At 39.4% G+C, this 144179-nt stretch overlaps 4 protein-coding genes and 1 long non-coding RNA gene across 8 annotated transcripts; 2 read left to right on the forward strand and 3 right to left on the reverse strand.

The window, feature by feature from the left end:
• Positions 1 to 25933: 25933 nt before the first annotated feature.
• On the reverse strand, positions 25934 to 26476 carry LOC122050300 (WAS/WASL-interacting protein family member 1-like). Its single transcript, XM_042611218.1, has one exon. The coding sequence runs from the start codon at positions 26474 to 26476 to the stop codon at positions 25934 to 25936; it is 543 nt and encodes a 180-aa protein (XP_042467152.1).
• A 2859-nt stretch (positions 26477 to 29335) lies between these two features.
• On the forward strand, positions 29336 to 50821 carry LOC122053632. The gene is made up of 4 exons (XR_006132273.1): positions 29336 to 29512; positions 29715 to 29835; positions 49844 to 49894; positions 49964 to 50821. It is a non-coding gene; the product is annotated as an uncharacterized LOC122053632 (long non-coding RNA).
• Positions 50822 to 52663: 1842 nt separating this feature from the next.
• On the reverse strand, positions 52664 to 56024 carry LOC122051613 (protein SMAX1-like). The gene is made up of 2 exons (XM_042612823.1): positions 54476 to 56024; positions 52664 to 54372 (listed from the first exon to the last, which is right to left on the reverse strand). The coding sequence occupies exons 1-2, from the start codon at positions 55723 to 55725 to the stop codon at positions 52782 to 52784; spliced, it is 2841 nt and encodes a 946-aa protein (XP_042468757.1). The 5' UTR covers positions 55726 to 56024; the 3' UTR covers positions 52664 to 52781.
• Positions 56025 to 75933: 19909 nt separating this feature from the next.
• Positions 75934 to 89264, forward strand: LOC122051614 (14-3-3-like protein GF14 omicron). 4 transcript variants are annotated; one of them, XR_006131469.1, is made up of 3 exons: positions 75934 to 76243; positions 79820 to 79918; positions 80357 to 80455. XR_006131469.1 is itself a non-coding variant. In XM_042612825.1 (2 exons), the coding sequence occupies exons 1-2, from the start codon at positions 76218 to 76220 to the stop codon at positions 88982 to 88984; spliced, it is 429 nt and encodes a 142-aa protein (XP_042468759.1). In that variant the 5' UTR covers positions 75934 to 76217; the 3' UTR covers positions 88985 to 89264. The 4 variants fall into 4 exon arrangements, 1 of the variants encoding a protein (XP_042468759.1); XR_006131468.1 differs by lacking the exon at positions 79820 to 79918 and having other exon boundaries at positions 80357 to 80479; XR_006131467.1 differs by lacking the exons at positions 79820 to 79918; positions 80357 to 80455 and adding an exon at positions 77392 to 78024.
• Positions 89265 to 89829: 565 nt separating this feature from the next.
• On the reverse strand, positions 89830 to 91434 carry LOC122050301 (G-type lectin S-receptor-like serine/threonine-protein kinase At2g19130). The gene has a single exon (XM_042611220.1). It carries the CDS (start codon positions 91432 to 91434, stop codon positions 89830 to 89832), a length of 1605 nt encoding a protein of 534 aa, XP_042467154.1.
• Between the last annotated feature and the right edge of the window lie 52745 nt (positions 91435 to 144179).

The raw sequence follows: 144179 nt of genomic DNA on the forward strand, positions 1-144179 counted from the left end.
TTTGATGTCTTGTGTCTAAGTGTGATGAGCTTAGAAACACAAAAAGTCGAGCGGAAAACTCAATGGATAAGAAGGGTGGCACGAGAAGGGAGTCGATCGATTCAGTACATCCAAGGGATGAGAAGCAACAGAAGAGTACACCGATGGATGAGAAGAACATGCGCAACGTATATGAGGAATAAGAAATTGAGAAGGAAGTCTGCTCGAGGTAAATGTCAGAATTGAATTTGGGTGAGCTCAATTTTTGACAACTGAAGCATCACCCATGTGAAGAGCAAAGGAGAGGGCTGAAAGGATCTTTTGTAGGTGCCTCCATAAGGGTTGGAGGCTCCTTGACGGCTCCCTTGGAGGTGCCTCAAAGAGCCTTTGAGATGCCTCGAGCATGCTAGAGGCGCCCTTGCGCCTCCATATTCAACAAACGACCGTTGTACTGTTGAGACCTTTGACACCGACTAGCGGATTGTACTATTGAGACCTTTGACACCGGCTAGAGGGGGTGAATAGATGGCCACCCACTTCATTCGCTTCCTATACTTATTAGCGCAATGAAAATACAAAACAACAAGTAAAATTAAAGCTTAACCCTAAAGACTATAACGACAAGAAGAACAAACCACAATATATGTTGTGTTTAATGTGGTTCGGAGATGATGTTTCTACTCCATGGCGTGTTCGTAAGGTGGACGATCCTTCAATCCATAGGTGCATTAATCCCTGGCAAACTCTGACTAGTAAATGACTCATTCTCGGTGGAGAAACTTCATCACAAACTTGATCACGTGCACTTGGATAATGAGAGCTTGGAAACTCTAATTAAGGGTTAACCATCTCTAATTTTGTCACCTAAGCTAGTCATCCCAAGATCCATTTTATAGAGCTTGAGGGAAAATATCCAAACTATTTTTCCGCTACCAGTCAACTGGTAAAGTCACTAGTCGACTGACCTCTGTGGAAAATCGACCATTATACTCCAACAGCTTGATACCAGTCAACTAATCTACTTTGATTGAGAGAATAGAAACATTCTGTTCTCTCCTAGTTGACTGATCAGTCGACTGATAAAGACATTAGTCGACTGATCACCTTGGCTGAGCAAACATAAGTTGTTTCTCAGCCACCAATTAACTGGTAAACCCTAAACCTAGGATTTTTTACCCCGATTCTAGACACTCAGCACTCATCCTCGACCTCACAACTTGGCCTTGCCTTTTAGCCTCCTCTGTCAGCCTTGCGTCCCTTAGATGCTTCCCCATCCTTCACGCTTTGCCTTCAAGAGCTTCCTTCGGTCTTGTCCTTGTTGTTAGATCTTTTATTTCCAAAAGGTTTCTCACCTCCACGACTTTAACCTTGCTAAGAGGTCCTTGCGCCGGGACTTCATCCTTGCCAAGCGCTCCTCGCTCTGTGACTTTACTTTCGGCAAGTCACACTTAGACTTACGTTACCAAGATCACACTTGAACTTACACTGTCAAAACTCCACACTTGGACTTTCACCTTTGCCAAGATCACATTTAGATTTTTCTTTACCAATATCACACTTGGACTTTTCTTACACCTATCACTTGCACACTCAACAACGCATATCAAATATAACAATGACCTAACTAAAACCTTTGTCCAAAAATTAAAACTTAGAGTCACACTAATTGCTCCAACATGTACGACCGTTGGAGTTTGGATAAAATTTTATCCTCATTAGAGGCACCCTGGACCCTCTTGGAGGCACCTTCAACTAATAGTAACATTTTACAGGGACTATAAAAAAATCCTTGGAGCTAGGAAATAATCAGTAACTTTTATATTCATTTCCTAGTATTTTTTTGAGCTATCAAAGAGTGTAAGAAGCTTCTCCACCTTAAAATTAGGAGATTTTTTTAATGCTTTTATCTGACTTGGATTAACAATCACATAGGTTGTAACTAAGTAATTTTTGGTGTCTCTTACCTATTTCTTTAAAGTTGTTATTTCTTTTAATGCTAATTGTTTATGCTTAACTAACTTGTATCCATGCTAAGTTCGAGCAGGAGAAAATTCTAACTTTAGTTTTAGGGATATTTACCCCCCCCCCCCCTCTAGCCAACCTAACAAGGACCAACAATTGATATCAGAGCGAGGATGCTTCAGAACGACTAACGAACATCTAAATCATAAGAAATGGTTAGAGCTAGCATTAATCCACCGAAATTTGAGGGAGATTTCGTGATATGGAAGAAAAAGGTGGAGATATTTTTTTAAATAGATTTTGAAATATTATTAACTATTAAATATGATTTTGTAGAACCTAGAGATCAACATGGAGAGGTGAAGGAAGAATAACTCTGGAACAAGAAAGAACAGAGCGACTTCGTGGCAAATGGAAATGCAGAATTCTATCTGTTTAGTGTTCTGCCATCTCAAGAGGTCAACCGCAGTAGAAGCTACACCTCAGCCAAAGAACTCTGGGATAAATTCCTAGAACTCCATGAAGGTAACTTGGAAGCAAAGCTAGCGAGAAGGGGCATCCTTAGAAATCAATTAACAAACCTTCGAATGAACAAGGGAGAGGAGGTGGCCCAACTCCATGCGAACATCAAGGAACTAATCACCCAACTCAACAACCTTGGAGAAGCGGTAATGAATCAGGATGCAATTTGGTATGCGCTCAATACCTTCCTAAGAATAATAGAGTGGTCAACTTTAGTAGATGCAGACTACATCTCTAAGGACTTAGAGGTAAGTATCATAAAAGAACTTTTCTCAACTTTCGAATTACATGAATCTAGATGTGCAGGAGTGATAAAAAAATAGAGATAAACCATAACTTGTCATAGAGAGCCAACAAGAAGAACGAACCCGAGTCAGACTCATCCATTGACGAAGATCAAGAAGCATATATGGTAAGAAAGTTTAAAAAGTTTTTTAAATATAACAAGTTTCAGGAGATATAGGCCAAGAAGAATTTAAGGAGCAAACGAAAGGTTCGATGTTACAATTGCCAAAAAGAATGACACATCAAGGATGACTGGCCAAAGCTCAAGAAGGAGAAAGATAAAGGGCTAAGGCAATCTACGCACTAGAAAATCAAAGCTACTTGGGATGAAAGCTTCTCATCAGAATCCGGGATAGAAGCTTACACTGGACTGACACTTATGGCGAGTCACGAAGAATTAAGTAACTCAGAAGCAAGCATCGATTAAGGGGGAGCAACATTAGAAGATACCAGTGAGGAAGGGGGAGAATCGAGCTTCAATCTGATATCGTAAGTAAGGTATGTCTTCTATATCCTGATCAATTGTATTTAGATATAAAATCTATGTCTAAGTCTCTATGTAAGTTTAAAACAAAAAATGAATAATTGAAAAAAGAAAATCTAGAATTAAGAGTAATTTTAGCTAAAGCATGTCTACTATAAGAATTCGATAAATTGAAAATTTAAAATACTAAGTTAAAATAAAAATTAGAACAATTGCAAAAGGGTGATGTATATTCACAAATTCAAAATTTTAGAAATTTTTAAGGACTAAATTGGTATTTTAGATATCACAAGGGTCTAATTAGAAACAAGACTCAAAAAATTATTCCAAAAATTTATCTTGTTAATCAAGTAGGTAGAAACTTATATTGGGTGCCCAAATCATGTTTAGTTTGATTTAATTAAGTTTTATGTATGCTAAATTAGTTTAATCTAGTACTATTTAAGAAAATTAATTATTTTCATGATTTCTATTCAAATATTTTTTCTTTTATAATAAAATTCATATTTGGTTAGATTAATTTTTTTCGAGATTATTTGGTAATTATCTAATTTTTTTTATAAATTATTAAACAAAAAATGCAATTTAAACTTTAAAATTCTTTCGAAGATTAATTTTGAAAATTTTGATTTTTCTAGAGATTACTATTATATTTTGAATGTTTAAAAAAATTAGTATTTTTTAAATTTAAAATATATTTTTAAAGCATTTAAATTCAAAAACTATTAGTTCTTGTTAATATTTTTCTAGTCAAAATAAAAATATATTTTTGTAGAATTTTTTTCTTTGATCTAGTTTTTTCTTTTCGACCAAAAGAAACATTTTTATAGTATTTTTGAAATTGAAAATTAATTTTTAAATTATTTTTAACCAAACTGGTATTTTAATCCCCAAAATTCAAATATTTAAAAAATAAATCTTTGAGAAATTTTCTAACCTGTTTATTGATTCATTCAACATTAGAATATTTTTTCAAATTTTTTCACTAATTACCCTTGATTTTTTTTATGTGATCAAAGTGGGAGAGAAAATAAGTTAAGGGGGTGGTAATTGCATAATTTTTGTAAAATTATGATTGCACTTATTTCAAATTTGTTACTTGTAATAAATTACAAATTTTAAATGTTTTTTATTTTATTTGTTTACCTAACTTAATTTGGGTTGATACACATAAAAAATGAGAGATTGTAAGTACTCCGAGTTGGTCTTGTTGTGGTCAACCAAATCAAGTTAGGTCTTGTTTGTATTTGATGTCTTGTGTCTAAGTGTGCAGAAGCTTAGGAACACAAGAAGTCGAATGGAAGATTTAGCGGACTAGAAAGATGGCACGGGAAGGGAGTCGATGGACTCGGTGCATCCAAGGGACGAGAAGTTATGAAAAAATACACAAGTGGACGAGGAGGACCCGCAAGGTGTATCCGAGGATAAAAAGCCGAGAAGGAAGTCAGCTTGAGGAGAATGCTAGAATTAGGTTTGAGTGAACTCAATTTCAGACAGCTGGAGCATTACCCATGTGGAGAGCAAAAAAGAGGGCTGAAAGATCCTCTTGGAGGCGCCTCCATAAGTGTTGGAGGCACCCTAGCGCCTCCATTAGGAGGCGCCTCAAGTATGCTGGAGGTGCCCTCTAGCCTCAAGCATGATGGAGGCGCCTTCGCGCCTCCAAATTTGACAAATGACTATTGTACGACCGTTGGAGCTTGGATAAAGTTCTATCCTCATTGGAGTACTCACTAGACCCTCTTGGAGGCGCCTCCAACTAATGGTAGCATTTTACTATAGGCTATAAAAAGTCCACTAGAGATAGAAAATAATCAACAACTTCTGTATTCATTTCCTAGTATCTTTCTGAGCTATCAAAGAGTATAAGAGGCTTCTTCGCCTTCAACAAAGGAGATTTTTTTAGTACTTTTATCTGCCTTGAATTAACAACTACTTAGATTGTAGCCAAGTAATTTCTGGTGTCTCTTATCTATTTCTTTAAAGTTGTTATTTCTCTTAATGCTAATTATTTATGCTTAACTAACTTGTATCCTTACTAAGTTCAACCAAGAGAAAATTTTAACTTTGATTTCGGGGTTATTGAACTTCTCTAGCCTGCCTAACGCGAACCAACCTTGTCTCCCTCCCCCCTTTTTCTCCACTAGTGGAAAGTAAATCTCTCTCTCCCTTCCTCCTATCTATCGATTTATACAACTCAAAATTATTATTTATAATTTAACTACTAAAATCAAAACCAATATTTTGTTGGGACCGAAATGTAGCTAGAGGACGGGGGTGAATAGCTCGTCGCGATCTCATGCTTGTCGTTGCTTGCTTCTTGTGATGATGTGCAGCGGAAAATACAAGAAACAACACACTACAATGCTAACACGTAAATTTACTTGGTATCCACCTCAAGAAGAGGTGATTAGTCCAAGGATCCACACACTCACACACCCTCCACTATGAAAACCCTCCTTTACAGTAACTACCAATGGCGGAGAAGCCTTACAAGCTCACAATACAACAATAAGCAAGAAGGAAGCCAAATACAAATAACTCTTACAAGATTTTATACAATGAAACCCTAGCTTCTTCTTCTTCTTGTCGTAACTCGCCTCTTGATTTGAACATGCCTCCAAGAATCTTCAAGATTGGCGGGGAGAGCTGTGGAGAAGCTATGGAAATCGCCCTTGCAAGCTCGTGTAGAAAGAAATCAAGTTCTACCGAAGAAATCGCATGCCAATGCCTTTATCTGCGTCAACGGTCGAATCCCAATCGATTGGATTGCTCCCAATTGATTGGGGAGGCTTTGGATCAATCGACCGATCGATCCAGAGCGCCTCTGTGCTCTCTAGAAATCCCCTGAATCGATTGCCCAATCGATTCATTGTGTTTCGTGTGATTTCCAGAGATATCGCATGAAAATCCACCCTCCCAATCGATCAGTCGATCGATTGGAGGCTCCCAATCGATCGGCCGATCGATTGAGAGGCTTTCTGTGTGATCGGCAAAGGCTCCCAATCGATCCATGGATTGATTGGGAGAACCCTTTGTCGCGGGTGCTCTCCCAATCGATCAACCGATCAATTGGGAATGAACCAATCGATCGGTTGATCGATCCAGCTCATGTGGACTTGCCTAATCAAGTCCAATTCCCCCTAAAACCAACATCCGGTCAATCCATGACCTATTGGTATATCATGCCTAGCATCTGACCATACCCTACCAACCTCGAACTAGCCTTCTAGTCTCCTCCATCAGCCTTGCGTCCCTCAGATATCTCCAATCTTTCACGCCTTGCCTTCAGGAGCTTCCTTCAGCCTCATCCTAGTTGTCGGATTATACCACCACACTCGACCAACATCGAACTAGCCTTCTAACCTCCTCCATCAACCTTGTGTCCTTCGGATATCTCCCCATCCTTCACGTCTTACCTTCAAGAGCTTCTTTTGGCCTCATCCTAGTTATCGAGTTCTCCTTGCCAAGTCACACTAGGACTTACCTTGCCAAGACCACATGATTGGACTTATAACCTTTGCCAAGATCACACTTGGACTTCTCGTTGCCTGGCTCCTCACCAGAACTTCCCAATTGCCTGGCTCCTCACCAGGACTTCCCAATTGCCTGGCTCCTCACCAGGACTTTCCACTTGCCTGGTTCCTCACCAGGACTTTCTCCTGCCTAGCTCCTCACTAGGACTTCCCGTTGCCTGGCTCCTCACCAGGACTTTCTCCTGCCTAGCTCCTCACTAGGACTTTCCTAATGCCTAACATTCAGTTAGGACTTTCTCAGTCAAGTCTTCTGTCAACCTTGACCTACTTGACTTGTACTCTCATCAACTTGGTCAACCCTTTGAATATCTCTATAACCGGACGATTGCTCCAACAATCTCCTTATATTGTCAAACATCAAAACTCAAATCCTGACTCAAACTTGACTCAACTCAAGTTTAGTCAAATTGGTCAAACTTGACCTAGGGAAATTGCCCCAACATATTTGACATTAAATCTGCCTTCTCCAGGCTCTACTCATTCATATGGTTGCAAATTCACAGAAATCCAAATAGTGTAGGTCCATCACTGGATTTCGATCAAACTCACTAATCGATCTAGAGAACTTTGATTGCACATATTCCAAGTTCTATGAGTTTCTAAAGTGCTAAGGAGTCTAAATGTGTCCTCCTTTACTATTTCCTTATTTCTCTGATAGTGCCAAAGAGAAAAAAGTCTTCAAATAAAATGATTGAACTTGATCTCATGGATACCAAGACTATGTTGGACTTGAACTGAGAACAAACCAACACCAAGTTGAGCCTACACTACAACAAAAATGTTAAACGACAACACCACAAAGACAACGGTTTTAGATGAAATTGTTGTAAATTTGGTAAAAGACAACGGTTTTTTCTAAAACCGTTGTCTTTGAGCTCCCATAAAATACAAAAGACAATAGTTTTGTGAAAACCATTGTCGTTGAGTAATTTTTTTTTAATCAACAACACATTTTACAACAGTTATCTAAAATCGTTGTTTTTAAGCACTTTTTTTGGGGCTACGACAACAGTTTTGATAAAACCGTTATCTTTGGCTTTATTTGTTCTGTCATTTTCCCTCTCACAATTTTACTTTCCCTCTCTCTGCAAATTTTTTCGGTGCCTTATTTTCCCCTTCGCATTCTCGATCTCTTCACGCCATCCACTACTATGTGCTCTCCTCTCTCCCTAGTGAGCTGGTTTCTGAGCTCGACGGGCCCTTTGACCTTCCATTGTCGCTTCTTCGCCAAAGGTGGCACTCCTCCGTCGATTCATAACCTGTTCGTTTTGTTGAACGAAGAAGACAGCTGCTCATGGAGGACAATGATTTATTCCTCCAACAGTTCGATCCAAAAGACTTGGAGATCGCAGCCGAGTTCCTCACCAATTGGCTTCCCTTCCTCACCCCGATCCCTCTGTGACGGCTGCTCCGCCACTGTCTGAAGCCGCATCAACTCCCTTAGCCCAAGTATCGCCTTTCCTTTCTCGATTCTTGATTTGTTGATCCCTTTCCCTTTAGAAGAATGCTAGATTACTTAGTTCACTGGGGTGGTGCTCTTCTTTAGGGTTTGCTGCCGAAGCCGACACGGATGCCTCCGGGTCCACTTCCACGGAGGATCAAGCGTCTTATGCCTTTGCTAGCTTTGCTGCCCCCTTTCCCAATGGCCAACCAACTGGGTAGGACTCGGATCTGACGTCTTCGCCGGAGTCCCCTAAAATCCAGATGTCTTAGGACGACATGGCTCAAGAAGACAAGCTCAAGGAGGCTGCGGCGCAGGAGGAAAAGACGGAGGAGTCAGGGAGAACTTCGATTGAGGGAGCAGCAAGAGTTAAAAGGGAGATTGCGAAGAAGGAGACGGGATTGTCAAGGGAGCAGAGGGAAGAAATACACTTTAGGAATGTTGTCAGGAAGAAGGATTTCATATGCCTGGAGAGGGTCAATACAAGATCGTTAATATCCTCAATGTCCTCGAGCTGCATACTGGAGTATTCAGCACTGCCGAGCAAAAAAGAATTGTGGATCTGGTCTATGAGCTGCAAGAGAAAGGGAAGAATCATGATTTGGGAGGTGAGTACAGCATAAAAAGATTAGCTTTAAGCAGTGTTTATTTATTTATTGTCAATCCTAAGCTAATGATTCAAGAACCCTAATGGAAATTGGGCATCTTTTTAGAAATAATGTAAAAAAGATCAATAGATAAGAGAACTGAGAAGCAATCATCATCATCAAATCATAATGTTCTTTTGTTAGTTTTTGTCCAAATACCTACCGAACACAAATATTGTGCTGACTTAACAAATATATGGTTGATATATGGTTTGTAGTTTCACTTCATAAATGTTGAAGACTCTCTTGGATGACTAACAGCTTCTCTGTGCTCAAGTATATCCATCTGTGCTTTCTGTTTGTTCGCTTGAACTAATAGTATGAACACTGATCCAGAAAAAATTATAATCATGTTTGTCTTTCCATTTATTAGGAGGCCTTGACTGGCAGCATATATCCTGAGCAGAAATTGAGCTAGCACCTACCTACCGTCTAGCAGCTAAGTTGTCTTTGTATGCATTGCTTGTTCCTTTTAAGTTCTGGATCAGAAGGTGCATCAAAGATTGTCTTCCATCTTGCATTTGATTAATGATGCCTTTAATTTTGTTTTCTTCTTTTTACTAGTTTAACATTGAAAGATTATATTGGATATGCTGTTTTTTGCAGGATGAATACTTTCAAGTAAACAAAATGTCAACAAAACATAATGGATATTTTGTAAACAATGAAAAATTAGAGCAAATGTAAGCTTCTGCCACATAATTCGTTTTCCTTGGTATTCGTTTGCTTTATTTGCCATATTTGAAACAACTGTTTTGTTTTATGTTCTCTAAATATATCTTTTATTTAAAGTCATCTCAGGTGACTGCTGTTGTCTAAAATTTCAATCAAGTATTATAGTTTTTGGCCATTGTGTTATCTGCAACAATGAAATCCGAAATTACAACTTTAAGCAACATTCTTTTGTGGTTATATATATAAACTTATTTATTCTTAACTGATGCAATAACAAAACAAACCCTCAAATTACATTGAAAATTGAGACAAAATTGATGAAGCACTGGAAAGTATCTCACACTGAGTACAAAAAATGTCACAATAATCCTAAACTGAAATATTAACATGGATATGCATAGAATGTTGGATACAATCCTAAACTGAAATATCAATGCAGGACTGAACTTGTTACACCATAATTCTATTAATACTAATACTTCTTAATAGTTATACTTAAGCATTTGAATATAATTTAGAATCTACAACTAGTTAGCTTTTCATGAATTTCCTCGGTATGGTTGACTGCATAATATTGGCAACTGCTTTGAACTATTCTAGTATGTCTTTAAAATGGAAATGTTTTCAAATCTGTGAACGTTGTTGCTGCAAACTCTTTTCTAATTTGTAATCCTCTTGTCATTTTTTTTATGCTTGTCTTGAGACAATTTTTAATATTATTGCATTATCTTTTTTAAGGGAGGTTGCTAATAGTGACGTTAATCCAACATGTGGTGGTTTTTTTAGCTAAGATATTATGGTCTTTTTGATTTATCTGCTCTTTCCTTAGGTGTTACCTGTGTAAGCCATTTATCCCAAGAAACACAGAAAATGGTAGAATATATTCCTAAAATGGTCTCTTCTATCTAGAATTTTCTTGAAACTTGATTTATGAAGTGACAATATTATTCATTGGCTTTGTTGTCTATAGTGAAATTCAATGAATGTTAAGTTGTGCTCAATTTATCTCAATGAATGTCTTGGCAAATAAGCTGAGTTAAGCATCAAGAAATCAACTAGTTTTGGTGTCACATAATGTTGGGTAAGTAAGACTTATAATATCAGTTTTAATTTATTGTTTCGAGAAATATGCATGCAATAATTATGTGATTTGTGTATAGTTATCATTGGATTCTCACAGTCATTAATCCATATAAGGAGACCGTTTATTTGTTGGATTGACTTAGTCATCGCATTCGTGACAAGGACTGGAAATACGTAGTGGAAATGTGAGTACATATTTTAATTTTATTAAGTATTTTTTTAATCAATAAAACTCTTATATGTCCATTCTTACTGATGTATAAAGGAGCATAAGATTGTTTAATTCAAGCAAGGAAAAAAAGGGAAAAAACATGTTACATGGGAAGTAATAAAGGTATGCATGCCTACTTATGATTAAATTATAAACAATTAAACATGTATATAAGACATTTACAATTTGTTTTTAACATAGAATCCTCGCCAACCAGATTCGAAACAGTGTGGTTTTTATGTGATGAGATATATGAGAGATATTATTGAAGAAGTGGAAACTATCGAGAGAGATTCACTTCGATCAATAGTAAGGTTTGACATTCAATTCTCAATCTTCTCAAATATTTGTGTTTATCATTTTGCACTTATCATCTTTTAATTGTTTTTTACTAATCTAATCTATGTCTTTGATCACAGTTCATCAAAATGTAGTACTCTAAAGAAGAAATTGATGAAGTGTTCCGAGTGGGCAGAATGCATACAAGACTATATTTATGACTAGGTATGTAAAGTTATAACAGAATTCTGATTTTTTTTTATATCTTATTATTTTTTTTTAATGAACATGTTAAATATCATTTCTCTTGGATTTATTTAAAGTCAGAATAACTTGCGATTGGATAATCAGACCTTAAGTAGAGGAGAAACAAAATTAGCTAAATATAATAAAACAATATATTTTTAACCATTATATTTTAAATTTTCTGATATTTTACTGCTTTGCACGCCTATTATAAAAAAAATTGATATGTTTTTTTTGGTATGTGTGACTGCCTAGCACATGGAACCGCCTTTGAATACCTTAAACAAAATTTGTCTTATGGTTGATATATTGGGAGAGTAGTTCTTCACCTTTTCTCTATAGCAGCTATATTCCAAGTAATTGACACCAAATAGTTAAAACATATGGTTTTTTTTTTTTGTTGTTGTAGTTATTCATCTTTTGCTTCATGATTTCTTAATTACTAAGTTGATTTGTGTCATTTTACTAGTAAATCAGTTGGGTCACTTGCTGCTGATTTGGTCTATTCTAGCATTAAAGCAAATTAAAACATTAAGCTAGTGTCTGACTATCTACAAGTAAAGATAATTTAGAGCCTCTTAGGTATATCTTTAAATTGATCTATGAACATGTACGCTGAAAGAATACCTGTAATCTACAAATTTTTACATTATCTTAGCATATAATCTTTATGCCTAACAGTTTGTTCAATTTATGTCCAGCTTCTGTTCTCTGAATAGTGTGTCTAAGCTTAGCTTGATCCAACCCGAACTGTTTGATTCTCCTTATTGGTGTTCATTGTTAATATTATCAAAGATATAGATTTGCATCGAGTTTGATGGAGGAATAAGATACATTCTGTCTGGAATGAACATGATGATGAGATCTAACTCAAGATATGGCACTTATTGCATTGGTGAAGCTATGTACCATTACCAATCTTCAAATCTGATTTCATCTCTTCCCTTCTCCAACTGCAGATATAGTCAAGTTGATTTCTTAAGGATGAAATTCTACTTGTATAATTGCACCCTTATTTCAAGTCTTGTCTCAGTGAAGAGTTTCAGTTTAGGTGGTAGTGATTATCAGTTTAGAAAATCATATTCTGGATTGCATAAAGTGATTAACAGTTTAGATGGTTTAATGGATTAGTTTGTTCTAGCTTTTTTATAGAAATAATATTGAAAGTAGTTTCGTATACTGCTTTGAGATTTTTTGTGGTTTTTATGCAAACTGCACATCCTCAAGCTTTGAGATCTTACTAGAGTGTTGCTGCTGTAATGTTGAGACATAAGGTACATGACTTTGATCCTCTATGATTCCATCTTTCTGTTGCTGCTGTTAGCTATTCTAGCTACTTTCACATAATACATGGTTCAAGATATAATGTCAAGTTTATATAATATTCATCAACTTTTTTCATGCTCACTTGCTTGATTACTCATGAAAATGTGAAGCAACAATGTTTCTCGTGCTTATTTGACCATTCTTTTACTTCAACATTTCAGAAGGTCCAGATTTATGTACTTCACAATTTGGTTTATACTGTGCAAAAGATGCAAAACTGCAAGTTTATAATTGTTTATACATGTTGATAAGTTTTCTACTTTTGGGGCTTGTTTGTTTCAATTATCACTTTAATTTGTAGTGGTTTATTAGATTATCTGTTTCACTTATCAGTTTGCAATGTTTATCATTTTATACATGCATGTTTCTACTTTTTCCTATGGCTTGAACTATATTTTATTTACAGAAAAGGGATAAAGCTGGGTTTGCAAGCTAAGTCTATGAAATTCTGTATGCAGAAAAAGGACCAGTACGTGAAGATTGTTGCACATCCTAATCACTTGATCTATTCAGAAAAGGACAAGTTAATTTGCATGGTTGTGGTCTGATAAACTTAATTTTGTGGTCTCATCTTTTATGGTGGTCATGAACTTGTGGTCATGTTTGGATAGCTTGTAGTAATTGTAGAAGTTTATAAACTTAAGTGAATGTACATATATGTTGTACCAGTTTTTGGTTGAGACAAGATGTATAAAAGACAACTTAATGTATATATGTTGACAACGATTTTTGCTAATGTATATATATATGTTGTACAGGAATTTGTGTGTAAAAAAATTATGTTGACAACGATTTTTGTGAATGTATATATAGTTTTGTGAATGTATATAGACAACAATTTTTTAACCGTTGTGAAAAGTATGCAAAGGATCAATGGTTTTTAAACTAATTAAATTTGGAAGAAAGACAACAGTACTGTATTTGTTGTCAAAAGCATATCTGCATGCGATCCAAATTATTGCAAAACTGGCAATTACAACGGTTTTATATGTTGCAGAACTGTTGTCTTTGGTATTAAAAGACAACGCTTTAAATCCGTTGCATAACTGTTGTCTAATGTGATCAAAGACAACGGTTTTAAACCGTTGTCTTTTACTGCACATTTAACAACACTGCCAATTACAACGGTTTAAAAAACCTACGATAACGGTTTTTACCCGTTGTCTTTTAATATATTTGTTGTAGTGCTAGTGTTGAGAGACTAGTCCAAACTTGGTCTTAGTCTCCAGGAGACCAAGCTCAAGTGTTCTAACTGAAAGTTAGCATAATACTAAAGTACATTTGGGGACCACAAAATAAGTAATGGAGGGAACATTTAGATTTCTTGCAAGCTCAGGGTCAACGTGGTCCTGGTCTCTAGGAGCAGACCAAGACCAAGTTGGGTTTGGCCTCTCCACACTTTCCTTGATCAGAACTAAAGTTTGATATCATATCTACCATCCTCTCACTCAACCTTACCAGATGTGTACAAGTTTGCAGAAATCTAAATAGCTTTGGTCCATTAGTGGATTTCAATCAAAATTCACTAATCGACCTAGAGAGTTTAAATTACACTCATTTAAGATCCTGTGAGTTTCTAAAGTTGTAAAATAGTCCAAAAAGTGTCCTTCATTACTTATTTTGAGTTCCTCAAAAGTGTTCCAATATTGTGTTAACTTTTAGTCAGAACACTTGGATCTAGTCTCCTGGAGATCAAGATCACGTTGGGCATGATCTGAGAGCAAACCAAGACAAAGTTAGACCTAGTCTCCCCAAACCATGCCCAACATAGTTTTGGTTTACTCTCAGATTATGCCCAATTATGTGGTCTTGGTCTCTAAGAGACCAGACCCAAACATTCAAGCTGAAGATTTTTTTTGTTGGCACTTAGGGAAGTCCCAAAATAGTAACGAAGTACATATTTGGACTCATTGGCACTTCACAAATTCACAGTACTTGAATAAGTTCAATCGAAAGTCTCTAGGTCGATTAGTTAATTTTAATCGAAATTCATTGATGAACTAGACTATTTGGATTTCTATGAATTTGCAATCACACGAAAGAGAAGAATTTAGAGAAGCTAGAGAAAATTCTTAAACTGCATGCACCCTTGGGTAAATACTCAAAATAATTATATTTCATCCTAAATTTAGATCAATCCAAGTCAACTCAAATCAACCCAAATCAAACCCAAAAAAATTTGGGGTCAAATTTCGAGTCTAACCTGATTTGATAATCCTAACTATATATTTTTCATATTGACTCGGATCGGATTCATTTTTGGCTCCATAAGGTATATGGAGAATCCCAAAGTATTCGTACCACTAATCATAGTCGAGAGGCGGAGTATATTTAATTTTGTGAGTTTTTTTAATAAATTATTAGATAAATTATTATCCAATCATTTAAGTATATTTAAGTGAGTTTTTTTAAAAAATAAATTGATGGACAAATTATTATCTAATCATTTATTGATTTGAAACTGTAGAACCATGGATACCTACTGAGTTGGTCATTTGCATCAAAATGTATGTGATAATGAGCAATAATCAGGATTACATCACATCAGCTGGCGTCTATAGTTATGCAGGGTAATATGTGTTGGATCGTGACGCACGTGAGAAGGGGGGAAGGTGAATCACGTGATTTTCAAAAATACTTCTTTTTCGGTTTTTAAAACTCGAGTATGCAGCAGAAAGTAAGAAAGTACTAGAAAAATACGAGCGGTTTTTACTTGATTCGGAGCCTTCGGCGACTTCTACTCTAAGTCCTAGGTCATGCGGACCTATTGATGGGCAATCCACTAAAAACCTCTTCTGATACCCTCAGAAGAGATAATCGAGTACAAAAGATTAGGTCAAGTGCAACACACTGCACTTGCCCTTTTATAATAATTAAGTACAAAGAGTTACCAACACTCTTATAGATCGAAATGAGAGCTCTTCTTGTGTTGATGTCTATCTTTCGGGCACGACCGAGATTCCTCGGATTAGTTGTCAGGCTCAGTAGCTTTGTAGTAGAGTCATAGCAGCAATTGGGAGCAGTTGGAAACTTGAATGGACGCGCAGTAGCTCGTATCTAGTTGTTGTAGTAAAGTCTCCTCGAAATTGCCTTATAAAGGGCTTGGAGGGCGCTTTCCAAAGGCTTTAAAGGCGCCTCCAATGGGATAAAATCTATCTTGACTTTACTGTGCCTTATCTGTGAACCGCTCAAATTTTATCCATGGAAGGCTCCTTCTATGAACAGTACTGAGGCGCCTTCCATAGCCATGGAAGGCGCCTTCGGATACTATTCACCCGAAGGCAGATTTGATTTCTTGCTTGCTTTCTTGCCCTGCAAATATGTGTTAGTCCAAATACCCTGCAAGACAAATGTTAGCACAAATATAGACAAATGATAAAAAGAGTAATTAGTTCATGTCCTCCCAGAACTAGAAACTAATCAAAGTATCAGCTTAGGGATCTAAAATTGACCTAAATTGGACCGACACCTATTGTCCCTCAACTAGGATGCACCCTCACAGTCACCCTCCTCTAGTAACTTATCTTTACTTATCTTTTGCCAGACATTTGGTCAGCCCATCGACCAGTCTGGACTTCGTGTCAGCTATCCGATCGGCCCGTTGATCTAGCTGAACTTCCCTGCAACACTAAGTTAGCACAATAAATAAAATGGTAAGGTAAAGCAATGTTTAACAGAATTCAAGATTCACTGGTCCTGTCGACCACACGTGGTCGACCAGAAACCAGTCGGTCACATATAACCTAGGGTTATCTCCCCCTAAGGTTGCCTAGGTTCACTCAATAGGACTTTCATTGCCTGGCTTCACTCACTAAGACTTCCTCCACCTAACTTCACTCACTAGGGCCCAACTTCACTCACCAGGACTTCCACCACCTAACTTCACTCACTAGGACCCGGCTTCACTCACTAGAATTTTTACCACCTAGTTTCACTCACTAGGGTTTAACTTCACTCACCAGGACTTCCACTACCTACCTTCACTCACTAGGGTCTGACTTCACTCACCAGGACTTCCACTACCTAGCTTCACTTACTAGGGTCTGACTTCACTCACCAGGACTTCTATCCACTACCTAGCTTCACTCACTAGGGTCTGGCTTCACTCACCAGGACTTCTACTTTGCCTAACCTCCAGTTAGGTTCTCTTTGCTAGTCATCTAGTCCTGACTAGACTACTCTCTTCCAAACATCAAGTCCTATTTAGTTTAACCCTTGGTCAAACCGACCAGACTTGGGTGCATTGTCAAACATCAAAACCCTAGAGGTCAATTGCACCAACAAAATGTATAAGTTTTTATGCTTCTTAGAAGTTAAGTTATAAGTTATAAATAGCAACAACACATAGTAGCTATAAAGTAGAATAGTAAATAGTAATATTAAATAATACCAGTAGTAGCAGTAGAACAAAGTAGCAATAGCAGTAAATAGTAGTAGTAGAACAAAGTAGGTAATAATAGAGGTAATAATGCAATAACTTTTATACTCTTTTTTTTTATGAGTGAGAGAAAAATTTGGTCCGGGTAACAGAATATTCTGTCTTATCTTTTTCTTTTCTTATTTATTTTTCAGGGAGCCTCACCTGTTCAGGATCTCACCTTTTAACCGTTGCCCCGACTTATGAGTAAAACTGTGGGTAAGATACCCTTCTTACTTAGCCCATGCAAGTCTTATAATTTTTTTTTCTGGTTATTCTTGATATAGTTATTATTCACCTATCTATTACTAAGATAAGAACTAAGAAAAAGAACTAAGAAAAGATAGATGGAATAGAGTATAGTCTTCCTAACTATGTCAGAGAGTGTTCAGTTCATCATAAAAATAAGCATGAATATTACTTAATGGAGAATTTTTATAGGGAAATATAGACAGAAACTTGGAAGTTTTCATATTTGTACATGTAGTAGATAACTCACAAAAAACACTTGAGCATTACATGTAGTACATAAAGATAACTCACAAATAAAATTTACAAAAACACTTAAGCACACTAAAGAACACACTGGAGAATTTGGACAGTTGTGTTAGCAGCAAGAGAAGTTGATGCCTGAAGAGGAGGGGTTTGAGGGCTTTTTATAGGCAAAGGTGGAGAGTGTTTGCTTGGAGAAGAAGGAAAGCAACGAGAGAAGAGAAAAGAGGGGCTTGGAAAGAGGAGACTTAGTGAGGGACCTGTGGAAAGTAGCAAGAGAAGATAAAAGAGGGGCTTGGAAAGAGGAGACTTAGTAAGGGACAAGCGGCTATCCTTTTATCTGAGTGAAAATACATTTGTGTAAGTGGAGAAAGACGTCATGGATGACGTTTAGGTAAAGTTACTATGGGAGAGGTTGCTTTCATTAGGGAGATGTTTCCATTAAGTCTCCATTAGGTTATCTAAGTTATTGTCACTTGTGAGGTCTAGAGAGAGAGTTTGTGAATTTCCTGCTAGGTTTGGATGCATGCTTCGGTGGAGTGCTGTCCTACGTGCTCTAGCAGAGAGAACAAAATTGGCTAGTCACTTTTAACAGAATCGTTCAACTTTTCTTTGATAATATTGGAGTAAAGTTGTGTGTTGTGTTTTTGAAGGAGAATGGAAAAAAATCTGGTGCCCATATCCTTTAGCTAATAGATTTTTTTAGTATATATAGGTTTCTCCTACAATGAGATAATTGTCTGGGGTTGTCAAATGTCCCAAGTCCAATTAGTTCCTTGTACTGATGCTCTCCAATATTTTAGTTGATCCCCAAAAGTAAGAGGAGCTTCCCAATCAAGATTTGGGTCAGAAGGATAGTTTTCAAGTTTTGTTTGAATACCTCTGACTTTATTGATGTCTAGTTTAACCAGATGTTTGGCTGGTTCAATATTAAGGTCAATCCATTCATGAGGAGAGCTGTTAAAAGTACATACTACAAAAGTTTCTTCTAAGGCCAGAGAAATAATAGTGCAAAGCTTTTTAGAAAAACCTTTGATAGAGTTTAGATCATGTATCCCGATTTTATAAACTAGTCCATAGTCCATCAGAATGAAAGAAGCAATGAGTCTTCTTTTTAAGAGGTTGTTATATACTTTTCATAGTCCAAGTTGACTTTCCAGAAGGAATATAAAAGTTAGCATGGACACCCATATTTAGCAGAGTCTTCACAAGTTGGACCAATCTTCTGACATTTGAGTTTTGGGCCAAATTTTACTTCATAGACAATAATTATCCCAGGAGAGGGATGTTTATAGAAGGCTTTTAAGGCTTCACATAATCCAATAAAAGCTTGTAATGAAGACTGTTTTGCTAGATTTTGAACATAAGAGTTTATGTTCTCAGGTATAGTATTAGGTAGGCTCAATAAATGGGTTGCTGAAGTTCTTTAGGCAGAGGTTATAATAGCTTGTTCCTTTAATTGAGCAAGTGTTAAATACTTAGACTGGTGAGTCTTTTTGTTTGTTAAAACTGTAGGAGAGGAAGGAGGCCCATGAGCCCCTTCAATAATTTGTGCATATATAGGAATCTCATGAGTTTGTGGACTAGCTGAATTTGTTACCAGAGTTGTTGTTTTAATAAAATGCTAATAAAAAAATTAGTACCAAGTTGGGCTCTGGTAGCATTGAAAGTCTATTCAAGTGAATAGTATCCCTTAAAGAAAGAATGTTCTAAACCTTGTATGACCAAATTTGATTCTTCCCAAGTAGCGTATACCCCAGCTTGTGTACCATAGAAAACGACATAACAAGAGAATTTCTTGCCTGCTAGTTTTTGTATGATTGTTAGAAAATAGTTTGTGAAAGCATTAATAACTGCTATCTTATGTCCAGAACTACCAAGAATGACTGGAATGTGCCAAATGTTATCAATAAGCTAAGACAGTGTTGTATGCGATTTAACTTGTCTCTAAATATAGAGTGGAACTGATTTTCATGTTGTGTGAACTGTTGTAATTCTTGATTTCTAAACCTTAATGTTTTAGAAGCAAATGGCGTTCGTACCTTCCTTAGTCTATCCATTGTCAGAAAGAAAAGAGGATTAGTGTAATAGGCGAGATAAAGTATCTGCTAAAGAATTGTTAATTCCTTTTATATGTTCCCGGTGAATGTGTAAACTGTTGGTGCAGTTAGCACTAACGGTCTAACTCAAGTTTTGATGAATGACAAAGTAGGTTAAGTTAGGTTCATTGTGATCTAACACTTTGACCAAGTGTGAAGGAGAAGCCTAGCTAGATCGACGGGCAGACCGGATATCTGGCACGAATTCCAGCTAGGTCGACGGACAGATCGAATAGTTGGCACGAAGTCCAGACGGGTCGAAGGGCTGACCGGACATCTGACACGAAGTCCAGATGGGTCGAAGGGCTGATCGGACGTCTGACATGAAGTCTAGACGGGTCGACGGGTCGACGGGTTGACCGAACGTCTGGCAGATAAGTGAAAGTAAGTTACTGGAGGGGAGTGACTGTGAGGACGCGTTCCCGGGAAGGGAACATTAGGCGTCAATCCAACTTTGATCCATTTCGGAAATCTAAGTTGAGATCGTGATTAGATTTCGGTCTCGAGGAGATGGAATCTAATTAATAGTCTGTTTGTTTATTACAACTGTGCTAATACTTCGTTTTGCAGGGTAATATAATTTGTACTTCGCCTCAGATTAACTCTTTCTTGCAGGAGAAGGACTTTTTGGAGAAAAAGTGGTCCGGACGCCCGAAAGGGATCCGGGCGCCCGGAGTTCAAAAAATTATCCCCAAGCGACGTCGCAATGTGGAGCGCTCTGGTTGGACGGGCTACATCACACTCCAGGTGCCCGGAAGGGATCCGGGTGCCCGGAACCTCCTATATAAGGAGGATGCACCCTGGAGCAAAGATAAATTCACAACAAAGCCTTCTAAAGCTTGATCTACCGTGTTGTGCTCCTGCGACGTAGAAGACTCTCTCACACCGTGCTATTTTCTTTCGTTCTTAATTATTGTCGGTATTTAATCTTCTTAAGCATTCCTGTACTTTCAATTTGTAAAACATTATTCAAATTGCTAATGGATTGCCCAACGAAAGCACCGACGAGTGCGAGTCTTGGAGTAGGAGTCGACCAAGGTTCCGAACCAAGTAAAAAATTACTTGTGTTAGCGTTGATCTTATTTTTTCCGTTGCGTACTCGAGTTTTTACGATGTTTTTTAAATTGATATTCACCCCCCTCCCCCTCCCCCCCCCCCTCCCTCTATCGACTTTCACGATCCAACATAAACCCTTATTAATAATGATATCTGTAAATTTTAACCATCGCTTAGTACTTAATCCTTTTTGTAATTCTTTCGTCTGTTGGCTATATTTGACTATAGCTTCATAATTTGTTCTAATAGTAATTTCTTGTTTATTGTAAATGAATAATCGGAATGCATCTAGATAATAAATAACAGCTAGTATTTCAAAATCATTGAAGTTAAATGCCCTTTTTCTTGAAATTTCCCAAAGGCATATCTGTATTAGGTTTTAGTAGTTTAGGGTCATATTTGGAAGTTTTTATAAATAAAATGTCTCCCCATCTTGTTTCACATCTATCGGTTTTAATGATTAAGTAGCCAAAATCAAGTGGAAGTGTTAATATGAGAATTATTTTTACTAACTGTTTAATTTGTTGTACAAGTGTTATGTCTTGTTGATTAAAATACTTTTGTCCTGTTAAGGAGGTCTTATTATATAAGGGGCCGCTAATTTTATCGATATATTTTAGATAAGGTCTTGCATAATTAAGGAATCCTAAGAAAGCTTTTAGAGTTTTAGTATCTTTCATTTTATCGAGAAAAGTAAGGATTTTAGCAGAGATATGAGTTTGAAGGGCTATTTGTCCCTAGCCTATCTCAGTTCCTAGGAAGAAATCAATATAAGTAGTTGCTATTGTCATTTGCTTTCAAGAAATGATAAGACCATATTTTTCGAATAGGTTAAAAATAATATGAAGATAAGTATAACATTCTTGTTTAGTTTTAGAGGAGTGTGAGTCCGAAAGTTCGGAGGCTTGTCTGGACGCCTCGATCGGTAAAAGTGAATCGGGGCGCGCGCGCGCACACACACATACACACACACACACACACACACACACACACACACACACACACATATATATATATATACACACACCACATGACTGTGTACGACAAAGTGATCCAAGCACCTGGATTGAATCTAAGCACCTGAAGTTATTTTTTTTAAAAAAAAAATCATTTTCTTAAAGATATCTCTTGAGCATCTAATTTTTTTTTATCTTAAGACTATAACCCAAGAGGAAAAATCTTATTGGTTCAAATACATTATAACCCAACTCCTGAATCTTAAAATCTTGAACCCTAAATACATATAATATACCCAAAAATAAGACAAAAAAATTTTAAAAAAATACTTATTGTAATGAATCCAAGCATCTGGATTCATTCCAGGTGCTTGGATTACTGTCTGCACGGGTGCATAGATCAATTCCAGGAGCCCCAACTTAAGTATGGATGAATCCTCTGCATAATATAGCATTTCAGTATGTATATATATAAATGTTATGTTGCACACATGCTGATGCATGCTCCGTTAACATCTAATATAATTTTTTTTAGCTTAACTTCTAAACCTTAAATTCTAAACATTAAGCTCTATTTTTAAAAAAAAATAAAAATTACACTACTGGGCGGTCACAGGTGCATAGGGTGTGTATTATAAGATGTGTAGCACCCACATTACACAGCCCCATGTACGATTCTCACGGGGTAAATGATCCGGGTGTTCAATAATGATAAGGATCGCCCCCGGTGAATGTGGAACATGGAATGTGGGTGTACAGGTATACAATTCTCGTAAATATATAATAATAAGGGCACCCATAATGGGATGTTAAACGGGCATTATACCCACTCACGAGATAGAGGAGGACGTTGAGAGGGATGAATGTTGTTCATCCCTCTCCCATCTTTTTTTTTTAAATTTTTTCTTTTGTTTAGAAGATAATAATATTATTTTAAAATTATTTTTAAAAAGTAAGATTATTATTTAAAATAATAATAATAATAATTTATATATTTTAAAATATATTTATTTAATATGTTATAATTTTAGGATGATTGATTGGACTGTGAGACTCATAAATAATGAGAGCTAATGTTAAAAAGAATGTGAATGAAAGCAGGGACGAAGCTAGTAAAATTTTACGAGGGGGCGAAATTTTTTTAGATAATCAATTATAAAAAAAATATACTCATTGATATGAATATACAAAATAATAACAATTTCTATTTTGATTTTAGACACATATATTCAAATTTTTTTTAAAAAAATAATGATAATTTAACTTACTATAATGAAAAATATTAAAATAAAATAATAATGTAAAACAACTTACACAAAATAGAGCAACACATACTATTTCAAAATAAAATTGTAATTTAAAATAACTTACACAAAAGAGGAGCAACATGTGCAATTTCAAAATTTTCAATTTTTCATCCATAGCACCTTCAATAGCAATAAAACCTACAAAAATGACAAAAAAAACTACTTTAATCATTAAAATATAATTAGCAAGATAAAAAATAGATATAAAAATAATTATTTACCAATAATTTATTATGTTGATCCAGTTTAAGTCACACTCTACGTTTTTTCATTATCTCAAATTCATCAATAATTGATTCAATACTAAAAGTCTGAGCAATCTCTTTTTCAATGTAAATCAGCAATGAAATAGCTAAAAAATCATCTTTCATTTTATTTCGTAATCGTGTCTTAACAATCTTCATAGATGAAAATGCACATTCCGTAGTTGCAGTAGAAGTTGGAAGAGTCAAAATAAGTCTATCAATCGGTACACAATATAGTAATTCTCTTTCTTTTCTATCTTTCACAATAATTCACACAATTCTGAAAGTGTTGACGCATTTTAAAGACACTGATTACGCTGAATGTCGATCTCAAAAGGCTCCAATTGGTACTTTATATGTAACTTTTCTTGACTTGTAAAATCATCCGGATAAAATTTTTCAACAAGTTTGCAAATGTAATTGATATTGAATGATTTGCATCCATCTCTTGGATCCAAACCTGAGCTGAACCGGAGCAATTTTATTGTATTTTAATCAAATCGATAATTCATCTCTTGTAATATTGAATCTATGGTGTTAGTGAATATATCACTTCAATAATGATGCTCTAAGGTAACATTTCCTTACTCAGTCGCCCTCTACTTGATCGACGAGGAGCTTGCATGTCGATACATCTATCTTATATTTATCACAGAAACTCTTCATCTTATCAAATAATTGATCCCTTCCATTCTCTCTAAATTTTTGAATAAGTTCTTTTGTATTACCAACTGCATCCATAGCATTTATAATATCTTAAGATTTATATTGTAGAATTTGACAAAGATCGTCGGTCATTTCTAACTGTTGGGGTTGCAAGGTTGCAAACATAGTCCCATATTGAAAAACACATGGAAAAGATCATGCGTTTATAAGAGAAAGATATCTCCATTGGCATGAGGCCTTTTGGGGAGAGCCCAAGAGCAAAGCCATGAGGGTCTAGGCCCAAAGTGGACAATATCATGCTATTGTGGAGATATCTAAATTCTTTTCGATCCTACAATTGGTATCAGAGCCCGGACTGCCAGAAGGTTTAACCGCCGACTGTGCACAAGAGATATGGTCTGATTGAACCATGTGAGTACAATATTGACCTCGAACAAAGAAAATGGGGGCTCCTATGTTCGGATCAAGAGGACCAGACACCAGGCAGGAAGTCCTAGTTGCGGCTAGGCAAGGAAGTCCTAGTAGGTCGGGTGGACCGAGGGGCAGGAAGTCCTAGTTGCGGCTAGGCAAGGAAGTCCTAGTAGGTCGGGTAGACCGAACGGCAGGAAGACCTGGTGGGTCAAGGATCGGACGTGGGAAGCTCATGGTCCTTTGTTTGAGGGGGGGATTGTTGGGGTTGCAAGGTTGCAAACATAGTCCCATATTGAAAAACACATGGAAAAGATCATGGGTTTATAAGAGAAAGATATCTCCATTGGCATGAGGCCTTTTGGGGAGAGCCCAAGAGCAAAGCCATGAGGGTCTAGGCCCAAAGTGGACAATATCATGCTATTGTGGAGATATCTAAATTCTTTTCGATCCTACACTAACAACTCACGAACACAATGTAATATAAACACAAATTTAAATAATAGCATTATATCATAAGCTCCATCAGCTATTGCCCTACCAGATAAACTATTTTTGTCATTGATGATATCACTTAAAACAAGTAGAACGAGATAAAACAAAACCAGCAAACTATTAATTGCCCTTAAGTGAGAACCGCATCGTGTATCTCCTGAACATTGTAATGCCCCAATTTGATTTTTTTTTTTTCCTCTTCCAGATTCAAGCTCAATAGTAGATATCAATTCTACAATTTGAGTAACATGAGCAATTCTCAATTGATCACAGTGTTTGGAAGAAGAATCCACTAAATTCACTATAATCGTTGATCCTGTCTGGAATCTGAGTCAGGCAGACCGCCAGGCGAGGTGGGCGGAATGTTGACCGAGTTGTGACTTCCAGGAGGGGGGTGTGCTGAGATGGCTTCCGTGTTGACCAAGTCTTCAAAAGTCCCCTGGTCAACGCTACCTGCAGCCAGTGACCGGATCCCTCCGGTCCCTGGTACCTCGAGGCTCGAGGCGGATCCAACAAATATATAAGTAACCGACTAATAATAAAATAATGAAACGAATATGGGATAATGAATACGAGCACATACCCTGGTCCAGGGGGCGCCCTCGGATGAGACACGGTGCGAGTTGTCCGGACTCGGAAGAGTAGACGACGTCCGATCAGGATGGAGAGATGGATCTGACGACGAGAAGTTGAACGAGGTACAGACCCGGAAGACGAGCTGCAGGTCGGGATATAATATCGGCACACAGATCGAGATAAGGCACCGGCACGTAGACCGGGATACGACATCGGCATGCAGGCCGGGAGGTACTAACGGCACGCAGGCCAAGATACGAAATCGGCATGCGGGTCAGGACACGAGATAGGCGCGCATGCCGGGATAACAACAAAAGCAGAATATGATCAAATCAGCGACGCCGAACAATAACAACGGCACGAAGGTCGGGAATGCCATAGTGGCCCACAGGTCGACAGCATACGACGACGAGAAATCCAATCCTGAACAACGTCGGACTCTCAAAGATGGCAACAACTAGCCATCATGTGGAGGGGGGCAGCGGCTACGGCACGAAGGCGTCGACAGTGTCGGCGCGACGAAGGACATCTGTTCGAGTGTGCCTAGCGCCAGTAGCGGCACGAATCCAGCGGCGTTGGCCGGGGAGAGGAGAGAAGGTTGCTGGTGCGCCGAGAGGGAGGAAGGGGGACTGGTCGGGGGCGGCTCCGGCGAGAGGAGAGGAGAGAGAGAGAGGGGATAATGGCGCTGAGCAACTCTGGCGAAAGGAGAAGAGAGAGAGAGGGTGGTGTTGAGGTGGCTCCGGCGAGGGGCGCTTGTAGGCGGCGAGGTCGGTACAGTGGTGGCGGCGTGTTACCGCGAATGATGGTGGCGTGGAGAGGAGAAGGGGAGGAGCGGTGTCGGCGTGTTGGCTCGGTGGCGGCGTCGCGAGGAGGACATATGACCGGCGGCAGTGTTAGTCGCGGGAGAGAGGAGGAGGAGGAGGAGAGGAGGCATCGAGGCCGGTGGCTGGTGGCTATGGTGAGAGGAGAAGAGTGGAAAAGAGGCAAAGGGCGACCTCCGCTCCGACGAGCAGGAGAGGGAGGAAGAAGATACTGTGGCAGTGGCGAGAAAAACCCCCTACGCACGAACCCAACCTCCCATTGCATGCTACGGTGCTCCTTTTTCTCCTCAATGCCCTAAACCGTCATTTGACCAAATTGCCCTCTCCTTTTCCTCTAATTCCTCCTATGCCCTCAACGTATATCCACATCAATCGTCAAGTGTGAAAAGAAATGTTTAATAGGAATAACACTTTGGGATATGGCTTCTAATCTCAATTGTAGACGATGTGCAAAGCAATGAACATAATATGTATATGGGCATTCATTCAAAAAGAGAGCATGCAAACCATTCCATTCTTCTAGCATAGTACTAGCACCACCGTAACCTTGTCATCAAATATTTTTTACGAGAAGATTATTGCGAGATAGAATACCATAATTTTCTCTTTTCAAAGTAGATGATTTTGTATCTTCCACATGGACAATGTTAAAGAATCTTTTTCTAATAAAACCCTCTTTATCAACAAATCTTAAAACAATAGTCATTTACTCTCTTTTTAACTTATCTCGAGATTCATCAACAATAAGACAATACTTGGCATTATTAATTTCTTCTGTGATGAACCTTTGAATTCTACGTGCATAGAGTGATAAAATCTCTTTCTAAATTTGTGGAGAAGTATAAGAAGCATTTTGAGATGCACTTTCAAGAACAACAGATCTCACATCATCATTATAAGAAGCTGTGTATTTTATGATTTCTATAAAATTGCCACGATTATGTGAGTCTCGGGATTCATCACGAGCTCTAAAAGCTAATCCTTGAAATGCACATAATTTTGCAGCATCAATTGAAACTTTAAGTCATAAACGATTTTTTACGACTAACTCCAAAGATTGTTTGTCCATAATTGTATTAATATGTTGCAATGAGTTCATCAAATCATAAGAACTTTTCACAACCTTTTTGTGTGAAGAATTAGGATCAATCCCTTCATGAGTCAAAAATGAACAATCTTCATCATTCACTTTTTTTCTAAGATTAAAATCCATCAATAATAAGTGCATTTGAACCAAAATGTGTGTTTGGCTTAACAAAAAGAAAGCATGGAAGACATTAAGCTACATTTTTTTGCCGGAAAGTATTTCAACCAATCAGGAAATAACTTATACCAAGTAGGTAAAAAATTTCTTTGATTTTTATCGATAGGAGACTTGGATTACTTGATAAGGACCGACAATCAAATAAACACACCTAATCTCATCTCTTTTCTTAGACAATTTATGTATATCAGGATCTCGTCAATAGCAATATCATCATCTTTATCAATCTTTCGAAACTTAGTTGGAGAAAATTCTATAGTTGGAGCTTTATCTTCGATAAGATTGAGAACCTCGGACTGAATATTGTCACAAACAATATTAGAAGAACTATCTTCTTAACACCTTTTTTTGAAATAGAAATCAATTTTTTTCTTACTCATAATGATACTATGTGGAAAATATTGATAAGGGACCAATTGATATAGAAAATATCACACATATAATAAACAATTATATCGATAAAACATAAATCTTACTGTCGAGCTTATGAAGAATCCAAGATGAAGATGATATTGAATTGCAATACCAAGTATTTGATAAATAGAGACGAAAACTTTGATTTAAGGCTTCTAGCGTCCTTGTCTCCGTGTTTTCCTCAATCTCCGCTACTATCCATCGAACTTTGAAATTGTAACTATAGGAATTTAAGAAATAGAGATGAAATTTGAGAGGAGAAATTTGATCTAAGGTTTCCTTTTTTTTTTCCTTCTCATTGTTTTGGACGAAGCTTCAATCGTGACTTGGGGCTTCAGCTGTGCCACTGGCCACTGTCATTTCAGACGAAGCTTCAATCGTCGATTGGGGGTTTGACGTTTCGGACGAAGCTTTAATTATCGCTGGTGCTTGGGGCTTCGATGTTTCGGAAGAAGTTTCAATCGCGTTGACACTCAGGGCTTTGACGTTTCCAACTTTAAAATTCAGCCTCATCCTTTTTATTATTTTTAAAAAATTTAATTGGTAAGAAAAAATTATTACATTAAAAATTTGAGGGGAGTAAATAAAAAAATATTACATTTATCCTTTTATTATCACTCCAAGGGGGCGATGGCCCCCATCGTCATCACCTCCCCCATCTCTTGGTGAAAGATATATATTATTATAATAAATATGTGGTAGTGACTATATTTTTTGATGAGGTGATGGATATTATAATAAAAGTCGGACTAAATGCTCTAATAATAAAAAAACACCTCCCTTCCCATCTATGTTTGTTATCTTAGAGTACCCAAATCACACTCTCCTAGGAAAACTATCGGGTGGCTTGCAACTCTCCACGATGGGATGAGCGAATGTTCATTAACGGAAGGGGAAGGAAGGGGAAGGGAAAGTAAAATGTTTATATTCTCCTTATTTAGGAGGGAGAAAATGTTCATTAACGTAACATGTGTTATCGTATTTGAGAGGAAAGTGAGGGTAATAAAAGTTAAATATATAAAGTTACAAAATTACCCACACTTTTGTTAAAAACTTACGCGTTCAAGAATCTAGTGCATTTTGCATACATTTATTGGTTAAGACTTATGTATTCAAACATTTGTAGCTCATTTGTTAAAGTCGGTGTCGACGTCAGAGTCGGTGTTGGTGTCAAAGTCAACGTCGACGTCGACATCAACGTCGACATCGAAGTCGACGTCAAAGTTAGCATCAGTATCGACAGAGTGCGAGCATCAGGCGATACGAGTCGAGCGGTGTGAATAATTTTAATCGCGATACAAAGAATATCTAAAATAATAATATTTGAAGTTAATATAATAAAATAGGAATAAAATTTGAACAAAAGCTCACTTCCTCTCAAATTGATTTCAAATTTTACTTCCCTTTCTTTACCCTTCGCTCCCCTTCTCTGCTTCCCTCAAACAGGGTAATACTCACGGGCCAAAAGTAGGGTCGGTACGCAAAGAGATTAATGAGAGTAGAAGAGAAAAGGCGACGACTGCGCCTCACTTGCCGCCGAGATGACCTCCTCCTCCCACCCTGCTGGCGGGCGACGCACCATCTTCCTCGGCGTCGACGTCGGAACCGGCGGCGCCCGCGCCGGTAGTATAATTTAATTGCTTCTCTTTCATTTTTTACAATTTTTTTCTTGGATCGATTGAGCGTTTGTGGTCGATTTGATCTTTAGTTTGGCTTATGTGCTTTCATTGCGCTGTTTATCAATCTTTTTAGATGGATTTTACCATTTTGAGACTTGATCTGCATTCCGTTCAGTTAACGATGGCTCATTTCATCTCGATGTCAGGCCATTTTTAGGAGAAAGGCAGACTGATTGGTTCGGCCAGTAGCCCCATACAGATACGGAAGCAAAAAGATTGCATTGAGGTTTTGAAGTAACGACGGATTGCACTTTCACTTCTCCTTTGGTAATTCTTTTCTTTGGATAACATTATCTGCTACTAAAGTCTAAAACTTGTAGATGCGAACTTAAATAAGATAACAGCAGTAGAGAAAGGAAGGAACGTATGTTTGTTTGTGTGGCTTCCTTCATTGTGGCAATGAGGTATTTAGAAATACTCATTGATACTATAAGATTTTATCATCTTTTGTTGGTAAGACTGTCATCTTTTGTTGGGAAGTCTGGTTAGCTGTAGATGCGGGTTCGATTTTCACTTCCTACTAATGGTTACATTTGATTTAGTCTTGTAGCTTCTAAGTTCTAGCTTGGTTAATCTTAACCTAATTGAAAGAGGGATTTAGGTTCTTTTTTCTGGCTTGATGACCAAAAATTGGTCAGTTGAAAAACTGTTACTGATGAGATCAGATTCATAGATAGGATCATATTCAGCAAAAAGGGAAAAATATAACAATAGGCTTTTACCTCTTCCTAATGTAATTATTGTATCAAATCGTAGAGTGAGTTTACAAATGCTATTGAAAAAACTGGAGGTAGTATTATATATAGTGAGTTCAATCTTGAAATATTCCATATGCTATTGAATTTTCAAGTTCAGCTTCTTGTTCTCGCAATTTTGGAAATTAACTTTTCAGCATAAAAAATAGTGCCCAATCCCTGAAATCATTGTGATTGAAATCAAACTAAAGGATGCATGACATGATCTAATTATCAATCATCTATGAAGCAAAATGAAACTGAATTGAGACAATGGCAAATCGAAATGACTGACCTGAATCGAGAGCCAATGTCATTGTATCTCTTACTAATCGCCGGAGAGAATTCTTGCAAGCTTAGCGGAATCTTCTGCAAGAGTGCGCGGCAATCGGAACTTGGTCTCAATGGGGAAGAATCCAAGTAAGAAGAAGAGTCAACAAATCATAGCAAGATGAAACCCAATGATTTAATCCCACTGATTTTGACTTTCACCCTTTTACACCCAACCCATCATGCGGCTGTTGGAGTGTATACTGAAAGCCTAAGCTTTTGTAAACATTTATTTTGAATAAAGAATCACATTTGGTCAAATTATCTACATTTGTTTGTAATGTTCAATTAATTTATATTGTAGATAACATAGTATGTGGTGTCACATGCAGAAGATGATGTTATCAGTACCTTATAAATTACAAACAATAGCTCACGACCAAAATGAAAAGGAACAAACTATTGGAAGGTCGTAGTGTAATTAGAAATTAGTTTATCTTGACTATATATAATTATACTAGTACACTTAGAGTGTATTGAGTAGAACCATTAGAGGTCGTTTCTTTTATACTGACTTTATAAAGAAACAAAGACCTCAGTTATTATGGAAGTGTGTGCTCTTAATCCTAATATAATAACAAGCACATATATTTGATATTTATTTCTTTAATTTATCAATGGGTGAGATTTAGTTCGATGAATCAATAAGCCCGATAAGTTAGGAAATGATATCACTTATAGTGTGTGTTGTTGATTATAGAAGGAAACTGTGTCCTAGTAATCTAGGTTGATAATGTCCCCAAGATGAGCTCATAAATATTGTCATGTTAAACCCTGCAGGTGGACTTAGTCCGACATGACGATAAGGTTGAGTGGTACTATTCTTGGATGAAGATATTAATTAAATGAGTTGTCTGTAACTCACTTAATTAGTGGACACTTGACATCTTAAACACAGGGAGACTAACACACTCATAATAAGAAGGAGCCCAAAAATATAATTTGGGATTGGTGTGGTAATTCAATAATAGTTCTCTAGTGGAATGAATTATTATTGATAAATTAAGTTGTGTGTTCGGGGCGAACACGGGATGCTTAATTTTATCGGGAGACCAAAATCAATTCCTCCTCTCTGTCCCTATTGTAGCCTCTTATTTATAGAGTACTATACCCACCTTCATACCCATGATAAGGGGGCCGGCCAAGCTAGCTTGTGGTTCAAGCTAGGGCCGGCCAAGCCTTGATTCATGGCAAGCTTAGGTGGTCGGCCCCCATTAAATTTAAAAGAATTTTAATTTAAAATTTTTCTTATGTGTAAAATATAATTTATTAAAGAGAACTAAAATTAAAATATCTCTTCTACAAAAGATTAAGAAAAGAGATTAGATCTCTTTCCTTATTTGTATATTGGAAAGATATTTTATTTTTCTCTTTGAAAATTATTCACATGTTGAAAAATTAAAATTATAGAAATTTTTTTTTATCAAACATGAAGGGATTTTAAAGGGAAATTTTATTTTTTTTAAATTTCCAAAGACAAATAAGGAAGTTTTAATTGTTAATTAAAAATTATCTTATTTGTTCTACATGAGGTGGCCAGCCACATACAATTAATTAGGAAATTTTATTTAATTTTTCTTAATTAATTGTTGTTAAGGAAAGTTAAGGAAATTTTATTGTAATTAAATTTCCTTATTTGCCAAAGCCAAGGAATATAAAAGAAGGGGTTGAGGTGCCTTCATGGGTGACAACTTCTATTATTTTCTCCCTCTTTTCCTTGGTGTTGTGGCCGGCCATCCTCTCTCCCTCTCTTCCTCTTTGTGGGGGCCGAAACCTCTCTCTTGCTTGGAGCTCTTGTGGCGGCCAGATACTACTTGGAGAAGAAGAAGAAGAAGGAGAGAAAACTTGCATCCCTTGGAGCTTGGTTGGTGTTTTTTCTTCTTCCTTGGTGAAGCTTTTGTTTTGGCCGAACCTAGCAAGGAGGAGAAGAAGGTGCATTGGTGGTTTCTCATCTCGGAAGATCGTTGCCCACACAACGTCCAAGGTTAGAAGAGGAATACGGTAGAAGATCAAGAGGTATTTCTAAAAAGTATAACTAGTATTTTTTCTTTTCGCATCATACAAGTTATTTTTGGAAATAATACCAAATACGAGAGGCTTATGATTCTAGTATTTCGAATTTATTTTCGATGTAGTGTTCTTATGTTTTCTTCTTTTCCTTGTGATTTGATTGTTCCGTTTGGTTAACCTAAAGTTATTTTAGGAAATTAAATATTAGCTTTCCTTAAAAGGTTTTGTCTAGTCGGTGGTGGTTGTTCCCATATCCAAGAAGGTCATGTGCCTCGCCACGTCAGTACTGGGAACCAATTATGGAAATTAATATTTAATGGAATTAATAACTTAGGTGATTTGGATCAAACGTGTTAAGTTCCGCGGGAGATCCAAGTCTAAACCTAAAAGAACAAATAAATTAAATTTTGGATCAAACGTGTTAAGTTCCGCAGGCGATCCAAAATTTAATTTAAAAGAACACATGGTAGCTAGGAAAAGGTTCAGACCTTTGTACAAAATTTTTGTACAGTGGAACCTCTAGGTTTTCCGAGTAGCAACCAATAATTGGTATCAGAGCTAGGGTTTTGCCTCTGTGTATTTGGTATTAGTTTAATTATGCACATGTCATACATAATTTAGGCAGGTTAATAGTAAGATGTGCTAACTTTGTAGATGCAGGATCCAACTATTATGGCTTATAGTTTTATGTATGTGATTGGACCCTTGGACATGTCAAGGGCATTTATATGTGTGTGCATGATTGTATTATATATAAAAATACAGCAGGAGCTGTATTTAGTTTTATTATGAGTTTATTTTTGATCTAGATACATGTACATTCCTTTTATGGAATATAGGATAAAAAATGTAAAATTCTATTTATGTCGCGAATCGAATCTTGCAAAGCGTGGAACCTTCTAAGGACCAGAGGCGCAGCGGAACTAGGAGCAAGATGGATGCGACAGCTAGACCCGGTGGCGGTGGCCAAATATGGCAGCAGCTTGGGATGACAACGCACGGGGGACAACTATAGATAAAAGCCATAATAGTTGAAAATTAAAATTTCTATTTATTGCTTTTATATTGTGCTGTGTGTGCATGTTAGAATACATGTTTAGTAGGCTAGCATAGTTAAAATTCCTCATTTATAAATAACTAAGTGGGAGAGGAATTTTTAAGTAAATCCCATGGTCTCCATTACTGGTTTGTAAGTGATGCAAACAAGCTTGCGCGTTGGCTCTGAGTGCCTTCCTCCATATCGGATGAACTTATTTGTGGATCACTAGAACAAACTTCCATTTTGGATGACTATAGGAAGTTAATTAAGAGCGTGTGATCTTCCCCATCGGAAGGGGCACAATCTTATTAATGGACTTAGTGTCAAGTAATGGTATACACTTAGACACATCTAATAGTATCCTTCCTATCGGAGTCACTGCTATTATTTGTGTGACCAAAAGATACCAACTATTAATTTTATTTGTCAAAAAGTTAGGTTGACAAGATAATAAAATTAATGGGATAAAACCCTCTTTTTACAAATGATGAATTTGTATACGTCCGCACTATCGTGGCATACAAAATTCACGATGTTTTGAGGTGTTGGTTAATTTAAAATAGTATTGTTTGAGGAATCAATATTATTCTAAATTTAGAGTTCTGACCAAAAGTTATTTGTGATTCTTAGGATGACTTTCAACCCACTGTCCATCATACTTCAACAAAATAGACTTACTGGTCCTAATTACATAGATTGGAAAAGGAACCTGGACATTGTTCTTACTGCTGAAAGCTATAAGTTTATACTGACTAAGCCTTGTCCTGATGCACCCACTAGTGAATCTACCCAAGAGGAGATTGAATATCATAGGAAATGGGTATAAGAAGATGAGATGACGCGTTGTTACATTTTGGCTTCAATGTCAAATGTATTGCAACATCAGCATCAAGATTTACCAACAGCTTATGATATTATGAACAATCTCAAGGAACTCTTTGGTCATCAGGATCGGGCTTCTAGACAAGAAGTCATGAGAAAGATAATGACAGCCACCATGCAAGAGGGTACTCCTGTGAGGGATCATATCCTAAAGATGATGACTTATCTGAACGAAATACAGATCCTTGGAGGAGAAATTGATGGGGAAACCCAGATCGATATGATCCTCCAAACACTACCTAGAAGTTTTGAGAAATTTCGCCTGAATTACAATATGAACAAAAGGGTATATTCATTGGCGGAACTACTGACAAAACTTCAGGCAGCAGAAGGATTGTTTCGTCACAATTCTCATATTCACTATGCTGAAAATGGTTCTACTTCTAAACCGAAAGGAAAGAAGAAGAAGAAACAAGTTGGTTCAGTAAAGAAAGTTGATCCTGTCCGAACGCTGAATCAACGGACGCTGGGCACGTGGCGCTCTCCGGGTCGCCGATGTAGATCTCCGGCTAGTCTCACGAAGCTCCGGCGAACCTGCACAGAAGTCGGGCCGGGAAGGGGTTCCCGGCGGCGACCCTCTGACGCTCAAGTCAGGTAAGCAAGTGGTGGAAAAAGTAGCTCCAAAGCTTGTAGAACGCGTACCTCCGGCGAAGTCTGCGGCTCTTTATATAGAGCGGTGAAAGAGCCTCTACACGCCCACCGAGGCGCGTACGTGTCCGCAGCCCATACCTCGGTATGTGTTTGTCAGAAAGCTTACCTGACGCCATACTGCAACAGTCCCATCGCGCCTTCGATGGGACAACAGGACACCCCGTTGTCAGACTAGGAGTATGGCTTAGCCATATGACTTGACGGCTGTCAGCAGATGTTCCTGTCCCTATTTACCCACCGCCGGCCAGGACGTCTATCCGGCTGGCTAGACGAAGAGCGCCGTCCAGACGGCCCTAATTCCCTGTGCCGGCCGGGCGGCGCGCCCATTACATCCTGCCTTCTCTTAGGCCTTCCGCTCGGTCATTATTTACTGTTTTATTGAGCGTCGGAACCCCGATCCCTGTCAGGGCGCCTTTTACTATCAGATGTTTACTGGCAGACCGATCGGCTTGCCCTTTTCTCATGAGTCCGGTCGGCTCACCCTTCTTCGACGGACCACCTGGCCTTTTGACCTCCACGTGGCGTTGACCCCTCGTTAGGGGGTCCCGGGCTCTTACCACCGGATCACTTACCTTCCCCTCGAGTCTAGTCGAAGGAGGCGAAGTCCGACTGACTGGACTGCCGATCTGACTGAGCAGCCGCTCGGCATGAGAACGCCCTTTGTTGGTATGGTAATTATCTTTAGTTCTCATTGACCAATTTTTGCTTTGTGCCTTACCCCCAAAGGGGGTTTCGCTAGATTTTCGCAATGCGAGCCGCTCGGACGTTTATAGACGCCGGCTCGTCTCTCGATGTTTAACGTCGGAACTCTCCGGTCTTCCGCTCGAACGTTTATAGACGCCGGCTCGTCTCTCGATGTTTAACGTCGGAGTTCGACGGTCTTCCGCTCGGATGCTTATAGACGCCGGCTCGTCTCTCGATATTTAACGTCGGAGCTCGACGGTCTTCCGCTCGGACGTTTATAGACGCCGTCTCGTCTCTCGATATTTAACGTCGGAGCTCGACGGTCTTCCGCTCGGACGTTTATAGACGCCGGCTCGTCTCTCGATATTTAACGTCGGAGCTCGACGGTCTTCCGCTCGGACGTTTATAGACGCCGGCTCGTCTCTCGATATTTAACGTCGGAGCTCGACGGTCTTCCGCTCGGACGTTTATAGACGCCGGCTCGTCTCTCGATATTTAACGTCGGAGCTCGACGGTCTTCCGCTCGGACGTTTATAGACGTCGGCTCGTCTCTCGATATTTAACGTCGGAGCTCGACGGTCTTCCGCCGGGCGTTTATAGCGCCGCTCGTCTCGATATTTAAGCATCGAAGCACGGCGGTCTTCCGCCGGGCGTTTATAGGCGTCGGCTCGTCTCGATATTTAACGCCGGAGCTCGGCGGTCTTCCGCTCGGGCGTTTATAGACGTCTCTCGATATTTAACGCCGGAGCTCGGCGGTCTTCCGCTTCGGATGTTTATAGACGTCGGCTCGTATCTCGATATTTAACGCCGGAGCTCGGCGGTCTTCCTCGGACGTTTATAGACGCGGCTCGTCTCGATATTTAACGTCGGGCTCGGCGGTCTTCCGCTCGGACGTTTATAGACGCGGCTCGCCTCTCGATATTTAACGTCGGAGCTCGACGGTCTTCCGCTTGGACGTTTATAGACGCCGGCTCGTCTCTCGATATTTAACGTCGGAGCTCGACGGTCTTCCGCTCGGACGTTTATAGACGCCGGCTCGTCTCTCGATATTTAACGTCGGAGCTCGACGGTCTTCCGCTCGGACGTTTATAGACGTCGGCTCGTCTCTCGATATTTAACGTCGGAGCTCGACGGTCTTCCGCTCGGACGTTTATAGACGCCGGCTCATCTCTCGATATTTAACGTCGGAGCTCGACGGTCTTCCGCTCGGACGTTTATAGACGCCGGCTCGTCTCTCGATATTTAACGTCGGAGCTCGACGGTCTTCCGCTCGGACGTTTATAGACGCCGGCTCGTCTCTCGATATTTAACGTCGGAGCTCGACGGCCTTTACGGCTAACTTCGACACTGCCGATCGGCGGAACCCTTGGCCATCCTTTGAATTAATTTCGCTTCCTGCATTACAAGGACACGGGCGACTAGCATATACACAAAAATGAGTTACATTCGTGCACCTTTCATCCAGCTCGATAAGGCTGGAGATGATTTGCACTCCACGGTCGATCCAGCTGCCGCCCGTCTTCATCCTCCAAGTAGTAAGCGCCCGAGCGGAGCTTTTCAATAACCTTGAAGGGACTCGCCCAAGGAGCTTCCAGCTTGGGCTTGACTTTCTTCCAGACGAGATCGCCGACCTGGAATGGTCTGGGGATTACGCGGCGGTTGTAGTTTTGTTTCATCCGCTGCCGGTACGCCATCAGCCGAACGGACGCCTTGGCTCGCTCCTCGTCGACCAAATCCAGCTCCATGTTCCTCCGTTCGGCGTTGCCATCATCATAGCTCTGGATCCGGACGGACTCAACGCCGACTTCGACCGGAATGACCGCCTCGCCGCCATACACCAAATGGAACGGCGTGACGCCCGTCCCTTCCTTCGGCGTCATTCGGATGGCCCATAAGACGCTCGGCACTTCATCCGGCCAACTTCCTCCCAAATGGTCGAGCCGAGCGCGCAGAATACGAAGAATTTCCTGATTGGCTACTTTGGCTTGACCGTTGCTCTGGGGATAAGCCACGGACGTGAAGTGTTGCTCGATGCCGTAGCTTTTGCACCACTCCTCTAGCATCTTCCCTGTGAATTGCCGCCCATTGTCGGAAACCAATCGGCGGGGGATGCCGAACCGACAGATGATGTGTTGCCAGATAAATTTTTTGACCATCTGTTCGGTGATCTTGGCTAGCGGATCGGCCTCCACCCACTTGGAAAAATAATCAACCGCCACTAGCAAAAATTTTCGCTGCCCGGTCGCCATCGGAAATGGACCGACAATATCCATTCCCCATTGATCGAACAGACATGAAACTGTTGATGCCTTCATTTCTTCTGCCGGTCGGTGGTTGAAGTTATGGTACTTCTGGCATGAGAGGCACGTCGACACGGTCCGAGCGGCGTCTGCTTATAAAGTCGGCCAAAAGTATCCAGCTAGCAGGATCTTCTTAGCTAGTGCTCGTCCGCCCGGATGTCCTCCGCACGATCCTTGATGTACTTCTTGGAGGATGTAAGCCGAGTCCTCCGAGCTCACGCATTTCAACAACGGACGTGAGAAAGCCTTTTTGTAAAGCTGATCGCCGATGAGTGTGAACCTACCGGCTCTCCTCCTTAGCAGCTGGGCTTCATACTCATTGGATGGTGTGGCGCCCGAGCGGAGGAACTCCATGATGGGTGTCCGCCAGTCGCTTGGAAATGTGAGGCCTTCCATCCAGTCGACGTGCGCCACCAACAATACTTTTTCAATTGGCTGCTGAATGGCGACCGGCGTTACTGAGCTCGCGAGTTTGACTAACTCATCAGCTGCTTGATTTTCTGCTCTGGGTATCTTCTGGACAATAACTTCTCTAAAATCGACTTTGAGTTTCTCAAAGGCTTCAGCGTAGAGCTTGAGTCGAGCACTATTGATTTCGAAGGTACCAGAAAGCTGCTGAGCGGCCAACTGCGAGCTCCCACATGCCGAGCTGCCTGCAAGCCGGCTATGAGGGTCTCATACTCTGCTTCATTGTTGGTAGCTTTATAATCCAGCCGGACGGATAACTGCATCTTCTCTTCTTAAGGGGAGAGTAACAATATTCCAATCCCGCTTCCAAGCCGAGTGGACGACCCATCCACATATACTCTCCACATAGCTTCCGGCTCCGGCCTTTGCACCTCAGTCACAAAATCGGCCAAGGATTGTGCTTTGACCGCCGAGCGGGGCTGGTATTGGATATCAAATTCACTTAACTCTGTCGTCCATTTGATGAGCCGTCCGGATGCCTCTGGATTTAGTAGAACACGTCCGAGCGGGCTATTGGTTTTGACAATGATCGTATGCGCCAGGAAGTATGGGCCTTGATGCCGAGCGAGACCAGCAGCCGCTTCTCGAGCCCAGTAGCGAGATTCAAGATCTTTAAAATGTGACTAAGGAAATACACAGGCTCTTCTCCGCTCGCCCTCACTAAAGCCGAGCCGATTGCATGCTCGGTTGAAGACAAGTAGATATAAAGTGGCTCACCCGCAGTCGGCTTGGCCAATACCGGGAGAGAATTCAGATATGCCTTCAAGTCTTCGAACGCCCGATCGCATTCTTCATCCCAAACTTTAATGAGATTGAAGAAAAGGAGGCTCGGTGGGGGATTGAAGATGAAGGGAAGACATCAAACTCTCAAGAAGCTGCCACTACTTCCTCTTGCGAGCTTTCACCTTCTGGGACCTTCGCCGGTCACTATGTTATTAAGAATGCTCGATGAGGAACACCACTTCCTTTCCTTTGCTTGACTCCGTATTTGCGTAGCGTTCGGAAGGTTTCTTCCATGTCCTTGAAGAGATCGGCCGCTCGGACGGACTTAATGAGAATGTCGTCACATAAACTTCTAGATTCCATCCGTCTGCTCTCTGAATACTTTATTCATCAATCGATATGTGGCCCGCATTCTTCAATCCGAACGGCATCATATTATAGCAATAAGTGTCAGTAGTCACGGTGACTTTTCTTGATCTTCAGGCGAGGCACTTGGTGATAGCCCAGTAGGCGTCGAGCATCTGATTAATTGGTAGAGTCCACCGGTGATCTATGGGCGGAGGATAAAAATCTTTCGGGCAAGCTTTGTTGAGATCCCGAAAATCTATGCACACTCTCCACTTGTTGCCTGGCTTGGAGACTAATACTACGTTAGCCAACTAGCTCGGGAACTGCACCTCGCGTATATGGCCGGCCTCCAGAAGTTTTTCCACCTATGCTCGGATGATGAAATTTTGCTCGGCGCTGAAGTCCCTTTTTCTTTGCTTTACCGGCCGAGCGTCCGATCGGACATGCAACTCGTGCTGCGCTATGCTCGGCGAAATTCCGGGCAGCTCATGTGTCGACTAGACGAAGACATCATGATTTCTTCGGAGGCATTGGATCAGCTCCTCTTTCTGCTTCTCCTCCAGATCGGACGCAATAAAAGTCGTGGCCTTCGATCGGGTTGGGTGAATCTGCACTTCCTCTTTTTCTTCATAAATTAAAGAGGGTGGCTTTTCGGTGATGGCGTTTACCTCGATCCGGGGTGCCTTCCGAGCCGAATTGGCTTCTGCTCGGACCATCTCGATGTAGCATCGCCGAGCTGCTAACTGATCTCCCCGTACTTCTCCCACTTTGTCCTCCACGAGGAACTTGATCTTCTGATGGAAGGTTGAGACGACCGCTCGGAATTCGCTGAGCGCCGGTCATCCCAAAATGACGTTGTAGGACGAGGGAGAGTCGACCACCATGAAGTTTGTTGTCCTTGTCCTCCTGAGCGGCTCTTCTCCAGTGAGGTAGCCAGGATCTGTCCGACCGTGAACTTCGTTGCAAGTAAACCCGTAGGCGGAGTTGTCATGGGCAATCGGCTCGATCAATTTTGATTGACGCCTTCTTGAATATGATGTTGGTGAGCTCCTTAACTCCTTCCAGTCCCGGGCCCAAACTAATTTGGTCCTTTCGCTCGCATGAATCTGGCCGGACGCTCGCCTTTCTAGCTCGGTTGGAGTCTCCTCCGGTCGCCCGCAATAACGTTGATCTCGCCTCGGGAAGTATTGCTTCTATTTTCCTTCCCGAGCGGACGGTCGAGACCGTTCTCTGCTTCGGCGATTCTCAGCCTTGGAGAGCGATGCCGATCGGGAGTCTGTTGTCTATCAGCTCGTCCGATCGGCTTCATGAGTTCTCTGTTGCCTGTCGAGGAGGGAGACCGTCGTCCGGCATTCCGGAGCCAAGGGAAGACTTCGACAATCCCTTGTGTTGTGCGTATCCGTCCGGTGGAAGGAGCGGAACATCGGGGTTCATCTCTTCTTTGGCTTGGGCCGAGCTGCAGCCACCTGGCGTGGGGGGATCGGATTGCTTCTGCCCTTGGTCCTCTAGGCGGTTGATGGGCCGGAGGAGCCCACTCGGCTGGAGTTTCCTTTTTCCTGGCCGCTTGTGCTTCTTCCACGTTGATGTATTCGTTAGCCCGGTGTAGCATGTGATCGTAATCTCGGGGCGACTTTCAGATGAGTGATCGGAAAAAATCCCCATCCACTAGGCCTTGTGTGAAGGCATTCATCATGGTTTCCGAAGTGGCCGTTGGAATGCCCATCGCCATTTTGTTGAACCGCTGGATGTAAGCTCGGAGCGATTCACGGGCTTCTTGCTTGATGGCGAACAAGCTCACGCTCGTTTTCTAGTAGCGCCGACTGCTCGCAAAATGGTGGAGGAAGGCCGTTCGGAAGTCCTTGAAGCTTGTGATGGATCCGTCCGGCAGCCTCCGAAACCACCGCTGAGCCGATCCCGAGAGAGTAGTAAGAAAAACTCGGCACTTTACTCCATCTGTGTATTGATGGAGAGTAGCTGTGTTATCGAACTTACCCAGATGATCATCTGGGTCAGTTGTCCCATTATACTCGCCGATCATCGGAGGCACATAGTGCTTCGGCAGAGGATCTCTCAGGATAGCCTCTGAAAATTGGCGATTAATCCTCTCGGGTGATGCGTCCGCTCGGGGGGTTTTCCCCTTTCTGTCATCTCGTCTAGGCATCTCATCCGAAGAAGATCCCCTATCTCTATGAGCTGGTACGACTTTAGGGGTGCAGAATAGGACTCGATGAAATGCAACGGTGGCCGGTGGTGCTTCCGCTCGACCACCAGACGCTGATGTTGCTCTTTGCTCGGTACCGTGGCTTCTGTTTTGCTCCTGACTTGGCGGCCCGTATCTCGATCAGAGCGTCGAGTTCCTCGTTCGAAAGCGTCACCATGTGTTGTCGTCCAGCCTCGTCCATTGCTTCCGATCGGATGCAGGAGCGTTCCCACAAACGGCGCCAAATTGATCCTGTCCGAATGCTGAATCAATGGACGTTGGGCACGTGGCGCTCTCCGGGTCGCCGATGTAGATCTCCGGCTAGTCTCACGAAGCTCCGTGAACTGCGAAGTCGGGCGGGAAGGGTTCCGGCGGCGACCCTCGGCGCTTCAAGTCAAGTAAGCAAGTGGTGGAAAAAGTAGCTCCAAAGCTTGTAGAACGCGTGCGAAGTCTGCGGCTCTTTATATAGGCGGTGAAAGAGCCTCTACATGCCCACCGAGGCGACGTGTCGCAACCCATACCTCGGTATGTGTTTGTCGAAAGCTTACGGCGCCATGATCCCATCGCGCCTTGATGGGACAACAGGACACCCGTTATCGGACTAGGAGTATGGCAGCTATATGACTTGGTCGCCAGAATGTTCTGCCTATTTACCCACCGGGGCGTCCATCCGTGGCTAGACGAAGAGCGCCGTCCGGACGGCCCTAATTCCCTGCGCCGGCCGGGCGGCGCGCCCATTACGTCCTGCCTTCTCTTAGGCCTTCCGCTCGGTCATTATTTACTGTTTCATTGAGCGTCGGAACCCCGATCCCTGTCAGGGCGCCTTTTACTATCAGATGTTTACTAGCAGACCGATCGGCTTGCCCTTTTCTCATGAGTCCGGTCGGCTCACCCTTCTTCGACGGACCACCTGGCCTTTTGACCTCCACGTGGCGTTGACCCCTCGTTAGGGGGTCCCGGGCTCTTACCACCGGATCAAAAGTGAATAAATCTCAGAGTACAGGACCTAAAGCTGGAATGATGAAGCCGAAGGGCAAGTGCTTCATCTGCAAGCAGTTAGGGCATTGGAAGGCGGACTGTCCTCGTAGGAATCAGAACAACAAAGGTATATCTCATGCTCTAGTTGTTGAAACATGTTTAGCGGTGTTATCTACCAGCACCTGGTGTGTAGATACAGGAGCCACTGATCATGTCTGCAATTCCTTGCAAGGGTTCCAGGAAATCCGACGACTAACTGAAGGAGAGATTACCGTCTACATGGGCAATGCTACTAAGGTGGCGGCTGTTGCAGTGGGAGATGTCTACTTATCTTTTAATAGAAATAGAAATTTGGTTTTAAGAAATTGTCTTTATGTACCCAGTTTTAGAAAGAATTTAATTTCAGTTTCTAAACTGTTTTTGGATGGATATTCAGTTTCTTTTAGTAATGATGTAATTATTAAGAGAAATAAAGTGATTATCTGTTCTGGTGCATTAGTAGGCAATTTGTATACTTTAAATCCAATTTCTCCCACAAAGCAAAACATAGAAATTTATAACTCATCTTCTAACTCTAATAAAAGAAAAGAACCTTCGGAAATGAACCAAGCATATCTTTGGCATCTAAGGTTTGGTCATATTAACTTAAATAAGATTCAGAGGCTTATAGCCGATGGACTTTTGGGTTCATTAGAGTTGGAAAATTTTCCAACTTATGAATCTTGCTTGGAAGGTAAAATTACCAAGAGGCCTTTCAAGGCCAAGGGGTATAGAGCCAAAGAAGTGTTAGAATTAGTTCATTCTGATTTGTGTGGTCCTATGTCTGTCCAGGCAAGAGGAGGTTTTGAATATTTTGTCTCTTTTATAGATGATTATTCAAGATACGGATACATTTACCTAATGCGCCACAAGTCCGAGTGCTTTGATAAGTTCAAAGAATACAAGGCTGATGTGGAGAAACGACTAGGTAAAAGTATCAAGACACTACGATCTGATCGTGGTGGCGAATACCTCTTAGGAGAGTTTAGGAATTACTTATCAGAGGTCGGGATTCAATCTCAATTGTCTGCACCTGGTACACTATGTTCCAATTACAAGAACTACTTTTTTATTAGGTACACTTTCTATTTGTGGTATTCCACCTCTTGCTTGTTTTTGGTCCAAAGATGAAATTCTTAATGAGAGTTGGTTGTATTCACCAATTTTTGCAATAATAGCTTGTTTCACAGCAGGATTAACTGCATTTTATATGTTTCGCGTGTATTTACTTACTTTTGATGGGCATTTGCGTATAAATTGTAAAAATTACACCAACAAAATGGTGTAGCAGAACGAAGGAATAGGAATATTATGGAGATGGTTAGATCGATGATGAGTTATTCAGAATTACCAAATTGGTTTTGGGGATATGCTCTGGAAATAGCAGTATACGTTCTGAACTTAATACCTTCTAAATCAGTTTCTTCTACTCCTACAGAATTGTGGAATGAGCGAAAACTCAGTCTAAGACATATTCGGATTTGGGGTAGTCCAGCACATGTGCTGAAACCAGCTGCTGATAAGTTAGAATCTCGTACAGAAGTTCGCGTGTTTGTGGGATATCCCAGAGGAACGAAAGGTGGTTTATTTTATAGTCCTAAAGACCAGAAGGTCATTGTTAGCACCAATGCCCAGTTTTTAGAAGAAGACTATATAATGGATCACAAGCCCAGTAGCAAAGTTATTTTAGAAGAACTTAGAGAGGACACGTCTACCTTAGTACCAACAGTACAAGATGAAGTACCACAAGAGACTGCAACACGTGTCACACATGATATACAACCATAGACAGTGCCTCGTCGTAGTGGGAGGGTTGTAAGGCAGCCTGATAGGTTCATGTTTTTGGGAGAGTCTTCCGACTTGGTCCCTGGTAAACATGAACCTGATCCCCGAACATATGACGAAGCACTCCAAGATATAGATGCAGCATCTTGGCAAAAGGCGATGAATTCTAAAATAGAGTCTATGTACTCTAATAAGGTCTGGGAGCTTGTAGAACCACCTGATGGTGTAAAAGTCGTTGGATGCAAGTGGATCTACAAAAGGAAAAGAGGGACAGACGGGAAGGTAGAAACCTTCAAAGCTAGGCTTGTTGCAAAAGGGTATACTCAGAAAGAGAGAATCGATTATGAGGAAACCTTTTCACAAGTAGTCATGCTTAAGTCTATCCGGATACTCTTATCCATTGCTGCTCATATGGATTATGAGATTTGGCAAATGGATGTCAAGACAGCTTTCCTAAATGGAAGTCTTGAAGAGAACATCCATATGAAGCAACTAAAAGGGTTCATTGAAAAAGGCAAAGAGCATCTAGTGTGCAAGCTCAACCGGTCCATTTATGGACTGAAGCAAGCTTCTAGGTCTTGGAACATCCGGTTTAATGAAGTAATCCAGTCATATGGATTTATTCAGTGTCCGGATGAGTCTTGTGTATACAAGAAGTGTAACAGAAACGTGGTGGTATTTCTTGTACTATATGTAGATGATATTTTGTTAATTGGCAACAATGTCAAGATATTATCAGACGTAAGGGTATGGTTGTCCAAACAATTTGATATGAAGGACTTAGGAGATTGTGCACACATTCTTGGGATCAAAGTTATAAGGGATCGCAAGAAAAGAATGTTGTGTCTGTCCCAAGCTTCATATATAGATACAGTCCTTGCTCGTTTTAGCATGCAGGATTCCAAGAAAGGATTCTTACCTTTTAGGCATGGAATAGATCTATCTAAAGAGATGTCTCCAAAGACATCAAAGGAGATAGAAGACATGAAAGCAGTTCCTTATGCTTCGGCTGTAGGAAGCCTTATGTATGCAATGCTATGTACGAGACATGATATCTGCTTTGTCGTGGGCATGGTCAGTAGATATCAAAGTAACCCTGGACAAGGACATTGGACTGCGGTAAAGCATATATTAAAGTACTTGAGAAGGACTAGAGATTATATGCTAGTTTACCAAGCAGACAATTTGCTCCCTGTGGGTTACACGGATTCAGATTTCCAATCAGATAGGGACAACAGTAAATCTACATCAGGCTATGTGTTTACTTTAGGAGGTGGAGCCATTTCATGGAGGTGTGTTAAGCAGAAATGTGTTTCGGACTCAACCATGGAAGCTGAGTATGTAGCAGCCTCTGAGGCAGCTAAAGAAGCAGTATGGCTCAGGAACTTTCTAATGGACTTAGATGTGATTCCTGGTTTGCCCAAAATCATCACAATTTATTGTGATAATAGCGGTGCAGTTGCAAACTCGAAGGAACCACGAGCTCACAAGGCAAGTAAACATATAGAGCGCAAGTACCACCTGATACGAGATATCGTGAAGCGAGAAGAAGTTGTCATCGCCAAGATTGCATCAGCGGATAACCTGGCAGATCCTTTCACTAAGGCCCTTCCGGCGAAAGCTTTCGATCGGCATGTGGAGGGAATGGAAATCAAATGTATGGTAGAAGATATGCAGCTTAGTCATTAGTATAAGTGGGAGATTGTTGGAGTGTATACTGAAAGCCTAAGCTTTTGTAAACATTTATTTTGAATAAAGAATCACATTTGGTCAAATTATCTATATTTGTTTGTAGTTGTTCAATTAATTTATATTGTAGATAACATAGTATGTGGTGTCACATGCAGAAGATGATGTTATCAGTACCTTATAAATTATAAACAGTAGCTCACGACCAAAATGGAAAGGAAAAAATCATTGGAAGGTCGTAGTGTAATTAGGAATTAGTTTATCTTGACTATATATAATTACACTAGTACACTTAGAGTGTATTGAGTAGAATCATTAGAAGTCATTTCTTTTATACTGACGTTATAAAGAAACAAAGACCTCAATTATTATGGAAGTGTGTGCTCTTAATCCTAATATAATAACAAGCACATATATTTGATATTTATTTCTTTAATTTATCAATGGGTGAGATTTAGTTCGATGAATCAATAAGCCCGATAAGTTGGGAAATGATATCACTTATAGTGTGTGTTGTTGATTATAGAAGGAAACTGTGTCCTAGTAATCTAGGTTGATAATGTCCCCAAGATGAGCTCATAAAGATTGTCAAATTAAACCCTGCAGATGGACTTAGTCCGACATGACGATAAGGTTGAGTGATACTATTCTTGGATGAAGATATTAATTAAATGAGTTGTCAGTAACTCACTTAATTAGTGGACATTTGACATCTTAAACACAGGGAGACTAACACATTCATAATAAGGAGTCCAAAAATATAATTTGGGATTGATGCGGTAGTTCAATAATAGTTCTCTAGTGGAATGAATTATTATTGATAAAATTAAGTTGTGTGTTCGGGGCGAACACGGGATGCTTAATTTTATCGGGAGACCAAAACCAATTCCTCCTCTCGGTCCCTATCGTAGCATCTTATTTATAGAGTACTATACCCACCTTCATACCCATGATAAAGGGGTCGGCCAAGCTAGCTTGTGGTTCAAGCTAGCTTGTGGTTCAAGCTAGGGTCGGCCAAGCCTTAATTCATGGGTGGCCGGCCCTAGCTTGAACCCAAGCTTAGGTGGCCGGCCCCCATTAAATTTAAAAGAATTTTAATTTTAAATTTTTCTTATGTGTAAGATATAATTTATTAAAGAGAATTAAAATTAAAATATCTCTTCTACAAAAGATTAAGAAAAGATATTAGATCTCTTTCCTTTTTTGTAGATTGGAAAGATATTTTATTTTTCTCTTTGAAAATTATTCACATGTTGAAAAATTAAAATTATAGAAATTTCTTTTTATCAAACATGAAAGGATTTTAAAGAGAAATTTTATTTTTTAAAATCTCCAAAAACAAATAAGGAAGTTTTAATTGTTAATTAAAAATTATCTTATTTGTTCTACATGAGGTTGTCGGCCACATACAATTAATTAGGAAATTTTATTTATTTTTTCTTAATTAATTGTTGTCAAGGAAAGTTAAGGAAATTTTATTGTAATTAAATTTCCTTATTTGCCAAAGCCAAGGAATATAAAAGAAGGGGTTGGGGTGCCTTCATGGGTGACAACTTCTATTATTTTCTCCTCTTTTCCTTGGTGTTGTGGCCGGCCATCCTCTCTCCCTCTCTTCCTCTTTGTGGGGGCCGAAACCTCTCTCTTGCTTGGAGCTCTTGTGGCGGCCGGATACTACTTGGAGAAGAAGAAGAAGAAGGAGAGAAAACTTGCATCCCTTGGAGCTTGGTTGGTGTTTTTTCTTCTTCCTTGGTGAAGCTTTTGTTTTGGCCGAACCTAGCAAGGAGGAGAAGAAGGTGCATTGGTGGTTTCTCATCTCGGAAGATCGTTGCCCACACAACGCCCAAGGTTAGAAGAGGAATACGGTAGAAGATCAAGAGGTCTTTCTAAAAAGTATAACTAGTATTTTTTCTTTCCGCATCATACAAGTTATTTTTGGAAATAATACCAAATACGAGAGGCTTACGATTCTAGTATTTCGAATTTATTTTCGATGTAGTGTTCTTATGTTTTCTTCTTTTCCTTGTGATTTGATTGTTCCGTTTGGTTAACCTAAAGTTATTTTAGGAAATTAAATATTAGCTTTCCTTAAAAGGTTTTGTCTAGTCGGTGGTGGTTGTTCCCATATCCAAGAAGGTCATGTGCCTCGCCACGTCAGTACTGGGAACCAATTATGGAAAATAATATTTAATGGAATTAATAACTTAGGTGATTTAGATCAAACGTGTTAAGTTCCGCGGGAGATCCAAGTCTAAACCTAAAAGAACAAATAAATTAAATTTTGGATCAAACGTGTTAAGTTCCGCAGGCGATCCAAAATTTAATTTAAAAGAACACATGGTAGCTAGGAAAAGGTTCAGACCTTTGTACAAAATTTTTGTACAGTGGAACCTCTAGGTTTTTCGAGTAGCAATCAACAGCGGCGACCATCTACACAAAGCTCATACCCCGTTAACAGTCCATTGATGTTAACGGACTGGGTTATTGGATCTACACATATCATCCACATCCAATATATAGTTTAAATTCCTTTCATGTGGCAAAAAGGCGATTCGCTCGCCGCCAGCGCCTCCGCCAACCCGTCCCTAGGTCAACACGGAGGAGGTAAATCACGGGTGGCTACTAGTCATTAGTGCAAATGGCCAAGATATGGGGGAGGTCATGCTCGGTCACGCCGAGTTTCGACCCCAAGACCTCATATGGCAACACCCCATGTCTTAATCATCGCACTGCCCCGAGGGGACGCTTAAATCCCTTTCATGCATCCTGCATCACTTAATTGGGATTTAATTTATTAATGACAATTATTGTGTGTGTTAATTCATGTATTAGCCCACCCTACCCAGACTTATATCCCTTCCTGACTGAGATGCTCAGGATTGTTAGTACTGCCCACCTGAGCTCTTGTAAAGAATGTGCATGTTTTCATGTATAGGCATTGCAGGTAGGTTTCTCATTTCTGTATCCTTTCATGTTTTCATGTTTCTTCAGTACGGAGGAGTTGGAGGAGAGGTTAGCTAAGACACAAGCATTTTCTTCGAGAGTTGTGGATCCTCTTATATGTCCGGGAATAGTGCCTGTCAATCAAAAGCATTCATTCATCTGACAGTGATTAGTATTCATGCACATCACAGTTTTTGAACTATTTGTGCTCTAATTTTTATTGATATTGGTTCATAATTGTAGAAGCCATCTCATTGGTCAAAAGTACATGTGGTTTATGATGTTCTCAAAATGCACTAATTATTGCCTCAGACGCAAAAGTCACACTCTGCCAGCAGCACTGTACGATAATTTTACTGCGCTTTATTTATCTAAAAAGCTTAGCTTGGAATAACCTTGCTGAGCTTTCTGTGATCCCTCGGGGCCAAATAACTTCACACTTTCTCATGCAAGTATCTGAAGGCTTCTTTTACAGGAGTCCAGCAAAGTCCTGGAAGAATGATCAAATCATGAACCACGCTTTCAGGTAAAGCTTTCACCTGCGAACCATATCAAATTCAGATCATTTCTCACTTCAGAAAGTTCCTATTTGCAGCCGACTAGCTACAACTTTCTCATCTTGACATATCAGATCCGGAGAAGAGTAATGACAACAAGTCTCTCTCCTGCAGGGCATTAATATCACTCATTGATGAGGATGGCAAACAAGTGTATCTTTGGCAGCCCTTTCGCCCATGATGAGGTACACACCCATCCATCATTTTCCTTTTGCTTCATGTCTCTTTGTTCTCATGCAGTCGTCACCTCTGCAACCGTGGTCCACTGGTTCACATGGAGTACTGCCTTAGCCTTAACGCGAATCTCTTGCTCCATATATTTACGTTACGTTTCACAACTGCATCCCGGATCCGACGGTTAGTTGTTACATACTTAGCTTTATGAAAGCAGATTAGGAGACAATTAGGTAAGGCAAAAAGGCAATGAATGGAAGCACAAGCCTCCCCCATAGTCCTTATTCAAAGTTGCATCTTTCTGCGTAGCGTGAATGACTTGTATTGCTCCAAAAAGGTTGCACCCTTTCTACACTTGTTGGTGGTATTAATGAGTGGAAGAGTCGCGAGGGAATTGTCCTCCTTCACCGGTCCATTTTCTCCATGCACATACCGGCCACAATTAAAAGTCCCTATTTTAGTCTCTTGTGATTGTTTTTTCGTGTAGCAATTAAGTCATGTGGGATCGAACAAAGGGGCCCTCTCCTTCTATGCATTTAAGACGAGCTAATTAGAGACACATGTTGGTCTCCTTGATGGCAGATATTTTGGCCTACCGTTTCCCTTGTTATTTTGTGTCGGGAGCGTATTTATGTTCTTTTATCTTATATTTAATATTAGGCAGAGTCTTCCGTATTATTAAGGGAGTGATTAATAAGAATTTTTACTCATTTCTATTTTAAGCAAATTTTCTTTATTTAACCGAGTCAAAGCGGATCAAAAATAGAAAGTATTAGGTATGCATATTGTCGACAATAACACAGTGATGGTAAATAAAAGTTTATTTTCTGCTCCCTCTTAAATATGATAACGAGGTTTAAAAGAATATTTCTTTTTAAAAAATTGTTAAAATATTATTTTATTATAATTTTTTTAAAAAAACATTATTTTAATAGTAATATAGGTTGTAATGAGTGAATCTGGGAGATGATGTGGCAGTTAAAATCAGAATGACGGGATGGTTAAAGTCAAGATGATGTGGCAGTCCCAATCGAGAAAGAATAATATCCTCTCATGTAGCTTTAATTAGTTGTCCATTAATAGGGTTCTTAGAATCAATCTGATCGAGTTATAAGTTGACCGGCTAGATAAGGGTTGTCAGTCCTTAAGCCGATCAGACCTGAGGAGGTTAGTGTTTTAAGGATGGCCAGATTTTAAGGCGACCAAAATTAAGGACGGTTGACCTTATGATTGGCCAGAGTGGTCGACTCACTTCCTAATAGACCAACCATAGGTATGGTCAAGAGGAAAGTTAAACTCCTTACTTCATATGAGTCTCTCTGTATATGCCCGGGCGACCCTGATGGTCGGCCGCCCCTAATGGGTTTCCATGTGGTAGCATGTATGTGTGTTCAACGAGTTATGAAGTCGAACAAGTTCGCATGCCCTGCCTGTACAAATATTTAGCCGAACCAAACACATCCCAGCTTAACATATAGACTAAACCTCTCAGAACGTAGCAGTGTTTCCCTGGGTAGCTCACTGTATGCCCGGTCAGGTAGAAGGATGACTGAGCCTATAAAATTCATCCTCATATTACTACTCGGACGGAATTTCAACAAAGCATAAATTATCAGAGGAATTTCCAGGAAGGACTGTATTATTACTCGAATGGATTTCCAACATGGCCAAGACACTATATCATTTTCCGAACGAAGGTTTCAAAGTTATGTCAGATATAACCAAGTGGTTTAATGCCGAGACAGATATAAAGGCGGGTGACCTCACTAGACGACCATAATACATGCAATATGATACATTATAGAGTAGGATATACCGAGTGCAACCTAACGACCCAATAGAAGCGGTTGGTTTAATGATCGATCGATATATATTTATTAGATAACATCCTAACAAGGCGGTGCGCCTTAATGATCGGTTGAGATATATTTAACTGATAACATCCTAAGGGCGACAGGCTTAACGACCAATTGAGATATGTTTGTCGGACAATATCCTAATAATCTGTTAGAATAACAAACTGTGTCAGAGAATATTTTTCTAGGACCTTCTTTAGGGGCCATCTTATCCCCCGTCCGTCGACCATATATAACAACATATTCCTTCATTAGCCTCAACAAACAACAAAGAGGTATATATATGGGTAGAAGAAAAATTTCTCAGATAATTATTATACCTTACCTAACAAACTCTAACACACTTTACCACCTCATAATTACAAAGGTTATGAGAGTAGATATATAAAGGGGAGTCTTCTACATGGTGAAAGTACATATCTACTATTGTTCTTCATCCACCCGCTCAATCTTGTACTAATTTGAACGTCGAAAGACCTTCGTTAGGAATTCCCACTATTTCTAAGCACTAACACTTTATTGGATCATTTTCTACTTTTTAGGAATAAAAATCTACTACTAATTAATTATTGATCCATTGTATTTAACACATCATCTCTATAATTTTCAGACAGAATCAATATGGGAACATCTTTGGTGATTTTATTCATTAGCAATCATGCCCTTTCTTGATATATTTTACTAAAAACAAACCATATAACATAAATTAAATTGAATTTGTATAGTTTATATATGTTATTATCGCCGAATTAACGAAATGAAAAAGAAAATTACTATAATGTTTACGTGTACAAATCCACCCTCAAATATTCCATAATTTTAAACTCTACGCCCCTTCGACCGCAACCCTCACCGCCGGCGTCCAATCCCGTTCGCTGCGGCTACTGCTCGCCTTCGCCGCCTCGCTGCCTTCCATTACCGATAGGCGGACGCCCACCGCTCCCTCAGCCGTCTTCAATCTGCCCTTTAATTCCTTAAAGCGAGGAGTTAGTACTCTCTCAGACCATTCGTCGAGCTTCTCGCCGGCGATCCACGCACAGCCCACGACCCGGTCGGTGGCCTCCTCGTCGACCCTTATTGACCACTTATCCCCCATTACGGCCGCATAGATGCTCGATATCGCCTCCGCCGCTCGACGCCGCATCGGCGAGAAGTCCACCGGCTCGAACACCACCGCGCCATCCGCCAGCTCGGCCATCTCTGCAGCCACGGACGAGGTCGATTGCTTGACGTCGAGCCGCTCCTTGCTGACATCACGCTCCACAGTCACGTCGCTCGACCCCTCACCGGGATCGGCCTCCTCCGCCATCCCCATGGCCAGATTGAGGTCCAGCGAAAGCGGCCGTCGTAGCTTCGTCGGCGGAGCACCGTGCCGGAGCCAATCGACGCATCGTTTCGAAGTGGTTTTCTCCGCCGAGAGCTCGAGCCACCGCCCCCGCGCTGCCGCTCGGAGGATCTTCTCCTCGCATTCGATCAAAGACTTGTGAGATTTCTTGAACTCTTCCGGAAGCCAACTCGACGTCACGATGAATATCGCACTTCCCAAGCTGATCTCTCGTCCATGCGAATCCACCATCCTCCCCTGTTCCATCGCCCTCTTTATGCTTCCCCTTACCAGCACATCATTTGTTCGGTCAAATTCCTCAACGAGCACCACCGCGAACGGGTTCTTCCGGATCGCCTCCACTACTCGATCCATCAACGTCCGCCCACGGGAGGAGCTCACGGTGCACTCTCCTTCCTCCTCAGCATCGCCGCCGAGCTTGACGACGACTGGAGGAGTGCCGAATACCAGCTCCGATAACGCAGTGGCCATCTTCCGCTTGCCAATCTTGTCAGGCCCCAGATAGAGAAGCCAGGAATGGCCTCTCCTCCTGCTTTCGGACTTGAGTCTTAGCACGGTAGCGGCCATGGCGGAGGCCACTTCCGGCTGCCAGCTGACCTTGTCCAGGAGCCCCTTGTACAACCTCTTGAAGGCGTCGATATCAGAAACGCCGGCGAAATTAGTCTTCTTCTGGTTCAAGAACTCTACTTTCTTGGGCTCGTTCGGATTGCAGGTTGCAGAATTGCCAAGTACAAGATCAGTCTTCACTGATATCTCAACAAGTGGTATAGCCGGTGAGTTTCCTGAACAGAGAAGCAACGGAGAAGGAGGAGAGGCTTTGGAGTGAAGCCGAGAGCAAATGTGTTGCCATTTCTTCAGCAGCGTTTCCTTGTGCTGAACATGATCGGTTGTGCCGGATTCATTGCAGCGCTTGGCCAGCTGCAGCCATGGCGGCAATGCTCTGTTCTCGTCTACCTTTGGAGCAGGTTGGTGGCTTCCCTTGGTAATGTCGTGCCTGTAGCCCTCGGTGCAAAGTGCGCACATCCCTGTGTTTGTTGCAGAGTTTATAGTCACTGGAATTTGCTTACAAGTCCTGCAGATTTTGAATCGGGGAGAAGAAAACAATTGGTTTTTGTTATGATGATTCTTGGATGGGATCGAAGAGGAAAAGCTTATAGATCTAATAAAAATCTCACCTTGGAAAATTTTGGAAGCTTGGAGCCATTTGCACCGCCTGCAGATCCCAGTCGTCCTCCATCGTCGGGTGGTAGACTTGGCACCGGAGGTACGTCGTCCACGTCGCCGTGCCGAGTAGCCAAATCTGCCGGCCGCGGTCGCGGAACGATTGGAGAAGTGTCGCCATCTCCGCCACTGCGGTGTGGGCAGTTTCGGAGACGGTCTGCTGTGCGTTGATCTTCGATAAAGTCATCGTCGGGGGCCGAACGGAGCTGTCCACCAGCCACTTGAGGTCTCCGATATCGACCACCACGCCGTGGTCTCCACCGATGAGTTGAGACTCGAGGATGCTGCCTAACTCTCGTATCTTTGCGGCGATCCAGGATTTGACGCCGGAGGCCATGGCAGCGGAGAAATCTTTGCCAAAAGAGACAACTTTGGCGGTGTGGAGCGGCGGCGGGGCGGCGCCGGACTCGATTTTTTGGATCACGTCCTGGATAACGGCCTCCGGATCGATATCGCTGACGAGAACTGGATTTCGTTTCTTGGATCGTGATAGTGTGCTCATGACCCTTTTGACCTCCTCCGTTCGCGGTTGCTCGATGCTGGCTGTGGCAGCTGCGCCGCTTCCATTGAAGAGGCGGGGGTTCACATAGAGGTGGGCAGGGGAAGGCGGAACAGGAGAAACAGGGGAAGTGGTGGTGGAAAGCACTGCGGCGGTGATAGTAGATGAGGTGGAGGAGGAGTTGGAGGAAGACGAGGATAGTGATTGCTCGACGACGGCCTTGACGACGGTTGAGGAGAAGCCGGCCTCCCGCATGACGCGGCTGACCTGAGGGTCATCGAGGATGGAGACGACGAGCTGGTCGAGCTCGACCTTGACAGCCAGCAGCGGCGCGGCCGGTTGTTGCGGCTGCTCGGGGCACCCGCGACGCTGGTTGGCCTGCGCGCGCTTGAGCGCCGCCTTCAGCGCGTTCGACATCGGCGGCTGGGCGGCGTCCCGGCCGCCGTCAGAGGGCAGGCGATCGAGCGCCACGGAGAAGCAGAGCTCGAGAGCGCGGCAACGAAGCGGGTGGGAGGCGGAGTCGGGGTGAGAGCTCAAGCAGGACCGCCTGAGGATGCCGGAGGGCGCGGCCAGAAGAACGGCAGCTACGTGGAGGGGCGTGATCCGCCCGTGCTTCCTCTGCACCGCCTCCACGATGGAGCGAGCAAGCACGCTCGCCGCCTCCGGCGTTAGCATCTGCTGGATTGTGCTCAGCTCCGCCCTCATCCTCTCTTCACACTGGTAAAAATCTCACCTTTAACTGCAAATTCCTCCGGCGGTCTCCTCAAATCGAGTAAAAATCTCTCCTTTACTAAATTAGCGAAACCAAAACCGAGATAATCGATCAAATTCCCGCAACAAAAACAGGAAGATCGTGAAGAAGAAGAAGAAGGGGAAGAAAAGGATGGCAACTTTTTTTGTTCCCTGTTTCTTTCTTTCTTTCTGAAGCAGGCAGTACGGAGGCAGAAAGAATTCAAGTAGAGAGAAAGCTTAGGCCAAATGAACAGAAACTTCTTCTCTAATAAAACTCACTGTTTTCTTTTTTCTTTTAATATATCTCATCAAAAATAACGACAAAAAAAGATTTTTCAAAACTATTATATTTGGATTTTATTTTATTTTTTGTTTGAGAAGAAGCGAGTTTTTTTTTATCAATCTATCATCATCACGCATCACAACTTTTTGGACTTTGATTATTGTAAACATTTAATTTGTCTTCTTGTGGCGGGTATCACAGCAATCGGGGTCTCCGAATCCATAAAATCTTTTAATCATTATAAATTTTATTATTTTTTTATTTGTTTGTTTTTATGTTGCCCCTTTCATTTAAAAAAAATAAAATAACATTGTAAATTATGTAAATTATTAAAAGAACATTGTTTTTAAATATTGTTAAAAAGAATACTACATTATTTATTTCAAAAATATTATTATAATCATTACAACTAGTTATTATAATATATAACAATTATAGAATAATTAGTATAACGCTATAATAGTTGATGCAATACTATTATAGTATTGTAACACTTTGTAGGTATGTAAATGGATACTACAAGTACATAACATTTATTTAAGCAAGCAGCTATTGAAAAATTATTTAAATAATTATTATAATTATTTAAAAATAATTTTAATGAAGTTTAAATAATTTTAGTAGTTGATTTAATATTATAGTAGTTACTTATAACAAGTAGGGTTATAAATAAACTAAGGTAGGGTTATAAATAAACTAAGTATTCATGAACAACTTTTGTATTCAGTTAAGTAAGAGTTTGTTTATGTTAGTTCAATATACATGAAATTAATTAAACAAACAAGAAGCTAAACAACCAATCTTAAATATATATGTGTTCAGTGTTAGGACCAAAAGTAGCTAGAGGAGGGGGGGGGGGTGAATAGCTCGTCGCGCTTCGCTCGTTGCTCGGCGTTGCTTGTTCCTTCAAAGATGTGCAGCGGAAAATACAGAAACAAACACACAACGCTAACACGGTTGGTTTTACTTGGTATCTACCTCACAAGAGGTGACTAATCCAAGGATCCACACCAACACACACACCCTCCACTAAATAAAACTCTCCTTTATGGTAACTACCAAGGGCGGAGAAGCCCTACAAGACTCAATACAAGAAGAGAGGGAAAGGATACGAGAAATACAAGCTTACAAGCTTACAATGAGTACAAAACCCTAACCCTAGCTTCTCTTCTTGGCTTTGATCCGCCTCTTGACTTGGAGAGCTTCCAAGATCCTTCAAGAACTGATGAGCTTTGTGGAGGAGTTGGCGAGAGCTCAGGGTGAATCGGTACCGAAGCCATCGAACGCCTGCGGCTATAAGCGATGTCAGCGGTCGGATCCCGATCGATTCGAATATTCCAATCGATCGGGAGGCTTTGGATCGATCCACGGATCGATCCGGCGCTTATCGAAAGCGCTGGATCGATCCACGGATCGATCCAGCGCTTATCGCTCGAAGCAGCGTCCCAATCGATCCAGCGATCGATTGGGACCTCGATCGATCCACGGATCGATCCGAGGCTCGATTGGGGCAGTGCGGATCGATCCATCGATCGATCCGACTGATTTTGTCCAAAACCAAGTCCCAAATCTCCCAAACCAACATCCGGTCAACCTTGACTGTTGGTATGTCATGCCTAGCATCTAGTCACTCCCTTGACTGCTAGGACTCCCTTACCAAGTGTCCGGTCAATCCTTTGACCCACTTGGACTTTTCTCTGTGCCAAGTATCCGGCCAATCCTTTCGACCTACTTGGACTTTTCTTTCATGCCAAGTATCCAGTCAATCACCTACTTGGACTTCCCAACACCGGATGTCCGATCATCCTTGATCCATCTGGATTTTCCTGCCCGGCTTCACTCACCGGGACTTTCACCTAGCTTCACTCACTAGGGTTTTCCATCCGCCAGCTTCACTCACTAGGACTTTCACCGGCTCTCACCAGGATTTCCATCCGCCTAGCTTCACTCACTAGGACTTTCACCGGCTTCACTCACCAGATTTTCCATCCGCCTAGCTTCACTCACTAGGACTTCCATCCGCCTAGCTTCACTCACCGGACTTACTTGGCTTCACTCACCAGACTTAGCTTCACTCACGGGACCTTTTCTTCCTGGCTTCACTCACCGGACTTTTCTTACGCCTAACATCCCAGTTAGGACTTCCATCAAGTATCCAATCAACCTTGACCTACTTGACTCTTCTTCAATCAATATCTTATTGTCGAACATCTAAACCCAAACCAAGACTCAGCTTGGTTGCAGGTCAACCTTGACCTGAGGGATGCACCAACAATCTCCCCCTTTTGATGTTTGACAATACCACAATAACACTTACAATCCCATATGTAAGTTAGGCTAATCCCATAGCCTCCTTCTTCATGCCACTAGGTAATGAAAGCATAAATTAAGCTCTTCATTCTCCCCCTAAGAGGGCAAACTCCCTCTAGGTAATGAAAGCCTAACTTACTCCCTTTCATGAGTCCTTTCATTCTCCCCCTATGACCTTCCCATAGGTAATGAAAGCCTAAACTTAACCATACATTCTCCCCCTATTGGCACACATCAACCCATCGTCGGACACACATCAACCTATGCTCCAATTCTGGGCACACTTCAACAAATCCATTTGTTGAAGACTCTCCCCCTGAAGAGTTGCTCATCGTTGTTCACAACCTCACTCGTTGTGATCAACACGATAATGAAGGTCCCATACCCTTCATTTATCCTTAACTTCTCCCTCAATGTAGACAACTACCCAACCTTGAGCATTATCTACTACTTGAGTGTCCACTTGAAATAATGAGGATATCCACTCCCCATTTCTCCCCATTTCAAGTTTAAATGCTCAACCTTGAGCAAGTTCACAACAGAAGGTTAACCACCTTCCAAGGTTTATGAAAAATAATTTTCATGTCTTTAAAGAGTCCCTCCCCCTAAAGACATGGTGGTAACTTCTGTCATTGCACCAACAATAACTTGGAATCCCTAAAACATTAGGAAACCCAAATTTAGACGTTTTGAGGTTCAAATATTCAAAATTTGAAACAACCTCAACCTAAACTTCTACTTAGTCTTCGTTAACCAATCCATCCTTGTTTTCAACATGAAAACACCCTTTCTATGTATACAAATGTATTTAAGGGGTTTGGAATGGTTACCTAGACTCAAAGGGGTTCAAAGATGCTGAAATCAAGCCTTCCCAGCCAAAATCAGCAACTTGGATCGATTGGAGTTGGGTTCCAATCGATTGAACCTTTCTGAATCGATCCATCGATCGATTCAGACTCGGATCGATCGGCTGATCGATCCAGCGAGCTCCTACAGTTGCCGTTGAATCGATCCATGGATCGATTCAGAACTCAATCGATCCATGGATCGATCGAGACTCGATAGTTGCTGAAATTCCATTTCAGTCAACTTCAGAAACCCCTAGAAAATTCTACAAAAATCCAAAAATTATGAAATTTCGTGTAGACATTATTTAGGGCATACTTAATCATGGAAAAATAGATTTCTATGAAAATACATCATATTTTCAAAGATTGACACAAACTTGAAAACTTGCAAAAACTTTAGTATTTTTCTTCAAGTTTGTGTCTAACTATTCAATGGTGATTACTATCAAAAGATAGCCTTCACCAAGGTTTTCCAAAAACATTTTTAAAACATTTTCAAAACCAATATCCCATCATGTTCCTTGGGCATAATGCACATGACTTGTACATTAGCTTTCCCAATGATGGGAAAACACATAACTATGTGTTTTGATGAACCTAAAACTCAAAAGAATGCACTAAATCAACATCTTGAGTTTTGTTCATCATCCTAACATCTCACTTGTATATAATATGGACAACACACATACAAGTCACCTTATAGTCTTTGTGAGATGTAGATTTTGGTTTTTGCCCTAATCTAGGGATCATGCATATTTATCTAGGCATTTTAGAAATGTTAGACATCCACCTAGGATGTCACTTGTCAATAAGTGTCGTTAGATGCCATTTGTCCTTAATTACAAGGAATTAAACTTAATGCATGATTATGTTATGGCATACATCAAAAGAAAATAATTTTCAAAAGAAAATATCCTATTACTATATGATGTATGAATGTCATGACATGGTATTTTTGGATTTTTCATAATAAAACATGAATGCAAAAACTAGACATGATGTCATGGCATATGATGGGCAAACAATCATGGCAAGATTTAGCATAAATAAAATATACCTAGATTAGCTATCTAAGTATCCTTAAAATCTTAGCTAAACTTACAACTTAAACCTAGATTGCCCTAAAGTCCTTCAAGAGAATGCCAAAACCTAAATTGGCATTTCTAATTTCCTTGATTTAATGTATGCCAATTGAAAATAAACATGTCCTCAAATGTTGGCATATTCCATTTTTCCTCAAGAGTAGCACTTTTAAATTTTAAGGCCCGGATTGCCTTAAATTGCCTAAGAACATACCAAAATCCCAACTTGATAGTTCTTATGAATTTCCCAATTTGTGTCATTTTAAGATAAAAACAATTTTTCACTATTTGGCACATTTTACTCTTTCAAGGAGTAATCAATAATTCCATTTCATTTTCAAAGGTTAACTAAAACCTTGAAAATGCTCCTTGAGTGTCAATTTCCTCAAAGTTGGGTTAACTACCCTTCTAATTGGAGTTGACACTCTCTAACCCATCTATGGGGTAGAGAAGATGCTCCTAGGAACCCAACACCTATTGGTGCTCCTTGGATGCTCTAGGTACTCACTAGGTATAACTTCCCTAGATACCTTCCTAGTGACCTTGTTGGGCTTCTTAGAAGCCTTGGTCACATTTTCTAGGTCAACTCTAGGGATAACCTCTCTTGGGACCTTGTTTGTGACTTTCTTAGACTTCTTAGAAGTCTTAGTCACATTTATTGCAAAAATACTCTTAGGGATGACTTCCCTAGTATTTTTGGCTTGACCACTAGACCTAGGGTTTGTTCCATAACTATATGGAACTCTATGGTAAGAGGGCACATCCTTCTTAGCCTTTGGTTTGTATCCCAAACCTCTATGGCCATTGGATGACTTTTGTACCCCTAAACCTAGGTTATGCTCATTTTGCCCTAATAGGATATTTTCCATCCTTTTTAGGGTCTTTTCCATTTTATCAAGTCTTGACCTCAAGACTTGATTTTCTATCACTAAGTCCTTAGTTTTAGATTTTTCATTTGATTCATGAGCATATTTGTTTTTGGGCTTGTATCTAAAATCTTTAGAGTTATTGCCCAAGTGTCTATCTACCTTCCTAACATTAGGTGTAGTGGTTTTAGCATGAAAAGCTCTATGTTTTTCTTTAACGCTATCATGCTTTCTATTTTCATGGTAAATAGCATTAAAATGATATAAGTTAGAGCTATCATGCTTTTTACCATAATGTAAAGGGGTAGGCTCAATAAATGTTACCTTCTTCTTTACCTTGGAGGCTCCCCCTTGACTAGTGCCTCCTTGAGCCTTGACCACCTTCTTCCCCTTGGGGCATTGACTTCGGTAATGCCCCTTTTGATTGCAAGAGAAGCATATAATATGCTCCTTGCTCTTCTTTGTCTCAGGGGTGGTCTCCTTGGGCTTCTCCTTGCCCTTTTGTGTCACTTGACCCTTTTTCTTGGCCAAGTTGGGACACTTGCTCTTGTAATACCCATTTTCCCTACACTCAACACATATTATATGATTTTTATTTTTAATTGAAACATTTATACCTTCTTGTGTAGGGGTGGTGCTTTCTCCTCCATGTGATGTGGATGTAGGGGCTTCCTCTTGATCCGATAGTGATGCTCCTCCATTTGATTTTTCTTGACTTGTGGAGGTGGAAGCTTCTTCATCCTCTTCATCTCTTGACCCGGATGTAGAAGCTTCTCCTTCTTCTTGATCCGGTGTCACCAAGGATTGCTCCCCCTCAATCCTAGAGGTGGAGGCTTCATCATCTTGAATATGAAACAAGGAGTATGCTCCCTCCTTGTTCCCTTCGTTGCATTCCCTTGAGGATGAAGCTTCTTGGATTTCCTCTTCTTCGGAGGTTGAGCATCTCTCAACCTCGGAGTCCTCCTCTTGGTCTTGCTCCAAAGAGTCACCCTCTCTGGATTCTTCATGATCTTGTACAGTGGAGGGGATCTCTTCATGAAGCTTGGCCAATTTGCTCCAAAGCTCCTTGGCATCTTCGAATTCTCCAACTCGAGCCAAGATGTGGCTAGGCAATAAGTTGACCAGAAGCTTGGTCACTTTGTCATTTGCCTCGCCCCTTTGAATTTGCTCTGAGCTCCATCTGCTTTTCTTTAGAAGCTTGCCCTTGGAGTTCGTTGGAGCTTTGAAGCCTTCCATTAGAGCAAACCATTGCTCTATCTCCATCATAAGAAAGTTTTCGATTCTTGATCTCCAAGAATCGAAGCTTGCCGATGTGTATGGTGGAGCTACCCTTGTGTCAAATCCAAGTCCATCTTAGAATTGCATCTTGAAGTTGAGCTTGATAAAATCTTGAATTTGAAGAATTTGCTCCAACTTCTTCACCCTCTAGGTTTTCTTGTTATGCTTGACCCTTCCGGCGATGATTCCGGTGAAGAGCGGCCTTGCTCTGATACCACTTGTTAGGACCAAAAGTAGCTAGAGGGGGGGTGAATAGCTCGTCGCGCTTCGCTCGTTGCTCGGCGTTGCTTGTTCCTTCAAAGATGTGCAGCGGAAAATACAGAAACAAACACACAACGCTAACACGGTTGATTTTACTTGGTATCCACCTCACAAGAGGTGACTAATCCAAGGATCCACACCAACACACACACCCTCCACTAAATAAAACTCTCCTTTATGGTAACTACCAAGGGCGGAGAAGCCCTACAAGACTCAATACAAGAAGAGAGGGAAAGGATACAAGAAATACAAGCTTACAAGCTTACAATGAGTACAAAACCCTAACCCTAACTTCTCTTCTTGGCTTTGATCCGCCTCTTGACTTGGAGAGCTTCCAAGATCCTTCAAGAACTGGCGATCTGAGCTTTGTGAGCGCTGTGGAGGAGTTGGCGAGAGCTCTGGGGTGAATCAGTGAACAATGCCGCAGCCATCGAACGCCTGCAGCTATAAACGATGTCAACGGTCGGATCCCGATCGATTCGAATATTCCCAATCGATCGGGGAGGCTTTGGATCGATCCACGGATCGATCCAGAGTGCCTCTGTGTTCTGGAAACGCGCCTGGATCGATCCACGGATCGATCCAGCGCTTATCGCGCGAAGCAGCCGCGTCCCAATCGATCCACTGATCGATTGGGACCTCTAGATCGATCCACGGATCGATCCAGAGGCTCTCTGTTCGCTGGGACAGGTCTGGATCGATCCATTGATCGATCCAGAGCCTGGATCGATCCACTGATCGATCCAGCACTTGATTTTTGTCCAAAACCAAGTCCCAAACCTCCCAAACCAACATCCGGTCAACCTTGACCTGTTGGTATGTCATGCCTAGCATCTAGTCACTCCCTTGACCTGCTAGGACTCCCTAACCAAGTGTCCGGTCAATCCCTTTGACCCACTTGGACTTTTCTCTGTGCCAAGTATCCGGTCAATCCCTTTGACCTACTTGGACTTTGTTGGTGCGGTTAGCACTAACGGTCTAACTCAGGTTTTGATGAATGACAAATCAGGTTAAGTTAGGTTTGTTGTTGTCTGAGACTTTTATCAAGTGTGCAGGAAAAGTCCAGCTAGGTCGACGGGCTGACCGGATAGCTGGCGAGAAGTCCAAGCGGGTCGACGGGCTGACCGGACGCTTGGCGAGAAGTCCAGCTTGGTCGACGGGCTGACCGGATAGCTGGCGAGAAGTCCAAGCGGGTCGACGGGCTGACCGGACGCTTGGCGAGAAGTCCAAGCAGGTCGACGGGCTGACCGGACGCTTGGCGAGAAGTCCAGACGGGTCGACGGGCTGACCGGACGTCTGGCAGGTAAGTGAGGTAAGTCACTGGAGGGGAGTGACTGTGAGGACGCGTTCCCGGGAAGGGGACATTAGGCGTCGATCCAGCTTAGATCCATTTCGGATATCTAAGTCGAGATCGTGACTAGATTCCGGTCTCGGAAAGACGGAATCTAAATCATACTTTTTCTCATCTATAAAACTGTGCTAACATTCTTTTGCTGCAGGGTACATTTGCCTCGGACTAACCTTTTCTTGCAGGAGAAGGACTTTCCGGAGAAGAGGGGTCCGGGCGCCCGGAAGGCAAATTTCATCCAGCCGAGTCGTCGCCACGTGGAGCATCATGGTTTGTGCAGCTACGTCACATTCCAGGCGCCCGGAAGGGATCCAGGCGCCCGGGACAGCATATAAAAGAAGCCTCAGGCAGAAGCTTCAGAATCAATCATCGACTGAGAACTTTCGACTGCTGGTCCCGCTGCTCTACGTTCCTGCGACGCTAACAAAGCTCCGACAAAGTGCTTCTTCGTTTTTGGTTAATTTTCTTGTCGGTATTACTTTGTTTCATTAAGCATTTCCTGTATTCATTTTGCAATTATTATCGAATTGCTAGTGATTGCCCAACGAAAGTGGTCAAGGACCACGGGCCTTCGAGTAGGAGTCGTCACAGGCTCCGAACGAAGTAAAAAACAACTGTGTCTACTTTACTTTTCCGCTGCGCTAATACTCTATATTTTCGAATCGATATTCACCCCCCCCTCTATCGAACCTATCGGTCTTACAAGTGGTATCAGAGCAGGTACCGCTCTGATTTGGTGCAACCACCAATCAGACAGGGGGTGAAATATTTTCTAACTCCAAACTGATATTATTATCGTTTTGGAAGATTTTTTTCGTTACACTTAGAGTTTCTATTTTTTCCCGCACTACTAATCCAAGACGAAGTCTTGGAATTTTTTCTAGTTAATTTAGTGTGTGCAGGATAAGATGTCTCAACAAGAAGGCTTCAGCACAGTTCGTCCTCCCCTATTCAACGGGGATGATTTTTCGTACTGGAAGAGAAGAATGGAGGTCTACATGAAGACAGACTACGACCAATGGATGAGCGTCACAAAGGCTTATAAAATTCCAGTAGACAACTCCGGGAAAATAATAGACCCTGAAGAATGGACAAATGATTTAAAGAAAAAGGCATCAATTGAAAACAAAGCCATCAACACTCTACACTGCGGACTAACACGAGAAGAACTGAACCGGGTCGGACCGCATGAAAACGCTAAGGAGCTCTGGGATAAACTGATCGAGCTGAACGAAGGAACAAGCGACGCGAAGGTAACAAAAAGAGATTTGCTGTTAAATAAAATTTTTAATATAAAAATGCAGGAAGGAGAAACGGCAAGTCAGCTCCACGCGAGGATCAAAGATATCCTCAACGGTCTCCACGCGATAGGACACCAAATGGAGAACCGAGACTTAATAAGGTACGCGTTAAATGCTTTTCCACGAAATAATTTGTGGGCATCAATTGTAGATGCCTACAAAATTTCAAAAAATTTATCTAAATTAAAATTGGATGAACTCTTTTGTGAATTAGAACTTCATGAGCAAACTAACGCCGGGGTCGAGAAAGGTGTAGCTTTAATTGCAGGTTCCTCTAAAGAAAAGAAAAACAAACCCGAATCTGAAGAAGACTCCGATCAAGACTCTGAAGACGAAGAACACCTGGTGAACCTGGTAAGGAAAATGTTCACCAGGAAAAAGAGAAACTTCAGCAAACAGGATCTTCAGAAGATCAGTTCTCCATCCGACTCAAGAAATGTCACATGTTTTGGATGTAACAAAAAGGGGCACTACAAGAACGAATGCCCAAGATTGAAACTTGACAAAACAAAGTCAACAAAGAAGAAAGCCCTCAAAGCAACATGGGACGATTCCTCCTCAGACGAATCGGAGGGAGAAAGGCAAAAGCACCAAAGTCACCTCGCGCTGATGGCTCGCGAAGCTGAAACGGAAGACGAATCAGAGGAATCGGAAGACGGGTCCGAACCCGAATCGAGCCACGAGTCCGCACTCGTTTCCGAAGGTTCCGAAGAGGTATACCGAAACTTAAATCATAAATTCTTTAGAATTATCTCGTGTTTAAATAAAAAATTAGTTAAATTGGAAAATGAAAATAAATTGCTTCTTGAGGAAAATCAAAACCTCGAGGAACAATTAAAAAATTCGAATTCAACTCAAGACCGAACACTTGAGGAGGAGAATTTATCATTAAAAAGTGAAATTAATAAGTTAAAAGAATTGTTGGAAAAATTCACAACAAGATCTAAAAATTTAGATTTAATTCTAAATAACCAAAAGGCATGCTATAATAAAACCGGGTTTGGATATAAGTCAAAATCAAACAAAACCTTTAAATCATTATTAACCCAACACAAAGCAACTAAACAAGCTTGGGTCCCGAAAGCGTGCTTAACCACGCAAGTAGGACTTAATCAATTCTATATACCTAAAGATAAAATACATTATATAAACTTGAATAAATCAGATCAAAAACTAAAAAATAAATTTAATTTAAAATCAAAATTCAAAACTCAACAAAATTTAGACTATCACCAAGTTGATTATAACTATAAAAAGAATCGACACAAACCCAAAATCTAAATTAATGGCCAATAATTCAGGGGAGGCTCATAGCTGGCACCTCCAAAACTAACATACCGAGGTAACCCAAAACAAACTAACCCGGTAAGGATTAGTTAAAAAGAGACCGAGGTTAACTTGACTCATGGTCTGGTGAAGTTTTTGGATGATAGTACGTTAGGAAGCTTGGCATCGCATGTCTAGAAAGATATGGCTTCGATCCGTGCATTTGGCCAAGTGGAACCGATCGAAGCTACCTTTAAGGATCTAACCAGTTAGACCAAGATTTAGTACTAAGTTCCGTGGATAGGACTATTCGGAAAACTTCGAAAGGTTGGTTACTTCTAATGATGTCCCTGTGACTCACCAAGCTTAGAAGTTTATCCGAAGAATGCCTATTTGTGGAAACCAAAACTAAATCTGAATCTAACACAAGTTAAACCAAAAGTCTGTAATCAAACCAATTTCATCTCACAAAATCATAAGATTCCCTGATTGATAATATAGATCGGGTGAGATGAATTAGGCTAATTTTAAGTTTAAAACTTAAAAATTAATTTCAAAATTCTTAAACTTAAAAGTTATTTTCAAAATTCTTAAACTTAAAAATTAATTTCAAAAATTTTAATTTTAAAACTTAAAAATTATTTTCAAAATTCTTAAAAGTTATTTTCAAAATTCTTAAACTTAAAAATTATTTTCAAAAATTTTAAAACTTAAAAGTTATTTTCAAAATTCTTAAACTTAAAAATTAATTTCAAAAATTTTAATTTTAAAACTTAAAAATTATTTTCAAAATTCTTAAACTTAAAAATTAATTTCAAAAAATTTAATTTTAAACTTAAAAATTAATTTCAAAAATTTTAATTTTAAAACTTAAAAGTTATTTTCAAAATTCTTAAACTTAAAAATTAATTTCAAAAATTTTAATTTTAAAACTTAAAAATTATTTTCAAAAATTCTTAAACTTAAAAATTAATTTCAAAAATTTTAATTTTAAACTTAAAAATTAATTTCAAAAATTTTAATTTTAAAACTTAAAAATTATTTTCAAAATTCTTAAACTTAAAAATTAATTTCAAAAATTTTAATTTTAAACTTAAAAATTAATTTCAAAAATTTTAATTTTAAAACTTAAAAATTATTTTCAAAATTCTTAAACTTAAAAATTAATTTCAAAAATTTTAATTTTAAAACTTAAAAATTATTTTCAAAAATTTTAAAACTTAAAAGGTATTTTCAAAATTCTTAAACTTAAAAATTAATTTCAAAAATTTTAATTTTAAAACTTAAAAATTATTTTCAAAATTCTTAAACTTAAAAAATTAATTTCAAAAATTTTAATTTTAAAACTTAAAAATTATTTTCAAAAATTTTAAAACTTAAAAGTTATTTTCAAAATTCTTAAACTTAAAAATTAATTTCAAAAATTTTAATTTTAAAACTTAAAAATTATTTTCAAAATTCTTAAACTTAAAAATTAATTTCAAAAATTTTAATTTTAATCTTAAAAATTAATTTAAAAAATTTTAATTTTAAAACTTAAAAATTATTTTCAAAATTCTTAAACTTAAAAATTAATTTCAAAAATTTTAATTTTAAAACTTAAAAATTATTTTCAAAAATTTTAAAACTTAAAAATTATTTTCAAAATTCTTAAACTTAAAAATTAATTTCAAAAATTTTAATTTTAAACTTAATTTCAAAAATTGTAATTTTTAAACTTAAAAATTAATTTCAAAATTTTAATTTTAAACTTAAAAATTATTTTCAAAATTTTAAACTTAAAAATTAATTTCAAACTTAATTAATTTTAAAGAAACTTAAATTAATCCAAAAAAAAAAAAAAAAGTCAAAAACCAGTGGTGGGCGCCCCTGGTATTCTCGTCGGGGGCGCCCGGAAGGGGTCCCGGGCGCCCCGCCCCAGCAACCCCGGGCGCCCGGAAGCCCCACTCATTCTCACTTTTGCCAAGGTTCACTTTGAACCTCAGTGCGAAAGTACTCTAAATTTAAATTTTCGTGCGGTGAAGACGCTGTTGCGATTCAACCGAGGTCGTCAAATCTATATTTTTCTCGATGGCTCCTCGGTAAAATATTCTTCCCCTCTCTAAAATATTTTTTTTGTTTTGTTGTTGTCTTCTAAATTTTTTAATATATATTCTTTATATACAGTAAGAAACGAACAAATACTGGTGCTGGACCCTCCAATGCTAGTGCAGACCCTAGGTTTCCCACAGACGAACTTAGGATTAAATTTGAGTCCACCATCTATAAGGCCATTAGGACTACCTGCATAGATAGAGCGTTCTTCCTAAGGTCATGTCCCTCTGCCTTAGAGGTTATAGGCCACTACAATTTAAGGAACCTTGTAGAGTGTACCAGTCCAATAAACATAAGTCTATGTGCCGAATTTTGCAATAACTTAGTAAAAGTAGATGACTTCACCTATACCACTAGGGCAGCAGGCACTGATATAGTATTTTCCCCTACGACTATCAGAGAGTTTTTAGAATTGCGTCCTTCTACTTGCCCCTTTTTGTGCTATCCTCCGAAGGACCTACCGTTCGACGATCCCTACTCACATATTACTCTCGATACGATGTATTCGTATTTTTTTGGGGGAGAGAGAGATCCCACTGTGACACAGTTTAGGTCAGTAGAACTTAGAGTCCAGGACTACGCTCTTTATAGGGTTGTAGTTCTTTGCATTTTACCACTGACCACTCGGGACATCGCTGTGATGCGCCCATTCCACTCATTCCTACTTTATGCCCTGATTCATAGATTGGAGATTGACATTAGCCTACATATCTTCTCCACCATCATTTACGCAGCCGGATACGTGACTGACAGTCGAGTCCATATGCCATTTGGTCACATTCTGACAGCCTATATGTCCTCACTGCACATTGATGTCACTAGAGGAGACGTGGCCCATATGACCGAGTTCGATGTTATATCCTCTCGGAACTTTTCCCTAGCCGGCATCCAGGTAGATAGAGATGACGGGACTATGACTTGGCGGAGGGGGGCACAGCACCAGCCCGATCCAGACGCACAGATGGACGAGTTCATGCTCGCACTATTTCCGGAGGAAGCCGCACCGGCTCCACCACCACCCCCACCACGACGCGCTCCCCGCACACTAGCCGACCGTATGACCGGACTAGAGAGAGCCATGGCGAGTCTCCAGCAGGAGAACTCCGATTTTCATCGGGACATACGGCGAGAGGTTGCCGAGTTGCGAGCTGCCGGGGACACCCGCCACACTGAGCTGATGACACTTCTTCGATCCTTGGGATCTGGACCACCCCCTTCATCATCTCAGTAGCTTTAGTGATGACCTACTTCTGTAGCTACGCTATTTGTAAAATATTTTGGATTTATCTAGTGACATTTCAAACTTACATTGAATATGTTCTTGCTCAATAGACTAGGAAATTTCAAAAATCCTTTCAAAAAATAATTTTATCAACTTATAGGCTAAACTTGTGTGCTTTCAAAATTTCCATTTTTAGACTTTCAAAAACAGTTTTTGGCCTTAGACTAGGTTTACATCCTTAGAAAGCATGTACCCATAGGTTGAGTTCTTGAGCATCTCACCAACACCCTAGGATTACCTTGCTTGTGTTTGACAAACATAGAAAGGGGTGAGATGCATAGGCCATCTGTCTGGACTTAAGATGCTTATTTCAGTGCATCAGTATAAGTCTGGACGTTAAATATAAATCAAATATTAATCAGATTAAAAGTTCATCAGTCAAGTCAAACACTGACTGATTACAATTAACTTAATCTGACTAACCTAGTGAAAACTACTGTCTTATGATAGTTAGTTAGTACCTAATTGGTTAGACAGCTGGTTGAAGATAGGTATCAAATTCAGGGGGAGAAATATAACTATTTAGTTTCACAAATTAAGTTTTAAACTTAATTTTGAAAATCAAAGTTTAATAATCTGTTTAAAATTGTGAAAATTTTAAACTCACAAAATTTGTTTAACCTTTCAAGTATTTTAAACCATGATTTTTAATCTAATATTTTTTAAACTTTGAAAAATTTGATTTTGAAAAACATATTTTAATACACCCTTGAAAACTAAAAGTAAAGATTTAAACTTAATCTTACTTAATTTGAAAGATAAATTGAGCTTTCTCAATATTAGTTTCCTTGATTTTGAAAATTGAATCTTAAACACCTAGTGTTGAAAAATAAATTAGTTTTGAAAAATAGACCTTTCAAACTTAGTTTTGGAATTTCGGTTTTGAAAACTTATGTTTAAGTAGCATTTCAAAGTTAATCTGATCTTTTCTTGGATTTAAAAACTCAGTTATTTTTCAAAGTCTTATTGTTTTCAGTAATTCTCACTATGTGTGTTTACCCTCGATTTTTGATGTATGCCAAAGGGGGAGGGTTAGGTTGGTTAAGTTAGAGCAACTTAATCAAACTAAAAAAAAAAAAACTAACTTAAACCTTAAAAATCATGCTTGATTCTTGCATATTTTTTTCACTAACTTAACCAGGTTGTCATTCCATCAAAAAGGGGGAGATTGTTGGTGCGGTTAGCACTAACGGTCTAACTCAGGTTTTGATGAATGACAAATCAGGTTAAGTTAGGTTTGTTGTTGTCTGAGACTTTTATCAAGTGTGCAGGAAAAGTCCAGCTAGGTCGACGGACCGACCGGTGGCGAGAAGTCCAAGCGGTCGACGGGCTGAGGCGAGAAGTCCAGCTTGGTCGACGGATCGACCGGATAGCTGGCGAGAAGTCCAGACGACGTGACCGGATAGTTGGCGAGAAGTCCAAGCGGTCGACGGCCGACCGGACGCTTGGCGAGAAGTCCAGACGGGTCGACGGGCTGACCGGACGTCTGGCAGGTAAGTGAGGTAAGTCACTGGAGGGGAGTGACTGCGAGGACGCGTTCCCGGGAAGGGGACATTAGGCGTCGATCCGGCTTAGATCCATTTCGGATATCTAAGTCGAGATCGTGACTAGATTCCGGTCTCGGAAAGACGGAATCTAAGTCATACTTTTTCTCATCTATAAAACTGTGCTAACATTCTTTTGCTGCAGGGTACATTTGCCTCGGACTAACCTTTTCTTGCAGGAGAAGGACTTTCCGGAGAAGAGGGGTCCGGGCGCCCGGAGGGGATCCGGGCGCCCGGAGGTCCGGGCGCCCGGAAGGGATCCGGGCGCCCGGAAGGCAAATTTCATCCAGCCGAGTCGTCGCCACGTGGAGCATCATGGTTTGTGCAGCTACGTCACATTCCAGGCGCCCGGAAGGGATCCAGGCGCCCGGGACAGCATATAAAAGAAGCCTCAGGCAGAAGCTTCAGAATCAATCATCGACTGAGAACTTTCGACTGCTGGTCCCGCTGCTCTACGTTCCTGCGACGCTAACAAAGCTCCGACAAAGTGCTTCTTCGTTTTTGGTTAATTTTCTTGTCGGTATTACTTTGTTTCATTAAGCATTTCCTGTATTCATTTTGTAATTATTATCGAATTGCTAGTGATTGCCCAACGAAAGTGGTCAAGGACCACGGGCCTTCGAGTAGGAGTCGTCACAGGCTCCGAACGAAGTAAAAAACAACTGTGTCTACTTTACTTTTCCGCTGCGCTAATACTCTATATTTTCGAATCGATATTCACCCCCCCCTCTATCGAACCTATCGGTCTTACAGACTTTTCTTTCATGCCAAGTATCCAGTCAATCCTTTGACCTACTTGGACTTCCCAGCACCAGATGTCCGATCATCCTTGATCCATCTGGATTTTCCCTTGCCTGGCTTCACTCACCAGGACTTTCACCTAGCTTCACTCACTAGGGTTTTCCATCTACCTAGCTTCACTCACTAGGACTTTCACCTGGCTTCACTCACCAGGATTTCCATCTGCCTAGCTTCACTCACTAGGACTTTCACCTGGCTTCACTCACCAGGATTTTTCATCTGCCTAGCTTCACTCACTAGGACTTCCTTCTGCCTGGCTTCACTCACCAGGACTTCCTTCTGCCTGGCTTCACTCACCAGGACTTTTCTTCTGCCTGGCTTCACTCACCAGGACTTTTCTTCTGCCTGGCTTCACTCACCAGGACTTTCATTTTGTCTAACATCCCAGTTAGGACTTCCCAGTCAAGTATCCAGTCAACCTTGACCTACTTGACTCTTCTTCAATCAATATCTTATTGTCAAACATCTAAACCCAAACCAAGACTCAGCTTGGTTACCCAGGTCAACCTTGACCTGAGGGATATTGCACCAACATTCAGCTCGTTAACGTTCGTGAATGTTCACGGACCATATTTATTAATAAAACTCTTTTCAGCATACTAAATAAACTACAAAATAAAATATATAAATAAATTTAAATTATCAAGCTCAATAACCAATCAAATAACTAAAAATTTCAAATAATCAAATAAGCTTGAATTGAGAACTCGATAACATCTAAATGAATCAAGCTCGGACCAAACTCAAGTCAAGCTTGAATTGAGAGTTCGATGGTATCTAAACGAACCAAGTTCAAACCAAACTTTAAATAAGCTCATAAAGCCCTCAGGGTGTAGCACAAACGGTGGACACATGACATCTTTAGCATAAAGACCAAGGATCGATTTTCAAGAACTGACGACCTGAGGTTTACCCCACCATGTGTTTGACGCCTGCATGTACCTCCCTCCATATCCGTGAGGTTGGCACTAGGGGAGCCGTTAATGTAACGGATCTATATTTTTTAAATAAGCTCATAAAAAAAAATAAACCAAGCCAAGTTTGAACAATCATTTCAAAAGTTTGGTTCTTTTTAAGCTTGACTTGGTTCAGTTCGATTATCTTATCAAACAATTTTGACACCCCAAATCTTAGCTTGACTCAACTTGTTTATAGCCCTACTAATGGTTAGGACTAGGGGTATAAATGAATTGAGTCGGCTCGCGAGCTTTTCGAATCCGCTTGAAAAATCTTCGATTCATATTCGAATTTATCGAATTCAAGCCAAACTCGAACATGTTCGAATTTTTTTTCGAACCGAACTCGAACCCAAATTATATTGTTCGATAGTTTGCGAGCCGCTTACGAACCTTAATATTTTATTAATATAAGTTAAATATATATTAAATAAATAATTTTTGAGCCTTTTGAGTATCTATTTTGAGCAATAATCTGAATAGTCTGCGAACATGTTTTAATTTTTCAACCTGAACTCGAACATGAGTCATAATTCAAACGAACAAAAAATTTTAAAATTTTCGAGCTTCGAATCGAGTTTGAACTCAAATATACCTATTTCGAGCCGAATTCGAGCCTTAGATTTTTCTACATATTCGATTCGATTTGATTCGTTTACACCCCTAATTAGGACGGTCTAATAATTATATAAATAACTATTTAAAGTCATTTTAACTCATTTAAAATAATTTTAATGAAGTTTATTTATTTTCACTAAATTGATAAATAGTATGTTGATATAATAATATTTAATTTTATTAAAATAAACAAATATTTTTTATCATTAAAATAAGGGATATTTTTGATACAAACATATATAGTGGAGCGTATTTTATGTGTGTTTTTAAACCCTTTTAATTTTGCCTATCTTATGTTAATGTTGAGATTGAAAAGTTTTTTTTGAAAGTAGGTTCTGTCTCTTTGTTGCTTCCAAACACCAACTTTCCGTGCCATTTTTTAAAAAAAATGTTTGATGAATTTCGATCTGCCAATTAAACAAAGGAAAGAAAACAAACAAGGTAAACATTCACAAACTCGGAGAGGTAAAGTGCAAAGTTTGAAAATTCTAAGAGGCAAATTAAAATGTTTCCAATGATATTACAAATATATATTATTATTACTACATTTAAATAGAGCCTAGACAAATAAAATAGAAAAAAACAATAAATTAATAAATTTCGATCAAATAAAGTAGGAGATTTTTGTTCTCCAGTCCCTTTTATTTCCTACCATTTCTTTTGCCTAATCAAATGTGCAGTTCAGGCAGATTTTTTAAAGAGTTTATGAACAAAAATTAAAGAAAAAAGCTCTAACTATTATATAGGTAAGTTTGAGTTTTATAGTTTAAAAACGATAGTAAAATCTTAAATTTATTTTTTCTCTCTCAAAATTAATAACATGGCCGGAGCAAAAGTTATAGAGATCTTTTAATTATTAAAAGAATAATAAATTTTTAAGATGATATTGAGGTGATATATATATATATATATATATTAAATATTCTAAATTCTACTATTAAATATATTTTTGCTTTTTTTTAATAAAATAAAGAGAGAGAAATTATCAGATAAATCTCCTTACAGTATCCTCTTTCAACGAAGGATAATTAAGATTGTAGATATTTAGAGAAATCGTGTAGATGAAATTGTTATGGTCAACAATAATTTAAAGATAAAAAAGAGGAACATTGCCATTTGTTTTCTACTCTATCTGATTTATTGCGTGGTCAGCAAATTAAATGTTCTCACAATTATTTATTGTACATGTTCCATTTGGGACCGAGTTTTGAGTAGTTGGATCGGACCTTGTCCATCAGATTTTGTATTTATAATGTTTAATAATAACTATATATTTATATATAATCTTGAATTTTCGTTTTTTTTAAAATGTGCTATATTAATGTAAAGTCTTGATCAAAGCCAAGGTTTCTATTTTCTCTCTAAAATTATACATCGGCTATACATTTACAATGTTAATTATTATCGATGAATTAAAATTTAAATGCGAGTTGTATTCTCAGGCGTTGCTTCATTTCTTAGGCGTTGCCTTAAACCTTCATTGTGGACAAATTTGACTTTTAAGACATGATAAAATTAAGAAAACGCGTATGCATACGTACTTTATTTTGGTCAACGTGCATGAAAAATATAGATATTTCTATTCTCAACTATTAGCCACCAATGTCATACTCCCCAGCGGTCGGCAAAAGGAGACTACGCCTAATCTCATTATCATCACTTTGTCATCTACTCTTACTTAGTCACTCTTGTAAACATAAAAAAAAAAGAATTATAGTCAAATGTTTTTAGTTGACACTATGGTACAGTTTAGCCTCCTCTAATTTTAGGAGTAATCAATTTGGTCTCCTACAAAAGATTTCTACCGATTATTAAGAATAAATTAGGAAATAGCGTTCATCAAACTTGTTATTGAATTTAATTTATTTTTGATTCCTATTTTTAGATTTAGCGAATTCAATTCATAGTTATCAAACGCATCCTTAAATTATATAACCTCTAATTCGATAAATTTGGTCAAATTTGTAATAATTATTGATGCAAGGGGGGAGATTAAAAAAGCGACCTATTCGACTCGTCTATAACCGATTCGGACGAGTCGAGTCCGACTCACTTCTCCCCATCCGAGTCGCCGTCTTTTTCCTCCCCCTTCTGCCGGGTTCCATCTCCCCGGATCGCATCCCGCCTTCCTCTTCCTCATACTCTTTCTCTCCTTCACCCCATTTCGACGTAGGCGGATCTCGAGGTTGAGGACGACTCTCCGGCGAAGTCGTTCCGCACTGAGTTCCGAGGACAATCCTGGTTCTTTCGTCCTACTGGCACTCTTTTCTCGCAGTTTCCGATCTCGTCGTGCTTGAACCTGCACGGGAGGCCGTCGTTTGCGTTCCATGGTCGATCTAGCTTCCGTCTCCAGGTTAGAGTCATTACTTTTAGGGATTACAACTGGTTGAACATTCTAGTCCCGTGCTATTTCTATGAGACAATTTTGATCTTGTGATAATCAACTACGAACATTTACTAGTTTAGTTTGAGCCATTACTTTTACTGAATCAAACATGATCGAGCTGTTCATTCGCTCATTCTCGATCCAAAAAGGGGGCTATTCTCATGGCGCATCTGATTTTCAAGTTTAGTGCTCGAATTAGTTGTTTACAACTACTTTTCCATCCAACGTGATCTTTTTAACTTCATTGAGCTGTTCATCCACTCATTCTTGATTCAATGAGGGATCTTGTTGTGGCACATCTTATTTTGAATAGTGTTCATTCAAACATTTTAACTTATTGAGCTGATCATTCACTTCATTTTGAAATCTAGCTATCAAATTATATTACTATTGCTGTTATACTACATCGAATGCACAGCTTCTACTGCTCCTAGCTTTGTTGTTCTTACTATTCTCATAACCATCTAAGAAACTTTTCTGAAAGTAATGCATTGATGGCTGAACTAGTTTCATATTAGCTATTGAATGTTAATGGAGTGCACATAATCTACATTTGTACCTTTCTTCTTTCACACCTTTTGACATTGTTGCATTTCATCTTCAACTCAGTGTCCAGACTCTTCATTTCAGAATTACTTGTGTTTTGACTTATCTATTCCTCCCACTATGAACACTCATGATTTTCCATAAATAAAGGATATTACAGTACAAAAAACATTTTGTTACATTTTCAATACCTATACACACATGTTACAATGGAAGGATCCCTCTTGTTTAAGGGTTAGTGAGAAGATAAACATCTACAATGCACTCTTCCATCTCCCTGTAACTCTCGTTCCTTTCACTCTTCTTGCATTCGTAGTATAGCGCTGTTGTTGTAGCCAAGATGAGGAAGTTTAACACCACATCCATGCCAATACGAACTACTTCAATCCACAATTGGTTTTCCTCAGAATCTGAGGATGAAGAGAAGAAAACCATGAATACTAAAGTGGCAACACTGCTAAGAACCACCACAAGAACATTGATTGCGATTCCCTGCTTCCTTCTCCTGCTGATGAGCTCCAGTGCCCTGCCAAATGCTTCAATGCCATAACACTCTTCCTCTACTGCAGATACCACTAAACACAACAGAGAAACTATCGCTACGTAAAAGTAATACAGCGCCGACAGAACAGCTACAAGGACGAGCATCACAACTAAAATCTTTGAGTCGTGCGACATTACTGTGAGTCCAAGAAGAATTGGATCCATTGAGAGGACAAAGCAGGAATGGAGGATTGTGACACAACTTTGGCTCACAAAGGAGGATTTCCACGCCTGTTTTGTCTTCATGAAGATGTTGGTATAAGGGCTCTTAGGAGCGTATGCCATGGAGAAAGCATGGATAGTTGCAGGTGTTAGGAAAGAGGCAATGACAAAGGAAGTTAGCAGCAGGACTAAGTCTTTGATGTTGGTCTTTTCGATAGAGGCAGAGAGGGTCGTGATGTCGGTTACTCTGCTGCAGATTGGTCTTGCGAGAGATGAGTAGATGGAGTCGTGGTTACTTGAGAAGAAGAGGGAGGAAGCAGAGACCAGGGAGAGGAGGAGAATGAACACAAAATGATACGAGGATCCCAAGATGAGTTTGAAGGATTCAGATAGGATTGTGCGGGTGGAGAGGAGCTTGTCTGGGATGGCCATGGCCATGGCCATGGAGAATCTTGTGAGATGTTGAAGACGGAGAGGATTTCAATGGAAGCAGGTATTTAATTGAAGGCGTTTGTGGTTTGGTTAGGATTTGGTCAGAAATTTAAGGGTGTTTGTTGTGTGACTTGTTCAACAGCTTCCCTAGTTGATTTTATTATTATTATTATTATTATTATTATTATTTTTGCTCTGTGGCTGCTTGAAGAAGTTTGGAATTGGTCTTAATTGGCACCCCTTAAATTGTGATATGGACAATTCAACCATCGACTGATCTCCGATTTAAGAACCCATCTAAACTAGTCAAGCTCAAATTTTATCCGAAACAATGAACTATCTCTAGGCTCCATGTTCTGTTCGGTTCAGCTCAGCGTGAGAGAGAGATCTCATTTACTAAAACTTCACTAGGTAGACGAAATGGAGAACAGTTCTGTAAATGCTAATGACCTTATCAATGCTGTCTATGAGGACTACAATTACGGAATTGCCATCGGAGAGAGGGATTAATTAGTTTTCGGGTCAGGGTTCAACTTAGCCGGCCAGTTCCGCAAATTAAAAATAAAAATATGTGGTTATGAAACTGAACATGTGGTGTTTGGTTAAATGATGGGAATGACTATGGGTATAGGTTTGATAGTAAGGTGGAATGTGAATGAGAATGGAAATGAAACCTACCTAATTATATGGGTTTTGTTGATTTCCAAAAATCTAGAAATCATTCTCAAATTGTTATTTCTAAACTCACAAATCAAACACCATCTTTTACTATCATTCCATTTCCTCATTTCCAAACCCATCAACCAAACACCTCCTGAGTTCGGGCCGTTCACGTGTAAAGATGTCTCGAATTCAACACGTGGCGCCAAAGCAACCATCAAAGTCGAGGAGAAGATCCCCTTCCTCAAATCTGACGTGCCGAGTTGTTTAAATTTATTTATTTTATATATATAAGGAGAAATTAGGCGAACAAGGAAGGCTGGCGAATCCCATATATCTGGATTACTTAAAAAAAACGGAAAAATAAGGAGAAATTAATTTTCATATAGTTTTACATAATTTCAGGCTATTATCCATTTAATTAATGAATCATTTGAAGATTGATAAATTAATTTAATTTTATCTATTTCATTCGCAAGTGATTTGATGGAATAATATCATGTTTTAAGATAATTCAGTAAATAAAAAATAAAAAGCGAAATTGTCCTTTTTTTACTGACTTTTTTTTCATTCTTTCTAAGATAAAATTTTAATTTTAACGTAAATTATTTCATTAAACCACAAATTCAAATAAAAATAAAGTTATAATTAAATTATAGATAGATAAATTAATAAATAATTAAATTTATCTATAAATTATTTAGGAGCATTGATGAATCAGAGACAATCATTTATCTTATCTAATTTTTAAGTATATTTATTGAAAAACTAATTGAGCTCCACTTTTTTTATCGAGCTCAACAAGTGAAATGATATGATGATGCAATTAAATTAAATCATTGATTTAATAAAAAAAACTTATATGATCCCACATTTTTAACTTATTATAAATAATTTAAACAAATATAATATTTATATATATATATTTAAATAAAAAATTAAATTAACAAATAATAATTATGTTACATGTTTAAAAAAAAGGGGCAAGTTGTCTTTAAATCCCTAATGACAAATTCAACTTTCTTCTCCGTCTCTAGGTTCAGATAAAATACGTTCCCACTCCTTGACCAAACAGATTTATTTGTTTTAACTCCCTAGATGATAAGAATTTATTTCATTGGCCTCTCTAATATCTTTTTCCTCCCGATTTTCGATATCTGCTTCTATCCTAAACCATCGACAACCATGGCCATCGAATAGAGCCGACAGCCAAAATCAGAGAGGTGACCGGTCCTTTGAAGTGAAGCAGCACCTTACTTTATTCAAACCAAGAGAAAAACCAATGAACAAGAGAAAAAGGTAAGATTTTTTTTGCTAGACTTTATAATTTTTTTTTATTTAAATTGTAGCTTTACGAGTGGATTTGTGTTTGATCATTTTCAATTGAATAATTCTATAAGATTTGGGGTTAGTTTTCTGATTGAGTTTGTGTAATTTACTATCAATTAAAGTGAATCAGCGCCTTAGTTTTTGGCTACCGATTTTATGCACAACATTAGGATTTTTCTAATTGTATTTGTATTTTATCTATATCCATTATGGAGTGGTTATCTGAAAATTTTTTAGTGTAGTCGATTTCATGTCTAATTTTTATTGTTTAGGTCTTGAATTGAAATGTTGTTCAAGTTTTTAAGAATTCTCTAGAAATTTTGTTTTTTTGTCTTGAATTTTATATGAATGAAGTTTTGATATGTAGTTTTTATATTATGAATTGAATGTTATGTTTTTGTGGATCAGGTCGAAAATGGATTTTAGAAGTGGGCCTTGTAACCTTACATTTTTTAGTAGTTGTAAGTGCAAGAAGTAGTTGTTTGTGATTTTCAGTTGTTGTAGTTTGATGGATATATTTGTAAGTCTTAGCAAAAAAATATGTGGAGATTACTGTCGAATCTATAATTCTACAATACGTAGCTCCGCAGCATAAGATGTATGTGACTTTAAACGATGATGATAATGTTTTTAATATGATATATCTTCATATGTGTATGAAACTTAGCGTGATTAATTTGAAGGTAGAGAGTAGAAACGAACATATCGACAACCTAAATTTTGGGAAGTAAATTATTATATCCCTTTTCATATTGTGGTTTAAATAATATTTTGTATTACATTTGGAATAAGTGCATATGATGTCGTTTGTTTGACACTACTAATCGTATTATCCAGTTAGGACATTCAATTTGTCTGGCTTCACTCACCAGTACTTTCACTTACCTGGCTTCACTCACCAGGACTTTCACCTGGCTTCACTCACCAGGACTTTCACCTGGCTTCACTCACCAGGACTTTCACGTAGCTTCACTCACTAAGATTTCTCAGTCAAGTATCCGGTCAGTCTTGACCTACTTGACTCTTCTTCACACCAATCTGGTCAAACCCTGACCAAAGGGGAATTACACCAGCAATCTCCACGTATTATCAAACATTGAAACCCAAACACTAAGACTCAGACTTGAGCCAACTCAAGCCTAGACAACTTGGTCTACCTTGGCCCAGGAGATATTGCACCAACAACACGTTGAGTTGTTGCACCATGCGTTTGACAAAGAAGATGACTGTGTTGTGTTTAGGTTTAGGTTTGACGAAGAAGATGCACCGTCACTGGCCATCAGTGTTGGTTCGAACACACTTCGGGAACACAAATAGCATGGTTCGAATGCACGCGATGGCCAGGGTGGAAAAGGCGGACAACCATAAGGGCAAAATCGGTATCCCAAACGTGATTTGTGTAAGTACCCCATGGTAGTTTTGATGTGATCAACCAAGTCAAGTTCGGTCCTGTTATATTTTTGATGCCCTGTGTCTAAGGGTGCAGGAACTTAGGAGCACGGGAGATCGGGCAAAAGACGCAGCTAGCGAGAAGGACGACACATGAGAGAGTCGACGGGCTCGATGCGTCCGAGGGACGAGGTGCTACGGAAGAGTACGCTGGTGGATGAGGAGGCACGCGACGTTTCCGAGGGATGAGAAGTCATAGCGGAAGGTTGCTCGAAAAGGTTGGAATATGAGTTCAGATGAGCCCTATTCCGGATGGCCGGAATCACCCAAGTAAGCTGAGCCATAGCGGAAGACTCGGACCCAAGCGAGCGGAACCGGAGCAAGAGCCCGAACCGAAAAGTCAACAAGCAGGTTAACTTGGTTCAGGCGCCTGGACCAAGTCTAGGCGCTCGAACCAGAAACTTTATCAAAACACGACATGGCTCAATCTATTGCGACGAAGATAAAATTCTATCCACGTCCAGACGCTTGGAACTCTTCCATGCGTCACGATCAAGGCTATAAATACAACTCTAAGCTAAAATCAATACTAGTAATCAATTCCATTTGAGTTTAGCTTTGTAATTGTGAGCTTTGACTACTGTAAAAGACTTCTCCGCCCGAAGAAGACTTTAGTGAGTTTTAATTTTCTTGGATTAGCAATCTACTTATTGTAAACCAATTAACTCTTTTTGTGCTACTTTCTTTTAATTAGCTTCTTAATTCTTTTATGCAAGCGTTGATTTTAATCAAGCTGTAAATATCAAGAAAGGTGTTTTGTTTGCTTTTATTATGAAGGTTATTTACCCTCCTCTAGTCTAGACCTGACCACGGTTCGGAACCGCCGGTTCGACGGTTCCAGGCAGGTCGACCCTTAACCTTAACCGTCCAAGACGGCTACGGTTCACGGTTTAGAACCGCCGGTTCACGGTTCGTCACGGTTCGCCACGGTTCAAGATTAATATGTTAAAAAAAATTAAAAATTAAAAATTAAACATTAAAAATTAGAAATTAAAATTTATTGAAAAAAGGGCTTGCACTTATTTAAGTTGCCTACGTATCCCTTTAGGGGAATCAAAGCCCACGTAGTTCTTTTACATTTTTATCCTTTTACATTTTAATTCACTTCCATTTCCTATTCCTGTCGTATTTGTTCCTTCAGTATCAAAATCTTCAACTTCGTCATCTGAAAGTTACATTCTTTGGATTCTTTTCTCCGCTCTGGTCCAATCGTCCAGTAATGCTTGGGCTTCCAATGAGTCGGGAGACAAAGTTGATCGTTGTTCATCTAATATGTTGCCGCCGGCACTGAACGTCTGCTCCACAGCAACAGTTGACACTGTACAAGCTAAAATTTCTTTTGCGATCACGGAGAGAACGGGAAAGCTTTGAGCCTTCTGTGACCACCACTTTAAGATATCGAAGTTTTCGCTATCTGCTTCATTAAAATTAAAAAAAGTCGTAAAATAATTCTCAAGTTCCTGTGTGGAACTTGAGGATCCTCGTAGACGTTTTGTCCATTCTTTTAATAAGAGTTGTGCTTTTGTAAGTTTTAAATTACTACTAGTAGTTTTTGTATTTCAGAAATATTAATTTGTGTTCCCTATTTTGCATAATATTGATTATAAATATTATATAAATAAATTCTAACATTATATATAATATTAACTGGATCAGGGGAAGAAGAATCTTTAATTGAAATTAAAACGTCATAATATAAAGTTAACATTTCTTGTAAAACTTCTAATTTAAATTTAGGATCTAAAGCAAATGCAATTAAATAAATTTCAGGAATTAAATAAAAATATTTTTCCCATTTAGTTTTCATAGCTAAGATGCAAGGAGATAAAGATTCATTATTAATATGTTCATTTAAAACTAATACTATATTAGAAAAAATTTCTAAAACTAATTGAGCAGTGGGATAATAAATATCGGAAAGTTGCTCGGTTGCATCATTAAATACTTTTAAAATTTCACAAATACTACTACAAATATTCCATTGTTGTGAAAATAAATATATATTAGTATTAGTGTTTTGTGCAAAAAAAATGAACATAATAATTCTTTATATTGAAATGAATATTGTAATAATTGGTATGTTGAATTTCAACGTGTTGGTACATCACGTGGGAATTTTTTAGGTCTCATGCCATTAATTTTACAAAACCTACCCCATTGTTTCATTATAGATAGATGAGACCATAAATAAGAAATTACAATTCTAATTGGTTTAATATACTTTTCTAAAATTTTTAAACCATCTTGAACACATAAATTTAAAACATGACATACACAATGAATATGAAAAAAAAAAAACCTCTAATAATAGATTGACAAACAAATTTTAGATCATCTATACAAGCGGTATTGGAACTAGCATTATCTAATGGTATTGAAAATATTTTATGAGTTAAACCATATTCTTCTAAAATTAAACATAATAATTGTGCGATATTATGAGCATTATATGATTCATCAAAAACTCTATAAGCTAATAATCTTTTTTTGGAGGTTCCAAAAGTTATCGATCCAATGGCAAGTCACACCCATATACGAATGTGTTTGCCAATGATCACTCCAAATATCGGAACATAAAGAAACTTTATTATCTAATTTACTAAATTCATCAATTAAATTCTTTTTTCCTTGTTTTACTTATTTTTTAATTGTACGAGTAAATGTAGTCCTAGGAACACGTTTAGCACATGAATTAAAAGATTCTTTACAAAAATCTTTAAATGTGCATTTAGATCCAAAACTAAAAGAAAGATGTTCTACGGAAACAAATTTAGCTAATGATTCTCTTAATTTAATATCCGAATATAAAAATAAACCGGAATCGGTACTATCGCTAGTTGAAGAAAATCTTGATAATTGTGTTTGAGAACGGTCGAATCCATATTCCGTCGGGTGCTTCGTTTCTACATGTCGTTTCAACGACCCATAGCCGCCACCGGCTTGGAATTTGTAGGAAGCATTGCAATGCTTACATTTTGCACGCATTTCTCCCGATGGAAGAGTGATCTTCTCAAAATGTTTAGTGAAAATAAAAGACTTTAGAGGAGGAAATTCCCGAACCTTAGAAGTAATTGTATCGGTACTTCCTTGTGTTTTGGGTGTCGGATTCGGAAGATGCTCATCTCATCATCGGTGGATTGAATGTTGGGGTCCTCCTCCCGCGGATTCATTATTTGCTTTCCCTTCCGAGCTCGAGATGATGCACCTCCGCGGCCTCCTTCCATTGTAATTGAAAATTGGAAACGAAAGCGTGTAGAGATTAGAGAATACGAAAATGAGATTAAGAGTAGAGAAGATGTGTGTGAAAAATGATGAAATGAGTTCTCTATTTATAGAGTTTTGATAGTAACTGACACTAAATCATAGCCATTGATAAAAAAACGGTCAAATGATCCTAAGCGTTGAAAAAAAATATCCAAAAATCCCTCCCAACAACTACGAACCGCCGGTTAACCGGCGGTTCCAACGGCTATGAACCGTCGGTTAACCTGCGGTTCAAGCCGTTTAAAGAAAAAAAAATTGCGGCTGAACCGCCGGTTCAACCCGCCGGTTAACCGGCGGTTCACCCGTTTTACAGCCAATGAACCGGAACCGGTCCGGCAACTTGTCGGGCCGGTTCCGGTTCGACCCGGCGAACCGGGTCAACGGGCAACCGACCCGTTGACCCGATTACGGGTCGGGTCCAGGTCAGACCCAGCCCGGGGTCGGGTCTACTCTAGTTAGCCCATAAGGGACCTATAATTTGATCATTTTAAAAGTTATGTACGTGAAATGAGTATTTTGTAAACTTATGAACATGATTCAATAAAAAGCAGAAAAAAAAATATCAAAAGGTGTCAGATTTTACAAATTATTTAAAAGACGTCATTTAAAAAAAATTAAAAATTGAATGAATATAATGAAATTATACCTTATTTAATATTGTTATGGAAACTACTAGTAGGTGAATTTAAGATTTAAGATTATACCGGATAGAAACTATCAATAATTATTTTAATGTATAAAAGTTTTACTAAATGTTACAACCTATAAAAGATACCTAATAGTTATTATAATGTGTGTAATATATATTTATTTTGATATAATAATATTCAGATATCTTAAATCATTATAGTAATTATTGGATAATTTCTATATAGTAGAATAACTACCAAATAACTTTTACATGGTATAGTAACAACTGAGTAGCTTTTACAAGATATAAATTTTAAATTTTAAACTCATCATAAATATACTATAATAACTACTTGATAATATCCAATTATTGTTACAACTACCAAATAGATTTTATTCATTATAATAATTAATGTGTAACTTCTGTATAGTATAAAGCATAAAGTCTAAATTCACCCATTATACATTAAAAAACTATCTAGTATATATATATATATATATATATATATATATATATATATACACGATTTTGATATACTGTGCGACATGCATAGTGTGTGACTATGCACGTCGCACAGTATATCATGATTTTTTTATTTTTTTTTAATTTTGATTAAAAAAATAATCAAAATATATTAATTTTGATTAAAATATAAATAAAATATATTTTTTAAGATTTTATTAGTAGGGTTCAGTCATCCTAATTGAGATATAATTTTTCAGTTATTTTTTTTTTAAGATTTTATCTCTAGGGTTTAGATTTTCCAATTGAATTATAATATTTAGTTAAAAAAATTAAAAATAAAATAAATTTAAATATTTATGGAGTATTGTAATATGTTAAGGGGATATCTTAACGTAGCTAATTATATAAAGAAATATTGTTTTTTTAATTCAAAATGTCTGTGTTTTGTTATTTTTTTTATTATTAATTTTTGAATTAAAAAAAATAATTAAAATATTTTTTTTAAAATTTTATTTCTAGGTTCAGGTTTTGGGTTATAGTATCAAAACTTTTTTTTTTTAAGATTTTACCTCTAGAGTTCAGACTTTGGGTTATAGTATCAAAGTTATTTTGGGTTCAAGTTTTGGATTATAGTATCAAAGCTATTTTTTTTTAGATTTTACCTCTAGGGTTCAAGCTTTGGGTTATAGTATTAAAGCTATTTTTTTTAGATTTTTACCTCTAGGGTTCAGACTTTGGGTTATAGTATCAAAGTTATTTTTTTTAGATTTTACCTCAGGGGTTTAGGTTTCCCAATTAGATTATAGTGTTTAGTTTAAAAAAGAAATTAAAATAAAATAAATTTAAGTATTTATTGAGTATTATAATATGTTGAGGGGATATATTAATGTATTAGAGATTTATATAAGAAAATGTTTATTTTTTAATTAATTTTTTTAATTTAAAATATTAAAAAAGTCAAAAATAAAAAAAAATGCGATTGATATTGTGCGCGCGCGCACAGTCACGCACTGTGCGGGCGTGCACGATATCAATCCTCTATATATATATATATATATCGAGAGAATGAATTGTTATGCTACGGACTCTATTCTACGGATTATTACGGACCAATTGCCACATCATATTTTTTTTATTTTTTAATACAACATTTCCTCTTTCTTATTTTTTTTATTCTGCTTTTTCGTTCTCATCGCACCTCGCCACCCTCTGCATCACGATCGCGCGGTACTTCTCCAACCACTTGTCGGCGCCCCTTAGTGGCTCTGCCTCGAACTGCTCGATGCCTTCACCGGCGATTCGAGTTGCCACCACCACTCCATCTTCTCACACAAGGTCGCCGACCTTTGCCTCGCAGAAAATGGTGACGATGCAGTTGTCGAAGTACTCCGCTGGAAGTGTCGGCTGTAGCCGTCATGTGCAGTTTTCAGCGAACACTAAGTGCACGGTGCTCTCGGCGCTCGGCGCTCGACGCTCATGCCTTGACGTAGGAAACCCACACGTAAGCATACGTCGCCACGATGTCGGAGTAGCGGAAAGAAGCGTTCTTCACTTTGGAGGAGATCATCACCTTCAGCTTCCTGAGGTCATCGGCAGTGAGGGTCATCGTGTCGATGACCGCGTCTGGATGAGCGAATTGGACCATGATTCGTCGTTTCGTGCGTCGGCCGCAAGGCCGAATAGCTTGGAGTAGGCATCATTCGGATCTGGAATTGAAAAGGAGGGCGGGGTCGGCGATGCCTTTTCGAGTCTGGAAGCTCTGCGAGCCCACGCCGAGGTGCGGCGAAGCACGGTGACAAGGCGCGGCGAGGTGCGGTGAGAACGAAGAAGCAGAATAAAAAAATAAGAAAGAGAAAATGTTGTATTAAAAAAATAAAATAATATGACATGATAGTTGATCCGTAATAATCCGTAGGATAGAGTAAGTAGCATAACAATTCTCTCTATATATATATATATTCAACCAATTGCCTACGGAGTGTTTTTCACGTGACTATTTCATGTGTAAAGAAATAGACCGGTTGAAGAAATTTAACAATCAAAGTCAAAATGAAGGATTGGTTACTGGTTAGTAATTGGTTCAAAATTGAATCAATTAAATCTGAATAATTTAAATAAATTAAATTGTTTTTTTTTTCAAGTAATAATCGATTAAACTTTTTAATAAAAAATAGAACTGATAAAACTCAAAATAATTAAATTTTTATCATTAATTGACTGATATTTTACAATAATCCATTGATAGTTTAATGATCAATTATGAAATATTCAGTTCGATGTTTAAGTTTAACAGTCGAAGTTAGCAATCGACTGTTTTAAAAAAGATTGCTAATAAAATTGACACTGATTCATTTAAGTTAAATTGATTTAATCAAATTAAAATTTTTAAAATGACATCGAAACTGATTTAACTTATATTTTTTAAATAAAATTTTCAATTTTTAAATTAATCCAACGTAACTTATAAATTCCATCAGTTCATTAAATTGATTTCATCGACACCCTGATTGGATTCCAATTTTGAATTTCTTCTTAGTTTCTTTTACAATCTTATTAAAAAATAATTCAAAAAATATAGATTCGCTATATTAAGAATCTTTTAATCTCGACTCCACGAATATAAAAGAAGATATAAGTAGATATACAAACACTAAACACATAATAAGATAAATCTCATATTATTAGTTTCTAAAAATTGACTTTTGATCATTACCACACCGTCTATGCTATGCCTAGGCACACTAAAAATCAAATAGATCCCTGCCTATCTGCATTGCCGCCATCGCGGCAGGACTACTAATGACTGGACCCGCCTCATCTGTAGGTCACGATGGGCTGACCTAGTGATTCGACGAGTTCATCGAGAAAAACCACTAGTAGAACAACACGGGCGGGTGGTGTTTTCTTGCACAGATATGGTGGAGGTGATGAAGAAGGCGGTGAAGTTCGATGTCGAGCTCACCGTGGAGGAGCAGAACCTGCTGTCGATGGGATACAAGAACCTGATTGGGGCGTGTCGAGCCGCGTGGAAGGTGTTCAACTTGATGGCGCAGAAGGAGAAAGCTAAGGGGAACGAGCAGCACGCGAAGATGATAAAGGAGTACAGGCTGAAGGTGGAGTCGGAGCTCTCTGACATCTGCAGCGACGTCATGACTGTGATTGACGCGCATCTCATTCCGTCTTCGACGACCGCAGAATCGTTGGTCTTCTACAACAACAAGATGTGAGCTAGACTTGAAAGTTTGGATCAACCGAAAGAGACTCTGTGGATTAACTTTGGCATCTGATTTTAAATATAGGAAGGGAGATTATTACCGCTATCTGGCAGAATTTAAGACGGGAAGCAAGAACAAGAATGCTGCAGATCCGTCCTGAAAGCGTATGAGATACCCTTTTTATCCTGAATGGTCTCAAATTTTGCTACTATTTTCGATCCTAGATCTGTTTTGCCTCTAAGATTATCAGCACGTCAATGTACAGTAATTAAGATGAACCCCTTGTTTGTGATCACCCACTAGTAGGGATAGAGATACCGTCCCTTGTTCACGATCGTCATTCTATGCTTGAATTTCTAGATCCGCTAGTGGCTCACACTAGCCGACGCCAGTAGTTGAAATTTTGAAGATGAGTGACGATCTTCTCTACTCAGCAATCATCTAAGAATTTATTAATTAATCATCGTAGCAAAAGCTTTCTACTGAAAGGAAGTTGTTTTGCTGCTAAAAATAAAGGAATTACTCATGTGATTCATTTTTCAAATATAATTTATTTAAATCTACCTTATTAGCAAGTTCAAAATTTTACTCTTCATGATACATAGATTCTATTCTTCTTGGAGACCTGTTTGCTAGAATCTGAAATAAACACAATATGACTTGCTTTCGCTTCACTGGCAAACAACCGCCACATCCAGATTTAAAGTTCAAATACAATAAATTATGTAATAAATAATAATAATAATTAAAAATTATGAAGTCACTACAACTCTTTCTCCTGGTTTTATTGGAACTTAAACAGGATTAAAGTTGTTGCCCTCCTTATCCGAGAACTAGTTGAAGTGGCACCGTAATCCTTAGCTCTGATGTGAACTAGAGGAATTGATGCTCTTGGTCCATGACTCGTTTAGGACTTGAAGTGACCTTGGAACAGGAGGAATGCTTACATCTAAATTGCCCTCTAGAGCTTGAACAATTTGACTCATCGTTGGCCTTGAGTTCTCGTCATCTTGAATGCACCAGCAAGCAATTTTACAAGCTTTTTCATACTCTTCCGAGTTGGCTTTACCCTCTAGCCTTTGGTCTAGCAAGCTTTTGATATCTCCAATTATGAGTTTGTTTGTTGCGACTAAGGGGAAGAACTCGAAACTACTTTCTCCTGTATGCATTAGGTTTCTTTTTCCTGATATGATCTCGAATAACATCATTCCGTAGCTGTAAACATCTACTTTTGTAGTGATGGACATACCTAAAATCCATTCGGGGGCAATGTACCCTCTACTTCCTCGAATGGTTGTGAGAACTCTGCTAAAGTTCCTACTGACGAGCTTTGCTAAACCAAAATCAGCTACTTTTGGAACAAGTGCATCGTCCAACAGTATGTTCTCTGGCTTTATGTCACAATGTATGATGTTGTCCCTACATTGCTCGTGGAGATAGGCTAATCCTCTAGCAGTTCCGATGGCAATTTGATATCTTGTTTTCCAGTCCAAGACATTCGAGTTGCTACGAAAAAGCTGATCAGCTAACGAACCGCTTGGCATGAACTCATAGACCAACAACTTCTTGGTCCCTTGAGAGCAAAAGCCGATTAGCCTAATGAGGTTTACATGTTGAATGGCTCCTAGTGTGCTCACCTCCGCTCGGAACTGCTTCTCGCCTTGGTAAAGGCCCTCAAGCTTCTTCACAGCAATATCAATTGAGCCAGGCAACGATCCTTTAAACACTGATCCAAAGCCCCCTCCCCCGAGCTTCTTTGAGAACTTTCGTGTGGCTTGCTGCAGCTCACTGTATGAGAACGAGACGAGGCCACTCTGCATAGCCTTTGCTTTCTCAATCATCCGCCTACTTTCTCGCTTCTTAACCACAATCAAAGTGGCAGGAACGATAGAAACTAAGATGGCCAGAACAATGGCACCGATGATAGCCCAACCTGCCACTTTCTTCTTGTTTCTTTCAGAAGTTTGCAACTCCGAGGCAGACAAGCGTAGGTAAAGACTACCTGCATCAGCTTCATTATATTGTTCTTGCAGATTCAGCAACCCTCCATGCCAAACAAAGCAGCCACTACCATTGTAAGAATAAGCACTGCAAGTGCAATTACTCAAGCAAGCCAACTCGCAGCCTTCCCTACTTGCAGCTGTGGCCAAAGTGTTGGGGCTATCAGGTAGCCTAACGTTTGTTATCTCAAAGAAGCCATCTTTCTCTGAACTGGCAGAGTTGTTGTTTAGACCACCGCATTGTAAAGCAGTCATCCTCTCACAACCCTGACTTCTATCACCCAAATCCCAATCTGTCTGAGACTTGATCCTGAAACCCTTAACACAGTTACAGAAGGGTGAAGTGAAGTCATTGCAGCTCCCAAAAGATCCACATACCCCATAAACTGAGCACTTGGTTTTTGGTTCAGACCAGAAGGGCATCCATGACTTCGAATTCTCCATCCAAGCCGATCGCTGCATCTGGCCAGATTCAGAATCAAGCACAAAGACATACTCTACTTTGATATTTATCAAAGAACGCACATTTTTAAAAGTATTTTTTATTTTACCCTCCTGACAATTTGACTTTTTTATCTTTTTCTTTTCTCCACTATTTTTCTCTCTCTTCTCTCTCATCTCTTTTTTTTGTAGAACATATGAATAATATTAGTTAATCTTTTAATAACATTTTAATACATTTGAAAAAAGTTGAAATATAATGAACATCATATTTGAACTCCTTGCAACATCAGAAATCCATAGGAACTGAAATGGGTGCAATCGGAGCTCTCTAGGTCTATTAGTGGTCAATCGGAGCCCACTGATGGACCTAGAGAGCTCCGATTGCACTCATTTCAGTTCCTATGGATTTCTGATATTGCAAGGAGTTCAAATATGATGTTCATTATTTATTTCAACTTTTTATAGATGTTTATACATAAAACCAAAGAATCGTCAAAAACAACCCATGTTGGGCCTGATATGGAGTCATATCAGGCCCAACGTGGGCTCAACGTGGGCTTTTTTGCCGATTCTTTGATTTTGCATGTTAACGTCTATGAACAGCCAAAATAAATAATGGACACCATATTTGAACTCCTTGTAATTTCAGAAATTCATAGAAACTGAAATGGATGTAATTGGAATTCTCTAAGTCCATCAGTGGGTTTTGACCGAAACTCATAGATCGACCTAGAGAGCTCCGATTACACTCATTTTAGACCTAGAGAGCTCCGATTGCACCCATTTCAGTTCCTATGGATTTTTGATGTTGCAAGGAGTTCAAATATGGTGTTCATTATTTATTTCATCTTTTTATAGATGTTAATACATAAATTAAAGAATTTGTAAAAAAAACTCATGTTGGGCCTGATATGATTCCATATCAGGCCCAACGTGGGCCTGATATAGAAGCATATCAGGCCCAACTTGGACCTGATATGAAAGCATATCAGGTCCAACAGGGCTCTCAGTGATTCTCCAATACATTCTTTGCCTGAATCGATGCCTAGATCAAGAAATTATTCCTCTCTATTTCGGTTGCACAATTCCATTTCTCGTGTGTTTCCTTGCAAAAAGTATTAATTCGGAATGCTGAGTTGCAACAAATGGATCAGTAGGTGATGAATGGGAATGCTCCTCCGTAGTGAAAATTGCATGATGAATGGAATTTTGCATGACTAAATCAAGCTCGGTTGGACTCTGAGGTTGTGAATAACTTGTTCAATTGGTCAGGGTTGGAGCTGTGTCCCTATCCCAATTGATCTCCCTTCAGTCCAGTACAACATTCATTATAACTATCTCAAATGGAGTTACTATAAGTTTACGTATTCAGTATTATGCACGTAACTATTACTGATTCAAGGATACATACAAATCAAAGAAATGCAACATATGTATTAAAATAATTCCATATCCGGTTCAACATGGGTTTTTTTGACGATTCTTTGATTTTATGTATAACATCTATAAAAAGTCAAAATAAATAATGAACACCATATTTGAACTCCTTGCAACATCAGAAATCCATAGGAACTGAAATGGGTGTAATCGGAGCTCTCTAGATCCATAAGTGAGTTTCGGTCAAAATCCACTTATGGACCTAGAGAGCTCCGATTGTACCCATTTCAGTTCCTATGGATTTCTGATGCTGCAAGGAGTTCAAATATGGTGTTTATTATTTATTTTGGCTTTTTATAAATGTTTATACGTAAAATCAAAGAATCAGGCCCATGTTGGGTCTGATATGATTCTATATTAGGCCCAACGTGGGCTTTTTTGACGATTTTTTGATTTTGCATGTTAATGTCTATGAAAAGCCAAAATAAATAATGGACACCATATTTAAACTTCTTGCAATTTCAGAAATCCATAGAAACTGAAATGGATGTAATCGGAGCTCTCTAGGTCCATCAGTGGATTTTGACCGAAACCCACTTAACGATCTAGAGAGCTCCGATTACACTCATTTTAGTTCCAGTGGATTTCTGAAATTGCAAGGAGTTCAAATATGCTATTCATTGTTTATTTTTGTTTCTTCGAATGTATTAAAATGTTATTAAAAGATTAACTAATATTATTCATATGTTCTGCAAAAAAGAGATGAAAGAGAAGAGAGAGAAAAATAGTGGAGAAAAGAAAAATATAAAAAAGTCAAATTATCAGGAGGGTAAAATAGGAAATACTTTTAAAAAGATGCATTTTTTTGATAAATATCAAAGTAGAGTGCGCCGAAACTTAAAAGGGCCTCATGTGTTTTATTATTTTTGTTTTTATGAAAAAGTCGCTTCTCATTGTTCAATCAATTAAATAAGGATCGAATCACAAAGATTAAAAATTATCCTTTCATATCTATATGATGGTTAATTTTAATTTCTTAATTTATTCTTTCTTAATAATATGAGATAGTCGTCGAGGTTTTTTTTTTTTATCGAATTTGTAGAATCATGTGCTTTAACCCTCTTATATTTCGGTATTATTTTTATTATTATTTTTTACTTAAATTTTCTATCTAAATTCTAAATAGATAAGATCAGGGCCGTCTCAAGATTCCTTGAGGCCCTAGGCAAAAAATATATTTTTTTAATTTTCTTTAACATTTTTCATTTAGATTTGGGACCGAAAATAATAATTTAAAAAAAAAATTTAAAATTAGTTATTAAAAATAATTAAATATTATTTTTTAAAAAAACTAATTTTTGATATAAAATTTAGTTTTCTCACGGGTATTTTGATAATAATTTTAGTTTTTATTAATAAAAATATTAAATTATTTAATTTTTTTTAGTTAGAATGTCAAATACACTTTATTAATTTTAATTTTAAAGAATTTATTTTTGTTAATGCATTTTACTTTGTATTTTATGATTAAAAAATCTCTAATTCATATTATTATCGAGAAATAAAAAGAAAGAGCGAGGAAAGAATATTATTAGCAAAGGAAGAGAAGGACGTTCTCTGCGAGTATCATCGGTGAGGAAGGAGAAATATACAAAATCGTTGATGAAAAAAAAAGGGCACAATGCATTGATGAGAGAATTATTAGGATTTTTAAGAAATATTGAGGATAAAAGAATTCATTAGGTTTTATAAGAATAGTATTACTAATTGCAAAATAAAATGAGAATTGGAGTAATAATAAAAAAGAAAGAAATATGTCAATTTAAAAATGAATTATATTTAAGGCAAAATAAAATCTCATATAAAATTATGGTACAATTAATGAGGATAAAATTATGGTAGACAATTAATGAGGAAATAAAGATAAGTACAGATATAAATAGGAAGTGGAATGAATTAATTGACAATGTGTCATTAATGAATTAGCAAGACATTTATAATTAATTAATATTAATGATGCTAATTTAATTTTTTCAATATCTTTAATTAATTAATCAATGGACCCCAATCAAATTGGGGCCCTAGGCATAGGCCTTAATGGCCTATGCCTTGAGCCGGGCCTGGATAAGATGTCTTATAGTATTATGAAATTATAATGGTTATAATTGGATTGAATATATAATTATAGTAGTTACGGAATATTAATTGTTACAGTTGGATCTGTAGATATAGTAGTTATAATTTTACAGGATCGGCTCAAGCCTATTTGAGATCCTAGGAGGAAATTTTTTTTTAGATCTTTGATATTGTTTTAAAAAAAAAAATCCTCATCTTTTTTCATTCAGATTTGAAATTAGACTTGAATATAGTGGTTTAAATTTTTTTTAACAAATTAAATATGAATTTTAAAAAATAATTTTTATACAATTTAATTTTTTCACTTTGTAGATATAAAATTATTAATTAAAATTTCATATTCAAATTTTGATAACCTAATTCAAAAAAATATAAGCTTTATAGTATTAAACAAAATATTATTAATAGAAATAATAATACACCTTAAGTAGATAATAAATTTATAATTCATTTAGTTTAAAATAAGTGTATTTAAAATTATTTAAAAATAAAGAAAGATAGAAGTATGTCTAATTATTTAAATGAAAGATGGTGAGAAACCCTTATAAAAAGGGACAAAATTGAGGAAATAAGAACAATGAAATAACAATAGAAAAAAATCATACTCTTATCCTCAACTCATCATCATTGGCGAAACACAAGAAACAAATAAATAAAAACTAATATATAAATGACAAAACTAAATACGATCTTTAGAAAATAAAGATTATAATATGAGACTAAACAAGTCATTATCATTTATCAAGAAATAAATAGAAGCCTTTTTAAGCACAGAGCAAAAGAAAAAATAAACCATATTTTTCATTACTTAAACCAGAATAATTGTAAATGATAGAATGGATACAAAGGGAAAATTGAATAATTTATGATTGTAAATATATCTAATTAAAAGTTAAACTTAATGTCTAAGCGAAATGGTAGAAGTATTTAACTCGTTATTGCTAAAAAATAATAAAATCTTTCATTTTTATCATACACAATATGGATGAATGCATGAACATTTAAATTTAATCAATAAGGAGTATCGTAGCACCGACTTAATTAGCGTATTAGTGTTAGGTGTGGTTTCTCTTCTCTAATCCTAATGAGCAAGAGAAGCACAGAGAGGGGGAGTTAGAAAAGGGGAAGAGGGGGAACTTAAAAAAAACTTATATTTTTATTTTGCATTGTATGGAAACCATCACAATGAATGAGAAATGTAGTAGGTTATGAATTGAGAGATATTGAAGAGGAATATATTAGATTTTATCAAATAACATCCATAATTAAAAATAAATTTAATTTGTTAAAAAAATATCTTTTTATGACTCTATTCATTGTAACTCTAATGAGATCTTTATGAAATCCGAAACTTTGATAGATCATGTAAATATTTACTCACATACGTCCTATTCTTTTCCATTCTCTTACAAAATATATATAAAAATATATTTAATATATTAAAAATAATAACCTTATTTTTAGAGAATGAGATTATACAATCTTTTTTATATGGACCCTATTTTTTCCATTTTTTTTAAAAAATATATATAAAAATATATTTAATATATTAAAAATTAGGGACCCTAATAAAAATTAGGGCTCTAGTTATAGATTTTAATGACCTATGCCTAAAGCCGGCCATGTAATTTTATAACTACTATGAATACGTTTTAATATTTAAGTATATTATGTAGCAGTATAAAATTATAACGGTTATAAGATAATATAAGTAGCCGCTATCAAACTGTCACGGTTATAACGTGTTGAGTGATTCAAAATTTAAATTAAAATTTAGATGGAAATAATAATTAAATAATATTAAATAGCAGAGGATAAATAGTAGAAGAGATAAAAGTGGGCGCCTTTATAATTTGGAAAAAATGAAGCGCCTTTTGACGTTTGCCTGTTATTTTCAAATCTAAATTATAAAATTTTAAATATTTGTCATATATCTTCTTCTGAGTCTCTTTTACATTCATATTAAAAAATAACTAAAAATCAAATGAAATAAATATCTAGTCAATATGTATATTTTTTATAAAATAATATAATCTTTTGTTTTTAATAAAATTATGATAATTCTTAAGTCTTATATTAAACGCAAAGGTGCATAAAAAATATTGATTTCAACCAAATATTAAATAGTGTATATGTTGATTAGGTGTGAATGAAGAAGAGGAGGAAGAGAAGAAGTTTCATTGTGAATGGGGACTTTAGTCTCATATTGAAAGTTTCAAGGTAAGTTTGTTGGTTTATATTGATTCACATGCATTGAGATGTGAATAAATGCATGGGGAGAGGCTCTCTCTCACGCGTGGGTGTGCAGGGGGGTGCAAATCCAGGGTCCGGATTGCATTGAACCAAGTTGACTCGTGCGCGAGCGCGATCTGCGCACACGAATGCTGGACCGGTCGAGGCAAAAATTTCACTGTTCGGCTAATAATGACCAGGTCATCTCTACTATAAGTTGAATTTACTATTTGAATTCAGCTAATACCCCTAAAATCTCCGGATTGTTTGTGTCCAACAGGTGTCTAATGTAATTAGAATAAAAATTAATTTATAGTGTAAAAATAGATTATAGAAATAAAAATTAAAATAGATTATAGAAATAAAAATTTTAAAAGGATAATTAAGAACTAATAATTGAGGATAAAAACTAACTTATCTATATATTTAACATTCATTAAATATTCTATATTTAACTTATCTATAAAAACTTAAGATTTCAATAACGGGAAAGATTTTAACAACTATACATTATTGATTTTCATATTAATGCAATATGAGAAACAGATAAATGCTCTTGACTGAACACAACTTTGAAAAAACATTCAAAATCCATGATGTTTTTTAGTACAAATAAATTAATTTAAATCCATAAATCTATATATTTAACATTCATTAATCAGTATTTAACATTTTCTCCTTGTGAGAAAAGTAGTTGAGACGTAAATTTTTCATTATCATGATTTTAATTAAATTTTATATTCTAATCTCAACAGGGATGATAATACATTGGATTCAGATCGAATTTTATATCCTCTATTTTCATATCCATCATATTCATCTTTATACGTATATCTATTATAGTTTTTGTCATCGTGTCAGTTGTCGCAGAAGAGAAGAGGAGGAGGAGAGCCAGGCAGATGGAGAAGATGAAGCATAAATTATGTGTAATGCCTTGTAAACCTCCGCTGCGCAACTGAGAACACGGGGCGCCTAACACTAACAGCATCGAGCCGCAGCATATCATCTCTAATCTAATCAATATGTTTTTTAATGAAATAATATAATTTTTGTTTTTAATTAAATTATGATAATTCTTATGTTTTATATTAAAGGGAAAGGGGATGCATAAACAATATTGATTTCAACCCAATATTAAATAGTGGATATGTGTGCAATGTATTACAATCAACCGGAACAGTGTCATAATTGAATTTGCAGATAAGCATAATTAAATGCAAACACTGAACGAAGCAGTTGAGTGGCGGAGTCATGACCGGTGGACGCATTCATTCATGAGAAAAAAAAAATCATTGAAAAAAAAGGAAATGAGAAAAATCCTCTCTCCCACAACTCTTTTTCCTTGAGTTTAGGCATCTCCAAAAAAAAAATTAATAAAACAAAAATGTTTGAACTATAGACGTCATATTTGAGATTTTTATTTTAAGGGCATACATCTCCAATGCAAAAATCTCAAAAATGAGTTATATATATATATATATATTTTTTGTGTCATTGTCACATATCCTATCCGAAAGTTGATGGGATGGATGTTGAGAACGCGACACTTTTGTTTATCTCTTGTGGATTTTGCTTCCACCTGTAACACAAGCAGCGTCAGTGTCGAGCCAGGGAAAGGGTTACGACAATGACCCTTCGACGCTTAACTCAGCCTCCGACGAAGCAAGAAATAAGAAGAGAGAACTGTAGCGCAACAATAAAAATCACGTGTGAAACATACCTCCATCGATGCTTAGAATCCCTGTTGGTCCCCGTGGGTGTTTTGATGTGATCAACCAAGTTGGTTAGGTCCTGCTTTGTGTTTGATCCCTGTGTCTGAGTGTGCAGGAGCTTAGGAGCGTGGGAAGTCGAGCGGAAGACGCAGCTAGCGAAAAGGACGACACAGGAAGGGAGCTGACGGACTCGGTGCGTCCGAAGAACGAGACAGCTACGGAAGAGTACTCCGGTGGACGAGAAGAACGTGCGCGGCGTTCGAGGGACGAGAAGCCGGACGGAAGCCTGCTCGAGGAGAAGGCCGAAAATTGGGTTCGGGTGAGCCCTATTTCAGTTAGCCGGAATCATCCAAAAGAACGAGACTTCGGAAGACGAAGCAAAGAAGCAACCAAGCTGGAAAAGCTGTCAGCCAGCTTGGAGGTGCCTCCATCAGGCTTGGAGGCGTCTCCAGCTTGAGGGCGCCTTCAACCCCTGTTGAAGGTGCCTCGGACCCGGCAGAATTGAACGTTGAGCTTTTGGATAAAATTTTATCCACCCACTCGATGGAGGCGCCTTGGACCCTCGAGATCAAATTTCCAGAGACTATTTAATGGCCCCTGGAGCTAGGAATTCAATATCGATTATTCATTCAACTCTGTAACAACTTCCTAGCAATAGTTCTGAGCCGTTAGTGTGTAAAAGGCTTCTCCACTTTCAGCAAAGGAGATTTTTCTACTGCGCTCTTCTTACTGCCCTGGATTAACAACCCTCTTAGTTGTAACCAGGTTAAATTCCTGTCTTCTTATTTCTTAATTGTTTTATCATTTTATTTACTATTGCACTAGTTGAGTTGAAAGCACGAGGAAGGTATAATTTTTATTTGCAGGCAATTCACCCCCCTCTTGTCGGCATCCGCTGCACCTACAGTTGGTATCAGAGCCAGACCGCCTCAGAAGGACTAACCGCCGACTGAAGCACAACGATCAAGATAATGGCCGGAGCAAATATTCATCCTCCAAAGTTCGACGGAGATTTCGCTACATGGAAGCGAAAAATGGAGGTATTTTTTAAAACTAAATTTGATATACTCTTAATAATGAAATATGGATATGCAGCACCGAAAGACAAAGAAGAGCACACTTGGACGAAAAAGGAGCAAGCAGATTTCGTCGCCAATGGAAAGGCTGAGTTCCACCTGCTCAGCGTTTTGCCGCCTCAGGAGGTAAATCAGATCGGAAACTACGACTCCGCGAAAGATCTCTGGGAGAAATTCCTGAAACTTCACGAAGGTACCTCCGAAGCGAAGCTAGCAAGGCGCGACATCCTCTGGACCCAATTGACGAACCTCCGGATGAACCAAGGTGAGAAGGTAGTGCAACTCCAAGCGATGATTAAAGAGCTGATCACGCAATTAAGCAACCTTGGAGAAGAAGTAAAGAACCGGGACTCGATCCGGTACGCGCTCAACGCCTTCCCCAGAACTCCAGAGTGGGCCTCCTTAGTAGATGTGTACTACATCTCTAAGGACTTCGAAGTAAGTACTCTAGAACAACTGTTTTCTACTTTTGAACTTCACGAATCTCGAGTTGCAGAGCCCAATGGAGTAGAAAAGACTAGTCAGAACATTACCTTAAAGGCAAGAATAAACGGTTCTGACTTTGAAGCCTCGGTCGGCGAATCCGAAGCGGCACTACTGGTAAGACGCTTCAATAAATTTTTTAAATCTAATAAGTTTAGATTGCAGACAAAGAGGCATCAACAAAGAAAAAGGACGGTCCGTTGCTACAACTGCAACGAAGAAGGGCACATCAAAGATGACTGCCCGGACTTGAAGAAAAAGGGGAAAGAGAAGGAAAAGTCAAAGTACAAGAAACCAGAATCCTCTAAGCACAAGAATCTAAATGCCACCTGGTCAGATTCGTCTTCTTCCAAATCAAACATCGAAGTCTTCTCCGGATTATCGCTGTCAGCCAACCATCTTCCTGAAGATGACTCAAGTTCAGAGATGAGCATAGATGAAGGGGTAAGATCATCAGAAGAAGAAAGCGACGATGAAGGGGGAGAATCACCGAGTCAGGTAAGTCAGGTACGTAACCTAACCCCGACTCAGTCCTTTCAATTTATTAAATGTTTTTCTAGAGATTTATTCAAATTAGAAAAATAAAATGCTAAATTGAAATTAAACTTAGCAAAAGCATGCCTACTAGAAATGTATGATAATATAAAATTAGAAAATGAAAAATTAAAAGTTGAAATCAAGAAATTAAAAGATAATGATGCATGCCTAAATAGATTTTCAAAATCAAAAGTTAGAATTTATGGAAAATTGAATTGGTACATTAAAAAACATCAGGGCCAACTTAGAAGAGTGCTCAAGAACTATGTACCCCCTAAATTTTTGAATAACCCTGTAGGAAGGAACCTCTATTGGATTTTGAAATCTGTGCTAAATTAATTTATTTAATTAAAAGCTTACAGTGAGAAAATTAAACTTTGAGTTTCTTTATGGAAGCTTTGTCTAAGGAAGTGGTTGTTGCTCCAATAACCAAGAAGGCCTAGTGCCTCGCCACGACCTGGAAGCCGAAATATCGAAATAAAAATGTTTAATTAACTTCCTGATAAAAGCATTCAAATTAGAATTAAAAAATTCTTTGAAAAGTTTTTAAACATTTCCTTGAAAGTTTTACTTAGGATTTAAAAAAAAAATTAATTTTTTGACTTAGAAATTATTTTAAAAAATTCAAACAAATCATTTTAGTTAGAATTCTTTTGTCACTTAGAAATTTTACTTAGATTTTTTTTCAAAAATTTCATTTTAAATTAGAAACTTAGACATTTTTTTTCATCTTAAATTAGAAACTTATCTAACTTAAAAATTTTTGCTAAAAATTTGTCTCTGTTATCCCGTTTTTGCTGTGATCAAAGGGGGAGAGAGAAGTACAAGTTTAGGGGGAGAGAATTTTTTTATTAAAAAAATTTTTTAAAAAAATTCTGGTTAACTCTTAATTTAGTAGTTGTAATTTTATTTATTACAAACTGATGCTTAACATGTTAGTTTAGTGATTTTCTTTTAAAATTACTTTTCTGTCTATTTTTACCCTAACTTGAATTTTGGTTGATGCACATCAAAAAGGGAGAGATTGTTGGTCCCCGTGGGTGTTTTGATGTGATCAACTAAGTTGGTTAGGTCCTACTTTGTGTTTGATCCCTGTGTCCGAGTGTGCAGGAGCTTAGGAGCGCAGGAAGTCGAGCGGAAGACGCAGCTAGCGAGAAGGATGACACGGGAAGGGAGCCGACGGGCTTGGTGCGTCCGAAGGACGAGACAGCTACGGAAGAGTACTTCGGTGGACGAGAAGAACGTACGCGGCATTCGAGGGACGAGAAGCCGGACGGAAGCCTGCTCGAGGAGAAGGCTGGAAATTGGGTTCGGGTGAGCCCTATTTCGGTTGGCCGGAATCACCCAAAAGAACGAGACTTCGAAAGACGAAGCAAAGAAGCAACCAAGCTGGAAAAGCTGCCAGCCAGCTTGGAGGCGCCTCCAACTTGAGGGTGCCTTCAACCCCTGTTGAAGGCGCCTCGGACCCGGCAGAATTGAACGTTGAGTTTTTGGATAAAGTTTTATCCACCCACTCGATGGAGGCGCCTTGGACCCCTGTTGGAGGCGCCCTGAACCCTTGAGATCAGATTTCTAGAGGCTATTTAAAGGCCCCTAGAGCTAGGAATTCAATATCAATTATTCATTCAACTCTGTAACAACTTCCTAGCAATAGTTCTGAGCCGTTAGTGTGTAAAAGGCTTCTCCGCCTTCAGCAAAGGAGATTTTTCTACTGCGCTCTTCTTACTGCCCTGGATTAACAACCCTCTTGGTTGTAATCAAGTTAAATTCCTATCTTCTTATTTCTTAATTGTTTTATCATTTTTTTTACTATTGCACTAGTTGAGTTGAAAGCACGAGGAAGGTATAATTTTTATTTGCAGGCAATTCACCCCCCTCTTGCCGGCCTCCGCTTCACCTACACTACCTTTATATAGGGTTCAGGAAGCATGCGTGTACGCTTCTCAAGGCAAGCACGTATCTCAAATCTTTTCTTGAAAAAACGTGTTAGTAAAGTGTCCCTGACACAGTACCTTAACGGGTCGAGCATATCTCTGAAGTGACAGTGGAAGCTTCTGCCGTACGATCTTCTGTCTGACCATGCCATCTGTCAGTGGCACTAACTCCTAAAAGGATCTCCAAAGATATCGTGTTGTGTCTGTTGCTTGGCCGAGCGGAATGGTCGTCCGACCAAAATTCTGCTATCCCCGTGCTTCTGCTATCACACCGAGCGGGATAGCCACTCGGCTAAAAGTACCCTATCCAAGTGTCATGCGTTGCTAGGCCGAGCGGGATGGTCGCTAGGCCAGAAGTGTTGGTTGCTATGCAGAAGATCGTACCGGTTCTCCTGTACAAAAATTTTGTACAAGTCCTAAACCTTTACTAACAACCTATTGTGTTCTTTAGAAATTAAATTAGGAATCGCAAACGGAACTTAATATTATTGATTCCAAATTTAACTTATCTGTTCTTAGTGGTTTAGACTTGGATTGCAAACGATACTTAACATTATTGATCCCGATGAAATTAAGCTTCCCGTGTTCGCCCCGAACACCCAACTTAATTTCATCAATAATAATTCATACCACTAAAGAATTATTATTAAACTATCGCACCAATCCCAAATTATATTTTGGGCTCCTTCTTATTATGAGTGTATTAGTGTCCCTGTGTTTAAGATATAAAATGCCCACTGTCCACATGCTCCATTGCTTTGTCGAGCGGGATAGCCACTCGGTGGCCAGTTCTTTGTCTGCGTGCTCGGCTGATGTCGAGTCTGCTGCTTGGCCAAGCGGAGGAGTTGCTCAGCTCAGCTTCTACGCGTCCCTTGAGCGTCGGTTTGATTACTCCGTGTCGGAGACGGTGGGTCGGTGCTTAACCCGTGGTCGGAATATGCCTCACCCGACTTACCAAGACCGTCCATCCGTTGATCGTCTTAACTTTGACCTCCTTTGACCTCCACTGTGGCAGCAGGGTGGGGCCCCTCATCATCACCGCATCACAAGCCTCCCCTTCAAGTCTAGTAGAAGGAGGTTGTAGTCCGACTGACTGGACCATTGTGTGAGCAAATTCCCTCCCGATCGGCCTTCGTCACTATATGGGCTCTGATCATGATTGGTCCGATTCTCGCCAATCAGCCTTTTGAAGCTTGTTGCTCGGTCATAAGCACGCTCCCTCGATCCGATCGGACGGACAAAGGTTTGCACTTGTAGAACTTTTCCTCGGGTTGTCTCGGGCGAGCGCAGGCTAGGCTAACGTCACCCAGATTTCTTGGGAATAGTGCAAATCCCCGCTCATTAAGGCTGAACTTGTTCCTGTTAGTGCGGTCAGCACTAACGGTCTAACTCAGGTTTTGATAAATGACAAATTAGGTTAAGTTAGGTTTGTTGTTGTCTAACACTCAGATCGAGTGTGCAGGCGAAGTCCAGATAGGTCTGTTGGTGCAATTTCCAGTAGGTCAAGGTTGACCTAGTTGACCAAGCGTAAACCTTGGTCATGGTTTCGATGTTTGACAATACAGAAAGACATGTATACATGGACAATGCAGGTGCAGTTGTCCATGCGGAGAGATACTGATCAGGGTCTGATCAGGTTGGATGAAGAAGAGTCAAGTAGGTCAAGGTTGACTGGATACTTGACTGGGATGCTAGACAGTTCGGAAAGTCCTGGTGAGTGAAGCCAGGCAGTTCGGAAAGTCCTGGTGAGTGAAGCCAGGTAGTTTGGAAGTCCTGGTGAGTGAAGCCAGGCAGTTCAGAAAGTCCTGGTGAGTGAAGCCAGGCAGTCGGGAAATCCTGTGAGTGAAGCCAGGTGAAAATCCTAGTGAGTGAAGCTAGGTGAAAGTGAAAGTCCTGGTGAGTGAAGCCAGGCAGTTGGAGAAAGTCCTGGTGAGTGAAGCTAGGCAGTTGGGAAGACCTGGTGAGTGAAGCCAGGCAAGGGAAAGTCCTGGTGAGTGAAGCCAGGTAGTTTGGAAGTTCTGGTGAGTGAAGCCAGGCAAGGGAAATCCAGATGGGTCAAGGTTGACCAGACATCTGGTGAAAAGTCCAAGCAGGGAGCTTGGCACGGGAAAAGTCCAAGTATGGAGACTTGGCACGGAGAAGACCAAGTTGGAGACTTGGCACGGAAAGTCGGAGAGGGCTCGGTAGCTCGTTCTCCGGACTAGGTCAAGAGAGGGCTCGGTAGCTCGTTCTCAGGACCATTTAGGGTTTAGGGCTGGAGCTCTAAACCTGGATCGGTCTGGTGACCGATCCAATGACACGCTGAGTATCGATCGGGTCGATGACCGATCGATAACAAAAAGGGTTCTAAGTCATCTAATCACCGAGACCGATCGCCAGGAGTCGATCGGTCTCCACGATCGATCAGACGCAGCCACCTCTCTTACAGAGGTGGGATCGGTCCGGGACCGATCAGATCTGATCGGTCCCCGTGACCATCGAGGACCGATCAGTCAAGCTCGATCGGTCCAGAACTAGCCGTTGGCTCACAACGGCTAGTCTTCTGTCTTCTGTTCTTCACAGGTGCAGTGCAGGTGGAGTGCAGGTTATAAAAGGTGTTCAAGGGCTTCTACAGGGCTGCTCTTCTTCTTCCTACTCCTGACTGTGATCGAGCTTTGCTGAGCTCTTAGCTTACTGAGCTTCGTGTGAGCTCCTTCTTGAAGCTTCGGGTGAGCTTTCCTCGATTGATCAGCTGCTGCTATGAGTTTCCTGAAGTTGCTGCTTCGGGTTCCAGTCGACAAGAACAGTAGGCAAGCTTTGTTTTGTACATTCATATTGTCTTCTGTTTTGTGCTGTATTTTTGTACACCTTTCTTGCTGTTGCAAGAAGTTTCTATGGCGAGGTTTCTCAACCCAGAAGGAGTGTTCTTATTAGCCGGTTTTCCGGGGACTCATCCACCGACGGATTGATAGGCTTCGTCCACCTTACGGACACGCCGAGGAGTAGGAGTTTCATCTCCGAACCTCGTTACATCGACGAGTTTGAGGTTTGCTATTCTCCGTTGTCATTTCTATTGTTTATTTCCGCTGCGCTAACCTTGATTTGTAGAAAGAAACGAACGATTTGGGGCGGCTATTCACACCCCCCCTCTCTAGCCGAGTACGACGATCCTAACAAGGTCGACGGGCTGATCGAATGTCTGACACGAAGCCCAGCTAGGTCAACGGGCCGACCGGATAGCTGGCACGAAGTTCAAACGGATCGACGGGCTGACCGGGTGTTTGGCACGAAGTCCAGCTAGGTCGACGGGCTGACCGGATAGCTGGCACGAAGTCCAGATGGGTCAAAGGGCTGACCGGACGTCTGGCAAGTAAGTAAAGGTAAGTCACTGGAGGGGAATGACTGTGAGGACGCGTTCCTGGGAAGGAAACTTAGGCGTCGATCCGACTTAGAACCATTTCGGGACTCTAAGTCTAGATCTTGACTAGATTCTGGTCTCGGAGAGATGAAATCTAATTAATACTCTTTTTGTCAAATTATAAGTTGTGCTAACAATTTGTTTTGTAGGATATACATTGCCTCGGACTAACCTTGTCTTGCAGGAAAGGCGGTCCGGGCGCCCGGAGGCAAGTTTTATCCCCAACGCGTCGTGACACGTGGAGCTCACTGGTTGGACCTGCTATGTCACACCAGGGTGCCCGGAAGGGATCCGGGCGCCCCGAGCATCCTATAAAAGAAGGGTCAAGGGTGGAGCTTCAAGAAACAACTCAGAACTCTCAGACTGCTCTCTTGTGCTCTTACGACACTGCGAAGCTACTCTGACTACGCACTGTTTTCTTTTCCTTTTGTCGGTATTATTATTTTTATTAGCATTCGTGTACTCAATTTGTATTCAATATTCAAATTGCTAGTGAATTTCCCAACGAAAGTACTCAACGAGTACGGGCCTTGGAGTAGGAGTCGACACAAGCTCCGAACCAAGTAAAAATGAATCTGTGTTAGCCTTGTCTCTTTTCGCTTATATTTTCTGCCGCGCTTAACTCTTTTCGACATTTTTTAAATCGATATTCACCCCCTCTATCGAACGATCATGATCCAATAGTTCCCACATCTTCCTTAATTGTCGACCTGTGATGGTACGCCACATGTCACGCCCACAGCCACGCCTGATGTGACAGGCGTGATGTGACACTTGGCGATTTGAATTCAACGGTGAGATCTTGGCCTGGGTTTCTGCGACCTAGATCGAACGGCTCCGGTCGACCAAGCCTGGGCCTTATAAGTCCACTATGTCGCTTCCTTCGCACACTTCGCGTGCGAGTTCTCCGGCGACCGTCTATCTGTGCTCCTGTGCGATCCTGTCTCCGACGATCCTCTGCGCCTCTCCTTTGGCAATCTTTGGTGCTTCTTCTCCGGCGATCCCGGTTTCCCCGGTGTACCTTCTCCCATAAGCTTTTCTCCCCGTCGCATCTGTCTCTGATTCTTTTTCAGCTTTTCTCCTCATTCCGATGACATTCCAGCGACCTTTTTCTATCTTTTCGATCGCATCTCTTCCTTTCCGCATCTATTTTTGTGATGGTCAACTCCTCTCAGTCGCTTGCTCTTGTCCCTGGACTCTGGTATTCATCCATGGAGTCTAGGTTTGATGGGAACAACGCTGAGAGCCTGCGCGAGGCTTTTGAAATTCCTCCCGATCATCAGACCATTCTACCTTCTTCGTCCGATCGGCCCAACTCTGCGTCAACCGACTGCATTTGTTTCTTCCAAGACCAATTTATCACCGGTCTATGGTTTCCCCTTCATCCCTTCATTCCCGCAGTGTGTAAATATTTTCACATTTCTCTTAACCAACTTATGTCGAACTCCTTCCGACTGTTGTGCGGCGTCGTTGTCTTGTTTCGGCTGCATGACATTCCTCTTATCCCTAGGGCCTTTCATTACTTTTACTATCCTAAACTGTCCGATCCGAGGACCTACCTCTTCCAGTCGCGAGTCGGTTTGGTATTCTTCGACAAGATGTCGACCTCCAACAAGCATTGGAAAGAGTATTTTTTTTCTTTATGCACCTTCCCGAAAGGCTAGACTTCCCGACCAGCTGGCAGCTCGAAGTGGCACCTCAACCCCCTCTCAAAAGTTACAAGAGTCGATCGGACTACTTGAACGCAGCCTCCATGTTAGCCGATCAGAAGTATGATATTCATAAGTTGTTGCTGGTGTTGGTTGCTACTCGGAAAATCTAATGGTTCCTCTGTACAAAAATTTTGTACAAGATCTGAACCTTTCCTAGCTACCATGTGTTCTTTTAAATTAAACTTGGACCGCCTGCGGAACTTAACACGTTTGATCCCAAGTTTAACTTATATGTTCTTTTAGGTTTAGATTTGGATCTCCTGCGGAACTTAACACGTTCGATCCAAATCACCTAGGTCACAAAGTTGATTAAATATTAATTTCCAAATTCGGCTTCCAGGACTGCATGGCGAGGCACATGGCCTTCTTGGATATGAGAGCAACCACCACCGCCTAGACAAAGCCTTTTAAGGAAAGTTAATATTTAATTTCCTTAAATAACTCTAGGTTAACCAAAAAGAACAACCGAAGCACAACTTCGAAAAGAAGACAAAAGAACACAACATCGAAAACTAATTCGAAACCTAAAATCACATGCCTCTTGTATTTGGTATTTTTACAAATAAATAAAACTAGTATGATGCCGAAAACAATTACTAGTTATACCTTTCCTTGTGAACTTTTAATGATCTCTTGATCTTCTACCGTATTCCTCTTCTAACCTCGGACATTGTGTGGGTAATGATCTTCTGAGATGAGAACCACCAAGGCACCTTCTTCTTCCTTCCTTCAAGTTTCGGCCAAGCAAAAACTTCCAAAGGATGAAGAACTTTTTCCACCAACCAAGCTCCAAGGGATGCAAGAAACAAGCTTCCTTTCTCTCCTTTTCTCCAAGCTAGATCCGGCCACTTCTATGTCTCCAAGAGGTGATGAAGTCTCGGCCACAAGAAGGAGAAGAGAGAAGGGGAAGGGGAACCTCTAGGGGTTGGCCACACCCAGGAAGAAAAGAGAGGAAGAAAAAGAATAGAGTTGTTCGCCATGAATGCACCTCTACCTCCTCTTTTATAATCCTTGATCTTGGCAGATAAGGAAAATTTAATAAAAACTTCCTTAATTCTTTTGCCATGAAAAGGAAAATTTAATTAATTAAAAATCAATTTTCTTTTCTCAATTCATATGGCCGACCACTTTCTCCCCAAAACAAGGAAAGTTTAATTAAAACAAAAATTAAAACTTCCTAATTTGTTTCCGAAAATTTATAAAAATATCTCCAATAATTTTTATCCCTTCATGATTGGTTAATAAAAAAGAAATTTTATAAATTAAAATCTTTTTTTTAAACATGTGGATAATTTCCAAAAAGAAAAGTTATCTCTAAAAATTAAAATCTCCTTTCAATCTACGAATAAGGAAAGATATTAAATCTTTTCTTAATTTTTTGTAGAAACTAATAAAAAAGAATTTTTAATTTTTAAACTTTATTTTAAATCATGAACATGATTAAAAGGAAAGTTTTTACTAAAATTAAAATCAACATTTTAATCTACAAATAAGAAAAGAGATTTAGCTCTTCTCTTAATCTTTTGTAGAATCTTATAAAAGGAAAGATTTAAATTTTTAAACTCTCTTTTAAATTATATTATCCACATAAGAAAAATTTTTAAAATTAAAATTCCTTTTTATTTTAATAGGGTCGGCCACTTAAGCTTGAGTTCAAGCTAGGGCCGGCCACATGAATTCACCCATGAACCAAGCCATGGCCGACCCTAGCTTGGTCTCCAAGCTAGCTTGGTCGACCCCTATAGGATGGGTAAGAAGGTGGGTATAGGTGGGTATAGTACTCTATAATTAAGAGATTACGATAGGGACCGAGAGGAGGAATTGGCTTTGGTCTCCCGATAAAATTAAGCATCCCGTGTTCGCCCCGAACACACAACTTAATTTTATCAATAATAATTCATTCCACTAGAGAACTATTATTGAACTACTGCACCAATCCCAAATTACATTTTAGGCTCCTTCTTATTATGAGTGTGTTAGTCTCCCTGTGTTTAAGATGTCGAATGTCCACTAATTAAATGAATTACTGGTAACTTATTTAATTGATATCTTAGTCCAAGAGTATTATCACTCAACCTTATCGTCATGTCGGACTAAGTCCACCTGCAGGGTTTAACATGACAATCCTTATGAGCTCCTCTTGGAGACATTCTCAACCTAGATTACTAGGACACAGTTTCCTTCTATAATCAACAACACACACTATAAGTGATATCATTTCCCAACTTATCGGGCTTATTGATTTATCGAACTAAATCTCACTCATTGATAAATTAAAGAAATAAATATCAAATATATATGCTTGTTATTATATTAGGATTAAGAGCACACACTTCCATAATAACTGAGGTCTTTATTCCTTTATAAAGTCAGTATAAAAGAAACGACCTCTAATGGTCCTACTCAATACACTCTAAGTGTACTAGTGTAATTATATAGTTAAGATAAACTAATACCTAATTATACTACGACCTTCCAATGGTTTGTTCTTTTCCATCTTGGTCGTGAGCTACTGTTTATAATTTATAAGGTACTGATAACATAATCCTCTGTGTGTGACACCACACACCATGTTATCTACAATATAAATTAATTGAACAACTACACTTATCATAAATGTAGACATTTGACCAATGTGATTCTTATTTCTAGATAAATGTTTATACCAAAAGCTAGACTTTTAGTATACATCCTAACAGCTGGAGGGCGTCTTGTACATCTTCGGCCTGAGTCCGATCCGCACCCGACTACCGACCAGCCTAGGTATGAAGCCTCTTTACCTCTTCCTTTGATGCTAACTGATTTTTCTTTTTCTCTTGCAGCCGAAGTCATAATGCGAGAACGTATAGCCGGCAAGGCGAAGCTCCAGGACGCCACAATCGATACAGTGGCCAGTGAAGAATTTGGCGAGCCGAGGCCTGCAATCGATCGGCTCACATGACAATCCACTCAGCGTGAGCGAGGAGACGCCCGTTGGTGTGGGCAAGGGTGAGGCCAGCCATGCGCCAAGCGGAGGAGCTGCCCCGGGCTCACAGCCTTCAGCCGAGCAATGCCCCGTCATTCCTGTCGAGGAGCCATCGGGCTCGGCCTCCTCCGATGTGCCATTGAACAGGCGCAAGAGGCACCGAGCTGAACCTTCATCGCGTTCTGCTACTTCGGCAGCGCAATCGGCCGAGCGAGTCGAGACTTCGACGCCTGCTCCAGTTCAACAAACGGTGGCCTCCGTGTCGTCTGATCGGACGTCATCCCTTGCCGATCTACCCCAAAGGACTCTCGCCACGCCGCTGGTGGCCTTCCTGCCGCTGACTTCGAAGCCCTCCAGGGTTGAGAAGTCCCGCATCCGCCCGACGATGATGTCCCACCCCTCAGGTCAGGCAACTTCTGCGCAGTCGGCCCCGAGTGGCCAGCTCCATATCACTGCCATCCTCCACTTGCCCACCGAGGAATACAGCGAGCCCAGTGCCAGGTATCAATGCCCCGAGCATCAGATCATCATCCAGGGACCACTCGTCAAGATCTGGGAGGACGCACAAGCCCACGCGGTGATGATGCCTCTGGGCGCCCTAGCGAACAACCACACCCAAATGTCCATTGGAGTGAGCCTTTTAATGTGAATTCTTAATGTACCTCCGATCGGCACTCACAAGCTCCCTTTTTTTTGCTTGTCCGCAGTACTGGGTGGAGAGTCTGGCCATGTGTCACAGGCTCACGTGTTTGGAGGAGGAAATAAAACAATTGAAGGTGTCGAGCAGCTAATCCTCCGTCACTCAGGAAAAGATAGACACCAAGGTGGCCCGACTCCAAGCCGCTCTGGAGAAGAGTGCAAAGCTACTCGAGGTTGAACGGGCAAAGAGCGCTGGGCAGGCCACCATGCTTGAGCGGTTGAATAAGCAGGTCGCCACCTTTGATAACAAGATCGAATCGGCGAACGCGAGGAAGAACCAGGCCATTGCCGACCTAGACGATAAGAATAAGGAGGCCCGGGCCCTCGGCCAGAAGCTAAAGGAAGCTGAAGACTTCCTAGTCGCCGAGTGGCACAGCCGCTCGGCCAAAGAGACGGCCCTTCGCGGCCAAATTGCCACCGCCAAGAATGAGCTAGAGGGCTCTCGGGCGACATTGAGGATTTATCAGGATGTCGAAGGGAGTAGGTTTGAGGCCATGAAGCAAGCCTACATCCGTTTGGACGCATTCTACGATAAAGTCATCAACCGGGCCCTTCGACTATACGACTTGACGATCGAGGGAACGATCGATCAGCTTTGCGAGGGAGGCCACTTGTCGACCGCTCTGACCAGCAAGGTCATAAGTCGGGACAAGCTTATAGCCGTTCTACCTGATGACACACTAGATCATCTCGAGTGAGGCAGAGCCCTATAATGTGTAGTCCTCAAGTTTTGTAAAATTTCTAAAGTTGAAATGCATGCTCGTCCGCTCGGACGAGCTTTACCTCCTTGTATATTTTTTCACATCCTACTTATTTGCCAAAGCTCATAGCTTCATTCATCATTTTTCTATTTTCCGATCGGCTCGAAGAGTATTTTTTAAAAAATAAAGCCGAACGATCGCCGTGTTCCGAAGACTTCAGATTTTTGGTTGACTATTCCCCGATGCATGTCCGCTCTGTTGGTTGGTCCTAGGAATATCGTACTGGTTCCCCTATACAAAAATTTTGTACAAGTCCTGAACCTTTCATAAAACCTATTGTGTTCTTTAGAAATTAAATTCGGAATCGCAAACGGAACTTAACATTATTGATTCCAAATTTAACTTATCTGTTCTTAGAGGTTTAGACTTGGATCGCAAACGATACTTAACATTATAGACCACCTATGTTACAAATTCAATTAAATATTTATTTCGAAAATCAGCTCCCAAGTCAAACATGGTGAGGCACTTGGCCTTCTTGGGTATAGGAACGTCCCCCACTGCCTCGACAAAGCCTCTTAATGAAATTTAATATTTAATTTCCTTATATAACTCTAGGTTTAACCAAAAAGAACAATCGAATCACAAGATCAAAAAAAATAAAAGAAACATAAATTCGAAACAAATTCGAACATCTAGAATCTCTAGCCTCTTGTGTTTGGAATTCATACAAAGAAAACTAGTATGATGCGGAAAACAATTAATAGTTATACCTTTCTTCGTAAGCAATAACCTCTTGATCTTCTACCATATTCCTCTTCTTATCTCGGACGTTGTGTGGGCAACGATCGACCGAGATGAGAACCACCCAAGCCCTTCTTCTTCCTTCTTCCAAGTTTCAGCCAAGCAACTTTCTCCAAGAAAAACAAGTCTCGACCACCAACCAAGCTCTAAGGAAAACTAAGAAACAAAATCCTCCTTTCTCTTCTTCTTCTCCAAGCTAGATCCGGCCACCAAAACAAGCTCCTTGAGATTGATGAGGTTCAGCCACAAAGGAGGAAGAAAAGTAGAAGAAGATGCTAGGGCCAGCCACCACCAAGGAGGAAAAGAGAGAGAAAAAATAGAAGAGAGTTGTCTTTTTTTCATGAAGGCACCCCTTCTCTCTCTTTTATAATCCTTGGTCTTAGAAAATAAGGAAAGTTTAAATAAAAACATCCTTATTTTCTTTGCCATAGAAAGGAAAATTTAATTGATTAAAAATAATTTTCTTTTGTTAAACTAAAGTGGTCGGTCACTCATAGCTCAAAGCAAGAAAAGTTTTTGATCCTGTCCGAACGCTGACTCAACGGACGCTGGGCACGTGGCGCTCTCCTAATCGATGACGTGGGCCTCCGGCTAGTCGTACGAAGCTCCGGCGGACCTGCACAGAAGTCGGGCCGGGAAGGGGTTCCCGGCGGCGACCCTCTGACGCTCAAGTCAGGCAAGCAGATGGTGGAAAAAGTAGCTCCAAAGCTTATAGAACGCGTACCTCCAGCGAAGTCTGCTACTCCTTATATAGAGCGGTGAAAGAGCCTCTACACGCCCACCGAGGCGCGTACGTGTCCGCAACCCATACCTCGGTATGTGTTTGTCAGAAAGCTTACCTGACGCCATACTGCAACAGTCCCGTCGTGCCTTCGATGGGACAACAGGACACCCCGTTGTCAGACTAGGAGTATGGCCTAGCCATACGACTTGACGGCTGTCAGCAGATGTTCCTGTCCCTATTTACCCACCGCCGGCCAGGACGTCCGCCCGGATGGCTAGACGGAGGGCGCCGTCCGGACGGCCCTAATTCCCTGCGCCGGCCTGGCCGGGCGACGCGCCCATTACGTCCTGCCTTCTTTTAGGCCTTCCGCTAGGTCATTATTTACTGTTTCATTGAGCGTCGGAACCCCGATCCCTGTCAGGGCGCCTTTTACCGGCCAGGAGGTCGACCCATCCTTCTCTAATCGGCCGCTCGGTCCGTCCTTCTCCGGTCGACCACCTGGCCCTTTGACCTCCACGTGGCGTTGACCCCTCATTAGGGGTTTCCGGTTCTATCCGCCAGATTCACTTCCATTCTAGTTCAATGAACATTATTCAATCACAACGATGTAATCATTAGTAGGTAACTGTTATTGTGAGTTTTTACAATAGTATTCATATCTTATGTTGCTTTTGATTATTGACGAATGATAACTTGATTAAAAGATATTTTAATGCGTAAAACAACCTACACGGATTTCGTGCGTATGGCGGTGGCGTCACTTCCGATGGGACAGCCGCCGTTTGAAATGAATGGTCGGATGATGACCTCGTTATCGACGACCTGGATCGGACGGTGGAGGTTGCTCCCGGCGGCGATATAAAGCCCGCGACTCCGTTTCTGCCGCCTTTGCCCGCTTTTTTCTCCGGCGACCTCGCCCCTCAACTCTTCGGCAACCCCAGGCCCCCGTCGATCATCTTTCTTGCTCGTAAGACCCTCTTCTCGTTCCCAACGTTTTCTTCTGTTGATCATCCTTTTCGATCGGTTTTCCTCCATTCCTTGCTTGAACCTTCCCTTTTGGTCCCGTATTCTTGTCTTTCGACCATGACTAGCACCTCGCATGACCGCAGGGCTCGGTCTATGGTACACGACCATGGAGAGTTTTGACGAGGAGGACGCTATGCCTCGCCGACTTCACGACGTTCCTTCGACCACCAAATAGTATTAGCCACACCGCCGATCGACCTCATGAACCGCCGCCCGTTTTTTTTTCCGAGACCAATTTTTGGCTGGGCCCCATAAATTTTTCTTGCAAGTTTGCAACTACTTCGCATCCCGCCGGCCAACTAGTTCCAATTCGTAAGCTGAGCGGGGTGATAATTTTATTCAAACTGAACGGCATCCCCCTCGACCCTAAGATTTTCCACTACTTTTTTTATCCCAAGCAAGTCGAGTGGGGCACCTTTGTTTTCCAGTCTAGGATAGGTTTCGTCCTCTTCGATAATATGCCGAGCTCCAACAAACATTGGAAGGAGCATTTTTTTTATATACGTTTTCCCGAGCGACCAACTTTTCGCACCAAGTGACAGACGACGCCAAATTGATCCTGTCCGAACGCTGACTCAACGGACGCTGGGCACGTGGCGCTCTCCTAATCGATGACGTGGGCCTCCGGCTAGTCGTACGAAGCTCCGGCGAACCTGCACAGAAGTCGGGCCGGGAAGGGGTTCCCGGCGGCGACCCTCCGACGCTCAAGTCAGGCAAGCAGATGGTGGAAAAAGTAGCTCCAAAGCTTATAGAACGCGTACCTCCAGCGAAGTCTGCTACTCCTTATATAGAGCGGTGAAAGAGCCTCTACACGCCCACCGTGTTGGTTGCTACTCGGAAAATCTATAGGTTCCACTGTACAAAAATTTTGTACAAAGGTCTGAACCTTTTCCTAGCTACCATGTGTTCTTTTAAATTAAATTTTGGATCGCCTGCGGAACTTAACACGTTTGATCCAAAACTTAATCTATTTGTTCTTTTAGGTTTTGACTTGGATCTCCTGCGGAACTTAACACGTTCGACCCAAGTCTCCTTAAGTTATTAATTCCATTAAATATTAATTTCCATAAAAGGTTCCCAGTACTGACGTGGTGAGGCACATGGCCTTCTTGGATATGGGAGCAACCACCACCGACTAGACAAAACATTTAATAGAAGGCTAATATTTAATTTCCTAAAATAACTTTAGGTTAACCAAAGAGAACAATCAAATCACAAGGAAAAGAAAAAAACAAAAGAACACAACTTCGAAAAAACATATTCGAAATTCTAGAACGTAAGCCTCTTGTATTTGGTATTATTTCCATAAATAACTAGCATGATGCGGAAAGAAAAATTACTAGTTATACCTTGTAGAAAAACCTCTTGATCTTCTACCGTATTCCTCTTCTAACCTCGGACGTTGTGTGGGCAACGATCTACCGAGATGAGAAACCACCAACCACCTTCTTCTCCTCCAAGCAAGGTTCGGCCACAAAGGAAAACTTCACCAAGGAGAAAAACCAAAATACTAACCAAGCTCCAAGAGATGCTAGCTTTCTCTCCTTCTTCTTCTTCTTCTCCGAGTAGTATCCGGCCACCACAAGAGCTCCAATGGAAGAAGGAGATTCGGCCACCACAAGAGGAAGAGAAAGAGAGGATGGCCGGCCACACCAAGGAACAAAAGAGGGAGAGAAAACAATAGAGGTTGTGTCTTGTGAAGGCACCCTCACCCCTTCTTTTATATTCCTTGGCCTAGGTAAATTAGGAAATTTAATTACAATAAAATTTCCTTAATTCCCTTGACATGATTTAATTGAGAAAAATAAAATAATATTTCCCCAATTAATCTCTAATGGCCGGCCACATCAATGGGAAGCAAATTGGACAACTTTCAATCAACAATTAAAACTTTCCTTATTTGTTTCCGGAAATTTTAAAAATAAAATTTCTCTTCAAAAAATCTCTTCATGGTTAATAAAAGGAAATATCTATAATTTTAATTTTATTAACATGTGAATAATTTTAAAGAGAAAATAAAACATCTCCAATCTACAAATAAGGAAAGAGATCTAATTTTTTTAATCTTTTGTAAATCTTTTACAAAAGAGATATTTTAATTTTAATTCTCTTTTAAATTAAATCTTCCACATAATAATAAACATTAAAATTAAATTTTCTTTTTAATTAATTATGGCCGGCCCTACTAGCTTGGGTTCAAGCTAGGGCCGGCCACCTTAAACCCAAGCTTAGGCCGGCCCTAGCTTGGTTCCCAAGCTAGCTTGGCCGGCCCCCTTTAGGTGGGTATAGAAGGTGGGTATATGTGGGTATAGTACTCTATAAATAAGAGGCTACGATAGGGACCGAGAGGAGGAATTGGTTTTGGTCTCCCGATAAAATTAAGCATCCCATGTTCGCCCCGAACACACAACTTAATTTTATCAATGATAATTCATTCCACTAGAGAACTATCATTGAACTACCGCACCAATCCCAAATTACATTTTTGGGCTCCTTCTTATTATGAGTGTGTTAGTCTCCCTGTGTTTAAGATATCGAATGTCCACTAATTAAGTGAGTTACTGACAACTCATTTAATTAATTTCTTAGTCCAAGAGTAGTACCACTCAACCTTATTATCATGTCGGACTATGTCCACCTGCAGGGTTTAACATGACAATCCTTATGAGCTCCTCTTGAGAACATTATCAACCTAGTATCACTAGGACACAGTTTCCTTCTATAATCAACAACACACACTATAAGTGATATCATTTCCCAACTTATCGGGCTTATTGATTCATCGAACTAAATCTCACCCATTGATAAATTAAAGAAATAAATATCAAATATATGTGCTTGTTATTATATTAGGATTAAGAGCACACACTTCCATAATAACTGAGGTCTTTGTTCCTTTATAAAGTCAATATAAAAGAAACGACCTCAAATGGTCCTACTCAATACACTCTAAGTGTACTAGTGTAATTATATAGTTAAGATAAACTAACACCTAATTACACTACGACCTTCCAATGGTTTGTTCCTTTCCATCTTAGTCGTGAGCTACTGTTTATAATTTATAAGGAACCGATAACATGATCTTCCGTGTGTGACACCACACACCATGTTATCTACAATATAAATTAATTGAGCAACTACATTTATCATAAATGTAGACATTTGACCAATGTGATTCTTATTTCTAGATAAATGTTTATACAAAAGCTAGGCTTTTAGTATACACTCTAACAATCTCCCACTTATACTAAAAGACTAAGCTGCTATATACCCGCCATACATCTGATTCCTAACCCTTCAACATGTCCATCAAAAGCTCTTGCCTTAAGGACCTCGGTGGAAGGATCTATAGGTCATCACCTGATGCAATCTAGGTAGCAACAACTTCTCCTCGTTTATACGATTTCTCGTATTGGGTGGTACTTGCGCTCTATTGTGTTTACTTGCCTTTATAGACTTATGGTTTCTTATAGTTTGCTACTGCACCAATATTATTACAATAAATTGTAATAATCTTTGGACAAACTAGAAATCATATCTAAGTCTATCTTGAGGTTTTTGAGTCATTCGGCTTTTATGGCTACCTCATACTAAGCTTCTATGGTGGAATCCGAAAAACACCTATGCTTATCACTCTTCCATAGTTATGACTTTACCTCCTAAAGTAAACACAAAACCCCGAGGTCGACTTATTATTGTCCCTATCCGATTGGAAGTCAAAATCCATGCAACCCACAAGGACTAAATTAAGCGCCTTGTAAGCTAGCATATAATCTCTAGTGCCTCTAAGGTACTACAATATATGCTTTATCGCAGTCCACTGTCCTTGTCCAGGTTACTTGATATCTTCTAACTATGCCTTTGGCAAAACAGATTTCCTCGCGCATAGCATACATTAGGCTTTCAACAGCCGTAGAAGCGCCTATATTTCCTTTATCTCCTTTGATGTCTACAGAGACATATCTTTAGATAAAGTTACTCCATCCCTGAAAAGGTAAGAAACCTTTCTTGGAGTTTTGTATGCTTAAAACGAACAAGGATTTTCCGATGTATGAAGCTTGGGATAAGTAAAATATTCTTTTCTTGCGATCCTTATTACTTTGATCTCAAGAATATATATTCTCCCAAGTCCTTTATATCGAATTGTTTGGACAACCATACTTACTTCCGACAACATTTTGATATTGTTTCCAACTACCAAAATGTTATCTAAGTATAGTACAAAAATACCACCACGTTTCCATCACATCTTTGTATACACAAGACTTATCCGTTACTAAATCCATAGATCTGGATTACTTTGATAAACCGGATATTCCAAGACCTTGAAGCTTTGCCTCAGTCTAGAGCGATTGAGCTTACACACAAGATGCTCTTAGCCCTTTGCAATGAACCCTTCGTTGCTTTATATGGATGTTTTCTTCAAGACTTCCATTAAGGAATCTTGTCTTGACATCCACTTCCCAAATAGATAAAAGAATCCGGATAGACTTAAGCTTGACTGGAAAAGTTTCCTTTTCATCAAGCCTTGCTTTGAAAGTTACTACCTTCTCTATCCCTCTTTTCCTATTATAGACCTTTTACACCCACGGCTTTTACACCATTTGGTGATTCTACAAGCTTCCAGTTTTATTAGAATACATATATTCTAATTCTTTTATTCATTACTCTTTGCCAAGATCTGCATCTTTATCTTGGAGTGCTTCATCATATGATCGGAGATCCGGTTCATGTCCTCCAGGATCGAGTCCAAAACTCTCCCAAAACATGAACCTATTTAGGTCATAACAACCTCCCACTACAACAAGACACTTTCTCGTAATTGTGTATCAATTTGTGATACGTGTTACATTTCTTGTGGTATCTCATCTTGTCCAGTTGGTACTAGGTTAGACATGTCCTTTATTATTTCTTAAGAACAAATTTACTTATGAGCACGTGGTTCATTATATAGTCTTTTCTAAAAATCAGTCATTGATGCTAACAATGACCTTTTGATTTTTAAGACTATAAACCTACTTTTGTTTATCTAGGATAACTTACAAACAAGTGAACTCCTATCCAACTTATCATTGTCTCTCTTTAACATATGTGATGGATTACCCGAATCCGAAAATGCTTCAAAATAGGTTTTCACCTATTCAGCAATTCTATATGAGTAGAGAGTTCTAACTTGGAAGGTACTATGTTCACTTTCGTTATCAGAGTTTATCCTTAAAACAAATTTGGTAATTTTCTGAATAACTCATCATCTATCTAATTATTTCATAAGAGTCTTTTACCTTCTTTCTACTACACCATCCTTGTTGGGGTGTACCAGGTGCAGTTAGTTGGGGTTGAAATCCAACTACTGATAAGTGACTCCTAAAATCTCTCAAGAGGTACTTGCCACTATGATCTTACCATAGTGACATTTACTTTAACATTTCTCCGCATCAGCCTTGTACTCTTTGAACTAATCAAAGTATTTAGTCTTGCGGTACATTAAGTAAATTTATTTGTATCTTGAATAGTTGTCTATAAAATAGATGAAATATTCAATACTACCTCTTGTCTGGATAGTCATAGGATCACATAAATCAGAATGAACCGATTTCAACATATCTTTGACTCCATACCCCTTGGACTTAAAAGCTTCTTGGTTATTTTCCTTCCAAGTAAGGCTCGCAGGTTGGAAAGATTTCCACTACTAATGACCCAAAAGTTCATCAGCTACCAATGAATCCTACTTAAGTTAATATAACCTAGCCTTAGATGTCAAAGATATAATTGGTTCATGAAGGTTGCTTTCTCTTAAGTTAGAAGATGTGTTATTAATTTCCATTTGTTGCATCATGGGAGTTATTGGATTATAAATTGTCAACCAACATACCAGAATAGATAACTTGCCTATTTTTCTTGATAACAACTTTGTTATCAAAATAGACACAATATCTATTCTATAATGGTTTAGAAACTGAAATCAGGTTCTTTCTAAACTTAGTATGTAAAGACAATTCCTAATAATCCAAATTTTATTCCTATTAGAGAATAAACCTCTCCCACTGCAACAGCTGCTACTTTTGCAGTAGTGCCCATGTGGACAGTGTTTTTTATTTTCATTTAGTTGTCGGGTATCCTGGAACCCTGAATTGCAGACATGATCAATGGCTTCCATATCTACACACCAGGTACAGGTAGATAACTCCACTAAACATGTATCAACTAATGAATAAAATACACCTATATTGTTCTTAGTTCTAAGAGGACAGTCTACCTTAATGTCCAAATTCTATTTCCAATCAATTATAATTGGGACCACTAAGTCTATCCTAAAGTATATCAGCTAGGGATTGACCATCTTCCTAAGAATCACAAAAATATTTGGTTAAGACCAACTCCTTAAAAATCCCCATGAATTTTGTATGCCACGTTAGTGTGGACGTATACAAATTCAAAGAGGAAATTTTATCATTTAATTTTATTATCTCGTCAACCTTACTTTATGACGAATAAAATTAATAGTTGGTCTATCTTTAATCAAATATTTGGTCAAGACTCTAAATTTAAAATAATATTGATTCCTCTAACAATACTATTTAAATTTACCAACACCTCAAAACACCGTGAATTTTGCATGCCACGTTAGTGTGGACGTATACAAAATCAACATTTGTAAGAGAAGAGTTTTACCCATTAACTATCTTGTCAACGTAACTTTATGACAAATAAAATTATCTCAAACACCGTTAATTTTGTTTGCCACGTTAGTGTGGACGTATATAAAATCAATCATTTGTAAGAGGGGTTTTAACCCTTTAATTTTATTATCTTGTCAACCTAGTTTTATGACAAATTAATAGTTGGTTTCATTTGGTCACACAAATAATAGCAGTGACTCCGATGGGGAGGATACTATTAGATGTGTCTAAGTGTATACCATTACTTGACACTAAGTCCATTAATAAGATTATGCCCCTTCCGTTGGGGAAGATCACACGCTCTTAATTAACTTCCTATAGTCATCCAAAAATGGAAGTCTGTTCTAGTGATCCGCAAACAAGCTCATCCGTTATGGAGGAAGGCACTCAGAGCCAACGCGCAAGCTTGTTTTCATCACTTACAAACCAGTAATGGAGACCATGGGATTTACTTAAAAATCCCTCTCCCACTTAGTTATTTATTAATGAGGAATTTTAACTATGCTAGCCTACTAAACTTGTAAACTAACATGCACAGACAATATAAAAGCAATAAATAGAAAATCTAATTTTCAACTATTATGGCTTTTATCTCTAGTTATCCTCCGTGTTGTCATCCCAAGTGTTGCCATATTTGGCCACCGCCACCGGGTCTAGCATCCATCTTGCTCCTTGTTCCACTGCGCCTCTGGTCCTTAGAAGGTTCCACGCTTTGCAAGATTCGATCCATGACATAAATAGAATTTTACAATTTTGATCCTATATTCCATAAAAGGAATGTACATGTATCTAGATCAAAATAAAATCCTAATAAAACTAAATACAGCTCCTGTATTTTAATACAATCATGCACACACATATAAATTGCCCTTGACATGTCCAAGGGTCCAATCACACATAATTAACTAAAAGCCATAATAGTTGGATCCTGATCCACAAAGTTAGCACATCCTACTATTATCCGCCTAAATTATGTATGACATGTGCATAATTAAACTAAATACCAAATACACAGAGGCAAAACCCTAGCTCGATACCAATTGTTGGTTGCTACTCGGAAAATCTATAGGTTCCACTGTATAAAATTTTGTACAAAGGTCTGAACCTTTTCCTAGCTACCATGTTTTCTTTTAAATTAAATTTTGGATCGCCTGCGGAACTTAACACTTTTGATCCAAAACTTAATCTATTTGTTCTTTTAGGTTTTGACTTGGATCTCCTGCGGAACTTAACACGTTCGACCCAAGTCTCCTTAAGTTATTAATTCCATTAAATATTAATTTCCATAAAAGGTTCCCAGTACTGACGTGGCGAGACACATGGCCTTCTTGGATATGGGAGCAACCACCACCGACTAGACAAAACCTTTAATAGAAGGCTAATATTTAATTTCCTAAAATAACTTTAGGTTAACCAAAGAGAACAATCAAATCACAAGGAAAAGAAAGAAACAAAAGAACACGACTTCGAAAAAACATATTCGAAATACTAGAACGTAAGCCTCTTGTATTTGGTATTATTTCCATAAATAACTAGCATGATGCGGAAATAGAAATTACTAGTTATACCTTGTAGAAAAACCTCTTGATCTTCTACCGTATTCCTCTTCTAACCTCGGACGTTGTGGGCAACGATCTTCCAAGATGAGAAACCACCAACCACCTTCTTCTCCTCCAAGCAAGGTTCGGCCACAAAGAAAAGCTTTACCAAGGAGAAAACCAAAATACTAACCAAGCTCCAAGAGATGCTAGCTTTCTCTCCTTCTTCTTCTTCTTCTCCGAGTAGTATCCTGCCACCACAAGAACTCCAAGGGAGAGGGAGAGGTTCGGCCACCACAAGAGGAAGAGAAGGAGATGATGGCCGGCCACACCAAGGAACAAAAGAGGGAGAGGAATAATAGATGTTGTGTCTTGTGAAGGCACCCTCACCCCTTCTTTTATATTCCTTGGCCTAGGTAAATTAGGAAATTTAATTACAATAAATTTTCCTTAATTTCCTTGACATGATTTAATTGAGAAAAATAAAATAATATTTCCCAATTAAACAATGATGGCCGGCCAAATCAATAGGAAGCAAATTGGACAAGTTTCAATCAACAATTAAAACTTTCCTTATTTGTTTCCGGAAATTTTAAAAATAAAATTTCTCTTTAAAATCTCTTCATGGTTAATAAAAGGAAATATCTATAATTTTAATTTTATTAACATGTGAATAATTTTAAAGAGAAAATAAAACATCTCTCCAATCTACAAATAAGGAAAGAGATCTAATCTCTTTTTAATCTTTTGTAAATCTTTTACAAGAGAGATATTTTAATTTTAATTCTCTTGTAAATTAAATCTTCCACATAATAATAAACATTAAAATTAACTTTTCTTTGTAATTAATTATGGCCGGCCCTACTAGTTTGGGTTCAAGCTAGGGCCGGCCACCTAAACTTAGGCCGGCCCTAGCTTGGTTCCCAAGCTAGCTTGGCCGGCCCCTTTAGGTGGGTATAGAAGGTGGGTATATGTGGGTATAGTACTCTATAAATAAGAGGCTACGATAGGGACCGAGAGGAGGAATTGGTTTTGGTCTCCGATAAAATTAAGCATCCCATGTTCGCCCCACACAACTTAATTTTATCAATGATAATTCATTCCACTAGAGAACTATCATTGAACTACCGCACCAATCCCAAATTACATTTTGGGCTCCTTCTTATTATGAGTGTGTTAGTCTCCGTGTTTAAGATATCGAATGTCCACTAATTAAGTGAGTTACGACAACTCATTTAATTAATTTCTTAGTCCAAGAGTAGTACCACTCAACCTTATTATCATGTCGGACTATGTCCACCTGCAGGGTTTAACATGACAATCCTTATGAGCTCCTCTTGAGAACATTATCAACCTAGTATCACTAGGACACAGTTTCCTTCTATAATCAACAACACACACTATAAGTGATATCATTTCCCAACTTATCGGGCTTATTGATTCATCGAACTAAATCTCACCCATTGATAAATTAAAGAAATAAATATCAAATATATGTGCTTGTTATTATATTAGGATTAAGAGCACACACTTCCATAATAACTGAGGTCTTTGTTCCTTTATAAAGTCAATATAAAAAGAACGACCTCAAATGGTCCTACTCAATACACTCTAAGTGTACTAGTGTAATTATATAGTTAAGATAAACTAACACCTAATTACACTACGACCTTCCAATGGTTTGTTCCTTTCCATCTTAGTCGTGAGCTACTGTTTATAATTTATAAGGAACCAATAACATGATCTTCTGTGTGTGACACCACACACCATGTTATCTACAATATAAATTAATTGAGCAACTACATTTATCATAAATGTAGACATTTGACCAATGTGATTCTTATTTCTAGATAAATGTTTATACCAAAAGCTAGGCTTTTAGTATACACTCTAACACACCGAGGCACGTACGTGTCCGCAGCCCATACCTCGGTATGTGTTTGTCAGAAAGCTTACCTGACGCCATACTGCAACAGTCCCGTCGTGCCTTCGATGGGACAACAGGACACCCCGTTGTCAGACTAGGAGTATGGCCTAGCCATACGACTTGACGGCTGTCAGCAGATGTTCCTGTCCCTATTTACCTACCGCCGCCCAGGACGTCCGCCCGGACGGCTAGACGGAGGGCGCCGTCCAGACGACCCTAATTCCCTACGCCGGCCCGGCCGGGCGGCGCGCCCATTACGTCCTGCCTTCTTTTAGGCCTTCCGCTAGGTCATTATTTACTGTTTCATTGAGCGTCGAAACCCCGATCCCTGTCAGGGCGCCTTTTACCATCAAATGTTTACTGTCAGACCGATCGGCCTGCCCTTTTCTCATGAGTCCGGACTGCTCACCCTTCTTCGACGGACCACCTGGCCCTTTGACCTCCACGTGGCGTTGACCCCTCATTAGGGGGTCCCGGGCTTTTACCACCGGATCAGTTTTAATAACACAAGAATTAAAACTTCCTAATTTGCTTCCGGAAATTTTTAATAAAAATTTCTCTATTAAAATTTCCTTCATGGTTGGTTATAAAAGGAAACTTTTATAAATTAAAATCTCTCTATTAAAACATGTGGATGATTTTCAAAAAGGAAAGTTATCTTTAAAATTAAAATCTTCCTCTCAATCTACAAATAAGGAAAGATATCAAATCTTTTCTTAATCTTTTGTAGAAACTATAATAGGAAAATTTTAATTTTAAAACTCTCTTTTAAAATCATGAACATGGTTTCATAAAAAGAAAGTTTTATCAAAAATTAAAATCTTCCTTTCAATCTATAAATAAAGAAAGATATCAAATCTTTTCTTAATCTTTTGTAGAAACTATAAAAGGAAAGATTTAATTTTAAAACTCTCTTTTAAAATCATGAGGATGGTTTCATAAAAGGAAAGTTTTATCAAAAATTAAAATCTTCCTTTTAATTACAAATAAGGAAAGATATCAAATCTTTCACTTAATCTTTTATAGAAAGTTATAAAAGGAAAGATTTAAATTTTAAACTCTGTTTTAAAACCATGGTATCCACATAAGAAATATTTAAAAAATAAAATCCTTTTTAATTTTATATGGCCGGCCACACCAAACTTGGATTAAAGCTAGGGCCGACCACACAACTTGGCTCATCCTATTTGCTTGGTCGGCCCAAGCTTGCTTGGCCAGCCACCTTAGGATGGGTATAAAGGTGAGTATAATACTTTATAAACAAGAGGCTACGATAGGGACCGAGAGAAGGAATTGGTTTTGGTCCCCCGATGAAATTAAGCTTCCCGTGTTCACCCCGAACACCCAACTTAATTTCATCAATAATAATTCATTCCACTAAAGAATTATTATTGAACTACCACACCGATCCCAAATTACATTTTTGAACTCCTTATCATGAATGTGTTAGTCTCCCTGTGTTTAAGATGTCGAATGTCTACTAATTAAATGAATTACTAACAACTCTCTTTAATTAATATCTTAGTCCAAGAGTAGTACCACTCAACCTTATTGTCATGTCGGACTAAATCCACCTGCAGGGTTTAACATGACAATCCTTATGAGCTCCTCTTGGAGACATTATCAACCTAGATTACTAGGACATAGTTTCCTTCTATAATCAATAACGCACACTATAAGTAATATCATTTCCCAACTTATCGGGTCTATTGATTTATTGAGCTAAATCTCAACCTTTGATAAGTCAAAGAAATAAATACTAAATATATGTGATCGTTATTATATTAGGATTAAGAGCATACACTTCCATAATAACTAATGTCTTGTTCTTTTATTAAGTCAGTATAAAAAGAACTAACCTTAAATGGTCCTGCTCAATACACTCAGAGTGTACTAGTGTAATTTATCAGTCAAGATAAACTAATACCTAATTACACTACTACTATTCCAATGGTTTGTTCCTTTCCATATCATTCGTGAGCTACTATTAATAATTTATAAGGAATTGATAACATGATCCTTTGTTTGTGACACCACACATCATGTTATCTACAATATAAATTAATCGAACAACTACACTTAACTTATAAATGTAGATATTTGACCAATATGATTCTTATTTCTAAGTAAATGTTTATACAAAAAGCTAGGCTTTTAGTATGCATTCCAACAATCTCCCACTTATACTAAAAGGCTATGGTGTCATATATCCTGCCATACATCTGATTCTCATCCCTTCAACATGCCCATCAAAAGCTCTTGCCTTAAGGGCCTTAGTGAAAGGATCTCCTAGGTTATCACCTGATGCAATCTAGGTGGCAACAACTTCTCCTCGTTATATGATATCTCGTATTGGATGGTACTTGCGCTCTATTGTGTTTACTTGCCTTATGGACTTATGCTTTCTTCGAGTTTGCTACTGCACCACTATTATTACAATAAATTGTAATAATTTTTGGGCAAATCAGAAATCATGTCTAAGTCCATCATGAAGTTTCTGAGCCATTCAGCTTCTATAATGGAATCCGAAAAGCACCTATGCTTAACACTCTTCCATTGTTATGGCTTCACTTCCTAAAGTAAACACAAAATCCCGAGGTCAACTTACTATTGCCCCTATCTGATTGGAAGTCAAAATCTGTGTAACCTTCAGGGAGCAAATTATCTGCTTGATAAATCAACATATAATCTCTAGTCCTTCTCAGGTACTTTAATATATGCTTAACAACAATCCAATGTCCCTGTCCAGGGTTACTTTTGATATCTGCTAACCATGCCCACGGCAAAGCAGATATCCGGTCTCGTGCATAGCATACATTAGGCTTCCGATAGCCGAAGCATAAGAAACTGCCTTCATGTCCTCTATCTCCTTTGATGTCTTCGGAGACATCTCTTTAGATAAAGTTACTCCATGTCTAAAAGGTTGAAAGCCTTTTTTGGAGTCTTGCATGCTAAAACGAGCTAGGATCGTATCAATATATGAAGCTTGGGATAATCATAATATTCTTTTCTTGCGATCCTTTATTACTTTGATCCCAAGAATATGTGCATTCTTCCAAGTCTTTCATATCGAATTGTTTGGACAACCATACCCTTACTTTCGACAACACTTTGATATTGTTTCCAATCAACCAAATATATCATCTACGTATAGTACAAGAAATACCACCACGGTTTCATCACACTTCTTGTATACACAAGACTCATCCGGACACTGAATAAATCCATAGGTCTGGATTACTTCATTAAACCGGATGTTTCAAGACCTTGAAGCTTTGCTTCTGTCCATAAATAGACCAATTAAGCTTACATACTAGATGCTCTTTGCCCTTCGCAATGAACCCCTCTGGTTGCTTCATATGGATACTTTCTTCAAGACTTCCATTAAGGAAAGCCGTCTTGACATCCATTTGTTAAATCTCATAATTCATATGAGCAGAAATAGATAAAAGAATCTGGATAGACTTAAGCATGACTACCGGTGAACAAGCCTTGCTTTGAAAGTTTCCACCTTCCCGTCTATCCCTCTTTTCTTATTGTAGACCTATTTACACCCAATGACTTTTACACCATTTGGTGATTCTATAAGCTCCCAGAATTTATTAGAATACGTAGATTCTATTTCAGTATTCATTGCTCTTTGCCAAGATCCTGCATCTTTATCTTGGAGCGCTTCGTCATATGTCCGGGGATCAGGTTCCTGTTCACCAGGGATCAAGTCCAAAGACTCTCCCAAAACATGAATCTTACAGGTTACCTAACAACCCTCCCACTACGATGAGACACTGTCTGTAATTGTGCATTATTTGTGACACGTGTTGCAGTTTCTTGTGGTGTCTCATCTTATACTGTTGGTACTAGATTAGACGTGTCCTTTATTATTTCCTTAAGAAAAAATTTACTTATAGGCATATGGTTTATTATATAGTCCTCTTCTAAAAATCGAGTACTGGTGCTAACAATGACCTTCTGATTTTTAGGACTATAAACCTCCTTTCGTTTCTCTAGGATAACTCATAAACAAGTGAACTCTTGTTCTTAATTCTAACTTATCAGTGTCTCCCTTCAGCATATGTGCTAGACTACCCCAAATCCGAATATGCTTTAGACTAGGCTTACGCCCATTCTACAATTCTATGGGGAGGGAGGCACTCAGAGCCAACACACAAGTTTGTCGCATCACTTACAAACCAGTAATGGAGACCGTGGAATTTATCTACTAATCCCTCTCCCACTTAGTTATTTAAGGTGAGGAATTTTAACCTAGCAAGCACACATTACATACATCACAGTAAATAAAAGCAATAAATATGGAAATTAATTTTCCAACTATTATGACCTTTTCCATCATTGTCCTTCGCATGCTGCCAACCCTAGGGTTCATGCCGTCGGGTCCATCGAGTTTCCTTTTCCACTGCGCCTCTGGTCCTCTAATAGCACCACGCCTCGCAAGGATACGATCCACGACAAAAATAGAATTTTACATATATCGATCTTATATTCCACAAAGGAATGTACATGTAATTTAGATTGAAACCAAAATGTAAAATCCTAATAACTAATACAACTCCTGCTGTATTTAATATTACAATCATGCACACAATAAAATTCCCTTGACATGTCCAAGGGTCCAATCACACACAATATCTATAAGCCATAATAGTTGGAGCCTCCAACCACAAAGTTAACACATCCTACTATTATCCTACCTAAATTATGTATGGCATGTGCATAATTAAACTGAAAACCAAACACACAGAGGCAAACCCTAGCTCTGATAGCAATTGTTGGTTAGTCCTAGGAATATCGTACCGGTTTCCCTGTACAAAAATTTTGAACAAGTTCTGAACCTTTCCTAACAACATATTGTGTTTTTTAGAATTTGGGCAGACCTCTAACTAAACAATTCTGACTCATTTTTGAAATGAGTTTAGTATGAGTGTGACCCAGTCTCCGGTGCCACAACTCAGTTTCCTCTTGTTATGTCAATAGACACTCTAGTGAGGAGGTAGGCAGGTCCATTGTATAAATTTTCTTTTTCCTAATTCCCTTAAGTATGATTTCAGGATTATTAATATTCTTAATTATGCATTTAGTTTTTGAAAATGTGACTAAATATCCTAAGTCACACAACTGGCTAATACTAAGTAAATTGAAACTAAATTATTCAACCAATAATACTTTTCGAATGTAAAAATCAGAATTTAATTGGATATTACTTATTTCGATTACCTTAAGGGTTTCATCGTTGTCGAATGCAACAGACCCTAGGTTCTTGAGTTTCAGCTTACTGAATTTCAATCTATCTCAAGTCATATGTCTGGAGCATCCACTATCTAGCATCGATTGATCCAAATCTTTATGTTCCTATATAAAGTATTTGATTTGGGTCAATTTAATGGATTTAGAAGATGGTTTGATTGAAATCAACTTAATATTCCATCTCATCCAATCTAAATGATCAAACATGGTATTCCTATGGGTGATTGTGAGATGGTTTATTAAATTAATTGTGTTAAGTTAATTTAGTTTATTAAGTTGATTAAGTTAAGTTAATTTAGTTTATTAAGTTGATTATTTAGTTAATTACTTAGATTAATTATTAAATTGATTAATTATTATTAATTAAATAGTTAAGTTGATTAAATTGAATTAGATTTAGTTAAATTGGACTAAGTTCAACCTAGATCCATCTCACCTGATTCTAAGTTATCAATCAGGGAACCTTAAGTAGTTTTGTGAGATGGTTATCTTTAATTTAGATTATTTCTAAGGATTAATTTACATTTGAGTTAAACTTAGGTTTTCCAATTGGTTAATTAAATATACATTTCGAAGATTAGCTCCCAGGCTGTGGCGAGGCACTAGGTCTTCTTGAGTATGAGATCATCCACCACTTCTAAACAGAGCCTTTCAAAGAAAATATATATTTAATTTCTCTTTTGAAATCCCTAGGTTTAACTAAACAAGTGTAAATTACGACTATGTCCTTAATCTAACCTAATCTAAACCTGCATATTACAAGGAAAAGAAAATAAACAAGCATCAAGCAATTTTATCTATTTATTAAGACAATTTTTCTATTGACTCCCCCTGGATCATAGCCTCGATATGATCTATCAAGATAATGGACTTGATCCTTGGGGACCCAATATTGACCAAGTCCAACTTGATTGACCAAGTTGGACTTAGGTACCCATGCTTGGACTATCTTTCTATTCGGTCTATTAACAAGCGATAGATGAGACCGGTGTTTTCTTTTAGCTTTAAACCCTAGTCCGGATCGATTGTATACAACTTTCTTTTTTCCAAGAATCAAGTCAAGATTCTTGGAACCCAGTGTAAATAGTTCCAATGCTAACTTCAAATCCTTGACTTGAGTTTTCAAACTGGAATTCTTTTCCTCAAGCTTTTGGACTTGAGTTGAAACTCTAGTCTAAATCGGGTCAGTCAGAGATTCGGAGTTAGACACTTCTTTAAGGGATGTTACCTCCTTTAGAAGTGATTTGATCTGAATGTTGGATTTTGCTAATTTATGTATTAAATAATTAATCAAGTTGTACAAACGAGACGTACTTGCAGAGGGGTTAGGCCCTTCAGAAATGGATACGGATCCGTGGCTTCTCTCGGACTCAGCTTCCGATTCGTCCTCGCTTCCGAATTCATTGATTCTGTCCTAGGCCGTCATTGCAAGGAAACTCGTCTGTTCGAGTTCTTCATCGTCGGACTCTTCTGAAGAGGACTCGTCCCAAGTCGCCTTCAGGGCCTTCTTCTTTTTTGATTTCTTCACGTCTTTCTGGTTCAAACAGTTCGCCTTGATGTTGCCCTTCTGGTTGCATCCGTAGCAAGTAACTTCGACTTTCATCCTTGAGTTTGGTTGGGCCTCCTTGTACTGGATTACCTTTTTGACATCCTTCTTGTTGAAACCCTTCTTCTTTCTGTAGAGTTTCCTCACCAAGTTAATGAGTTCGGTCGTGAGCTCGTCGTCATCGTCGTTTGAATCCAGATCTTCTTCTGTCTCCGGTTCGATTCTACATCTTGGTTTTGACTCGCACGCTCTGCCTGTACCTGCAACCAAAGCTATACCCTTCTCGGTCGAACGTGAGTTAATCTGTTCATGCAGTTCGAATTCTGAGAATAACTCATCTAATTTAATTGAAGATAGATCCTTGGATACCTTGTAGGCATCCACCATGGACGCCCACAAGGTATTTCTCGGAAAAGCATTTAGGGAATACCTGATGATGTCTCTATTTTCTACATTTTGCCCGATTTCGTGTAGTCCATTGAGCAGATCTTGAATGTGGGCGTGCAGTTAGCTCGCCGTTTCACCTTCCTACAATTTTATATTATATAATTTATTCAAAATAAGATCTCTCTTACTTATTGGTAGTTAGCCTTTTTCGCATGTCACTAGGCGCTCCAAATTAATAAAGATTGGGAATCAAAGTAATTCAAGAAAGAGATGTAGCAACGAGTCCCAAGTCGTATTTTTCTCCAAGGATAACTAGTGAGTGTGTGTGAGTTCTAGAATTGATTCAAATTGAATTCTCACATCTACATGATCAATTAGGCAATTCCATTTGATTCACATTACAAATTGAACTTATCTAATAAAATCAAGAATTGCATCAAAGAAAGGTCAATCTAATCTAAGCATGATTCTTTTCCATCTCATGGTTAAAAACAATTAAATCGAATTCTTATGTATCATTGAATCTAATGAATCAATTGATATATCTTCCATTACAATGACAATAGCCATTAAAATCTCAAGTTGAGCCTTCATCATACAAGCATGTTTACAGTCATAAAGATAAAAAATTAAGATCAAAGTGTTGGAGCAATCCCAATGGTCCGCGGGACCATGTGTTTTGGTGTTTGGGCAAAGGGTTTAAATTAGGTTTACCCTTGTTATTTGATATGTGTACTTGAGTTGTGCAGGACTGCAGGTGACACATATGACTCAGGTTGACGGCTTCGGGTCCGGTGAAGGATGGAGCATTCGAGGGACCGTGGACAAGGCAGCGAGGACAAGGGCCGAGGGAAGCGACTTCGAGGCATACGCGAAGGATGGCATTGGAGACGAGCCACGGGCTTGGATGCATCCGAGGGACGAGAGCCAAAGGAAGTAGGCTTGAAGGCAAGAGGTCAAGGCCGCAAAGAAGAGTCAAATGAGTCGTGAGGGTACGAGTGCATGAGAGATTGTACTCGGAGTAAAATCCTAGTTTTAGGGTTTTACTGTAGCGGCACTGTAGCAGTTACTGTAGCGCACTGCAGCAGTTACTGTAGCGCACTGTAGCAGTTACTGTAGCGTACTGTAGCAGTCGACTGGTGTATGGACCAGTCGACTGATGCACTGTAGCAGAGAGCCGTTGAGATAGTCGTTGGGCTGGCATCAGTCGACTGGTGCAAGGACCAGTCGACTGGTAACGGGCAAATCAGGTTCTGATTTGTTCCAAGCTCTATAAGAAGGAGCTTGGTATGGCCGGCCAAGGCGACGAAATTAGACTTGGTTAAAGCCTAATTAGTAGTCACCAAAGTGCTCAAGGTTCCCTTGTGTCCAAGTGTTGTTGGTGAGTGTTGTGGTGAGGTTTCTCCACCCACAAAGAGGTTGAGCTAGCCGGAGTTTGCCGGGGACTAATCCACCGACGGATTGAGGGATCGTCCACCTTACGGACACGCCGTGGAGTAGGAGCTTTATCTCTGAACCTCGTAAACGAACGTGTTAGCGGTTTGCTTTCTTGTTCTTGTATTTGCATTTAGCTTTCGTATTTGTGTTTGTATTATTTGTATTCCGCTACACAACTAACAAATACGTAGAAAGCGAGCGATTTGGGGGCGCCGTCTATCCAACCCCCCTTCAAGCCGACCGCAAGATCCTCCAACAAGTGGTATCAGAGCGAGGACGCTCTCCGTTGGACTAACCGCCAAGGAAGCACAAGATGGCCGGGTTTATTGTCCCTCCAAAATTTGAAGGAGGAAGCCTTGGGGGCATCACGTATTGGATGATGAGGATGGAGGTTTTCTTCAACACGGATTGGGACACCATGATGGTGGTCAAAGAATCGTTTGAAGTCCTGAAAGACAAGAAAGGAAAAAGACTCCAACCACGACGTTGGACGGAAGAGCAAACCACACGATCGGAGGCAAATTCAAAGGTAATATCTATATTGATTGATATTTTGCCTAATCATGTGATAAATGGTGTAGGTGAATATAAGAACGCCCATGAGTTGTGGAGCAAGGTGAAGATGGTTCTACAAGAAGAGCCTAAACCTACACAAGAGGAAGAAGAACCCATTGAGATGGGTCTAGTTGCTCAAGTTGAAGAGGAGCAAACGGAAGTTGAGCCATGCTCAACATCCGAGGAGGAGAAGGAAGATGAGACATCATCTACATCCACAAGGGTTGAAGAAAAGTCCAAGACAAGTGAAGCGGAGGAAGAAGAGATCTTGGAGGTCAACCTAGTGACCACCTCCACCGAAGCAAAGTCAAAGGACCACATCATTTGCTTCGGTTGCAATGAGAAGGGACACTACAAGAGTAGGTGTCCATTGGGTAAGAAGAAGGTAACTCCTAAACCCAATCAAGTTATTTTGAATACTAACATGGGTTGTAGGAATGAAGAAGCCCAAAGGAGGAGAATGTGCATTACATGCTTCACGTGTGGGGAGAAGGGACACTACTGTTGGAGCAATCCCAATGGTCCGTGCGACCATGTGTTTTGGTGTTTGGGCAAAGGGTTTAAGTTAGGTTCACCCTTGTATTTGATATGTGTATTTGAGTTGTGCAGGTTTGCAAGATACACATGTGACTCAGGTTGATGGCTTCGGGTCTGGTGAAGGATGGAGTATCTGAGGGACCATGGACAAGGCAGCGAGGACAAGGGCCGAGGGAAGCGACTTCGAGGCATACGCGAAGGATGGCATTGGGGACGAGCCGCGGGCTTGAATGCATCCGAGGGACGAGAGCCAAAGGAAATAGGCTTGAAGGTAAAAGGTCAAAGCTGCAAAGGAAGCATCAAGTGAGTCATAAGGGTGAGGGTACGAGTGCACGAGAGATTGTACTCGGAGTAAAATCCTAGTTTTTAGGGTTTTACTGTAGCAATACTGTAGCGCTACTGTAGCAGTATTGTAGCGCTACTGTAGCAGTCGACTGCATGTTTTAGCAGTCGACTGGTGCAGTCGACTGGGGCAGTCGACTGGCAGCGAACAGAATGTCTCTGTTAGTATGGAATCGAGCCGTTGGGATGTAACGGTCGAATTTCCACTGAGGGCAGTCGACTGCATGTTTTGGCAGTCGACTGGTAGGCGGGGTTTTCCAACCCGTGGCCTATAAAGCCAAAGCTTGGGAGCTTGGTTTGAGTTGACGAAATTAGTGGTGGGTAACCTCTAATTAGTAGTCAACTAGTGCCCTAGCAATCCAAGTGCTCTTGATCGAGTTGTGGCGAGTTTTCTCCACCGACAAGGAGCTACGTGAGCTAGCCGGAGTTTGCCGGGGAGTAATCCACCGAAGGATCGGGATCGATTCCCAACAAGTGGTATCAGAGCAAGGACGCTCTCCGTTGGACTAACCGCCAAGGAAGCACAAGATGACCGGCTTGATAGAACCACCAAAGCTTGAAGGTAGAGGCTTATGGGACATCACATATTGGATGATGAAGATGGAGATCTTCTTCAACACGGATTGGGACACCATGATGGTGGTCAAAGAGTCGTTCGAAGTCCCGAAGGACAAGAAAGGGAAGAAGCTCCGACCACGACATTGGACGGAGGAGCAAACCTCTCGGTCGGAGGCAAACTCAAAGGTAATATCAATCTTAATAGATATATTGCCGTCTAATGTGATAAATGGTGTAGGTGAGTATAAGAACGCTCACGAGTTGTGGAGCAAAATAAAGAAGGTTCAATGGGAAGAACTCATGCCTATACAAGAAGAAAAAGAAAAAGAAAAATCCGAAGAAATGGAAGTAGAAGCTCAAGTAGAAGAAGATCAACAAGAAGTTGAGAAATGTTCAACATCCGAGGAGGAGAAGATAGATGAAGTGGTCCAAGAGGAGAAGAATGACCATTTGGATGTGGAGACCAATTCAACATCAAAAGAGGAAGAGGAAGATGAGGCATCATCAACATCCTCAAGAAGTGAAGAAAAATCCAAGTGAAGAGGATGAAGAAGAGGTCTTGGAAGTGGCCAACAAAGCAAGCACCTCCACCGAAGTGAAGTCAAAGGACAACATAATTTGCTTCGGTTGCAATAAGAAGGGACACTACAAGAGTAGATGTCCATTGGGTAAGAAGAAGGTATCTCCTAAACTCAATTCAATCTCTTTAGAATCTAATTTGAGTTGTAGGAAGAAGAAGGAGAAGAAACACATTAGATGCTTCACGTGTGGAGAACTTGGACACTATCACACAAGATGCTCAAGGAAGGGAGAGTTAAAGAAGTTCGAGCATCTAAAGAAGTGGGAGAAGAAGAAGAGGAGCTCAAGTCAAGGGGGAGCTTCAAGGGTAAGGGAGGTATACCCTAATTTGAAGTGTAATTCAAATTCAAATTCTTATGTTCCCATGCATGTTAGGAAAAATAATGTTAATCATTATATGCCCATGCAAAATTGTGGTTTCAAATATCATGATAGGAATAGGGTAAATGTTGATCATAACCCTAGGAGACCTATGCATGATAGACCTAGGAAAGTTAAATTCTCATTACCTAAGGAGAAGAAGGTAATAGAGAACCAAGGCATTAATCCCAAGAAGGGGAGACACATGCCTAGGAAGGGTAGGTCTAGGAATGTCCAATTTGGACAAATTAACTCTAGGGTTAGAAACCTTGAGAAGGAGAATCAAGCTTTAAGGGGAAAGCTTGATAAGTTGGAACAATTCCTTAAGAGATTCAATGTTGGATCTAAGGAATTAAGGATGATGTTGGGTAGCCAAAGACCCAACAATGATAGATCGGGCTTGGGATACCAATCTAGTCCTCTAAGGCCAATGAGAGTTCATATGCTAGGGTGGCAAATGATCATGGCAAGGGAGAGGTCTCCAAGGCTAAGGGAAAGTCTTATGCTAGGGTTGCATATGACTATAGCAAGGAGAAGTCAATTAATGGCAAGGGAAAGTCATTTAATGGTAAGAAGAAATTAACCAAGGATAAGGTGTCCAAGGTTAAGAAAGTTACGTTTGTAGGCCAAGTGTCACCGGGGGTGGACCGATGTGGCCTAGCCATTGTGGATGAGTCACCTAGGGAGGTGGCTAAGGCTAAGAGCTCTAGGGGGAGCTCAAAGAGTCAATTTGGGACCCATGGCCAATGGATCTCAAGGGGGTTTTACTTGGGAGTCTAGACAAGCCATGGAATGTGCCAAGTGGTTTGGAAACGGACTTGAGTCTCAAACCTAGGGTTTTGGCACAATTAGTTTATGTTTCATGCAAGAAATATGACAATTGGGGTCATATAGCATGAAAATTGGTTTTGGATGTATAAATGCCATATAAACCAATGCTAGGGATGCATTGTGGGTTAATATGGGCAAATACATCAAGAGGAAGCCAAAACTAGGACTTTAGGTAAAGGTTCAATTGAACTTTTTAGCTAGTTTTGAGTTTTGTGTCAATCTTGGAATTGGTAATAGATACATTTTTGAATGTATTTTTCCCAAGTAGACATGGCTAAAACAGATCTCTCCACAAAATTTGGGGATTTTTGGATGTCTGTGGAATTATTGGTGCATTTCTGAAATTGGGTCAGAAATGTTGAAAAAGGCTGAAAAACTGTGCCAGTCGACTGCTAGTTTTAGCAGTCGACTGCACCAGTCGACTGCTAAAAGTTGCAGTCGACTGGCTGGAAACAGAAGCATTCTGTTCGCTCAACCAGTAGCGACCAGTCGACTGGCACTTCTTGCAGTCGACTGATACCAGCCTGAAATTATTTTCAGCACTGGATTTTGACCAAGTCAACTCATACAAGTGTATGAAATCCATAGGGGATAAACACACGAGTTTAGGGTCAATTGGAATGACAAGTTTTCAACAATTGGGATATTGTTGGAGGACCTTTTGGATGTTAGGCAAAGGGGGAGAAGTAAGGTTTAGTTGGGAAAACCTGAAAGTGCCTTTGCGTAGGGGGAGCCTTGGGATAGGTTATTAAAAAGCCCGTTGTAAAAATCCTAGCTCATGGGGAGCGTAGGGAGAGCCTTGGGATAGGTTCAAATGCATGATGCATTGTTACGGCGGTTGCCAAGTGTGTAACCTTGGCAACGTAAGTCCATTCGGCGTTGTAAGTCCAAGTGTGTAGCCTTGGCATCGTAAGACCATTCGGCGTTGTAAGTCCAAGTGTGTAGCCTTGGCATCGTAAGACCATTCGGCGTTGTAAGTCCAAGTGTGTAGCCTTGGCAACGTAAGTCCATTCGGCGTTGTAAGTCCAAGTGTGTAGCCTTGGCATCGTAAGACCATTCGGCGGAGTAAGTCCAAGTGTGTAGCCTTGGCATCGTAAGTCCATTGTATGTATTAGCATGTTTATTTGCTATTTGTTTTCCCTAACTTAAACGTATTGCCAAACACCAAAAAGGGGGAGATTGTTGGAGCAATCCCAATGGTCCGTGCGACCATGTGTTTTGGTGTTTGGGCAAAGGGTTTAAGTTAGGTTCACCCTTGTATTTGATATGTGTATTTGAGTTGTGCAGGTTTGCAGGATACACATGTGACTCAGGTTGATGGCTTCGGGTCTGGTGAAGGATGGAGCATCTGAGGGACCATGGACAAGGCAGCGAGGACAAGGGCCGAGGGAAGCGACTTCGAGGCATACGCGAAGGATGGCATTGGGGACGAGCCGCGGGCTTGAATGCATCCGAGGGACGAGAGCCAAAGGAAGTAGGCTTGAAGGTAAAAGGTCAAAGCATCAAGTGAGTCATAAGGGTGAGGGTACGAGTGCACGAGAGATTGTACTCGGAGTAAAATCCTAGTTTTAGGGTTTTACTGTAGCAGTCGACTGCATGTTTTAGCAGTCGACTGGGGCGGTCGACTGGCAGCGAACAGAATGTGTGGAATCGAGCCATTGGGATGTAACGGTCGAATTTTCACAGAGGCCATGTCGACTGGTAGGCGGGGTTTTCCAACCCGTGGCCTATAAAACCAAAGCTTGGGAGCTTGGTTTGAGTTGACGAAATTAGTGGTGGGTAACCTCTAATTAGTAGTCAACTAGTGCCCTAGCAATCCAAGTGCTCTTGATCGAGTTGTGGCGAGGTTTCTCCACCGACAAGGAGGATTGTGCTAGCCGGAGTTTCCGGGGATTAATCCACCGACGGATTGAGGGATCGTCCACCTTACGGACACGCCGTGGAGTAGGAGCAAGTTATCTCCGAACCACGTAAACGACCATGTCAATTGGTTTGCTTGTCTTTCTCATTCTTAGTCTTTAGCTTTCGTATTTGTATTTGTATTGTTTGTATTCCGCTGTGCTAACAAATACGTAGGAAGCGAGTATTTGGGGGCGCCGTCTATCCAACCCCCCTTCAAGCCGGTCGATCGATCCCCAACAACTACCACACCAAATGCCCCAAGAAGATAGAAATCAAGAAGCTTGCATATTTAAAGAAATGAGAGAAGAAGAAGAGGAGCTTGAGTCAAGGGGGAGCTTCAAGGGTAAGGGAGGTATACCCTAATTTGAAGTGTAATTCAAATTCAAATTCTTATGTTCCCATGCATGCTAGGAGAAATAATGATTATCATTATGTAGCAATGAAAAATTTTGGATTTAGATATAATGATAGGAGTAGGGTAAATGTGTTAGAGTGTATACTAAAAGCCTAGCTTTTGGTATAAACATTTATCTAGAAATAAGAATCACATTGGTCAAATGTCTACATTTATGATAAATGTAGTTGTTCAATTAATTTATATTGTAGATAACATGGTGTGTGGTGTCACACACAGAGGATCATGTTATCAGTATCTTATAAATTATAAACAGTAGCTCACGACCATAATGGAAAGGAACAAACCATTGGAAGGTCGTAGTGTAATTAGGTATCAGTTTATCTTGACTGTATAATTACACTAGTACACTCAGAGTGTATTGAGTAGGACCATTTGAGGTCGTTTCTTTTATACTGACTTTATAAAGAAACAAAGACCTCGGTTATTATGGAAGTGTGTGCTCTTAATCCTAATATAATAACAAGCACATATATTTGATATTTATTTCTTTAATTTATCAATGGGTGAGATTTAGTTCGATAAATCAATAAGCTCGCTTATTGGGAAATGGTATCACTTATAGTGTGTGTTGTTGATTATAGAAGGAAACTGTGTCCTAGAGATACTAGGTTGATAATGTCCTCAAGAGGAGCTCATAAGGATTGTCATGTTAAACCCTGCAGGTGGACTTAGTCCGACATGATAATAAGGTTGAGTGGTACTACTCTTGGACTAAGATATTAATTAAATGAGTTGTCAGTAACTCACTTAATTAGTGGACATTCGATATCTTAAACACAGGGAGACTAACATGCTCATAATAAGAAGGAGCCCAAAAATGTAATTTGGGATTGGTGCGGTAGTTCAATAATAGTTCTCTAGTGGAATGAATTATTATTGATAAAATTAAGTTGTGTGTTCGGGGCGAACACGGGATGCTTAATTTTATCGGGAGACCAAAACCAATTCCTCCTCTCGGTCCCTATCGTAGCCTCTTATTTATAGAGTTCTATACCCACCTATACCCACCTTCTATACCCACCTATAAGGGGCCGGCCAAGCTAGCTTGGGAACCAAGCTAGGGCCGGCCTAGGTATAAAATTGGGTGGTCGGCCCTAGCTTGAACCCAAGCTAGTGGGGGCCGGCCAAATTAAATTAAAAAGGGATTTTAATTTTAATTTTTATTATGTGGAAGAAATAATTTATTAAAGAGAATTAAAATAAAAATATCTCTCTTGTAAAAGATCTACAAAAGATTAAAGAAAGAGATTAAATCTCTTTCCTTATTTGTAGATTGGTGAGATATTTTATTTTCTCTTTAAAATTATCCACATGTTGATAAAATTAAAATTATAGAAATTTCCTTTTATCAACCATGAAGAGATTTTTAAAGAGAAATTTTATTTTTAAAATTTCCGGAAACAAATTAGGAAGTTTTAATTTGTTGATTAAAACTTGTCTAATTTATTTCCTCTTGATGTGGCCGGCCATTAGAGATTAATTGGGGAAATATTATTTTATTTTTCTCAATTAAATCATGTCAAGGGAATTAAGGAAATTTTATTGTAATTAAATTTCCTAATTTGCCTAGGCCAAGGAATATAAAAGAAGGGGTGAGGGTGCCTTCACAAGAGACAACCTCTATTATTCTCCCTCTCCTATTCTTTGGTGTGGCCGGCCAACATCTTCTCCCTTTCTTCCTCTTTGTGGTGGCCGAAATTCTCTATTGCTTGGAGCTCTTGTGGAGGCAGAATACTACTTGGAGAAGAAGAAGAAGAAGGAGAGAAAGCTTGCATCTCTTGGAGCTTGGTTGGTGTTTTTCTTCTTCCTTGGTGAAGCTTTATTTTTTTGTGGCCGAACCTAGCTAGGAGGAGTAGAAGGTGGTTGGTGGTTTCTCATCTCGGAAGATCGTTGCCCACACAACGTCCGAGGTTAGAAGAGGAATACGGTAGAAGATCAAGAGGTTTTTCTAAAAGGTATAACTAGTAATTTTTCTTTCCGCATCATACTAGTTATTTTTGGAAATAATACTAAATACAAGAGGCATACGATTCTAGAGTTTCGAATTTGTTTTCGATATAGTGTTCTTTTGTTTTTCTTTTCCTTGTGATTTGATTGTTCTTTTCGGTTAACCTAAAGTTATTTTAGGAAATTAAATATTAGCTTTCTATAAAAGGTTTTGTCTAGTCGGTGGTGGTTGCTCCCATATCCAAGAAGGTCATGTGCCTCGCCACGTCAGTACTGGGAACCGATTATGGAAATTAATATTTAATGGAATTAATAACTTAAGGTGACTTGGGTCGAACGTGTTAAGTTCCGCAGGAGATCCAAGTCAAAACCTAAAAGAACAACTAGATTAAGTTTTGGATCAAACGTGTTAAGTTCCGCAGGCGATCCAAAATTTAATTTAAAAGAACACATGGTAGCTAGGAAAATGTTCAGACCTTTGTACAAAATTTTTGTACAGTGGAACCTCTAGGCTTTCCGAGTAGCAACCAACAAAATGTGGATCATAGCCCTAGGAAATCTATGCATGATAAATTTAGAAATGGTAGACCTAAGGAGACCCAAGACATTAATCCCAAGAAGGGGAGACATATGCCTAGAAATGGTAGGTCTAGGAATGTCCATGGTGGACATGTTGACTCTAGGTTTAGGAACCTAGAAAGGGAGAATCAAGCTTTGAAGGCAAAGCTTGATGGTTTAGAGAAATTCCTTAAAAGATTCACTATTGGATCTAAGGGATTAAGTATGGTGTTGGGGAGTCAAAAATCCAACAATGATAGATCGGGTTTGGGATACCGATCTAGTGTCTCTAAGGTTAAAAGAAGAACATGTGCTAAGGTGGCACATGATAATGGCAAGGGAGAGTCCTCCAAAGCTAAGGGAAAGTCTTATGCTAGGGTTGCATATGACTATAGCAAGGAGAAGCCAATAAATGGTAAGGGAAAGTCATTTAATGGTAAGAAGAAATTAACCAAGGACAAGGTGTCCAAGGTTAAGAAAGTTACGTTTGTAGGCCAAGTGTCACCGGGGGTGGACCGATGTGGCCTAGCCATTGTGGATGAGTCACCTAGGGATGTGGCTAAGGCTAAGAGCTCTAGGGGGAGCTCTAAAAGTCAATTTGGGACCCATGGCCAATGGATCTCAGGTGGGTACTACTTGGGAGTCTAGAGGAGCTATGGAGTGTGCCAAAAGGTTTGGAGATGGATTTGAGTCTCAAACCTAGGGATTTGGCACACATGGTTTGTGTTTCATGCAAGAAATATGACATTTGGGGTCATATAGCATGATAATTGGTTTTAAATTTATAAATGCCATATAAATCAATGCTAGGGATGCATTGTGGGTTGGTATGGGCAAATACATCAAGAGGAAGCCAAAACTAGGACTTTAGGTCAAGGTTCAATTGAACCATTTAGCTAGTTTTGGATTTTGTGTCAATTTTGGGATTGATAATAGATACATTTTGTAATGTATTTTTCCCAAGTAGACAAGGGTATAATAGACCTCTCCACAAAATTTGGGTATTTTTGGAGGTCTAAGGAATTTCTGGTGCATTTCTGAAGTTGGCCTGAAAAGGTTGATTTTTTCAGAAATAGGGTACCAGTCGACTGGTACAGATACCAGTCGACTGGTAACAATATTTTTGAGCACAGAATGCCTCTGTAAGCTCATTTTTTCGATACCAGTCGACTGGTGATAATACCAGTCGACTGGTAACAGTAGATTTCAACCACAGAATGCTTCTGTAAGGTTGTGTCGAAGGGGGCAGTCGACTGGCACTTAGGGCAGTCGACTGATACCAGTCTGAAATTATTTTCAGCATTGGTTTGTGACCATGTCAACTCGCTTAGATGTATGGGATCCAAGGGGGATTAATACATGAGTTTAGGGTCAGTTTGGATGATAAGTTTTCAACAATTGGGATATTGTTGGAGAACTTTTTGGATGTTAGGCAAAGGGGGAGAAGTAAGGTTTAGTTGGGAAAACCTTTAGTGCCTTTGCGTAGGGGGAGCCTTGTGATAGGTTCTTAAAAAGCCTGGTGATAAAATCCTAGCTCAATAAGGAGCTTAGGTGTAGGGGGAGCCTTGGGATAGGTTCAAATGCATGATGCATTGTTTCGGCATTATAAGTCCAAGTGTGTAGCCTTGGCATCGTAAGTCCATTCGGCGGAGTAAGTCCAAGTGTGTAGCCTTGGCATCGTAAGTCCATTGTATTAGCATGTTTATTTGCTATATGTTTTCCCTAACTTAAACGTATTGCCAAACACCAAAAAAGGGGAGATTGTTGAAGCAATCCCAATGGTCCGCGGGACCATGTGTTTTGGTGTTTGGGCAAAGGGTTTAAGTTAGGTTTACCCTTGTTATTTGATATGTGTACTTGAGTTGTGCAGGACTGCAGGTGACA

This window comes from Zingiber officinale, chromosome 3A (genome assembly GCF_018446385.1).
Source record: "Zingiber officinale cultivar Zhangliang chromosome 3A, Zo_v1.1, whole genome shotgun sequence".
Taxonomy (NCBI): domain Eukaryota; kingdom Viridiplantae; phylum Streptophyta; class Magnoliopsida; order Zingiberales; family Zingiberaceae; genus Zingiber; species Zingiber officinale.

Bases quoted from the DNA above. Each gene is read 5' to 3' on its own strand.
- LOC122050300 (XM_042611218.1), bottom strand. From the start codon at position 26,476: ATGCAATGGGAGGTTGGGTTCGTGCGTAGGGGGTTTTTCTCGCCACTG.
- LOC122051613 (XM_042612823.1), bottom strand. From the start codon at position 55,725: ATGAGGGCGGAGCTGAGCACAATCCAGCAGATGCTAACGCCGGAGGCG. The intron at 54,373-54,475 runs GTGAGATTTTTA...CAAAATCTGCAG, and splicing joins AGCTTCCAAAATTTTCCAAG to GACTTGTAAGCAAATTCCAG.
- LOC122051614 (XM_042612825.1), top strand. From the start codon at position 76,218: ATGGTCGATCTAGCTTCCGTCTCCAG. The intron at 76,244-88,581 runs GTTAGAGTCATT...CCTCATCTGTAG, and splicing joins GATCTAGCTTCCGTCTCCAG to GTCACGATGGGCTGACCTAG.
- LOC122050301 (XM_042611220.1), bottom strand. From the start codon at position 91,434: ATGCAGCGATCGGCTTGGATGGAGAATTCGAAGTCATGGATGCCCTTC.